Source organism: Podarcis pityusensis, assembly GCF_964106645.2.
Source record: "Podarcis pityusensis genome assembly, chromosome: 8".
NCBI classification, from domain to species: domain Eukaryota; kingdom Metazoa; phylum Chordata; class Lepidosauria; order Squamata; family Lacertidae; genus Podarcis; species Podarcis pityusensis.
Window position 1 is genome coordinate 4,799,944 of NC_138033.1, and position 118,064 is coordinate 4,918,007.

General features: G+C 51.1%; 6 protein-coding genes and 2 long non-coding RNA genes across 9 annotated transcripts; 1 reads left to right on the forward strand and 7 right to left on the reverse strand.

Moving 5' to 3' along the window:
- Positions 1-4,317: 4,317 nt before the first annotated feature.
- On the reverse strand, positions 4,318-20,267 carry RAB4B (RAB4B, member RAS oncogene family). Its single transcript, XM_081019382.1, has 8 exons — positions 20,094-20,267; positions 15,201-15,281; positions 14,161-14,275; positions 13,421-13,483; positions 12,574-12,728; positions 11,000-11,095; positions 7,579-7,732; positions 4,318-6,570 (listed from the first exon to the last, which is right to left on the reverse strand). Exons 1-7 carry the CDS (start codon positions 20,107-20,109, stop codon positions 7,617-7,619), a joined length of 642 nt encoding a protein of 213 aa, XP_080875508.1. The 5' UTR covers positions 20,110-20,267; the 3' UTR covers positions 4,318-6,570; positions 7,579-7,616.
- Positions 20,268-24,238: 3,971 nt separating this feature from the next.
- Positions 24,239-29,206, reverse strand: LOC308484533. 2 transcript variants are annotated; one of them, XR_013989941.1, is made up of 3 exons: positions 29,046-29,206; positions 25,973-26,084; positions 24,239-24,745 (listed from the first exon to the last, which is right to left on the reverse strand). It is a non-coding gene; the product is annotated as an uncharacterized lncRNA (long non-coding RNA). The 2 variants fall into 2 exon arrangements; XR_013989942.1 differs by having other exon boundaries at positions 25,973-26,081; positions 29,046-29,204.
- Positions 29,207-29,749: 543 nt separating this feature from the next.
- Positions 29,750-36,270, reverse strand: LOC308484402 (rho-related GTP-binding protein RhoU-like). Its single transcript, XM_081019331.1, has 3 exons — positions 35,993-36,270; positions 34,581-34,639; positions 29,750-32,652 (listed from the first exon to the last, which is right to left on the reverse strand). Exons 1-3 carry the CDS (start codon positions 36,177-36,179, stop codon positions 32,200-32,202), a joined length of 699 nt encoding a protein of 232 aa, XP_080875457.1. The 5' UTR covers positions 36,180-36,270; the 3' UTR covers positions 29,750-32,199.
- Positions 36,271-43,529: 7,259 nt separating this feature from the next.
- MIA (MIA SH3 domain containing) lies at positions 43,530-49,155 on the reverse strand. Its single transcript, XM_081019518.1, has 4 exons — positions 48,338-49,155; positions 46,035-46,168; positions 44,803-44,913; positions 43,530-43,807 (listed from the first exon to the last, which is right to left on the reverse strand). Exons 1-4 carry the CDS (start codon positions 48,468-48,470, stop codon positions 43,784-43,786), a joined length of 402 nt encoding a protein of 133 aa, XP_080875644.1. The 5' UTR covers positions 48,471-49,155; the 3' UTR covers positions 43,530-43,783.
- A 920-nt stretch (positions 49,156-50,075) lies between these two features.
- Positions 50,076-56,630, reverse strand: SNRPA (small nuclear ribonucleoprotein polypeptide A). The gene is made up of 7 exons (XM_081019239.1): positions 56,481-56,630; positions 54,740-54,841; positions 53,597-53,769; positions 52,639-52,815; positions 51,453-51,626; positions 51,095-51,183; positions 50,076-50,624 (listed from the first exon to the last, which is right to left on the reverse strand). Exons 2-7 carry the CDS (start codon positions 54,810-54,812, stop codon positions 50,465-50,467), a joined length of 846 nt encoding a protein of 281 aa, XP_080875365.1. The 5' UTR covers positions 54,813-54,841; positions 56,481-56,630; the 3' UTR covers positions 50,076-50,464.
- A 256-nt stretch (positions 56,631-56,886) lies between these two features.
- Positions 56,887-67,737, forward strand: ACTMAP (actin maturation protease). The gene is made up of 6 exons (XM_081019196.1): positions 56,887-57,266; positions 59,513-59,581; positions 61,957-62,081; positions 62,273-62,402; positions 64,649-64,719; positions 66,601-67,737. The coding sequence occupies exons 1-6, from the start codon at positions 57,091-57,093 to the stop codon at positions 66,942-66,944; spliced, it is 915 nt and encodes a 304-aa protein (XP_080875322.1). The 5' UTR covers positions 56,887-57,090; the 3' UTR covers positions 66,945-67,737.
- Positions 67,738-69,060: 1,323 nt separating this feature from the next.
- Positions 69,061-103,695, reverse strand: LOC308484635. The gene is made up of 2 exons (XR_013990063.1): positions 103,601-103,695; positions 69,061-70,461 (listed from the first exon to the last, which is right to left on the reverse strand). It is a non-coding gene; the product is annotated as an uncharacterized lncRNA (long non-coding RNA).
- Positions 70,831-99,440, reverse strand: ITPKC (inositol-trisphosphate 3-kinase C; the record flags this gene model as incomplete). The annotated part of the gene is made up of 7 exons (XM_081019223.1): positions 70,831-72,024; positions 74,000-74,071; positions 74,804-74,905; positions 76,464-76,668; positions 76,793-77,006; positions 78,260-78,359; positions 99,312-99,440. 7 exons carry the CDS (start codon positions 99,438-99,440, stop codon positions 71,821-71,823), a joined length of 1,026 nt encoding a protein of 341 aa, XP_080875349.1. The 3' UTR covers positions 70,831-71,820.
- Positions 103,696-118,064: the final 14,369 nt, after the last annotated feature.

Here is a 118,064-nt window from a genome sequence, read left to right on the forward strand (position 1 = left end):
GCCAGCTCTCCCCATCCCTCGGGGGGCAACCTTGGGTTCCTTCTACCTTTCTTCTCCTTACGCCTTTTTTGAGCAGGGCAGCAGCGCCCGGCCATAGGAAGTTGGAAGGGACCCCACCGGGTCATCTAGCGCAACCCGCTGCAGTGCAGGGAGTCTGCTGTCCTTTGCACGGGGTCATTGCGGTGGGAAGGAGGAGGAGAAGAGGCAGGCTGTTGCTGGGGGTTCAAGCAGCCTTGGTGGTCAGTACCGGGGTGCATCGTCTTGGCAGCTACAGATTTTATTTTTATTTTTTTAAAGCAAGTTTCTAGATCATGGGTAGGCAAACTAAGGCCCAATCGCCTTCTCAATCCGGCCCGCGGACGGTCCGGGAATCAGCGTGTTTTAACATGAGTAGAATGTGTCCTTTTATTTAAAATGCATCTCTGGGTTATTTGTGGGGCATAGGAATTCGTTCATCCCCCCCATATAGATAGATAGATAGATAGATAGATAGATAGATAGATAGATAGATAGATAGATAGTCTGGCCCCCCACAAGATCTGAGGGACAGTGGACCAGCCCCCTGTTGAAAAAGTTTCCTGACCCTTGTAATCTAGATCTTACTGTCTGAATGGGAGGGCCAGTGTGGCACAGCAGTTAGCGTGGGGGACTAGGACCTGGGAGAGACCTGGGTTCGAATCCACACTTAGCCGTGGGGCTGTCACTGCAGTAAGGGAAGGAATAGGCAGCATCTGACAGGGGCCTAAGCAGAGTGGCTGCAACTTGTTATTCCTCACCACTGAGCCAAGATGAAACCAGTGGCTCTGTGTGACTCTCTAAGTTGGCGCTCATTCTCTCTGTTTCTGTCTCTTACACCCCACCGAGCCGAGCAAAAGGTGCCTGGCAAGCCAATGGGTGCAGGGGGGGGGGATTAACCCGTTGGCCAGGAAAGGCCTGCAGGAGGGCACCGGAGGGGCAATCTCTCTCTGCCAACTCTGCCCTCTCTCATGGGAATGTAAGCAGAACTTGCTGGATCAGGCCCAGAGCCCATCGAGTCCATCCTCCAGTTCTCACAGCGGCCAATCAGTGGTCCCAAAGGGAACCCCACAAACAGGATCCGAGTGAGAGAGCAACGCTCCCCACCCCCCAGTGCTTTCCAGCACCTGGGATTCAAAGAGTCGTCTTTCCATCCCCTTGCTGGGTTTTGCCCGTGCTTTTCTGAGCATTTCCCACTCTGCAATATCCTTTTTTCAGACAAGGCGATCAGAACTGGACAAATGCGACCGCAGCAGAGGTTTGTAAAACGGCATCGCGAGACGTCTCATCCCCGGGTTAGGATGAAGCAGGGAAGAGTTAGTTTGTGGCAGGCTACAACTCCCATGAAGGGATGCGGGTGGCGCTGTGGTCTAAACCACAGAACCTAGGGCTTGCTGATCGGAAGGTTGGTTCGAATCCCCACGACGGGGTGAGCTCCCGTTGCTCGGTCCCTGCTCCTGCCAACCTAGCAGTTCAGTTCAAAAGCACGTCAAAGTGCAAGTAGATAAATAGGTACCACTCTGGCGGGAAGGTAAACAGCGTTTCCGTGCGCTGCTCTGCTTCACCAGAAGCGGCTTAGTCCTGCTGGCCACATGACCCGGAAGCTGTACGCCGGCTCCCTCAGCCAATAAAGCGAGATGAGTGCCGCAACCCCAGAGTCGGTCACGACGGGAACTTTACCTTTACCACTCCCATGAGGCCGGATCTTTAGGGCTGATGGGAGACAGGAGCCCAAGAACATCGAGGGGGCATCATCTCGGTTACCCACCTGCGTGCCCCCCCCCCAATTCAGTCCATCCCTCTCACAGCTGAAGCCAGACTGTGAGCGCAGGGTGGGCAACATCAGCTGCCCTGGGGGTGTTGCTGGACTGCACACACGACCCTTCCCAGACCTCTGGCTGAGCTGACTGGCATCAGACTCCAGCAACATTGGGGGGCAGCACAGTCTTCCCCCACATCATCCCTGAATTTGGAAAAACATTGTGAATACGGTTGGTTTATTGCCCACATTCCCCCACCACCACCACCGAGATTCCAGTGTCTAATGCACACACACACACACACACACACACACACACACATATATAACCATAGAATCAGAGTTGGAAGAGACCACAAGGGCCATCGAGTCCAACCCCCTGCCAAGCAGGAAACACCATCAGAGCACTCCTGACATATGGTTGTCAAGCCTCTGCTTAAAGACCTCCAAAGAAGGAGACTCCACCACACTCCTTGGCAGCAAATTCCACTGTCGAACAGCTCTTACTGTCAGGAAGTTCTTCCTAATGTTTAGGTGGAATCTTCTTTCTTGTAGTTTGGATCCATTGCTCCGTGTCCGCTTCTCTGGAGCAGCAGAAAACAACCTTTCTCCCTCCTCTAGGTGACATCCTTTTATATATTTGAACATGGCTATCATATCACCCCTTAACCTCCTCTTCTCCAGGCTAAACATGCCCAGCTCCCTTAGCCGTTCCTCATAAGGCATCGTTTCCAGGCCTTTGACCATTTTGGTTGCCCTCCTCTGGACACGTTCCAGTTTGTCAGTGTCCTTCTTGAACTGTGGTGCCCAGAACTGGACACAGTACTCCAGGTGAGGTCTGACCAGAGCAGAATACAGTGGCACTATTACTTCCCTTGATCTAGATGCTATACTCCTAACTCCTTAGCTATACTCCTAACTGGTCAGAAACCAGGTCAGTGGCAGTGGGGTTGCAAGAACCTGCGGCCCTGAACATTGGAATTCATTGGGGCTGCCAGTTAGCAACACATGGAAATTCACAGGACCCCCATCCTTGGCACAGATGAGCAGACCCCCTCGGAAGATGGTGGACGGTCCTTCGTTGGAGGTTTCTAAGCAGAGGTTGGGTGGCCGTCTCTCAATGATCCTTTCGCTGTGACTGCTGCATTGCCAGGGGCTGGACTGGATGACCCTCAGGGGCCCCTCCCAACTCTGCCGGTTCTACAGTTCTGATGATTTCCAAGCTGCCAAGCGTTATAATATCACGTGCAGAGATGCAATTACAATCTACATATATAGATTGTATATGTAGGACAGCCTAGGACCCTCGTACCTACGGGACCGCCTCTCCCGGTATGCCCCACGGAGAGCCTCAAGGTCCATAAATAGCAACACCCTAGAGGTCCCGGGCCCTAAGGATGTTAGATTGGCTTCAACCAGAGGCAGGGCCTTTTCAACACTGGCTCCACCCTGGTGGAACGCTCTGTCTCATGAGACCAGGGCCCTGCAGGATCTGATTTCTTTCCGCAGGGCCTGTAAGATAAGACAGAGTTGTTCCGCCTGGCCTTTGGCTTGGAGCCAATTTGATTCCCTCCCCCTCTTTTTTCTTTTTCCTTTCTCCTACTGTGATGAGGCTGCATTTTAATATTTTAATGTTTCAATAGTTTAATCTTGTTTTTAAGTTGTATTCATTCAACTTGTTTTTATTTTTGCTTGTTAGCCTTGGCTGGGGAGGGTGGGGTATAAATAAAATTATTATTATTATTATTATTATTATATAATCTTCAGAATGTAACTAAATCTCTCACATTTCCTCTCCAACCAGAAGGAACGTGATGGGAGACTGGTGTCTAATCAGACTGGACTTGGGAGGCACGGCTGCTATTGGGGACCCGGGATGGTCCTCTCAGTGGTGCCTGCATCCCGTCACCATGGAAACCACTTCATTCTCTTCTCCCCTCCCTCCCCCCCAAACAAACAAACCTTCCCAGGAACTGCTGAGGCTTAGAGAAAACCAAGTCATTTAAGTCAGGGAAAATCTTGCCCACTCCTTCCTGGAGGTTTTAGGAGGGAGGCAGGAGAGCGTTCCCAAATTGAAGATGCTCTCTTATTCCTCAAGCTTTAACTTTGGGCCGTATCGACTCGATGGCCGGCTCCATTGGCCTTTCGCCACCAGCCTACGCAAAGAGCTTAGAGCCGTGGCAGGAAAACCGCTGTGCAAATATCAGGATGCTCTGGGCTGGGGAGTGTGTGAGCCTGGAAAGGGCTGGAGGGATGTAACTGGGAGCTTAATCCCTCCCAGACAACCTTGTTTCCTAAGATGCAGCCTTGGGTAGCTGCAGTTCTCAGTAATAATCATAGTAATATATTTATGCCCTACCCATCTGGCTGGGTTCTTAGGTTTTTGCCTGGCCACCCATGTTTCCTGCTTTTACTTTGTACACTGTGGAAATTCTTTCTCCTTAACTCTGTCTGGCTCTTTTGCTGCTTGGCTAGCAAATGCACACACAAACAAACACACGCATTCATGAATGAATGAAAGAAAGGCACCACCAGTCTCCAACTTTGGAAAAAGAAAACAAAACGAAAGAACATTTTATGTAGGAGAAATCAAGTTTCACAGCCTTAAAACTGGAGGGAATGTTTGCAACTGGAGAGAGAGAGAAATCAACCAGCACATCTGGGCCATAAACTCTTTCTCGTAACCGTTGATTGATAAAAGGAGCCCCTCCACTCCCAGAAACACCCCCTTCCCTGCCCACCTCGGGGCAAATCGCCAGGGAGGGCTACCTGGAATCGGAGACAGAGCGAGAGAGAGTGTGTGGAAGCATTTGGGGATGGGGCCAGAAAGAGGACAGGACCCCCAGGAGGCAACGGGGCCCCCCCCCGACACAGAAGTAATAAATAACAGAGTTAAGCAGTATACCTTTTGGGGGCGGGTATTTAAAAAAGGCAAAAGAAAATTCTAACCAGTTCTCTCTCACTGGCACACCCTCCCCCCCGCCCACCTTCTCCCCTCTTGGGAATTTTTTGAAGGAGTTGCTCAGCTGATGGAGGGGATGTGGAAGGGGGGGTGTCTCTCAAAGCGCCTCTGATACTCCAGCAACGGCTCCCCGACCCATGTCAGGTATCTGTAAAGCAAGGCAAGGCAGAGGGAGGGGGGACGGAACTCCAGCCATGCCCAGAGGCAAGGCCTGTGCACAGGCCCCAGACCCGGCTCCCCTGTTCTCATGCTGGGTTTGGGCTTGGTTTGGTTGAAGGCTGGCCGCGCTGGTGCCTGGGGGCTGCCATGACACCCCAGGATGTTCAGAGAAAGACTCTCTGGAGCAGTGGAGAGATGGGAAGCCATAAGAAAAGGTCTTCTGAGAAAGGATCCCTCTTGAAGTGAGCTACCACAAGACACTACAAAGGAGAGAGGATTGGGGTGGGGGGCGGAGATACCCGGCTCTTAGACCTTCTTGCAAAAGACGACAGACACCCGCCCTCCCCAAAGCACTTTTCCAGAGCAAATCCCACTTGAGACTCGGATGGGAAGTTCTGCTGGGTTTAGGGGACGAGAGCTTGGAAAGTGGGTTTATTTCTGAAGCAGCAAGAAGGGGGCTCTGCTGGAGGGGCGACCCAAATAACTCAGAGTCGAAGGGGGGAGGGCTGCTAGAGAGGAATGGGGCTTGCCTTAAGCTCCCGGGCCAGAAAATCTCGCAAGCATTTCGCAGCGGTGCCTGGTCACCGGTTTTGAAGCACGGGAGCCTCTCGCGACACTCACAGGCGACAACCCAAAGGGAGGGTCGTAACAGCAGCAAGGGGAAGGGGCGCGCACACACACATACACACACACACACGACTGGCCTCCCATCGCAACAGGGGGAGGGTTGATCCTGAACACATAAGCTATGGCTCATTCTCTGCAGATGTGGACTCTTCGCTCAGACCGACGGAGGGCGTCCGGCGGAGAGAGCGACGCTTGTGCAAAACACACACACAAACACACATCCCCAAGGAAGGACATTTCTCACGCGCAAAGTGATGGGGACACGGGGGTTGTGCATTCAAGCCTGCCCCCCCCCTTGCCCCAGAGGGAGGAGAGCGGGCGAGGGGAGGGCCTGCAAAGGAATCCATGGCTTTGGGAGAAACAGAAGGCTCCCCTTCCAACGGGCACAAAGCAATACACACCCACGGACGTGCAAATTCTAGCTGGGTCCCACCTCGGAATGGGAGCCCTATAGAGGCTGCTCAGGAAGAGGGTCTGTCTGGGTTGGCTCCCCAGGCAGAATATTCCTATGAGGGAACCGCAGAGAGGGCGGCCCCCGCTCTGCCCCGTCAAAACGCCTCCAACCAGGCCGAATTCTCCTCAAAAGGGTGAAGGGGGTTAAAATTCACTTGAAGGGAGGTGCTTGGGGGAAAGGCAAGTTAAATATCTCCATAGTGACACCAACACCCCCCTTCTCGGACTCTTTTGTGGATCTCCTCCTTCTCCTGCCGTCGCTGTCAGCACAGAGCCCACTGACCTCAAAGCCACCAAGAGTCACAGGGTGGCCAGGAGGAGTGAGGGGCTCTCGGCCGGTGCCAGGGAAAAGCAGCCGACCGGCGCCAGAGTCTCCTGTACGTTGCCCGTCTGGTAGCAACGCTCCTGCAAAGCTTCTTTCCGGGGAGGGAGACGAGGAGGAAGGAGGCAGCAGCAGCAGCGCAGAGATGGAGGGCGAAGGCTTGGGAGAGCGAGGAGGCCAACGGGGCAGGTTGTCCCGGGAAGAAGAGGAGGAGGCGGTGGTGGCGGCAGTGCTTCGTACGGCCCTGGATCCAAAGCAGGCAGAGTCCCAGCACTGAGAGACAAGAAAGGAGGGGAGGGAAGAAGAAGCAGCTCAGGGAACGGCAGCGCCGGGAAGGCAACTCCTCTTCCCATGATTCACTCCAGTGCCTGGCTGCTAAGTCGCTTGCCTCAGTTTCCTCTCTGCAGGTAACAGGTGCCTCGTTAACATAGTTAATACCTAAAGGAGCATCTCCATCCCCATCATTCTGCCCAGACACAGAGGTCCAGCGCCGAGGGCCTTCTGATGGTTCCCTCGCTACGAGAAGCCAAGTTACAGGGAACCAGGCAGAGGGCCTTCTCGGTAGTGGCACCTGCCCTGTGGAACGCCCTCCCTTCAGATGTCAAAGAGAAAAATAACAACCAAACTTTTAGAAGACATCTGAAGGCAGCCCTGTTTAGGGAAGCTTTTAATGTTTAATAGGTTATTGTATTTTAGTGTTTTGTTGGAAGCCACCCAGAGTGGTTGGGGAAACCCAGCCAGATGGGTGGGGTATAAATAATAAATTATTATTATTATCATTATTATTATATAGGGACACAAGAAGAGCCCCGCTGGATCAGGCCAAAGGGGCGCCACGTAGTCTAGCATCTGGCTCTCACTGTGGCCAAATACCCCCAAGAGCCTAGGAATGGCGATAGACTGCCTCTGGGCCTGGAGGTTCCACAAGGACCGAACAAGAGCTGGAATGCAGGATCAGGCTAGTGGCCCGTCTAGTCCGGCATCCAGTTCTCACAGAGGCTAACCAGATGCCCCCAATCCCGCAAGCAGGATCCGAGCACAAGCGCCCTCTCCCTTCTCTTGCGGTTTCCAGCTACTGGAAGAATAGCTACCTCCAACTATGGAGGAACAGAAGAGCCATCAATAGCCCTCTCCTCCTCCAGGAACTTGCCCCCTCCTCTTTTCAAGCCATCAAGGTAAGTTGACCTTTATTTCCTCCTGTGAGAGTGAGCACTCCACCCCCACCCTGGACAGGAGCCTCTGCAGTGGGGCTTCCTCCACAGCCCCCCCCCCCCAGCTGACCTTGCAAGGCAGTTTCCAGGCATGCTCCGACGCCGGCTCTAACAGTTGCATTGCTGCCGGGTCTGTGTTTGGGTCCCTCGCGGTTGCCGCAGCTGTCGTAGGGAGGCGTCCCCGTACTGGATGCCGGAGCCCATCCTCTCCGGGTCAAGTTCACCTGGCGGGGGGGGGGGGAGAAAAAGGCAAGAGTCACCGGGGCGATTCGGGGTCAGGCTGTAGCAACTGCCCTTCCGCAGCCAGACCATTCCTGATTCCCAAGCGCTGCTCCCCAGCCCTCCCCAGACAATACTTTTTTGCACTTCCAGAGCAGGCAGGAAGCCAAAGGACAGGCTTCTCTCCGAACTGAAAGGCTGCTCACCAAAGGCCCTGGTTGTCCGGCAGAGACGGGACAAAAGAAAGCCAGGCACGCCCCGTCTGCGCCGTGGCTGGCAAACGGAATCCAAACCCTGTCTCTGCAGGGCCACTCCTATCTTAAGCTCGAAAAAACCCCAAAAGTCTATTGGGATATTCCGTTCCACCTTAAGGAACAGGCACGACTGTTGTGTGTCACATGCCTGTTTACACTCCAGCACAGCTTGCTGGGAACTTCCATGTGTGTATAGCTTTTGCTTTAGCCGTTTTGCTTTGGACACGAAGGAGAGCAGACATGTTTCCTTTTTCCCCGATGTACGCTGAATGAACTGCTTGTAAATATGCCCACACAGCCTCTCTTGCCACTTCTGAAGCTCAGGTCACAGATTCATGCTGCACAAAGGACTGGAGTTTGCCCGGCACACCGGCCGGTGGGCTGGTGTCAGCTGGGGGCCTGCCAATTGCCCCCGTTTCCTTGGTTGCGTGCCAACAAAGTCTGCTTTAGTAAAGCGGCAATTCCTGCAATCCAGGGGGCTGGACTAGATGACCCCTGGGGTCCCTTCCAATGCTCCCATTCTCTGATTCTAAGCAGCCTGGAAGCCCTGCAGCGGAGCTGCTTTGCTTCCAGTCTGACGGAGTTCGGTCCTGATAAAACTCCTCCTACGGCATCACCGGTTCTCGGCTCTATGTGCCTCAAGGAAGCACTTTCCATGTCTGTGTTGGGCAGGATCCCTGCACACTCGGCCAGAGAGCCAGCATGGTGTGGTGGTTAAGAGCGGTGGACTCGTAATCTGGGGAACCGGGTTCGCGTCTCCACTCCTCCACTTGCAGCTGCTGGGTGACCTTGGGCTAGTCACACTTCTCTGAAGTCTCTCGGCCCCACTCACCTCACAGTGTTTGTTGTGGGGGAGGGAGGGAAAGGAGAATGTTAGCCGCTTTGAGACTCCTTCGGGTAGTGACAAAGCGGGATATCAAATCCAAACTCCTCCTCCTCTTCTTCTTCGGCAGCACAGGCAGAGAGAGGCCAGCCTTCTCTGCGCCTTCTGGCACCCAACTCTCCCTGCAGCTGCAGGAGAAGACCTGTCAAGAGCGACCAAGCAGTCCTCCTGCCCCTCCTCTCAAAGGAATCCCCAACTATGCACTTGTGGGGACCCTGAAAGGCAGCCTGGAAGCATCAGGCCCCCAGCCCCATCTCCAGGGGCCCCAAAGGCCTTATGAATACAAGCTACAGTGGCGCTCTAACGCCGCCCTTGATGTTCCATCCAAGGTGAACCCCAGTGAAATTATTTTGCATCTATGGCAGATCTTGCAAGAAATTAGTACCAACGTAGCAGGGAAAGGGATTTTGGACATTCCGTCAGATAGCTAGAATTGAATTTGGCATGCAGTTCTGCAAACAAACAGCTAGTACAACCCTAAAATAAAATTTGGAGCCTAACGTGGTGCCTAAATGTCTTAACTGGATATATGAAACAGTAAAGCCTTGCCGGAGGTGTGAAGTGGCAAATTCTGAGATACAACGTACATTCTGGATGTGTCCCCAAAATCAGGAAATTCTGGGAAGATGTTGCAGTGGAAATGGAAGCAATAACTGGCTATGCTCTACACGGATGCTTGAATTTTCCTATTTCAGTATATTAAAGGAACTGTGCAGGAAGAGGACAGGGAACTAACCCAAGGTCTGTCAGAATTATTATTTGATAGAATTGGGGAGGATATGTCAACACCAGCCATGAGAGAACAGGGGAACTAAAATCTGGGACACAGCATGCACTGTGAAGCTCACACAGATGGTGAGAAGCAGAGAGGGCAGGAAAAAAGATGATTTCTTAATTAAGAAATGGAGCCTTTTCATGATGCACTGAAGAATTTGTGTTTCTTAGAACCTTGCAATATTAATTTATTGTGTTCAATTTTGGTAGGGGAATTCTGTCCTATATGTTTAGCTCTCGAGAGATATGCCTTTCTGTTAAAGCAAAGAATGGGGGGGGCAGTTAAACGACTTCCTCAAAACCCCAAGTCCCCACCACAGCCTCTAACTAAGGCCAGGATAATGACCATTGACACAGGCACCATACATGGGTTTGCTGAGGCCAGGTGTTCCCAAAACCCATCCTCGGGAAGGGTGAAGGACAAGGGTATGCATAGTTTTATTGTTCTTTGGGTGGCGGGTACTTAAGAGTAAAACTTAAGGGTAAAGGGACCCCTGACCATTAGGTCCAGTCGTGGCAGACTCTGGGGTTGCGGCGCTCATCTCGCTTTATTGGCCGAGGGAGCTGGCGTACAGCTTCCAGGTCATGTGGCCTCCATGACTAAGCCGCTTCTGGCAAACCAGAGCAGCGCACGGAAACGCCGTTTACCTTCCCACCAGAGCAGTACCTATTTATCTACTTGCACTTTGACGTGCTTTCGAACTGCAAGGTTGGCAGGAGCAGGGACTGAGCAACAGGAGCTCACCCCGTCGCGGGGATTCGAACCGCCGACCTTCTGCTTGGCAAGCCCTAGGCTCTGTGGTTTAGACCACAGTACCACCCGCGTCCCTTACGGTGCCTGGGACTAAATCTGATAAGCGGAGCAAGTTGATGAACTTGGGTAACCTCAGTATCACCCTCCTTCTTTGCGACATGTTGATGATATACCAGTGATGTATCAATGCTGCTTCTGGAAAGGTATTATAGGAAGGGGGGAAAGGTCTTAAAAGAGCTTGTTCGGGGTTCTTACTCTGTGTGGGAACCTGCTGCACAACAATAAAGATGGTGGTCTACTGACTGCTGTTTTGCTTCAAATTACTTGGCTGGAACTTCCTTCTTTTACTAACCACGTAAGACCTGCGGGGTACTTGCACCTCGATGAGCAGGCCTGTTGAGTAGGCTCTCACCCTAGAATTTTTATGTAACACTTTCTATTTTTCTTTTACGTGACATTTGCTATCGTACTTTGTTATGTTATAAATAAAATACACGCTAATAATAATTTTAAAAATAACCGAAGGGAGAGAGAGAAAATGAACCCCTTGGAAGTCACAGCCATTTTCGCCCAAAGTCGGGTTGGGAAAGGAAATCAACCCAGGTACCTGATTCAATTTTGTTCAGTATGGTCCTTGCACATTTCAAGAAAGCTTCCTCCACATTCTCCCCGGTCAAGGCGCTGGTCTCGAGAAACATTAACTCTGCCAGGTTAAAGAAAAACAGACACAGGATAAAGATTATAAATTTGGCCCAGCCTTGGAAGATGAAGCAAAGAGGGTGCGAGGAAGCAGCCCCTCCTCCTCCCAAATCCGGGGGGAGGGGGGCATTTCCCAGGGAGAATGAGAGCAAAAAAACAGGGCTTTTAAAAAAAACTGCATTAAAAACTCCAGGTCTCCCGGACTCAAGTCTTCCCCCACCCTCTGCCTCCATGTCTCAAGAGTTAGCCACTGCAGAAGGCGTCACAAAATGCCGTTACTCATTAACAAGCTGAGAGGGCGCAGGAATCTAGGCTGAGCTCCCTTCTGCAAGCCCAGAGAGGGGCAGCCCCAAAGCCACCCTGCAGCGGCACTTCAGCAGCCCCTTGCCAGGCACAGCTCAGCCGTCCTTGGTGGTGCCACCACAAAGGCGGCACAGGAAGGAAGCACAGCAGCAGCACCTCAGCAAGGTATGCCCTGATCAAGCGGCTGCAACAGCCAACTGCGGGTGAGGAGGGGAAGGGGAGGAAGGGAAGGGAAGGAGCCACTTGCGAGCTAAGAGCAAGAGAAGAGTCTGCTGGATCAGGCTAATGGCTCATCTGGTCCGGCACCCTGCTCTCACGGTGGCCAAATATCCCTAAAGAATCCAGATAGACTGCCTCTGGACCTGGAGGTTCCATAAGAACCGAACAAGAGCCTGGCTGCTGTATCGGGCCAAGGGCTCATCTAGTCCGGCATCCTTTTCTCGCACTGACGTAATGATACGATATGATACTCTTTATTGTCATTGTCCCATACAGAACAACAAAATTGAAAAAAGAAATCTACATAAGACATTCAAAACCAACAAGCCTGCTATCCCAGCTATCCCAACCTGGTTAGCTCCCTATAAACTCTTGATAGCCCATTTTTAAAATACAATATACCCCCATAGAGACTCCTTTTACTGCGTTTAAAACCAAAATCGCATTTTGACAGAAACTGTTTCTCAGGCGGCTAGTCCTAGTCTTTATAACCCTGTACCATCTTCCAGAAGGCAGAAGCTGAAAGAGATCATTTCCAGGGTGTGCACTATCCTGCGCTATCTCTGCAGCTTTTTTATGGCACCTGGAAGCATAGATTTGATCCAAGGTGGGAAGAGTGCACCCAATTATTCTCTCCGCAGTCTTTACAACCCTGGACAGAATTGTTTTCGCCCGGACCGTGCAGCCCCCAAACCACACACACAGACCATAGGTTAATACACTCTCAACAGTACAATTGGAAAATGCCATTAGCAGGTCCTTTGAGAGACTGTTCCAATGGGAAGCCCGCAATCAGGATTCGAACACAAGCCCTCTCCTGCGGTTTCCAGAAACTGGGATTCAGAAGCATGGCTGTCTCTGCCCACAGAGGACAGAGCAGAGGCATCGACAGGCTTCTCCCTCCATGGGTGTGTTGATTATGCCCCTCCCCAGCAAACCACCCCCCCTTGCATATGTTACCGTTCTCCTGAGCAAAACGAGATGCTTCCAGAAAAGTGACTTCCCGGTCGGCATCCAGGTCCTTCTTGTTGCCGCAGAGAATAATGACTATGTTGGGGCTGGCCAGAGTCCGGGCGTCCGTCAGCCAGTTGGTCAAGGCATTGTACGTCTCTCTGCTGCAATACGGGACCAAAATTGGGTGGGGGGGAGAGAGAGAAGCGCACCCATCAGGCAGGCAGGAGGAAAAAGAGAGTGCCGAGTGGTTAGTGCGTCGGACTAGGGCCTGGCAGAGCTATTCCACCTGGCTTTCAATTTGAACTTAGCCTGATCTTTTATTCCCCTTCCTTCCTTCCCTCCCTCTCCCCTTTTTATGAAGATTACCCGCTCTGGGATGCCACAGCTAATTCTCCCCTGGTCTCCTCGCTGGCCCAAGTAGGACTAATTTAGCCAGCTAGCCCTGGTGATCATCGAATGTTTATTGGATGGATTTCCCCCCTAAACTGATTTTTGAATTCTGAATTCATTGTTATTCACATTTTATACTGTATTTTATGTTATTATTATTTTTGTTGCATCAATTAAGTGTTTTAAATTTGTTCTTAGCTGCCCTGAGCCCAGTTTTCTGAACCGGGAAAGGCGAGGTATAAATAAAAATGTATTATTAATTATTATTATTATTATTATTATTATTATTATTATTATTATTTCGGGGGGAACCGTGGGCCAGCCACTGTTGCTCTCAGCGTCTCCTACCAATGCACAGGGTTGCTCTGGGGATTAAATGAGGACTAGGACCTGTGAGAGACTAGGACCTGCAGGTTGGGGGGGGAGGAGACGGTCAGGAAGGAAGGCAACTGCAGAGACATACCTGGTGATGTCGTAGACCAGGAGCGCCCCAGCTGCGCCCCGGTAATAACTTCTCGTTACCGACCTAGAGAAGAGAGAAAGAAGTTGAAGGTCTCGGATGGGGCTGAAAAGCGACAGGATGCAGACACGCGCTTTTTAGGCAGTGATTTTGTAGCGACTTCCAGGGGGGCAGGGAGATGCTTGCTTCTGAGCAAAAACGCACAGGGCTGTTCAGATAGAAGCCCACAGAAGCCGCCTCTCAAGAAACAGGGGCTCCCCCTGCCCACCCCCAACCACTGCTCATCCATACAGGTCTTGAGCTTCTATTCAAAGCGGGTGGGCTTCGTATCCTGCACTCAGGGTTCGCCAGCTCCAGCCCCTTTTGACAAAGGTGGCTTGACCCCTGGACCTCTGGCAACTTCCAGACTGGATCACTGCAGTTCACTCTACATGGGGCTGCCCTTGAAGACTACAAAACTTCAGCAGTTCCAAAATGCAACGGCCAGATGTTTTTTGCGTTTTAATATTTTGTTGGAAGCTGCCCAGAGTGGCTGGAGCAACCCAGTCAGATGGGTGGCATATAAATAATAAAATTATTACTATTAATATTAGTGGTGTGGCAAAGAGAGCAATACCACCGGTCTTTGGCAGATTGGTGATCATGCAGCTTCATAAGCAATGGGGGTGAAAACCCTGCGATGCACACTTGGGTATTTCAAATAAATTCCCAGAAATATGGACACTGAGGATCCTGCTCCTTACCTAAAGCGCTCTTGCCCAGCCGTGTCCCAGATCTGGAGCTTGACTGTTTTGCCACCAACGTTCACAACCTTTGATCCAAATTCCACCCCTATTGTGTGGTTGGAATCTTGCTTGACTGTAAAAGTGCAGAGAGAAGGGGGTGCGGAATGAGCAACGGGCAGGAAGGCGCAGCCACAGGAAGACCTAAGAACTTCATAAAACTTCTAGCATGTCACGTAAAACACTGCAATTCCGATGTTACCTGTCCCCAAACCCTGGAGAGAACGGTGCCTGCCTCTCCTCTTTCAGCTGAACAGATTTGGGGCAGAGGGGACAGCCGAAAAGGCGGCTCATGTGGTCAGGGTGAAGGAAAAAAGAGATGTCAGATTCAGGTAAAGGGCACAAGGCTGGCGATGGGAGGAAAGAGGCCTCTAGGTTGCTCCTCTGCAGCCTTTTGCAACACAGGAAGGAAATGGCGGAGATCTTTACCTTCCATCTCTGACTCACTCTGTTCACATCTTTTAGCCAGCCTTAAGTGCTCGGCAGCTACAAACAGCCTTGTCAACATGACGTTTTTCATCTCTGTGCATGGCCTTGCATCAATCTGCCTTGCGCTCCGATAAAATGCAGGGCAATAATAAAAAAACAGAGTGGTGTTTTTCTGAGAAGATTTACAGCCACCATCTCCTGTTATTCAGGCACTTTCTATCATATCCTTTAAAAATCTCATTACCGGTTGCTAGAAACAGCAGGAGGGGAGAGGGCTGCTTTTGACCTGCTCGGATCCTGCCTGCTGGTTCCCAAAAGAGGCATGTGGTTGGTCCCTGTGAGAAGAGGAGGCTGGACAAGATGAGCCATTAACCTGACCTAGAAGGTTCTTTTTATGTTCTCAGGTGTTCTTCCAGTGTGCATTTCTAACCCTGGCTTTCTTATTTCTGTCATTTTAATTTGGCTTTCAAAGTTGTTTTTGTTATACCGGCTTTTTGTTTCCAACTCCTTGCAAACTGGCACACGCCTAGAAAGGTGGAATGCAAAGGCGGCAACACACAAAATAAACTTACATTTGTTCTCTATGAACTGGTGGAGGAGGCAAGACTTCCCTGTTCCGGCACTTCCGATCACCAGGAATTTGAAGAGGAAATCTGGAAGGAGAACGAGAGTGAGAGTGGCCTGGCAATAACAGGCTCAAAAATGAATGTAGGTTGGGAGAGACCTGGCCAGGAGGCTTAGGAGACTAGTGGTGTCCCTGTACTAGCAAAGAAGACCAAGGTAGTTCGTAGGCAAAATGGCAGGACACCAACCCTCCTCCTCTCACACAATAGCAGAGGCATCCCACGTCCAGTGATACACAGACCATCGCATGGTAGCCACAAAACCAGTCAGGAATTCACAGGCCCCATTTGTGAGGTCAGGAGTCTATTTTGTCTCACCCTGCAACCACTTGACTTCACAGGCACTCCCAGGAAAAATCAACACCATCACTGCTTAAGATAAGAGCTGCTAGCCCCAGCCCAAGATTAACTCTCCCCTTTTGCCTTCCTCCTGTGTTTACTAGGAAAATATTTTGGGAGCTGATGTTGCACAGCTGTCGGAGGTGAGGCAGTGGCCAGAATAGAGGAAAACGTTGTCGTCTCCAGCTGGGCCGCAAAGAACATTCAGCTCCATCTGACAGGCATGACTGAGAAGAGTGGCAGAACTCAACACTTCTTGCAGAGTTTCCTTTCAATGTTCTTGCATTTTTCCTTTCAATGGTCCTCAGCCAATGTCTTTATACGCCTCCTCTGCATCCAACCGCCTTCTTGCACCGTGGGCACCACAGTCCTCTTACACTCGTGAACGCCAGCAGCTGGGACTTGGGGCGTTCTTGCTGAAAAAAGCAGGGCAAACTTGGAAGCACTGAAGAACTCCTGCCCTGTTTTTGCTGTGGGAGAACTGACACAACTGCAGCTCTGCAATCTGAAGGGGCTCAGAATTCTTGCTCCAAGTTCCATATCAGTTTCTGAAGCTCCTATCAACTACATCGTATTTCCATTCGCGCACCAGTCCCTGAAGGATTCAGTAGCGGCGCTCTGGGGCAGCTTTCACAAGCAGCAATTAAGTTATTTGTCGTTCCGGCACCTGCACAATTCGAACACCCTGCCCCACATCATGCAGAGGCAGCGATTACGAACATCAGTGCACACTTATAGATGCCACACCCACTGTTTCCCACCCAGACACCAGGCAAGGGGGGCTCAGGTATGAAAAGGCAAACACAGCAAACAGCATTTTCACAGCTGGGTCTGTCGATAGAACCTCTTCAGGGCAGAAACCCCCCATGGATGGGGAGGGAGGGACCCCCTCCCACACATTTAAAAGGACTGTTTTGTACAGCCCTCAACTGGTTTTTATTTGTTCATTTAAGGGTTACAACACTAAGAGGTATTTTTAGCACTGGCTTCCCAAGGAAGGGTTATGAATTCCCTTCCCAAGGAAGTCCCAAGGAAGACAGTTATGAATTAAAGCTACTATTTATAAGGCCTGGAAACGATGCCTTATGAGGAACGGCTAAGGGAGCTGGGCATGTTTAGCCTGGAGAAGAGGAGGTTAAGGGGTGATATGATAGCCATGTTCAAATATATAAAAAGATGTCACATAGAGGAGGGAGAAAGGTTGTTTTCTGCTGCTCCAGAGAAGCGGACACGGAGCAATGGATCCAAACTACAAGAAAGAAGATTCCACCTAAACATTAGGAAGAACTTCCTGACAGTGAGAGCTGTTCGACAGTGGAATTTGCTGCCAAGGAGTGTGGTGGAGTCTCCTTCTTTGGAGGTCTTTAAGCAGAGGCTTGACAACCATATGTCAGGAGTGCTCTGATGGTGTTTCCTGCTTGGCAGGGGGTTGGACTCGATGGCCCTTGTGGTCTCTTCCAACTCTATGATTCTATGATTATCTGTGTAGCCAAAGCCATCACAAAACAAAATACATAAAACAGAATAAAATATGTTATACAGGTAAAATAATTGTTAAAAGCACACATTTGGTCAGATAAGAGTTTGCTCCCTTGAAGAATTTAACTTATAATTCCCACAAACTTTTCTCCTTAAAATTGCCACTCCAAAGGCAAAACAGGCCACATTTTCAGGGGTGTAGGGGGACCTGTTCCCGAATAAAATGTTAACCAGATACCCAATCGATCTCTCGACTCTAGGCAGGTGGAGCCCTAGAATTGTAGAGCTGTAGAGTTGGAAGGGACCCCAAGGGCCATCTAGTCCAACCCCCTGCAAGGCAGGAAGCACGCAGCTAAAGAATCCCCAACAGATGGCCATTTAGAAACTTCCAATGAAGGAGAATCCGCCACAGCCACCTTCCGAGGGAGACTGTTCCACTCTCCTGCCATCAAACACTGAATTAGTCAGGTCAGAAACTGTCATGAGTTAGTGTTTAAACGACACATAATCCCCAGTTCTTGGCCAGGGCATACATTCCTGCAGCATTCCCAGTTTCAGCCATGCACTGACCACTTTTGCAAAAAATAAAAGACATTCCCACTCCAATACCATTTACTTGGAGGAGCCAGGTGGGCAGATAACCCTATTGACTGCCATGGGGCATTTATGCTGCTGCTGGATCTTGCTCACCTGCCATGCAGGTAGTAAGGGTATCATAATTAGGGCTGTGATGTGGGCTGCCACTGCTTCTTTCCTCAACATGGTGGTTGTTTTTTCCAGGATGTGCGACTTCTGTGGGCTGATTTTACACGAAAACACGCAGGGAAGAAAAGGCACCTAAGCCTCCTTAATGGAACATAATGAGGGTCATTACTGGGGAGGTGAAGGATTTCAAATAGGAAAAGGGCATAATTACACCCTCAGCCACCTCTTCCCGCTTCCCTCAATTTAGGAGCGCAGGGGAGGCGAGGAGAGACAAATGTGCTCCGACCCGCCCAGCCGGCGTCACTTGGAGTTCTGTTCACAACAGAGTCATGTTCTGAGAACAGGAAAACAAAGACAGGCAGCGATTCTGCTGAGCTGCAATGCAAAAAAAAAAAAAAAAATTCACTTTTATAAAGGTGGGGGAAAGGGAATCGTAGAGTCAGAAGAAGCACCCAAAGGTCATCCATTCCAACCCCCTGCAATGCAGGTCCAACCTCTGCTTAAAAATCTCCAAGGAAGGAGAGTCCACCACCTCCCAAGGGTGTCCATTCCTCCGTTGAACGGCTCCCACTCTCAGGAAGTTCTTCCTAATGTTGAGTCGCAATCTTCTTTCTTATAACTCGATAATCCATTCTACCAAGTAGCAGAGAGCAAGCTTGCTCCTCCTTCCACGTAAAGGGAGTCTTGCTCAGGTTTGTTTCTTGGCTGTGACCTAGCCCCTCTTCTGGGTGCAAGACACTGGGCGACCTTCTTTGAAGAGGGTGGGAGGGAGGTGCAAAGGGAATCAATTTGGGGTGGCAGGTATGAAAAATGAAAAACTATCCTGCCAGGTTGACAAGGGAATCGGATGCAAGAATCTCTAAGCCAGCCTTAGGAAAACACAGGAAACTGCCTTGAACCGAGTCAGGCTCATTGGTCCATGGAGCTCAGTATGAGTTTGAGTTTGAATTTGATATCCCGCTTTATCACTACCCGAAGGAGTCTCAAAGCAGCTAACATTCTCCTTTCCCTTCCTGCCCCACAACAAACACTCTGTGAGGTGAGTGAGGCTGAGAGACTTCAGGGAAGTGTGACTAGCCCAAGGTCACCCAGCAGCTGCATGTGAAGGAGCGGAGATGCGAACCCGGTTCCCCAGATTACGAGTCCACCGCTCTTAACCACTGCACCACACTGGCTTTCTATTGTCTACACTGACTGGCAGCAGTGGCTCTCCAGCATTACAGGCAGGGAGTCCCTCTCAGCCCTGCCAGGGATTGAACCCAGGACCTTCTGCACGCAAAGCAGTTGCTCTGTACCACTGAGCTACGGCCCTTCATCGCCTACCTCAACCTGGCACCCCCCTTGATGCTTCGCCCTATAACTCCCATCAGGTCAGGCCACAACAGCTGTTGGCACCCACAACATCTGGCGGGCACCTGGGCCATGCAAGGCTGCCCTTGGACCTTGTTTCTCCTGCCCCCTTGAATAGTCTCCCCCAGAAGACCAAAGCCAAGCACTGCCAACGGTCTGCTTTAACCCCCAACATGCCCAAGATAAGCCCACCCCCCAAATATTCCTTATTGAATTCATATACCGCCCTCCGCCCAAAGCCCACAGAGCATTTTAGACTATGGAAATGCAAAATGTGTAACATTCATCTTATTTTTAAAAAAACACAATATTTCCCTCATGGATACCCGCCCCCCTGTCCTGGTAGAGATCCCAACAACTGCTCCAGCAATAATAATAATAATTTATTAGGTGCGTTTGCCTCTCTTTAACCACGGGGCGGTTGTCAGCACAGGAACACAAAACACATCGCAAAAGAAACAAAACTAAACCAATGACACCCACCTCGCCTTATCCCTAAGCTCAGAAGGACCCCCTCCCTCACAGAAAAAGCTCCCTTCCGCAGAAGGGAGGCCAAGACACCCCCCCCCCCAAAAAAAACACCACCCTCCGCACCTGCTGCACCCAAGACACCCCCCCATTAAAAACACGCCCAGGGGGCAAGCGGCGCCCTCCCCCACCCCATAAAAAGCCCTTTTGGGGTAGCACACGAGTGGGGGCTTCTCCACACACACACACCCCATCCTCACCACAAGACCCCACCCCCCACCCCAAAAAAACCATCACAATCTAAGTGATGATTTAAATATACTTATTTAGGGAAATGACAATGGGGACAATATCCGCCTTACACCCCCCCACTCCCAACTTCTCCCCCCCCTCAGGCCCCCCCCGGTCCTGCTGCCCCCTCAAGCCCCCTCCTTTGAAAGCCCCCACCTATTCAGGAAAGACCCCCCCCGACCCTCTTTCCTCTCTCCCTCGCCTCTTTACCGTAGGTCTCGGACATGGCTGGGCCGGCGGGGAGCTGAGGGGGAGGCGGCCCCTCCTCTCCTCCTTCCTCTCCTCTTCCTCCGCCTTCTTCTTCTTCCTCCTCTTCTTCTTCTTCCTCTCCTTCTTCCTGCCCGGAGCCTGGAAAGCGCTTCGCGCAATATGGCGGCGCCCAGCCGCTTCCGGGTTGTCGCGCTCTTATAGCGTCTTCCCCCTCCGGCGGAGCTTTATAGCGTCACGCAGCAACCGCGGGCGTCGAGCCCCGTCCGAGCCACGCCCCTTCTCTCCCCTTTCCCGCGCGCGGCTGGAGCGAGAGCGCCCCCTGGCGCCGCGGCGACCGAAGTGCAGTCCTGGGCGGATGGATGAATGAATGGCTGGCGCGGGCTCCTTCCGGTTTCGGCTTTTATTATCACCGTTTCATTTTGCAATGTGTTATAAAAGCGGGCGGAACCGTGATGACGACGGACAAAGTTTAAAATGTGGAAAACAAGAAAATATGTTTAAAGAAGATTGGAAAACGTTTATTGAATATATGGGGAGGATTGTGTACGTTTGAAAACGTCGGCAGCATTAAGACAAATTCAACAGTGTGAATAAGTTTTGATGGGTGTTATAATGGAATAATGAATGGTTTGGTTTATATATAATATGAGGGGATTTATGTTATGCAAAATGAACCATGGAAAGAAAAGAAGGGAAGCAATTGATATTTTAAGGTTGTTTAAATGAATATTCTAAATTGTAAAACAGAAGTGTGTGTGTGTGTGTGTGTTGTAAACAAAAATCTGCCCTTTTTTCCCTTATGGGGTATCCAAGAGCCCGTATAGAGTCCTTACATAGGTTCCCTGCTGGTAGGAGAAAATAACAGGCTAACCAGAGAATATTGAGAAGCAAAGCAGCTAGTAAGCCTGATCTTTATTGATCTATTGCAATTCCTATCACATGTGTGTAAAACTGTTACATATGGAAAACAAAACCTATAAAATAAAATGAGTGCAGCTTCAGGTTGGTTCAAGTAACAAAGTCCAAATAAAAGAATATTGGCATTTCCCACAATGGTTAATTGATGTCTGTGTTTTTCTCATAAATATATATATATATATGGTTATGGTTTACAATTCTGTTATTTTTATTACTGCAAACCACGTTGAGCTATATTCATATTATTGACATAGGAAAATATAAGAAATAGAATTGCAGAATTACAAATCTGTTCTAATCTCCAGAACTCTTGGCTCCCTCCTCTGTCCCTCATAGAAGGCCCTTTTACCATCCTGATTTCTCTCCTCTGCTCTCCTTCCAGCTGCCCAGGGGGGGTCCTGCTTAAACTTTGGCACCCAGAACGGCACCTAGGACTCCAGGGTCAGAAGTTACAAATTCTTGGTGAGAAGTCAGTGTCAACTTCCCGGAGCTCCTGGCCTGGCTGGAAGCCACAGGAGAGCGAAACGGCCGGCCTCAGTCTGCTTCACAAACACAAATCTGTTTTCAATTTACCAGTAAATATTCGTCCGTTCCTCTTTAAGTCATGCAGGAAGGACGATAGCGCTGCGGCTGAACATCTGCCTTGCGTGTAGAAGTTCCCAACTTCCGTCCCTTCAGGGAGCATCTCCCGGGGGGTGAGGATGGGAACGTCCCCTGCCTGAAACCTTCAAGAGCTGCTGCTGCTGCCAGTCCGTGTGGACAATACTAGCTGGATGGACCCGCGGTTTCTTCACTCAGCAGAAGGCAGCTCCCCCTGTTCCCTCTCTCCCTTTCTTCCTGTCTCATGAGACAGGAGGAAGGCCTCTCTTGTGTTACAGTGGTACCTCGCGTTACATACGCTTCAGGTTACAGACTCCGCTAACCCAGAAATATTACCTCAGGTTAAGAACTTTGCTTCAGGATGAGAACAGAAATCATGCTCTGGCGGCGGCAGTGGCAGCAGGAGGCCCCATTAGCTAATGTGGTGCTTCAGGTTAAGAATAGTTTCAGGTTAAGAACGGACCTCCGGAACGAATTAAGTACTTAACCCGACGTACCACTGTATTTCAATTTTTGTACGGCACCTAGATTTTCCAAGCGAGACCTTCAGAGCTCTGCAGGTAGGCCAAAGGCTGCCTGTCTGAGTCCAGCATCCTTCTCCTCGCAGGCATAACCAGATACCTCCACAAAGCAGAATATCTCTCCATCACCTGCCTGGGTGCCTCTGATCCTGATCCTGATTTGATTTTAGAGGTAAAGGGACCCCTGACCGTTAGATCCAGTCGTGGCCGACTCGGGGGTTGCAGCGCTCATCTCACTTTACTGGCCGAGGGAGCCGGCGTACAGCTTCCGGGTCATGTGGCCAGCATGACTAAGCCGCTTCTGGCGAACCAGAGCAGCACACAGAAACACTGTTTACTTCCCCGCCGGAGTGGGACCTATTTATCTACTTGCACTTTGAGGTGCTTTTGAACTGCTAGGTTGGCAGGGGCAGGGACCGAGCAGCGGGAGCTCACCCCGTCGCAGGGATTCGAACCGCCGATCTTCTGATCGGCAAGCCCTAGGCTCAGTGGTTTAGACCACAGAGCCACCCGCATTTGATTTTAGGATGTGCAGGGCCTTGCAGGGCCAGGTGGATAATGTGCCCCCCCCTTTTTTTTTACCCTGGGGGTAACTGAAGTCTTATACATAAGTATATAAATAATTTTCACAAAAGTTATGCTGACAAATCATTTTCTTTCGAGGCTTGAACTGTATCTGCATATAAAGACAAAATGTAAAATATATATAAATATTCCGACCGAGGCCGCCGTTTGGAATCGGAGGCCCGGGACAGGTGGCCCATATGCCCCCCCCCCCCCCGTCTGGGCCTGAGGATGTGTTTAAATTGATTGCTTGATTTTATGGTAATATGTTATATATTTGATGCTGATGTCTGAGCCCGGTTTTGGCCGTGGAGGGCAGGGTATAAATAAAATTTATTATTATTATTATTATTGTTGTTGTTATTATCCCAGAGGTTGCATATCGCCTTCAATGGCCTTATCCTCCAGGAATCTGGAGAAGGAGGCTGCCTCTGAGCATACGCAAAGCGGCTTTCCTCCAGATTGGATTCAACACATCCCACCCTCTGCGCACTTCCAAGTCAAGGGGTACTTTTTCCGCAAGGAACGTGCCCCCGGTAGCAGGCGCATCGCAGGGGGTTGGGCTAGATGACCCGCAGGATCCCTTCCAGTTTTGTGATTCTATGGGGAAAACTCGCAGGCTTGCAGTGCCCACTTCCTGCAGGAGGTGGTAGCCTTGAGTTAGCTTTGCGTAATAAATTGGGTCAGGAACCTGCCTGAAGGTCCCAGGAAGAAACAGCCACTAGTTGCTCCATCCCCTGTTGCGAAAGCCGAAGAGGCCTGGAGCCAAAAACAGACTGTTTTTCTCTTTTTGTAACACCAGGGCAGGAACTTCTCTGAGCTTGCAGAGTGTGGCCTTGCTGCACCCTTCCCCACTTCCTTCTCCTGCGTTGCAAGGCCCTTGGGCTCCCTCCCGATTCCGCGGTTCTTGGTTACGGGTCCAGAACTGGCCTACAAGAACCAGCACCTGTCCAGGAAAACGTTTTCAGTGCCCAATATGAGTGGGGTGAAATGCAAAGTGAAAAACGAAGAAAGGACCCCTGAGCATGGGCAGAGATCCATCAGCACCATGCAAACGCAAGCCCCTCACCTGGGCCTGGAATTAAGAGCCTCAAAGAGCAGAGCCGGACTTGCTAACTGCCTCAGACGCCGTCTCTGTCTTGAGGAAATCGAGCCCTATCCAGAACATACTGAGAGTGCCTCTGAGCTGCTGCAGAGTGCCTTTGCCTTTCATCCTTCCAAGCAATCCGCACACACCTGGGATTCAGGGACAGAGTTCTCCAGGTCGTCAGAGGGCCTGCATGCATTATTATTCCAGCTTATTTTCATGCAGGGGTAGCCAACAGGGCACCCATGGGTGCAAGGGCACCCTCGTGGCCTTTCCCAGATGCCCACAAAGCCGCTGGCATGTGGGGGGGGGGACTGTACAGATAGAAAAACCACAAGACGACTCGGATTCTTGCCAGATTCTGCGCACAGATCTGTAGGCGCAGACCATCCCGTAATTCAATCTAGTTTGTTAAGAAAATTCCCAAACCCGGATTCACGGGCGACTTTGGGTCATTTCTCTAAGGTAGTCTATTTTACTTATTTTATTTTTTTCCAAAAAAATTATTAATTTTCAAAAAATTATAAACAAACAAACAAACACAAATCATAATCTTATTAAAAATTATACTTATTAACATTGTTAAGTGACTTCCTCGCTTCCCCTTGGTTGAATTTCCAGGCATATCCATTTAACGGTTTTCCAAATCACAGTTCTTATAAGATTTACCTTTAGCTTTAACATCTTTCAGTCTTTTCATTTTGAAATTATACAAATTGATTCATCACTTAACTTATATAAAATCCTAAGCCATTTAGTTATCTGCAAGTTATTTCCAACTAATTTAACTTAACATATTTAATCAAATAATCATTAAATTTTTTCCATTCTTCCTGGTACTCCTCCTCCTCCTTCTGGTTGCGGACTCTTCCAGTTAGGTCGGCCAGCTCCAAAAAATCCATCATCTTCATCTGCCATTCTTCTATCGTTGGTAATTCTTGGGTTTTCCACTTTTTAGCTACCTAATAAAATATGAGCAGCAGTTGTGGCATACAAAAATAATTTAACATCTTTCTTGGGCAATTCCAAGAAGAAAGGCCTCTGGTTTCTTTATGAATGTATATTTCAACATTTTTTTCAATTCATTATATATCTTTTCCCAGAAGTCTTTCACCTTGGGACAGGTCCACCACATGTGACAGAAGTGCGAAAGGCATATAAACACATTTAAAATAGACTACCTTACCTTTGATCACATGTTTATATGCCTTTCGCACTTCTAAACTTAAAATCCATTGTTGTATATTGTTTTAAATGTTTGTTTTGCTGTTGGGATTGTAGTTCCATTTGTGTTTCTCAAAAGCTGGTCTCTGACCGTAATAAATTTCATGTACATGATAAAGGGGAAAGTTTTAGCAGGTCTGAATTCCACCCAGATCCTTTGGGGATGAATGGGCTCATGAACCTAACAAGACAGCAAGACTGCTTTGCTGTCCTGGTTGGCAAAAATTGTGATGCTACAGCAAAACAAGCGAAGGCTATTCTCGGCTGCATCCGCAGAAGTCGAGTGTCCAGATCAAGGGACGTCCTAGTCCTGTTCTCTTCTCCCTTGGTCAGGCCCGGCACTCATCCTGCTCCCCCCCCCCCCATAACGGCCAATCCACAATGCATCTGGGCAGCTGGCCAGACAGAAGCATGCCAGGCCTGGTGGCACAGCGCTGATCCACCGTGTGCCACCAGGAGAAGCCAGCCTGCAAAAGCACATACCCTTCCCTCTGTCTCCCGGGGGGTCCTGCCCATCTCTGGGGGCTCCAACCTGACCAGGATCACACCCTGGAGCGCAAACGAGTCGCCGGCCCCGATCCAGAGCCTCTTCCCAAAGACAGGCAAACGGGCAGAGGCTCCTTTCTTGACCGGTGGACAAAGAACTGGCTCGGCTGCTCTTGCCAACTTGATCACAAGGAAGCGGGTGGGCCCAGCCAAAGCCTGGCACGGGGAGGAGGAACAGCTAATCCCTCTCACCCGACCTGGGAGGGAGAGGACCCACAGGGAGACTGGGATGGCTGGCTCCTCTGACGCCCTCCCTGCAGGCAGGGAAAGGCCCTTGGAGCTGGAGGAGTGGGCAGCCTGGAGCTCTGGTGCCCTGTGAGATTTGCGGCTGATTCATGCTTGGAGCTGGTCTGGCGCTGATGGCCCTGTGCGTAAAAGCATCCCAAGAGCCTGCCTGCTGCGTCAGGCCAAGGACGCACCTGGTTCTGTCTCCTCCCCTGTGAATTTGTCCAGTCCTCTTCTAAAGACATCCAAGTTGGTTCTCATCCCTGCCTCCTGTGGGAGGGAGTTCCGCAGATTAACTCTGTGCTGCTAGAAGAAAGACTTTTATCTGTCCTGAATCTTCACGAATTCTTGGGTTACAAGAAAAACTGTTCTCCATGCCCTCCTCCTCTCTGCAAGGTGAAGCAGAGACATCACCTTGCCAGCAAAGGCCCGTATAGTTAAAGCCATGGTTTTCCCAGTAGTGATGTATGGAAGTGAGAGCTGGACCATCAAGAAGGCTGATCGCCAAAGAATGGATGCTTTTGAATTATGGTGCTGGAGGAGACTCTTGAGAGTCCCATGGACTGCAAGAAGATCAAACCTCTCCATTCTGAAGGAAACCAGCCCTGAGTGCTCACTGGAAGGACAGATCCTGAAGCTGAGGCTCCAAGACTTTGGCCACCTCATGAGAAGAGAAGACTCCCTGGAAAAGACTCTGATGTTGGGAAAGATAGAGGGCACAAGGAGAAGGGGACGACAGAGGACGAGATGGTGGGACAGTGTTCTCAAAGCTACCAGCATGAGTTTGACCAAACTGCGGGAGGCAGTGGAAGACAGGAGTGCCTGGCGTGCTCGGGTCCAGGGGGCACGAAGAGGCGGACACGACTAAACGACTAAACAACAGTGCCCTCCCCCCAGGCATATTCTGAGAAACCTTTTGCCTTTTAGCTCTTCTCCAAACTACAAAGTCCCAAATGCTGCCACAGTGACTCCTTCCCTTCCTTCCTTGAACATATGGGCTGCCCTTTTCGAAACATTTTCCAGCTCTTCGATCTCCGTTATGAGACGAGGCACCCAGAACCAGGCACAGGACTGCCAATGCCGTCACGGCAGAGATTTGTACAGCAGCATCCGTTTTATTCCCAATTCCTTTCCGAGGATCCCCAGCGTGGAATTTGCCTTTTTTTTTTTTTTCGCAGCCCGCCCACCCATGGGGCTGACCTCTCCATCTGTCCTGGATGCATTTGTGCCTTGCGGCGGCTTAGACTAGATGTCCCCTGGGGGTCCCTTCCAAGCCTGCAAGTCTGTGGCTCCAGGATCTTAGCTTTTGACGAGCCCAAAGTGCATCCTGGGCACTCCTGCTGGCACAACTTGGCAAACCCTTTCCCATGCCCACTTTAAAGGCAAGCCAACTGCTCCCCCACCCCAAGTTTTTCCACTTTCCTCCATCTCTCTCCCTCCCCGCCCCCCGCCATGCAAGCCCCTACACGCCCTCCCTGCGAGGCCCACAGGTAGGGGGGCGGGCGAGGCCAAGCTGAGCGCCAACTCCAGCAGGAACAGTCTGTCCTTGCCAAGCCGGCAGCCGCCCCCTGCGGGTGCTGATGGGCAGGGAGGGTGCAACTAGGGCCCTTCCTCCTCCTCCTCTTGCCCCCCCCATATCAAGTTGGATCCTGCAGCAGGGTGGGGCCAGGCAAGGAGTCTGCCAGCCCTGGAGCATGAGGGCAGGGAGAGGACCCAGGAGTCCGGGAGAGGACCCAGGAGTCCGGCAGCCGAAGCCTCTGCAGAACCCAGGAATTGGAATCTAGTCGAACCCCTGCCTGGCAGGAAGGAGGCCTCAGGCCAAGAGCTCCCCAATCCCGGAGAATGTGGGGCTGAGGAAAGGGGGGGCTCCAGGGGACCCAGGCTGGTTGCCCCCCCCAACATGGCTGATCAGCGCCTAGACTGCCCCCTCTCTTTGCAGGCTCTGGCCAGGTGGTAGCAACCCCAGTGCAGGTATCTGCTTGCCTCCAACCGGCTGCGGTTGAGTGATGAGGCAAGTGCACTCCGCACGCGCTCAGAGGCACTCTTGTTCCTTCACTTTTTATGTCCGTGCCGCGTTATACTGTCTGACCGGTTTGTAACCCACAGGATGAAGGATGGCAAAATAAAGGCTGGCATCGCTGAGCCCCGCTTCCAATTGAAATGTGATTGCTGCATTTGGGGGGGCTGGACTAGATGGCCCTTGGAGGTCCCCTCCCGACTCTACCATCCGACGAGTCTAAACTCTAATGCCAAGGTTGCCCTCCTTAATAACGGGGAAGCGAGGAAGGAGATCCGGGCCCGCCTGCGGCTCGCCCTGCCTCATCATCAAGAGATGCACTCGGCACATGCTCAGGGGGAAGAGGCCTGGCCCTTTCACCCCTTCCCGCGGAAAGGCTGGGCACACCCCTCAGGGCAAAGTCCCAAGGACTCCTGGGCCTCATCCAGCACCCGCTGGCAGGCCGGGCTGTGCGCCAGCAAGCCACCTTTGATGCCCCGATAAGATGGCGGCAGCTGGGCAGGTTTTGGCAGGGGAGGGAAGATGCCAGGGGTGGCCGGCAAGAGGCAGGCGGGCACCCAAGAAGCGCTGGCTGCCCTCGCCAAAGAGGAGGAGGCCTGCAGGCTCTCAGCTTCCCTCTGCCCCACAGAGCAGGGTGGGGCGGCTGCCAGGTTGTGGGCCTGGAGCCCAGGCTCCGGAAAACCCCCAGGAGGAGGCGAGGGAGGGAAGCAGGAGCGAAGCAGGAAGTGGAGCGGGAAAGAAAGAAAGAAAGAAAGAAAGAAAGAAAGGGGGAAAGGAGGGAGGGAGGGAAGGAAGGAGAAGGAAGGAAGGAAGGAAGGAAGGAAGGAAGGAAGGAAGGAAGGAAGGAAGGGGGAGGGAGGAAGAGGGAAGGAAGGAAGGAAGGAAGGAAGGAAGGAAGGAAGGAAGGAAGGGGGAGGAAGAGGGAGGGAGGGAAGGAAGGAAGGAAGGAAGGAAAGAAGGAAGGAAGGAAGGAAGGAAAAGGAAGGAAGGAATAGCTCTGGCTTCCAGCTCCCTCGGAAGGTGGTGCAATCTCCTTCCTTGGAGGTTTTTAAGTAGAGGTTGGATGGCCATCGGTCAAGGATTCTTCAGCTGAGATTCCTGCATTGCAGGGGGTTGGGCTGGATGACCCCCGGGTGCCCCTTCCAACTCTACGATTCCATGAGTGTCTATCAAAAGAAGGCGCCTAAGCCAGGAGGGAGCAGAAAGGCAGGCAGGCCTGCCAGCCTCCCAGGTTTCTGTTCCCTTCTTACCCCTTTTCCGGCTGCTTCCCCCAATCGCCTGGCCTGAGGCAGCATCTCCCAGCCGAAGATTCTGCCTCTGGGGGCAGGAAAAGCAACTTCTCAGAGGAGCCCCAGCGGAGAACAGGGCGCAAGCGAGGCTGACATGTCCGCTGCCGTCCTGTTAATATTAACAGGCCCAGACTTGCCACGAAGGCCAAAGTGCAGCCCAGGCACACGAAGCTGCGCCTTTAAAGCTCAGGAGCCTCTGAGCACGTGCAGAGTACATTTTCCCTACTCACCGAATTAGCTGGAGCAGAGGGCAGCTGAGATGGCGGGGACAGCAGTGCCTCCCTCCCTTTTTGGGACTCCAGCTCCCATGAGCCCCAGTGGTCAAGGATGATGGGACTTGTGGTCCAGGCATATCCGGAGGGCACAACGTTGGAAACCTCTGGGTTAGAACCATCGCCTCCGTCTACTGGGATTTGGAGAGAGGGGCAAAAGGGGGCGTTCTGTCCGGAAGGGGGTCATATCGAAAAGGGAACCGTGACAAAACATGGGGGGGGGGAGGAAGTGGGGGCTACTGGGGAATCGCAGAGACAGAAACGGAGCCTGGGACATAGACACAAAATCCATCTCTTTATCACATATAGTCATTGAAGGGGGTCAGACTAGATGGCCCATGGGGTCCCAGCCAACTCTGGCCCAAATCATGCTGAATGAGGGAGAAACAAAAATACATTTTTACTCATTGTTCATTTATTGCATTTCTGCCCCAACTTTTCCTCCAACGGGGCTTCAGGTGGAGCACGTGGTTCTCTTCCCGCCTCCCCTTTTTTGGGAGGGTGAAACCCCAAGGCCCTTTCCTCCCTTCCGCCTCTGACCCCCATGGGGGGGAGGGACCAGACCCAAGGCAGGCATTCACACAGGAGAGGAAAGAAAACAGCTTATTTTTAATCGAGAGACAATACTTCAAAGGGAGCTTTCCCCCACCCCACAAAAAAAAGTCAGAAATGCTCCTGTGCAAATGCAACCTAGAGATTTTTGTTGCAAGGGGGGAGGCTGTTCTCTGACCCCCCCGAGAAAGAAAAGCAGCGGCGCGCATTTCATCTCTGCGTTGCAGCAAAATTGAAAACCCATCACCTTTTGTAATTTTCCAAATTCCTGTACGTGTGTGGGGTGGTATTTTTTGGGGGGGAGGCGATTGCACTGAGAACTACAAAGCAGACTTTCCCCCCCCCCTCCCCTTTGCAGCCAGGAGGCTGGAGAATTCAAGCTTGCAAAAAAAAAAAATGCTTTTCAGGAAGGACACAGGTGGGGGGGGGGGCAGGAGAAACAGGAAATGGAAAAAAAGAGAAAGCAGCTCCCACTTCCCAGGATTTTATTTTATTTTTCCATGGAAAGAGAAATGAAGGGGAAGGAGGGAAAGTTTTGCAGGTTCTCTGCAAGGCAAAGGGAACGAGAAACTAGGCAGGTGGGGGAATTCCCCCCCCCTCAAAAAAGGCACATTTCCACCTGCCTCCTTGCAAGGGGCGGGGGCAACTGGGCTCAGAAAGAGACGTCAAGTTGTCTCACTGCATTTTATTGGGGGCGCAGCTTGGGGTTTTATTATTAATTCTTTTCTTGCCTCTCCACCCCCCTCTATCCAAGGATACTTGGTTCTCCCGATCCTCATTTAATCCCTGCAACAGCAACCCTGTGAGGCAGGTCAGGCTGAGAGAGGCGGTGGCTGAGCCCCAACGTCACACCCGGGGAGCTTCGTGGCCGAGCAAGGATTCGAACCCTGGTCCTAGTCTGACCCTGCTGCCTCGGCCAGACCAAATACAGTCATACCTCGGGTTACAGACGCTTCAGGTTGCGTTTTTTGAGGTTATGGACCGCCGAAACCCGGAAGTACCGGAACGGGTTAATTCCGTGTTTTGGCGGCCGCGCATGCGCAGGAGCGCAAAATCGTGCTTTGTGCATGCGCAGAAGCGCCGAATTGCAACCCGCAGCTTGCGAACGCTGCGGGTTGCAAACGTGCATCCCGCACGGATCACGTTCTCAACCTGAGCGTCCACTGTACACACACACACTGCAGATTCAAGGCCTGGGATTCGTCTCAGGAGAAAAGGCACAAATGGCGTAAAAAAATCACTCTACAATTTTTCCTTTCCAGAAACTTTCCCCCGACCCGAAATATTCTCCTTCCGAAACCAAGAACCAAAGTTTGCTGTGCTTGCTGCATTGCAGGGGCTTGGGACTAGGTGGCCCGGGGGGGGGGGGAGGGTTCTCTTCCAACTCTACAAAATTTTCAGATTCAAGTGGTTTAAAAAATGTCACCCCATCTCACGCTTCTGCAAGTACACCCCCACTCTGGGCAAGGGGCTGCTCCATCTCGCTCTCAGCTAAACCAGGTGCAGAAGTTTTATTTTTGGGGGTGGGGAGGCAAAGCTTCCAGCCACAGCCTCCCCAAAGCATCTGCCCCCAACCTGGTCCCATCTCCCCAGAGATATTAGGGTCTACAAATATATGGCCCTTCTCAGTGGGGCTGGGAGCTGAAGGTCCCAAATCCCAAGGTGGGGGGGAAGCACAAGAACATTAGAAGAGCCCAGCTGCTGGATCAGGCCCAAAGGGGACCCATTTAGTCCAGCCACACAGGGGCCAAATACCCCATAAAACCTAAGAATTCAGATAGACTGCCTCTGAAGCTAGAGGTCCCATGAAAATGTTTAAGAAGCTTGGCTGCTGCTTCAGGCCAGTGGCCCATAAAGTCCAGTTCTCACAGTAGCCAAATGCCCCCACAGAACTTAAGAATTCAGATAGACTGTCTCTGGAGCTGGAGGTTCCACAAGAGCCTGAGAAGCTCAGGTCAATGGTCCAGCCTCCTGTTCTCACAGCTGCCAACCACATGCCCAAAAGGGAGACCAGCAACCAGGAGCCAAACGTAGCCGTTCAGAAGCATCCGCTCTCTCCAGCCAACAGAGCGTCCCTAAATGAAAGCCCGGCCACGTCCCTCTCAGAGACGAGGAAACGTCTTTGGGATCCATTTCGAGATCTGTTTGGCCCTGCCGAGATTCTGCCCGATGTCCCTGCGAAGAAGGCTGGCCCAGCCTGGCCCCTCTCAAAAGCCTACGCCCCTCAGTTGATCCAGTCTGCAGGCAAACCCATTGGAAGGGGTCAGGCCATGCGGGAATTGCACCTGGTGCTACGACAGGCAGACGTGCTTCCTCCACCAGGCCTTGGAGAGGGTCCGGATGCGGCTGGCAGTGCTGCGACGCTGCGGCTTGGGCGGGGGGCCACGGGCGCAGCGCAGCCCTGCGGTGATGGCCGTGTCAAAGACCTCCTTCAGGTTGTGCTGGGTGAGGGCCGAGCACTCCACATAGCCCAGCAAGCCAGCCTTGGCGGAGAGGGTGCGGACGGCCGAGGGGGACACAGGCTTTTCCCGGCGCCGGGACAGGGCGATGAGGACCTTGACGTCCTGGCGCAGGTCCGACTGGGTGCCCACCAGCAGGACGGGCGTGGCGGGGCAGTGGCGGCGCAATTCAGGTAGCCACTTCTCAGAGATGTTCTGGAACGAGGTGGGAGACACGACGCTGAAGCAGAGCAGGACCACGTCCGCCTTTGGGTAGCAGAGGCGCCGCAGGCTGTCAAACTCGTCCTGTGAGGGGCAAAGAGGGGAGGCCGTGAGGAGGGAGAGAGGGGCGCCCTGCAAGCTGGGGTCCCTGCAGGCACCAAACCAGGGAACCGCAGAGCTGAGAGGGGTCCTCCAGGGGTCATCTAGACCAACCCCCTGCAACGCGGCAGGAATCGCCACTCGAGAATCCGTGGCAGGCGGCCAGGCAACCTCTGTTTAAAGCGCTCCGATGAATCAGAAAACGATGACCCTCGTTGATTCCAACCGCAGGGCTGGGAGGGGGTGCCCTGGCGGGCATCTAGGCCAACCCCCTTCTAGGGAGGAAGGGCAGCATAGGTAAAGGTAAAGGGACCCCTGACCATTAGGTCCGGTCGCGGACGACTCTGGGGTTGCGGCGCTCATCTCGCTTTATTTGCTGAGGGAGCCGGCATGACTAAGCCACTTCTGGCGAACCAGAGCAGCGCACGGAAACGCCGTTTACCTTCCCGCCAGAGCGGTAACTATTTATCTACTTGCACTTTGAGGTGCTTTCAAACTGCTAGGTTGGCAGGAGCAGGGACCGAGCAAAGGGAGCTCACCCTGTCGCGGGGATTCGAACCGCCGACCTTCTGATCGGCAAGCCCTAGGCTCTGTGGTTTAACCCACAGCACCACCGAAGTCCCCATCAGTTCGCCCGAAGCGGCTTAGTCATGCTGGCCACATGACCCGGATGCTGTACGCCGGCTCCCTCGGCCAGTAAAGCGAGATGAGTCGGCCACGACTGGACCTAATGGTCAGGGGTCCCTTTAACTTAGCCATATTGATTTGTATGCCGTTGGTGGATTTTTGTCATTGTCTTGTTGGGCTGTGTATGTGATAAAGGCGTCTTCTTCTATTTGTCCCCATGTCAGTTTCAGTTTATTGGTTAATTTTTCTAGTAGGGCTGTTTCCCATACTATTTGGTACCATTGGTCCATGCTTACTCCTGACAGGTCTCTCCAGTGTCTGGTTATGGTGTTTCTGGCTGCTGAAAGTAGGTGGGTTATCAGTTCTTTGTGGTGTAAGTGGGCATTGTTGTCTTGGAAGATGTTTAGTAGGGCCAATTCTGGGGTGGTTTCTAATACTTGTTTGGTTATTTTACTTATTTCTCATATGGCTGTTGTCCAGAATAGTTGGATTTTGGGGCACTCCCACCACATGTGGAGGTATGTGCCTGTGGAGGTGCACCCTCTCCACATTTTGGTGAGGTTCCTGGGCGTATTAGCGCTAGTTTCCTTGGTGTTAGGTACCACCTGTAGGTGAGCTTTAGAGTGAGTTCTTTTCTTTTCATTGATATGGATTTAAAGGGGGGGGCGGTTAGACCACATTTTGGTCCATTGAGTGGGGTTAATCTCATAGCCTATGTCATCCTCCCATTGTTTTTTGATTGCATCTAGGGAGTTCGTGGGATTTTGCAGTAGTATTTTGTATACTGTGGATACCATCCCTTTACCGTGTCCCTTTGTTGTTGAAGGAGGTTTTCGAAGGTTGTCAGGGGCCTAGTTGCTGCTGATTTTACTGCTGGGTTGTAAGAAGGCATGTAATTGGTGATGTGTTAACCAGGGCATTTGGGTGTCTTCTAGTTTGTCTTGTATTTCTTGTGTTGACAAGGGTTTGTTATTTTTATAAAAGTCTATTAGGCGATATAAGCCTTTGGTTTGCCAGGTTTTTATCTGGAGGTTTTGTGCTGCATGGTGGAATAATGGGTGGTACGCCAGGGGGACACCTTTGCCCTCACAGGTTGCGGGGAGGGGAAGCCAGCTCTGCCATTTACGGAGGGGAAAGCGGTTCAGCAGCAGGCTTGCAACCCTCGGGAATAGATTCGAGAAAGCAAGTTGCTAGACCTCAAGAAGGCCCAAGGGACGGTTAGGAAGGGCCAGGTCAAAGTGCCAAGTCCAGGTCAGTCTCTAGCCCATCCCGTCCGGCCTCCTTACCTGCCCTGCGGTGTCGCACAGCTGCAGCCGGATGGGGTCTCCGTCAACCTGCACCACAGCTGGGGGGCGAAACAGAAAAACGGGGGGTCAGAGTTGGGAAGGAAGACAGACCCAGCCGCCCCAGATCAAGACACGGCATCAGGGATTTCACTCGCCCAGAGGTGGAAGTCAGAGCCCAGCGCCTTCCTGCTCAGTCTCCCTGGCACTGGAGGCAGAAGGGACCTCCAAAGGTCATCCAGCCCAACCCCATGGAACACAAGGGTTGCAGCTCAAGGATCCCTGGCAGAAGGAGAACTGTGGTTCTTGACAGACTCCTTTGAAGACTCCCGCCAGGGTCATCTATCCTAGTGGCTGATATTGATTTCTTTTTTTGGTGACTCCGCCGGCACTCGAACCCGGAACAGAGGCTGATATTGATGAACGGGAAGGAGAGAGACAATTCCCCTTAATACATGGCTAGAAAAGCAGACTCTCTTTGGATAAATATAATTCTATCTGGAATGAGTTTATGCAGAATATATTAGCTTACTGGCAATTATTTGTAATATACACACCTGCATATTAATGGATGGTGACAGTATTTTCTTCTTCTTTTTCATTCCCACTCACTCTTTAATCCCCCACCCCCGGTCATCTCTTTACGAATGAAGTTATTTTAATAAAATACTTATAATAATAATAAAATTCTAGCCCAACTCCTGCAGTGCAGGGAGCACAACTCAATAATCCCCGACCCATTCTCCGTTGCAAAACCTCTTGTTATTCACTGCGTCGTAGTTTGGGAGGCACCCCAGCGATCATATAGGCCAACCCCCAACCACTTTTATACTTATTTAATATTATTATTCTGACGTCATTTGTTTAGTTTGCATTTCCCGCGTCATCCATAGATCTCCTCCGGCAGCGTTCGCTCAGACTGAGGCTACTCTGGTGAAATGAAAGTTTGTCTTTCGCCAGGTAGGAACTAGGAAAGGAAAACTTGGATGCGATCGACTCCAGGCCTGCAAATCTTTCCTGGCAGAACGAGGCAAGCAGGAAGAGGCTCTTGCCGGGGTCTCCCGTGAAAAAGGCTTTGCAGGAGCCCCTGCAAACCGGGCTTCGGGCAGGGCCTCACTTTGGGGAGCAGGTAAACCTGCAACGTTGGCGATGCCCTCTGGCTGTTGAGCAGGCATCGCACTGAGCACTAGCCACGCCCCATGTAGAATCACAGACCTGCTCGGTTGGTTAGGGGACCCCCAAAGGTCATCCATCCCAACCCCCTGCAATGGCAGCTGAATAATGACCTCCGCGGATAAAAAAACAAAACCTCCCGGGAACCAGTGTCGTCGTTGCTCTTCCTTGTCCCCGCAGAGCGGGAAGGGCACCCCCAAAGGTCATCCATCCCATCCCACCCCCGCGCATCGCTCGCGTACCGGAGAAGCGGTCGAGGGCGGTGGGGACGTATCGCGCGGGGAAGCCGTTGGTGCTGTAGCTGAGCGCCAGGCTGGTTTTCCCGACGGCGCCGTCACCCAGCAGGACGCACTCGAGGCCCCGCAGGCGCCGCTGCTCGCGGGGGCGGCGCGGGGGCACCGGCGGGAGAGACTCTCCCTGCGGAGGCATCGCGGGGTCCCCTCGCAGAAAGCGCGCGGGCGGACGAACGGGCGGAGAGGCGGCGGCGGCAGCGGACGCTCCTTCCAGGCTGTGCGCCCGGGCGCAGACAGGCAGGCAGGGAGTGGAGCGCCTCGTCGGGGCCACGCCTCCCCGCCCAGGAGGACACGCCCCTTTGCGGGGGCGGGGTCTGTACCTGCCCCCTCACCTCGCGGCAGCCTCCGCCCTCGACGGGGAGGGCAGAGAGCCCCCTCCCCAGCCTAGATCCAGCATGGAACAGGGGTGGGACTAGATGACCGTCGGGGGTCCCCTTCCCACGACTCCTCGATTCTATGAACACGCTTCAGGCGGCTCGAGGGAAGGGATTCCTCAGGAAATCACAGGATCGTCGAGGGGGTGGGGACCCCCGAGGTCATCCAGTCCCACCCTCCCTGCCATGCGTAAAGGGCGGCGCTGTGGGCTGAAGCCAGGCTCCCTGCCCCCTCCTGCAACCCCCCCCCCCCCAATTCCCTGCTTTGTCTCTCTGAAATGGAAAACATGTCCTTCCTGACAATGTCTTTCTTCCTGCTTTGCGCATCAGACAGTAGCCGGGAAAAGCACCCCCGACGCCCTGGACGGCGCATCCCAGCGAAAACAGGAAACACACCCGAGGCGTTACTGGAAATTGGGAAGCGGGAGGCTGGGCGGGGGGCAGGAGGTCCTCCGGTCCAAAACACTTTGTGCACGACCCCCTGGCGCCAACAGCCCCCCCCCGCAAGGCTGGACGTGGCCCCTTTCCCCCAGAGTTCACACCAGCCTTGGCCAAGCCGGGTTAACAATCTTATGGGTAAGATTGGAAGGTTCCGGATAAATTGAAAGACAGGCTTCTTTACGCAGCGCAGAGTTAAACGGCGGAACTCCCTCCCACAAGAGGCCGGGGGGGGGGGGGACTTTGATGGCTTTGAAAGAGGAATGTGCAAATTCATGGAGGAAGAGTCAGAAGGACTCGGCTTTGCTTCCCCAGCTTATTTCTTGACCCTGGGCCTCCCCTGACGCATTATTGCGCTTGGATCCAGCATTGGCTCTCCTCCTTGGGGGCCCTGTGAGAACAGGAGCTTGGACCCGGGCGGGGGGGGGGGGGGACACTGTTCTGATCCGGCAGGCTCCTGTTCTTAGCCCAGGCGCCTTCTTCCGGTGTGGGGTGGGCACTCGCCTGCGCTCCCGGATCCTGCCAAACCGGTTTGGCCAGCAGAGTAGAAAGGAGGGTGGACCCAGTCGGCCAGCCTAGGACATTGGCACCTGGGCCCTGAAAGCGGGTCTGATCCAAATGCCGAGGCAGACAAGACCTCCATCCTGTCCCTCACGTGTGCCCCGTCGAGGGAGGCAGGTGGCAGACAGCCCGGGGGGGGGGTCCCCTTCCAAAGAGGGGCGCCAACACCACCTTCTCCTCTTCCAGCTGCTCCATGGCCACCGAACGAGAAGGTGCCTCCATCACAGCTGCCCACCTTGGCCCCACGGAGGACCCAGATGAGCCAAACTCTGTCTGTCCAGGGATTGGGGGTAATAGGGGCCAGCTCATTTGGGGTCTTCCGTCTCTGAGGCCCAGGCAGCCGGAGGAGTATCGTGAGGTGTGGGGTCAGCGAATCCTAATTTAGTAAAGGTAAAGGGACCCCTGACAATTAGGTCCAGTCATGGCCAACTCTGGGGTTGCGGTGCTCATCTCGCTTTACTGGCCGAGGGAGCCGGCGTACAGCTTCCGGGTCATGTGGCCAGCATGACTAAGCCGCTTCTGGCGAACCAGAGCAGCGCATGGAAACACCATTTACCTTCCCTCTGGAGTGGTACCTGTTTATCTACTTGCACTTTGATGTGCTTTTGAACTGCTAGGTTAGCAGGAGCAGGGACCGAGCAATGGGAGCTCACCCCGTCGCAGGGATTTGAACCTCCGACCTTCTGATTGGCAAGCCCTAGGCTCTGTGATTTAACCCACAGCGCCACCCGAAAGGCGCTGGGGCTCAAGGCTGCTTGGCCCCCGGCCCCTTCCACCAGGGCCCTCTGTTCCCTCAGCCAGCTTTTTGGACATCCTGCATTCCTAGCTCAGTGGGAGGGCGTCTGCTTTGGGTTGGACTAGATGAGCCTTGGGGGTCACTTCCGACTCTGCCGTCCTATGATTCTGCTCTACGGCCTGGGGCAGCCTCCCTCAGCAGGAAGGCTCCGGGTTTGGATCTCGCCTCTGCCAGTTGAAGGAGGAGAGGTGGGGGCCTGCCTTTCAGGGGTGTTGTGAGGAGCCAGCTAAGGCACATTCAAAATAATAATAATAATTATTATTATTATTATTATTATTTATTATTTATACCCACCCATCTGGGCGGCTTTCAACAAAAAGACCTACACTGGCTCCCAGTACGTTTCCAAGCACAATTCAAAGTGTTGGTGCTGACCTTTCAAGCCCTAAACGGCCTCGGTCCAGTATACCTGAAGGAGCGTCTCCACCTCCATCGTTCTGCCCGTACACTGAGGTCCAGTGCCGAGGGCCTTCTGGTGGTTCTCTCACTGCAAGAACCCAAGTTACAGGGAACCAGGCAGAGGGCCTTCTCGGTGGTGGCACCTGCCCTGTGGAACGCCCTCCCACCAGATGTCAAAGAGAAAAACAACTACCAAACTTTTAGAAGACATCTGAAGGCAGCCCTGTTTAGGTAAGCTTTTAATGTTTAATAGGTTATTGTATTTTAGTGTTTTGTTGGAAGCCGCCCAGAGTGGCTGGGGAAACCCAGCCAGATGGGCGGGGTATAAATAATATATTATTATTATTATTATTATTATTATTATACAGTAATGCTTCAAACATTAAAAGCTTCCCTAAAGCGTTTGGCTGCAGGTTCCTTCTCCAAAGGCAGTCAGGTCATGGACACGGCGAAGGGTGTGTGTTTTCCACGCGCTGGAGATACTGGGAGCAGCTGGGTGTTCAGGCCGGGGCAAACAGGTTCAGAACAGCTCCAGCTTCCTAGTCCTCGCCGTTTCCCACAGCTCCTCCCGGCCCGACCTGGAACTGCCTAGGTAAATCAGATACTCGGAGAGCGCAATGCTCTGAGCAAAAGGTGAACTCCCTCCTGCCGGCTACCGGAAACCGCACTCAAGACCCAAGCCGCCTTGAGCTGACCCACATCTCCTCTCCCTGGGAATACCCCCCCCCCAAGCCCTGCCCCCCAGGAGGGCAGTGGGAGGATGAGGGAGACCCACAGACCTCTGGCAACAGCCAAGAACCCCTGACCCTCCTCTTTTATTTTTAAATGAGAGTGGGTTAGAGAATCGCAGAACTGCAGCGTTGGAAGGGACACCCAGGGTCATCTATTTCAACCCCCCCTGCAATGCAGGAATCACAGGGTTGGCATGTGGGAAGGGAGAAGCTGGTTGGAGTTGCCGCCTGCTGATGTGTGGGTCTGCGTTTTATCTCGGTTTCTTTATTGCAGAGGGAGCCTCACCACTTCTTCCTGTGAAATGGGTATTGTGCTCCTGGCACCGAAAAGGGGGGGGGCACCTCTATTCGAGGTGGTCGTGGGTGCAGGTGATGGCTAGCTAAAATAGTCAACAGAGACGTTGGCAAGCCACTTTGAAGACGACACAGGTCTTGTCGGCCTCTGAGCATGGATAAGGTTTTTCTGCTCGGTTGAGTGCAAACCAATTTCCCTCAAAGACCCCATTCTTCCATGTGTGCCCCTCAACTGCTCCAATCTGCAAAGCTGGCACAGGTGCCACACAATGACCCTTCCCTGCCTCTTGACAAACGCTTTCACTGCACTTTTTCCGGCCCCTGCTAAAATAATAATAATAATAATAATAATAATAATTTATTTATACCCCACCCATCTGGCTGAGTTTCCCCAGCCACTCTGGGCGGCTTCCAATCGAATGTTAAAAAGAATACAGCATTAAATATTAAAAACTTCCCTAAACAGGGCTGCCTTCAGATGTCTTTTAAAGATAAGATAGCTGCTTATTTCTTTCACATCTGAAGGGAGGGCGTTCTACAGGGCAGGTGCCACTACAGAGAAGGCCCTCTGTCTGGTTCCCTGTAACCTCGCTTCTGACAATGAGGGAACCGCCAGAAGGCCCTTGGAGCTGGACCACAGTGTCTGGGCTGAATGATGGGGGTGGAGATGCTCCTTCAGGTCTACTGGGCCTTTGAAGCGATTTAGGGCTTTAAAGGTCAGCACCAACACTTTGAATTGTGCTCAGAAACGTCCTGGGAGCCAATATAGGTCTTTCAGGACCAGTGTTATGTGGTCTCGGTGGCCGCTCCCAGTCCCCAGTCTAGCTGCCGCATTCTGGATTAGTTGCAGTTTCTGGGTCACCTTCAAAGTTAGTCCCATGTAGAGCGCATTGCAGTAGTCCAAGCGGGAGATAACTAGAGCATGCACCACTCTGGCAAGACAGTCTGTGGGCAGGTAGGGTCTCATCCTGCGTACCAGATGGAGCTGGTGGACAGCTGCCCCGGACACAGAATTGACCTGTGCCTCCATGGACCGCTGTGAGTCCAAAATGACTCCCAGGCTGCGCACCTGGTCCTTCAGGAGCACAGTCACCCCATTCAGGACCTCTGCCTCTGCCCTGAGGTTTAGAAAGCCGACACGAGCACCGATCTATTTTAAGTCTATTGTTATTTTATCACCGGCCTTTCCTCTTGTTATTGTTTCCTCTGTGTTTCTGCTATTTTCCCGCTCAATAAATGCATGCCGCTCTCTGCTCTGCGTTCCGGTGCCAGGACAGAGAAAACAGAGAGCTGTCTACCTTGGCATCGTCTGCCTGCCCCCCCAATGCTTTTGTCCCTCTGGCACATGACCAGCCCCCGCTTACTGCCCCGGGTCCCCCTCTGGTTCAAAGGCCAAGCGCCAACCTCCTGCTTCTGTTAATCCCGTGGCGCCACGGACTTTGCTCACGTGCGTCAGCTTGTGGAGCAGATAGCGATCTTTGGAAAACTGAGCAGTGGTGGGGCTGGAACAAGGGGGGGGGGCAGGGAGGAGAAGGAAGCCTCTGGAGCCCCTCACCCTACAGGCAGTGGGGTGCAGGGGCATCCCAGCCAGGGGACAGGGGCAATGCCAGCCTGATGAGGCCATGATACAACCACCTGAGAAACTGGCCGATTGTGCTGGCATCGTGGGGGCGTTGGGGCAGCAGGTGTGACCCGAGCCTTCTGCCATGGCCCAGGAACTGGGTCAGGGCGGCGGCTGGAGGCCAGGGAGGGGGCTCTGCCAGGCTGCGGAGGGGAGGCAAATTGCTGCCAAGCAGGGAAAGAGAGTTGACCTACATTCCCAGGGCTCAGCTGGCACCTGCCCATGGCCAGCTCTGTGTTCTCTCCCCCAAGGCGATGGTTCGGCAAGGGCAGCAGATCACAGCTCATTTCGGAGACTCAGCCCCACAGCCTCAGTCCCCCGATGTGACTGCAGAGCATGCAGCGCTCCGGGTGAAAGAGCGCCTCTGAACATGAGCAGAGGGCAATGACCGTCGGCGGACTCCCGAGCGCATCAGAAGAGCTGGCTGATCAGGCTTGCAGCCTACCTGACGCCTGTTTTGGGAAAGCTGTTCAATGAACACACAAGACGTAACCGGCCTTACGTTTGAAAAAATAATATATACAATTCATTGTATTGAATTGTTGATTTCAACAGAAGTAACTCAAAGTTCAAAGAAAAAAGTAGAAGACCCAGTGGATCAGTGCATTCTCTAATCAGTTTTTGCATAAACTGTGGAACTGTAACAACCTTTTGTGTGGATTGTTGGACTCTATGAACAGACAGGTGGAATAGACACTTTCACATACAGTGGTACCTCAGGTTACAGACACTTCAGGTTACAGACGCTTCAGGTTACAGACTCTCCTAACCCAGAAATAGTACCTAAGGTTAAGAACTTTGCTTCAGGATGAGAACAGAAACCGTGCTCCGGCGGCGCAGTGGCAGCAGGAGGCTCCATTACCTAAAGTGGTGCTTCAGGTTAAGAACAGTTTTGGGTTAAGAACGGACCTACGGAATGAATTAAGTACTTAACCCAAGGTACCACTGTATATGGACCTTATGCATAAACTGATTAGAAAATGAACTGATCCACTGGGTCTTCTAAAGGGACATGGGTGGCGCTGTAGGTTAAACCACAGAGCCTAGGACTTGCCGATCAGAAGGTCGGTGGTTCGAATCCCCGCGATGGGGTGAGCTCCTGTTGCTCGGTCCCTGCTCCTGCCAACCTAGCAGTTCGAAAGCATGTCAAAGTGCAAGTAGATAAATAGGTACCGCTCCGGCGGGAAGGTAAACGGTGTTTCCGTGCGCTGCTCTGGTTCGCCAGAAGTGGCTTAGTCATGCTGGCCACATGACCCGGAAGCTGTATGCTGGCTCCCTCAGCCAATAAAGCGAGATGAGCGCTGCAACCCCAGAGTCGTCCGTGACTGGACCTAGTGGTCAGGGGTCCCTTTACCTTTACCTTACTGGGTCTTCTACTTTTTCCGTTGAACTTTGAGTTACTTCTGTTGAAACCTACAATTCAATACAATGAATGGTATACATTATTTTTTCAAACGTACAGCCGGTTACGTCTTGTGTGTTTATTGAATATGTTTCACGTAAGCAGAGGTTTGTTGTTGTTTTGTTTTGGGAAAGCAGCAATTAGGATCCGAGCACGGGAGCAAGTGGGGTTCAGAAGCCCTCCATGCTGGCAGCCATCCTTGCTGCTATGTTAACCTGTGGAACTCCCTCCCCCAGGAGGCAGCAAAGGGCCACCAACTCGGATGGCTTTAGAAGAGGATGGGACAAATTCACAGAGGATGAGAGGGCTAGGGATGGCGACTAGCCAGGATCGCTATTCTTTGGAGGCAGCCAGGCTTCTGAACCCCCGTGGCTGGAAACGGCAAGAGGGGAGAATGTTGGTCCTGTGTTCGAATCCTGACTGCTGGTTTCCCATAATAGGATGCTGGCCTAGAAGTCCCATTGGGCAGACCCAGCAGTCTTTTCTTGTGCTCTCCGGTTCTCAAGATCAAAAATAGGCCTAGGATTAAATTAAGTTATAATTAAATAAATGGGATTTAGAATGTTAAGAAAAGTGAATAAGATGGACTATAATTGGAAATTGTTTTAGTTTAATAATGATATTGGAAAGCTGTTACTTTTAATTACAAGGAAACTCAGAAGGGAGGGATTTGAGGAAGTCAATCAAGATGTTTAAAAAGTTGGATTTGTGAAGAATTAAGTTTGTTGTTATTGTTTATCTGTTTATTCTTCCTCCCCCCTTTTCTTTCTTTCTTCTTTTTCTGTTTTTGTGTATCATTTTGCTTTGTGGTTTGTGTTATCACTGTGGAAAATCTAATAAAAAATTTAATAAATAAATAAAATATATCAGTACGGTTTTTGCTCAGAAAGCACTTTATTTCAAGGGGTCAGTTGTGTCAATTGAAGCTCCCATCCTCATCTACACCTGGGGGGCAGATGCAGGATGCAGCCCTCACCCCCTTGCAAGGCCCACTTAGGAAAACAGCAGCATCTAGAGAGAACTAGGCAGAGAAGGCGTGAGACTCCCAGGCAGCCTACCCTGCAAGGCTGGCGCGGTCTCCGGGATCGAGAGCTGGGGCGTCACCCCAATCCGGTCTGCTTGAGTCACTGGCAGTAGAAGTCCCATTTCTGAAAGAAAGGAAGGTTTCTCCTCCTAGGCAGGGAACCCCAAAATGCAAATCTCCCAACCTGCCCCACTTGTTAGGGGGCTGCTCTCCCCGCCCGACGGCACATGCTTTTCGCATCTTGTGGCCCAGTGGACAAGGAGAGGAGGCAGGGAAAGGGTTCAGGGATGGAATAATAATAATAATAATAATAATAATAATAATAATAATAAATTATTTGTACCCCGCCTATCTGGCTGAGTTTCCCCAGCCACTCTGGGCGGCTCCCAATCGAGTTTTAAAAAGAATACAGCATTATATATTAAAAACTTCCCTAAACAGGGCTGCCTTCGGATATCTTTTAAAAATAGGATAGCTGCTTATTTCCTTCACATCTGAAGGGAGGGCGTTCCACAGGGTGGGCGCCACTACCGAGAAGGACCTCTGTCTTGTTCCCTGTAACCTCACTTCTTGCAATGAGGGAACCGCCAGAAGGCCCTCGGCGCTGGACCTCAGCATCCGGGCTGAACGATGGGGGTGGAGACGCTCCTTCAGGTATACAGGACCGAGTCCGTTTAGGGCTTTAAAGGTCAGCACCCACACTTTGAATTGTGCTCAGAAACATACTGGGAGCCAATGCAGATCTCTCAGGACTGGTGTTATGTGGTCCCGGCGGCCACTCCCAGTCCCCAGTCTAGCTGCCGCATTCTGGATTAGTTGTAGTTTCTGGGTCACCTTCAAAGGTAGCCCCACGTAGAGCGCATTGCAGTAGTCCAAGCGGGAGATAACCAGCGCATGCACCACTCTGGCGAGACAGTGCGTGGGCAGGGAGGGTCTCATCCTGCGTACCAGATCGAGTTGGTAGACAGCTGCCCTGGACACAGAATTGACCTGCGCCTCCATGGACAGCTGTGAGTCCAGAATGACTCCCAGGCTGCGCACCTGGTCCTTCATGGAAAAGGGGGAGCTCTCCCCACTGTGCCCCCTCCCACCCCACCCCCCAAGTCACCCCAAACTTACGTCAGTTTTCACTTCCACCTTGCCTGGCTTCAGGTACTGGTTTTCCTGGATGACGGAGCTGGGGAAGTATCCCAGGCGGGCTGGCTGCTCCCCATAATAGTCTCCTTGCACCTGCGCCAAAAAAAGGGGGTGGAGCAGGACACACCTGGGTCCGTTTTCCCCATAGAAGGGGCTCCCTCTGCTGGCTATTGTGGGAAGTGCCACCTTCATGCGATTTAATGATTTGCTTTTTCATCAAATTTATACAACACTTGATTAAACAACAACACCAGAAATCGGCTTGCAAAACAATAAGATTATTGTTGTTGATTTTCCTTAGTGATAACTTAAGGCTGCTGAACACATTAAATAATAACAATAGGCTTAGTAAAGGTAAAGGGACCCCTGACCATTAGGTCCAGTCGCGGACGACTCTGGGGTTGCGGCGCTCATCTCGCTTTATTGGCTGAGGGAGCCCGTACAGCTTCCGGGTCATGTGGCCAGCATGACTAAGCCGCTTCTGGCGAACCAGAGCAGCGCACGGAAACGCCGTTTACCTTCCCACCGGAGCGGTACCTATTTATCTACTTGCACTTTGACGTTCTTTTGAACTGCTAGGTTGGCAGGAGCTGGGACCGAGCAACGGGAGCTCACCCCGTCGTGGGGATTCGAACCGCCGACCTTCTGCTCGGCAAGTCCTAGGCTCTGTGGTTTAACCCACAGTGCCACCCACATCCCAACAATAGACTTAATAGCAAATTTAAACTTGCAGCCGCTTTCTAAACCACCTGGACAGGCCTGTCTAAACAAAATGATGTTATTAGCAGGCGACCCAAAAAGTTCAATAGGCAGGGAGTTCCAAAGGCCACTAAAAGTTTGGAACAGGTATTATGTGGTACATGTAAGGCAGGTTCAAGCCATATGGTGCACACCATGCTTAAAACACCTTTACCTTACAATTTAACTGCCTACTCTGAGATCATCCCCTACTATTTATTGCCCCTGTTTGGGAGGCAGGAACACAACCAGCTTCTCCACAGAGTCCCATCACATGGAGAAGGCCCAGGAAGGACACAGCCAGGGGCAGGAGCAGGATCCGAACCCAGGGCAACTGCTATGGGGACCCAGGTGCTGGGACAACGCAGGTCATGCTCACTGCTTCCCAGTTTTCAGGGTTCCCGGTGGCCATCTAGCCCAACCCCCTGACACGCCACGATTTGACGGCCAACTGGCGCCCCCTGGCAGCTACTCACACTGCCTCCCCAGAAGAGTCGCCCACGGCCCTTCAGCTTGGAAAAGACGTAGACCACTTGGCCCCTCTGGATGTGGATGAAGCGGCAATCGGGCGCGATGTAGTCGTGGAGAGCAACCGCGATGGAGATGGGATCTGCAATGGGGGGGGAGAAGCACAGGGGGCCGCCTGAAATCCCACCATCCCAAAGGAACATGGCGCCCACATGATGCGTCTGGGGAAGGGTTGTCCTCTCCTTCCCCCCAACAAAGCCATGCCCACATCAGAGCATCTGTACCCCTCTCTTCAGGCATAGCTGTCAACCGTCCCTTATTTGGCGGGAAACTCCCTTATCCCAGCGCCGTATCCCGCTGCTGTCCCTTAAATTTCCCGGGTTTCATGCTCGCCCGGCTCGGGAGGGAAGCAGTGGCTCGGGGTCCTCCGCCGCGCGAGAGAGCGTGCACTGGCGCTGTCATCCTGGCGCGAGGAGTTCCATCAGCCCTTCCCCGCCTGAGAGAGACTCTCGCCCATGCTGTCCGCGAGCCCGGAGGCGGCAGCGGTGGTGGCAGCTGAGGAGGCGGCCCAAGGGAGGAGGAAGAGGAGGGGATGGGGAGGGATGCAGAAGGGTGGTGCTTCAGCGGCCGCAGCCGCGCCACAACCGCCTCATGCCGGATTGACAGCATCTGTCAATCCTACCAATGTATGTAACTCTTTAAAAATAGCAAAATCCCTTATTTTGGCTGCTGATCCCTTATTTTCGAGGCCGCTGGTCCCTTATTTTCAAATCTGTAAGCTGACAGCTATGTCTTCAGGCAAAGAGGCTCCCAGGGCAGCAGCTTGCCCAAAATCACAACAAGACAGTCTCTGCCCCACAGGCTTACAATGTATATTAAAAAAACACCACAGCACGCAAGGAAATAAGAACCGCGAGGGAAGAGGAAAACCAAAGCTCAGGAGCTATTTTTTAAAGTTGGAATGTAAAACCAAAGGAATCCTTTGCAACTGGAGGAAGCGGAAAGTCGCAAGTCTCTCCCCTCATTGCTTTGGAAAGCTCTCTGTCCCAAGGGAAGGGAAGCATCCTCACTCTTCCTAGGGAGTCAAGAGTTTGAATCCGAATTCAGCCAGGGTCAAGCTTCCTGGGTGACCTTGGGCTGCTCCGTGTCTCACAGCCGAACCTACCCTACAGGGTTGTTGCGAGGATAAAAAGAGGTGGAGAACTATTGTAAGCCACTGTGAGCTCCTTGGGATAGAAATGGAGTGATTTGTCCAGGCTTTTTGGCCAATGGAAGTTTTCAACACAGCTGGTTTTAACCCCACGCTCCAAAGTGCCATTTAAAGTTGTCTTTACGTAATCTTGTTACACTGCTCCCTTTGGGGAGGAAGGATCATAAAACCATTCTCTGGCCTCTGCTTAAAAAGCCCCAACAAAGGAGCGTTGACCGCCTTGCGAGGTTGTCCGTTCTGCTCTTGAACAGCGTACTCTCAGAAAGTCCCCCTGGTGCTTCGTAGGAAACATGCAGGACGCATTAGAGAAAAATAATTTCTGACATTTCTTAAGGACTGGATACTTTTTGCATGAAAGATACAACGAACTTGTAACAAATGATACGAAGATTGAAAAAATATTGGGTTTATAGAAGATAGAGTGGTTGAATGTTAATGAATGAAGACTATATTTTGCTGCAGAACAGAGAACCAGACGTCTTTTTATCTTTATTATTTTCCTCTTCTTTTGCTTTCTTTTCTTTTTTCCTTTCTGCCTCTGTTCTTTCCCAATTAAATATCTGTCTTATTTCAGTGCCTTATAAAAAGAAACCTTCTAATGTGTATGAATTTTTATATATCTTTGAATAAGCATCAAGTAACATTTTTTTAAATGAAAACACAGAGGACAGGAGAACAGCACCCTTTTCCTCATTGCTGCCCCCCAACGACTGCTATGCAAGAGGCAGCCTTCGTATTAAGGCAGAGGAGCAAAAATTATTTCTGTATCCCATGCACTTTTATAAAGAAGCCCAACACACTGTCCGCTCCCAGATAAGAGAAGGTACCGGTATTCTGGACCCCAATGGTTTATCCTTTTCCCAGTTCTTCAAATACCTGCTGGGTCAGGCCAAAAGGGCTTCCCTAGTGGCTAACCGGATGCTTGTGGAGAAAGAGCAATCAGGATTCGAACCCTCTTCCCTCCTGCGTTTTCCTGTTGCAAACTTCTGGCTCCTGGGAACAAATTGTGGGGCACCCTTTCCCCCATCTCGCTGAGCTTCCTAGAGGACCTCTTCCTCCCCACCCCCCAATCTTCCACAACAAAGAGGCGAGGGGACTCACGGTCGCATTCGGCGTCAGCACACAGCTTCTTGTCCGCAAGCTTGCCCATCTGCTGCCCGCCCCACACGGGTCCCCAAAGGGCACTGAGGAGTAGAAGGGAGGCCCCGAGGGTGCCCCAAGCAAGACCCCCCATTTCTGCAGACTGGCCAGACACACAGCCTCAAAGGCTTTTCTTGTGGAGAAACCAGACGGGGACGAGATGCTGTTTGTAGCCTGTCTAGGTTTGCCCAGGCGGCATCGTTGGCCGAAGCCTGCCAGCCCCACCCTCTCCCCTGCTGGCTGAGTTACCCTGATGTCATGGAACGTCCACCAATGCTCCAGTTTCTCAGGAGTAAGGATCCAGCCCCCAGAGATGGAAGGGGATAGTGTTGCAGGAACACCTACGTAACTCAGATCTTCACACTGCCTTCCCCTTCTCCCGGATTTCACAAGCCTGACACAGCGGGCCAAGAACTCTGAATCTAATTTTCTGCCAGCTGCACAACTTTGTAAGGCTTCAAATAAACACAGCAAGTGGGGGAGCAAATGGATCTGATCTGGGGCTGCTGCCTGGCTAAACAGGAAGCAGACGGCAGAACAGGCCAGCCCTGGAAGAAAAGGGCTCCCTGTCCACACACACAGACTACCTTGTGTGCTGCCCTCCTTTCTCGGGAGGGCAGGAAAAGGAGCAAAACAGGGCCTGGAAGGGAGCCAGGAAGCTGGGGTTCAGCCGCCCAGGACAGAGGACTACACAACAGCTATTAACAAGACAAGGCAGGGGAATCAGTTGGCTACGGAGTCTCTGTCCTGAAAGGCGCAGCAAGAGTCACCCCAGATTTATTTTATCCACTGAAATTACAGAAAGCATAGCTGCTCAGGTTGACCAAGCAAGGCCCCGTCTGTCCGTCACACACACCCAACTTCAGAAGGAAACTTATTCACTATGAGTTTCTGCTGAACTTGTCCCAACTCCCCCAAACAAAATGCGTTCTCTCCCCGGGGCATAAGGAGCACTTGATGCAGACTGAGGCAGGGCCAAGCTTGCTGAGGAACCACAGGCCTGGCGTAGAGAGGGAACCCTAAGATTAAGCCCCACTACCCCAGTGTGCACCCACCTTCCCAAGGATGCCCACAGCTGGCTATCAAAACTCACGCCAGCTTCTTGGCCACCTCCAGTGCACAGTTTGAAAGTCCATCAGCCTCAGCTCCCTGGAGCTAAAGAGTGAGACCCCTGAGGCTTCTGTTTGGCACTCGCAAGAGCAAAAGGAAGCTGGTGTGTTGGGTTAGGGTGTGGGATCACGACCTGGAAGATCAGGGTTCAAATGCCTCACTTGGCCAGGAAATTCACTGGATGACCTCGGGCCACTCTTGGGACTACCCTCCCTCGCAGGGCTGTTGTGGGGAGTGAATGTGGAGGGAGGAGAATGATGTATATGCCACCTTTGCTCCACGGAGAAAGAAGTGGGATGTGATTGCAATAAATAAGACAGTAGCCCCATCCTCGCTGCTGGAGAAGAGTTCTTATGGCTACAAAGATACAGGTGAGGCCGCAGGTTTTGGAACAGCCACGTAGCTACTTGCCCACGACGTGTTAAGAATCTCCTCTAAGTTTCCGTGACTAACTTTGGTCCGTTTGGGAGGACAGGCCAGTAATAGTCAGTGCACTCTTTGCAAGGCTGATTGTGTGTGGAAATACGGTGTGCAGCCCCCTCCAAAGATGACCTGGGAGTCTCCAGTTAATAAGAGCCAAAGTCCAAGGTGAAAAATAAACCGGTGGTTGTTTTATTGCAAAACAGAAAAGCTCCAGGTGCAATGTCTGGCCGTCAGACCCTGGGTACAATGCTTTTGCAAGGAGTCGGCTACTATCCCCAGCTGCCTGTGTACATACGCGCGCGCGCGCGCACACACACACACTTCCAAGTCCCCAAGAGTAGCAGGGGGCAGTTTGTATGGGTCTCTTGGCTCAGGAACAGCAAGATCTGGCTGCCCTTTTGTGCTGCTGGGCTCCCTCTCACTCTCACGCACACACACCACTTACCTCGCAGAACAGAACAGAACAGAACAACAGCTCCGCCCCCCCCCCCAAACCATTTCACAGGCACTAACTAGAAAGGGCAGGGAGAGAGTTGCCCAGGGACAGCGGAGGCATCACTTCTTAGCAAAGGAGATCTTCATGGCGTTGTTCTGCGTGATCTTGAATCCCTGGAGAGCGTCACGGGCGGCTCCAGCCTGAACCTCGTTGTCAAACTCCACAAAGGCGATGTCGTGGCGCCCGGGAACCAGACGCACTTCCTTGAAGCCTGGGAACCTGGGGGGGGGGGAGAGCGAGAGGAGATGAAGGCTTCGCCCCAACATGGGAACTAGAGGGTGGAAAGTAGAGAGAAAGGGGGGCAACATGGGAATGGAAGACCAGGACGGACCCCGGTCCAAGGGCAAAGATGGAGGGGGGGGGAGGAATGACGAGATGGAGATGGGAACTGGAGTGTTGCTCAGGGGCCTGAGGAAATGATTTTTTTGGGGGGGGGATATGTGGGCATGGTGAGCAGGAAGGAATTCTGGCTCAGCAGCAGAGCTTTTGTGGGTTCCCCAGCGGCTGCTGCTTTAAACAACTAAAGCTGTCTTAACACAACTGGTGTGGTTAACTGAAGAAGACCCACAACACAACTACCAAGCAAGCCTTCCCCTGGCGGCCCCAGCTTTGCCTTCCCCAGAGAACACCGCAGATCGGAAACTTCCGCCTGCCCCTCCTAGTGGCGAGAAACACAGCCAGGTACTTACTGATTGAAAAGCATGGAGAGCATCAATTCGTTCGTCTCTTCCGGCAAGTTGGTGAGGAACAAGATGTGATTCGGAGGATTCTCTGACAGCTGCAAACAGACAGAAAGATCCAGGCATGATGAAAACTCCAAGACACCCTGAGCCCTCAGAGCAGGGGAGGCAGGTTGCCCCCCACCCAACGCAAGCGTGGCTAGGCCTTTCTTGCCAATGACCCACCCTGCTCCCATCTCACCCACAACTTCACAGACCCGCCATCTTGCCTGATGGCAGATCAGCACCAGACCCACCAAACCAGTGGGTTCTGCATTGTGGTTCTCCCCACCCATCCCAGGGCAGTCCTCTCCCCATCCCCACTCACCGGCTGGGCTGGAGCCATCTGGCCAGGCAGCATCTGTTGCGGTGGCATCGCCCCCGGGGGGATGGAGCCAGGTGCCATGCCTGGGGGAGGCATCATTCCCGGAGGGGGCATGTAGGGCGGCTGGCCTGGAATGTGGTGCATCATACGAGGGGCCTGGTTCATGGGCGGCATGCCCTACAGAGGCAGAGAGAGAAAACACACGCGTGACAAACTGCAAATACTCTGGGGCCAAAAGAAAGGCTTCCCAGGAGCCCCCTCTCTGCTCGGCTCAACCCACTAAAAGGACAGAGGGAGCAGAAGGGATTCAAAGCGTTGGTGCTGACCTTTCAAGCCCTAAACAGCCTCGGTCCAGTACAGTGGTACCTCGGGTTAAGTACTTAATTCGTTCCGGAGGTCCGTTCTGAACCTGAAACTGTTCTTGACCTGAAGCACCACTTTAGCTAATGGGGCTTCCCACTGCCACCGCACGATTTCTCTTCTCATCCTGAAGCAAAGTTCTTAACCCGAGGTACTATTTCTGCATTAGCAGAGTCTGTAACCTGAGGTACCACTGTATACCTGAAGGAGCGTCTCCACCCCCATCGTTCTGCCCGGACACTGAGGTCCAGAGCCGAGGGCCTTCTGGTGGTTCCCTCGCTGCGAGAAGCCAAGTTACAAGGAACCAGGCAGAGGGCCTTCTCAGTAGTGGCACCCGCCCTGTGGAACGCCCTCCCACCAGATGTCAAAGAGAACAACAACTACCAGACTTTTAGAAGACATCTGAAGGCAGCCCTCTTTAAGGAAGCTTTTAATGTTTAATAGGTTATTGTATTTTAATATTCTGTTGGAAGCCGCCCAGAGTGGCTGGGGAAACCCAGCCAGATGGGCGGGGTATAAATAATAAAGTATTATTATTATTATTATTATTACAGCAGGAAGGCCCAAGGTCCAACTCAGAAAGCTGCAACCAGAATCTCTTTACATTTGCAAATTGTGCTTTCTCTGAAGGATCAACGTCCCAAACTCTGCTATCAGCCCCATCACCCTACGGTAGGATAGCCCAACAGGGAAAAGGGTCTCCAAGCAGCAGACCTAAACGGGAACAATCTAGAGGGATCATGCAAGACAGATATTACTGTCCTGTCCCAGGCCCAGCAGATGGGAAGGAGGGAGAGCGCCTTGTGGGCACCCGGGTCCGGATACTCACCGGCACAGCGCCTTGGACGGCAGGGGCCACCGGTGCCGCTCCCCCAGGGATCTGCTTCTTGGTGGCTGGCACCTCCTGGCCTTTGGGCTTCCGTTTCTCTCGCTTGCGGTCCCGCTCCACAAACGTGCCCTTCATCTTGGCGATGATGTCAGAGTCGGATTTGGCATACTGGATCCTCTGGGGGTGGAAAGAGGAGTGCTTGGTTGGCCAGGGAGGAAAACGCACAATGCAGACACCGTATGGGACCGCCTCTCCTGGTCTGCCCCGCAGAGGACCTTAAGGTCCATGAATAATCATAGTTTAGAGGTCCCGGGCCCTAAGGAAATCAGACTATCCTCTGCCAGGGCCTTTTCAGTGATGGCTCCGACCTGGTGGAATGCTCTGTCCCATGAGACCAGGGCCCTGCAGGATTTAACCTCCTTCCATCAGGCCTGTAAGACACAGCTATTCTGCCTGGCTTTCAACTTGAACTTAGCCTGATCTTTTATTCCTCTTCCTTCCCCCCCTCCCCTATTTATGAAGATTACCCGCTCTGGGATCCCACAGCTAATTCTCCCCTGGTCTCCAGGCTGGCCCAAATAGGACTAATTTTGCCAGCTAGCCCTGGTGATCATCTAACGTTTATTGGATGGATTTCCCCCCTAAATTGATTTTTGAATTCTGAATTTATTATTATTCACGTTTTATACTGTATTTTATGCTGTTTTTTTGTTGCAATAAATTTAAATTTGTTGTTAGCCGCCCTGAGCCCAATTTTTGAACTGGGAAGGGCGGGGTATAAATAAAAATTTATTATTATTATTATAACCAGGCCTGCCAGAACCCAAAATGCAGGAGGACCTCCAAACGCGAAGGAGGCTGCAAGAAAACGTTTAAAGCCTCAGCCTAGGTGGGCCTTTCCCTCTTTGCCAAGGAGCGAAGAAGGCGGCCTCCCCCCACAGAAGCAGCCCCCACTTACCATGGGCTTGTCGTAAAAGGGGAAGCCCTGCATGGAGCGCAAGGCGTTGGTTGCGCTGCTGATCTCTTTGAAGATGACAAAGGCCTGTCCCCGCATTTTCAGGCTGCGGGAGACCAGGATGTCGAGGATCTGGCCAAACTGGGAGAAAATGGCATAGAGAGATTTCTTCAGCTCTAAAGAGGGGGGAAGCAGATTACACACAGTTACACTTTGACCCCAGGAAACCTGTCTAAGCATCCCGGAGAATATCAAGGTCTTTCCTTGGTGCTGGAAGGAGGGCAGTGTTGGTGCCAGGCAAGCCTCACTGGGGAGAGTCTTCTGCTGGCAGGTGCATAGAAATTGCCCTCCCTGTGCCTCTTGGAAGGGGGCACACAGAGGTCCTCAAATACTTCCTTGTGGGAAGTGTCCTTGTGGTCCTCAAATACTTCCTGGGCTTTGCCGCACGGCAGGAGGCCAACCAAAAGCAGCTTGGGGGCCTCAGGCCAGCTACCTCTGTGTGCGGCTCATTCAAAGCGGCAGCTGCAGCTGCACCAACTTTGGCTGCTGACTGCCTACGTTCAAAGTGCTGATCTTGGTTTAAATAACCCAGCACAGCACGGGACCAGCAGTGGGCATTCAACAAATAAGTTCCATTATTTTGTTTTACAGTGGAACCTCGGGTTACGGCGGGGATCTGTTCTGGAGGCCCTGCCGCAACCGGAAAACGACGCAACCCAAAGCATCGCATCTGCGCACCCATGATTTAGCACTTCTGTGCGTGCGCAAACCCGGAAGTAACCCACTCCAGTACTTTCGGGTTTGCGCAGGTCGCAACCCAAGGGTGACGTAAGCCAGAGGCAACGTAACCAGAGGCTCCACTGTACATTCTTCTAAGATAGCACAACTGCACGTGAGGTGCTGCGGTGGTCATAAGGTCCAAGCAGAATTGCAATTAAAAATGGCCAAAACAAACGACTGGAACCTGCACCCTGCCAATTTACATACTGTGATGGGCACTCATAACACTCAAACTACGCCCAGTACTGCAGAGGAAAGTTGGGAGCCAAAAGCACTCCAACCTTCTCTGTGCAAAATTCAGGAAATTGGGACAGTATCTGAGATGTGAGCCGGTAAGAAACAAAGGAGGAATGAACAGCCTCTCACCATCTTTCTTGATTTTCTCGTTGAGATTGTTAATGTAGATGGTGTGATTGGGCCGCGTTTCGGGGACAGCCATCACGACGACCACACTGTCAACAGCCGACTCTGGAGGGGCAAAACAAAACTTGTCAGAACAGGAAGAAATGGGACACATTTCTGAACAACAGAGACACTTATGCAAAAGTAGACACAGCTGCTGCCAAGTCTGCCCCCACCCCCAAAAGCTGGAACTCTTTCTCAGAAAGCATTGAGGCAGACCCTCCTGAACAACGCAAAACAGCTTTCTAGTCCAGATGATGAAGAAGAGGAGTTTGGATTTGATATCCCACTTTATCACTACCCGAAGGAGTCTCAAAGCGGCTAACAATCTCCTTTCCCTTCCTCCCCCACAACAAACACTCTGTGAGGTGAGTGGGGCTGAGAGACTTCAGAGAAGTGTGACTGGCCCAAGGTCACCCAGCAGCTTCATGTGGAAGAGCAGAGATGCGAACCCGGTTCACCAGATTACGAGTCCACCACTCTTAACCACTACGCCACACTGGCTCCCAGATGAGGCAGCAGTTCTAGGGAAATTTGGCCCTTTTCCCTCCAACACTGTTCACTGAGTGGCTCCAAAACACAGGAAAAAGGGAGACAAGAGCCTAAGAACATCTTGCTGCTGAGTGCCTGAGGGCCCTGTTCCTGCCTCTCCCCACCTGGCCCAGGGCAGGGCCTGACAGGCCTCATAAAGACTGCTTCTGTGGCTGCTGCCCAGCAAGGATTGGGGTATTGTGGGAGAAGTTTCGTTGGAGGTTTTTGCCATTATTACTGATATTAACTGATATTACCGGTATTAACTTTTTGTCTCTTTATTTTTATGTGGAAATTGTGCAGTTTGGTTATGTAGCTTTTAATGTATTTTATTTTTATGACTTTTATTGTTGTTTAGTCATTTAGTCGTGTCCGCCTCTTTGTGACACCCTGGACCAGAGCACGCCAGGCACTCCTGTCTTCCACTGCCTCCCGCACTTTGGTCAAACTCATGCTGGTAGCTTCGAGAACACTGTCCAGCTGTCTCGTCCTCCATCGTCCCCTTCTCCTTGTGCCCTCCATCTTTCCCAACATCAGGGTCTTTTCCAGGGAGTCTTCTCTTCTCATGAGGTGGAGCCTCAGCTTCAGGATCTGTCCTTCCAGTGAGCACTCAGGGCTGATTTCCTTCAGAATGGATAGGTTTGATCTTCTTGCAGTCCATGGGACTCTCAAGAGTCTCCTCCAGCACCAGAATTCATAATTTTTATGACTATTTTGCTATATTTGTAATTATGTAAATATTTTCATATTGTAAGCCACCTTGAGCATTGTTTTAACTGTGGAAAGGCGGCATACAAATAAAATGGTGATGATGATTTTGTAGCCCAGCCTCCACTTCTCCCAGGGGCCAAATGCTCCAAAGAACTTGGCAATCCAGATAGACTGCCGCTGGACCTGGAGGTTCTACACTGACCCAAGAAGAGCCTGGCTGCTGGATCAGGCACAGGCCGAAAGTCCCGGATGTTAAGCCAAACGGAGCAACGGCGGATGCCCGGATGTCGAGTGCCGAGAAGCAGGGGAAATGCCCGGATGTTGCGGCGCCTCTGCCCGCTGCCGGCATCGAAAAATGGACCGCGGGACAAAAACCGCGCTGCCGCCAGGAAGGCCCGGCCCGCCATTCCCGGCTCCGCGTCGCCTCCCGCCCCGATGGCCCCCCCGACGCCCGATGCCTCACCGATTCGACGCAGGCCCAGCGCACGCGGCAGCCGACGAGGAGAAAGAAAGACGCCTCGTCCTTCCCGGCGCGCGGAACTAAGCCACGCCCCCCAGTTCGGACTCCCCAATCAGCAACCCGCGTAACGGCGTTTCTTCTCTTGGGCGCCGCGCTGCCCAATCAGAGGTTGCCTGAGGGTTCCGTCTTCTCCCTCTTCCCCGCCCCCTAACGACGCGGCGGTCTCGCTTCTGCCCCCGCCCCTTTCCAAACAGAAAGTTCTGATTGGGCGCTCCTTCCGCGTCCGCCGATAGGGCCAGACGGCCTGCCAGTCACCCCGGTCCCGGAGTCCTTGTTCGCTGATTTGTTGAAGGAAAAAGCGGGCATTTGCGGGGCGGAGAGGCGGCTGCGGCTGCGTTGTCGCCTGTTGATGACGTAATAGCACGGCAAGCCGGGCGAGGGAAGTGTCGGCGGTGAGAATAGGCGTCACGGAAAGCGACCCTCGCATTGCCCCATGCCAGACCGGCGTGACCTTTGACCTGCGTTGACCTGTGACCCCTCTTTCCTTGGGGGAAGTGTCACCCATGGACCCTCCCGATGCAAAAGGCCTTCCAGGCCCCTGCTAAGCGGAAGCATGTCCAGAGCACCCCAGGGGGCTGCAGCAGCACCCTTGCCCCCTCCCCCACCCCCGCCTCCCCCTCCGCCTCCCCCCAGGCTATGTGGGGCTCAGCTCCTCAAGGCCGCACTGGAGCAAGTGGACCCTGGGGACCAGGACGGTGTTCGGGAGCTCCTGAGGCGCCGGAGGGCCAGGTGGGGAGCGCCTGTGGGGGGCCGTGGGGGGGTCCCTGCCCCTCAGTGGGGGTCAGGAGGGGAGCTAGAGTGCTGCTCTCTCTCCTTGTCTCAGAGGAAGGAGAGGGGCAGCTGCCACACAGGAGTGGGGTACAGTGGACACTCGGGTTTCCAACGTGGTCTGTGCGGAAGGCACATTCGCAACCCGCATCTGCGCACGCGCGGGTTGCGATTCGGTTGAAGGAGGAGGAGGAGGGAGGAATAGTCTGTGGGTTGGTCGAGTTGTGTTGTGAGAGGAATTGTTAGGTGGAGTCAGATAGAGAGATAGTTGGGATAATCAGTTTGAAGTTGTTAGGAAAGAATAGGACAGTTAAGGAACTAAGATTAAGAAACTGCCAAGAAAAATTAACTGTAACCATAAGCTTGTTCATGCCTATAAAAATAAACTTGATTATTTGTTAATGTTAACAACTGACTGGACTCCGTGTGTACCCGTGAGAAACGGGTTGGTGGCAGCGAAGAAAGCAATTACAGTGGTGGCACAGGGTCAATACACCGTCAAACGTCCGGGGGCCCTGCGTGATCGCCACAAAAGTTGCGTTGCGCTTCTGTGCATGCACAAAGCGCGATTTAGCGCTGCTGCACATGCACAACCGCTGAAACCTGGAAGTAACCTGTTCCGGTACTTCCGGGTTTCGGCGGTCCGCAACCCGAAAAAACGCAACCTGAAGTGTCTGTAACCCGAGGTATGACTATTATCACCATCATCAGAGTCTTGCTGCCCATGCCATAGTCCTTGTAAAAATGTCTTGGATGGCAGTGGTTTCACTTGAGATAAGAGGAGGCGACGGCTGTCTGCGGATGGCTCCTTGGAGGCAGCAATGCTTCCAAAACTACAGGAGGGGAGAGTTGTGCTGGTGCTCATGCCCCGCTTGGGGGCTTCCCCAAAGAGTCACCTGGTTGGCCACTGTCAGAACAGGATGCTGGCCTGATCCAGCAAACAGGCTCTTCTTATGTCCATAGAGAGCCAGTGTGGTGTAGTGGTTAAGAGCGGTAGTCACGTAATCTGGGGAACCGGGTTCGCGTCTCCACTCCTCCACCTGCAGCTGCTGGGTGACCTTGGGCCAGTCACACTTCTTTGAAGTCTCTCAGCCGCGCTCACCTCACAGAGTGTTTGTTGTGGGGGAGGAAGGGAAAGGAGAATGTTAGCCGCTTTGAGACTCCTTAAAGGGAGTGAAAGGCGGGATATCAAATCCAAACTCTTCTTCTTCTTCTTCTTCATATGCAGGCACTCCCAAACTCAGCCCTCCAGATGTTTTGGGAGAACAACTCCCATCATCCCTAGCTAACGGGACCAGTGGTCATGGATGATGGGAAATGTAGTTCCAAAACATCTGGAGGGCCGAGTTTGGGAGTGCCTGTTCATATGGAACCTCCAGGTCCAGAGGCAGTCTGTCTACATTCCTTGGTTTCATTTAAAATACGGAAATGCAAACTGTACCATATGCTTTCTTAAAAGTATAGGATTATGTGATTTCTAGAATCATGGAATTGTAGAATTTCGTAGAATCTAGTAAAGCTTCTTCATACTGAATCCACTTGGCCTAGATTGCCAGTAGACTTAATAACCCTGGCACTATTGGTTGAGATGCTGTGATGTCTACAATGTCTACAAGCTTCATTGCTCAGAGGGGCAGTTGGGGCTGTGTTGTGTTCATGGCATCCTCTTCCATTTCCTGTGTTTTTTGGCTTAAAAAACGGCAGATTGGCTTCGCAACCATCAGCCTGAACCTGCGGCATCTATATTTGGTGTGAGCAGCTTGGACAAAAGAGAAGCTCTGTGTCACTGCAAATACTGCTGAAAACATTCAGGGCAGGGTGCACCTTGCGCCATTTCCCCAGTCAATTTTTCTTAATGCTTGATTAGGGGCTTGCATCTGTGATGGTTTCATTTGCAACGTGCCACTGAAATGTTCTACTTCCAAAAAGTTCTCTCCGCTTGGAAAGAGGATGCTTGCCTTTTAATGTGGTCCATTTTGTCTCATTAGGGCTCCAATTTCGCATTGCTGCCATTTCCATTTCCTGTAAGCCACGGAGCACCCCCCACCCCCAAGAGGCAGCTTCCCTAGATTCCTCCTATTAAGTGTTTGGGGAGGAGAGCCTTGTTAATTATGCAGGGGGCGAAAGTGCTGCTAATGTTGGGCTGGCCCCCTAAGTGGCTCTTAAGGGACTCTTTCTATTTCTCTCTCTCTCTCTCTCTCTTCCAGCTTCAGCATGCATTTGAAGTGGCTCCTTTTCAACCACCCCGTGTCTTCCTTAATCCAAGAAGGCCCCCAGTGAGTATGGGATTTAGTCTTTACTGCAAAAGGAAACTGTGAAGTAGCAACCTGCTGAGGAGGTGGGAGTTTGAACTATGCTGCGCAACCACTCCATACGATTTCATGCACTCCAGAATTGTGTTAATAGTTTACCCCTCCTCCAAGGAGCACAAAACAGTGTTTTATCCCCATAATAGCCCTGTGAATTAGAGGGCTCTGTAGCTTCTCAGGCTGGAGAAGGGGCTTGAACCAGGGTCCCAGCCCTCTGCTTTTAGATGGGATGTTTCAGGGTTGTGTAGATTTCATCGCTGCACTGAAAGTACAGTTTTCTTTGTGTGACAGCAAGCGTCCAGGTCCCCGGGGGCAAAGGTCCTGCTGGTGGGTGATCTAAATGCAAGGCTAGGGCCAGATGACCCTAGCAACCAAATACAGGTACAAAACTGGGTTTCCAGAAGCCCAGTCTAGCCCAGAAGCCCGCCAGACCCCAAGGCTATCTAAGGACCAGTATTCAAACTACGCCGGTGCCTGTCTTTTCAAATTTTCGAGGCAGCTAAGTTTACACATTCTGAGTGGCCGCACAAGAGGCGATATCCCTGGGGAATATACATTCCTGACAGGGTCAAAAACTAGTACAAGCGTCCAAGTCCTTGCCTGGTCCAGCCAGGGGGCAGTGCTAACTGAGCCAGTTCTTAGAATTGTAGAATTAGAGAGTTGTAAGGGACCCTGTGGGTTAAACCACAGAAGCTAGGACTTGCTGATCAGAAGGTCGGCGGTTCGAATCCATGCGACGGGGTGAGCTCCCGTTGCTCGGTCCCTGCTCCTGCCAACCTAGCAGTTTGAAAGCAAGTCAAAGTGCAAGTAGATAAATAGGTACCGCTCCGGCGGGAAGGTAAATGGTGTTTCTGTGCGCTGCTCTGGTTCACCAGAAGCGGCTTAGTCACCCGGAAGCTGTACGCCGGCTACCTCGGCCAATAAAGCGAGATGAGCGCCGCAACCCCAGAGTCAGCCACGACTGGACCTAATGATCAGGGGTCCCTTTACCTTTACAGGACCCTGAGGGTCACAGATACCAAGAGGATGGGGTGTTCTGGCACTGCTTTGCTCCTTCCCCTTCTCACCTTCATGGGCAGGGCTAGGAAAACAAGAAGCAAGTGCAATAAACTTTTCAGTTTAGGAAAATGTCCAGCAGGAGGCAACACGAGAGAAGTTTATGAAATGCAGGCATGCAGAAAGTGGATAGAGAAATGGTTTTTCTCCCTCTCTCATCACACTGGAATTTGTGGGCATCAGTTGAAGTTGAGCGTTGGAAGATTCAGGTCAGGTAAAAGAAAGTATTTCTTCATGCAACACACAGTTAAACTTTGGAACTGCCTCCCACAGGAGACAGTGAGGGCCCCCAACTTGGATGGCTTTAAAAGAGAATTGGATAAATTCGTGGCTATCGATGGCTCCTAGCCAGGTTGGCTCTGCTCTGCCCTCCACTGTCGGAGGCAGCAGTTCTTCTGAATACTAGTTGCTGGAAATTGCAGGAGGAGAAGGGGCTGCTCTTGTGCTGAGCTCCTGCTTGTGGCCTTCCCACAAGGGGCATGTGGCTGACCAATGTGAGAAGAGGTTGCTGGACCAGATGGAGCCCCCTTGGCCTGATCCAGCAGCCTCTTCATATGTTCTTAAGTACAATGGTGTCGGGCCTACAGGTAAATTTTGCAACGTCAGAAGCTATGTGCTTCAACACCCCTCCTCACACCCAAAAAGAATTCACTAATGTCAGCAAGATAAAACTTTGCCACACCAAGTTCAGATACCTAGGGGTACAAATAACCAGAAGCCTCAATAAGTTATACCTCCACAACTACAAGCCCCAGTGGCGACAGATAAACAAAGATCTAAAAAGATGGGACAACATGAATTTCACCCTCTCAGGCAAAATAGTCATGATCAAAATGATCACCCTCCCAAAACTAACCTACCTATTCCAAACCCTCCCAGTCTGGATTCCCCAAACCCAAATCCGCAGATGGCAGAGAAAACTTCACTCCTTTATCTTCTTATACAAAAAAACCCAAGAATAAGCCCCAAATACCTGCACCTCCCCACCGCAGAAGGAGGATGGGGAATCCCCAACATAGAAGCATATTACAATGCCAACCAAATACACCATATAATCCCATATGTACTAGAAGATGAGACAAAACAATGGATATGTTCTTAAGTAGTAGTTTCAGCATGTATACATTTCTCAGATTGCAATTTCATTGTTCTGCATGGGACAATGACAATAAAGATATCGTATATCGTATATCAAAAGGCTTTTTTTTTTAAAAAAAGTAGGGCTCAGATTTTAGTACAGTGGTCCAACCTCTCTGCTTTTCTTCCTTCTCCTCCTCCTCCTCCAGGTGTGGCCTGGTGGCCTTGTGGATGGCTGGGGCGCTGCTCTCTCTCCCCAAGGCTGTTTCCCTGGAGACAATTGTTCAGGTGGCTTTGGAGAGAGGCTACACAGCCCAGGGGGAAATGTTCTCAGGTGGGTCTCCAAGAAGGGGAATGGCAGACACCGCTGCCCAAATTTTGGCTTGTGATCCATGTCACCTCCCTGCATGAGCCTGGCAGAGAGTGAGTGGCAGGGTGGTGGTGGGGGCCTGCCTAGATGCTGCTCTGGGAGCACCCCAGCCCCCCCCCAACTCCTCCTTTGCCCTTTTGGTCTGCTTGCTCCAGCTGCCAACATGTCCAAGCTAGCTGAGGAGGTGTTCCCCTGCCAGGCGGAGCTGCTCTCTGGAGGCCTGGGGGGAGAAAACTACCAAAGGATCCTTCGTCACCTTAGCCAAGGCTTCCCTGTGTTGATACCGTATCCTTCCTGGTGGGAAAGGGGAGGGATATGGGGAGCTGGGGTGGGTGCTTCTCATGTTTGCTTACTTCCTAGAATGGTAGGGTTGGAAGGGACCACACAGGGTCATCTAGTCCAACCCTCTGCAATGCAGTACAGTCATCCCTGACATTTGCCTATCTGATCTCTGCTTAATAACCTCTGATGAAGAAAAGTCCTCCATCTTCAAGGGAGACCGTTCCACAGTCAAATAATAATAATAATAATAATTTATTATTTGTACCCAACCCATCTGGCTGGGTTTCCCCAGCCACTCTGGGCGGCTTCCACAAAGACCAAAAATACACTTAAGATGTCACACATTAAAAACTTCCCTGAAGTTCAGATGTCTTCTGAATGTCAGGTAGTTGTTTATCTCTTTGACATTTGATGGGAGGGTTTTCCACAGGGCAGGCGCCACCACTGAGAAGGCCCTCTGCCTGGTTCCCTGTAGCTTTGCTTCTCGCAATGAGGGAACCGCCAGAAGGCCCTCGGAGTTGGACCTCAGTGTCCTGGCAGAAGGATGGGGGTAGAGATGCTCCTTCAGGTATACAGGACCGAGGCCGTTTAGGGCTTTAAAGGTCAGCACCAACACTTTGAATTGTGCTTGGAAACGTACTGGGAGCCAATGTAGGTCTTTCAAGACCGGTATTATGTGGTCTCGGCGGCCGCTCCCAGTCCCCAGTCTAGCTGCCACATTCTGGATTAGTTGTAATTTCCAGGTCACCTTCAAAGGTAGCCCCACGTAGAGCGCATTGCAGTAGTCCAAGTGGGAGATAACTAGCGCATGCACCACTCTAGCGAGACAGTTTGCGGGCAGGGAGGGTCTCATCCTGCATACCAGATGGAGCTGGTAGACAGCTGCCCTGGACACAGAATTGACCTGCGCCTCCATGGACAGCTGTGAGTCCAAAATGCCTCCCAGGCTGCGCACCTGGTCCTTCAGGGGCACAGTTACCCCATTCAGGACCAGGGAGTCCCCCACACCAGCCCGCCCCCTGTCCCTCAAAAACAGTCCTTGTGTCTTGTCAGGATTCAACCTCAATCCATTAGCCGCCATCCATCCAAACAGCTCTTAGTGTCAGGAAGCACTTCCTGATGTTTAGTTGGAATCTCCTTTCTTGTAACTTGAAGCTATTGGTTCAAGTCTTAACTCCAGAGCTGGAGAAAACGAGCTTGCTCCCTCCTGAATGTGACAGCCCTTGAGATATCTGAAGACGGCTGTCATATCTCCTCTCAATCTCCTCTTCTCTAGGCTAAACGTACCCAGCTCCTTCAAGTGCCCCTCATAATGCTTGGCTTCCAGATCCTTAAATCATCTCAGTCACCCTAATCTCCCCACTTTCCAGCTTGTCAATCACCTCCTTAAACTGGTGTCCAGAACTGGACACAGGACTCCAGGTGGGATCTGGACAAGGCAGAAGAGAGCAGGACTATGCCTTCCCTTGATTTGATCTGGACCATGGGTAGGTAAACTAAGGCCCGTGGGCCGGATCCGGCCCCATCACCTTCTAAATCCGGCCCACGGACGGTCCGGGAATCAGCATGTTTTTACATGAGTAGAATGTGTCCTTTTCTTTAAAAGAAGAAGAGTTAGTATTTGCTATCCCACTTTATCACTACCCGAAGGAGTCTCAAAGCGACTAACATTCTCCTTTCCCTTCCTCCCCCACAACAAACACTCTGTGAGGTGAGTGGAGCTGAGAGACTTCAGAGAAGTGTGACTGGCCCAAGGTCACCCAGCAGCTGCATGTGGAGGAGCGGAGACGCGAATCTGGTTCCCCAGATTACAAGACTACCGCTCTTAACCACTACACCACACTGGGTCTCTGGGTTATTTGTGGGGCCTGCCTGGTGTTTTTACATGAGTAGAATGTGTCCTTTTATTTAAAATGCATCTCTGGGTTATTTGTGGGGCATAGGAATTCGTTCATTCCCCCCCCCAAAAAAAATAGTCCAGCCCCCCACAAGGTCTGAGGGACAGTAGACCAGCCCCCTGCTGAAAAAGTTTGCTGACCCCTGATCTGGACACTAGAGTGTAGTAGCAAGAAAACAAGCTCAAATGAGCTGGTCCAAGGCTGGGTCTGCCTTGCCCCAGGGTCTGCCCTCCTGCCAGGCCCTCTTCCAGGCTTCTCTGGTGAGACAGGTGCCCCAAGCAGCCGTCCTTGCCCTCTGCTCTGCCCATGTGAGCAAGACTCTCTTCACCCAGACCTTAACACCCAGCACAGCTACGACGAAGACTCCAACCACGAGCCCTGCCTCCGGAGCGGCTACAAGGCTCACTGGGCCATTGCCTCAGGTACGTTCCCCAGTTCACTGCAACTCTTCTCGCAGGGAGCCGGCCGGTGCCTGGCTGCTCCCTCTCCTCCGAGGCTCCAGAGGAGAGAAACGGCTCTGCTGGCAAGGCAGGGCACCCCCCAGGAGGGGGCAGCAGTGCCCAGGCTGGTCCTATGTGCCTTGGGCCTCCCTCTTCCCAGGCCGCTGCTTGCACTCAGTTGCTCAAAGCTCAATTCCGGGGCACAGGACTCCCCAATCTGCACCAACAGCTTTCTCCTCAAACTATCCCCTGCTTGGGACCCTTATTCTGCCCTAGCTTTGAAGCAAATGCTTAAAGCACAGCCCTCTTTTTTTTGCACTTATAATTTTCAACATTTTTATCGTATAAAGTCAAGACACAAATACATCTTTTCTCTTTTCGTTGTTGACTTCCCACCCCTTTTTCCATGGAGTTGTTGTTTCTCCCCTTCTGCTGTGCACTGTTGTCTGTCTGTCAAACCATAACCGCAATATTATTACCTAATTACTTCTGCGCTCATAGCTCAAAACCAGCTTTTTTCTCTTTTGCACTCCTTACATTTACATTTTTTTCATTGGGGGGTGTCACTTTCTGATGCAACCACAGCCTGGCATTCTGTAGCATAAAAGGTAAAGGGACCCCTGACCATTAGGTCCAGTCGTGGCCGACTCTGGGGTTGCGGCGCTCATCTCGCTTTACTGGCCGAGGGAGCCGGTGTACAGCTTCTGGGTCATGTGGCCAGCATGACTAAGCCGCTTCTGGCGAACCAGAGCAGCACACAAAAGCACTGTTTACCTTCCCACCAGAGCGGTACCTATTTATCTACTTGCACTTTTGACATGCTTTCGAACTGCTAGATTGGCAGGAACAGGAACCGAGCAACAGGAGCCCACACCGTCATGGGGATTCGAACCGCCGACCTTCTGATCGGCAAATCCTAGGCTCTATGGTTTAACCCACAGCACCACCCACATCCCTTATTCTGTAGCATAAATAGATGCAAAATCCACCATGGTCAAGCCAGAGCGGTGCTTGAAGTGCCAGACTAGGACTCTGGGAGAGACCAGGGTTCAAATCCCGCCCACGAAGTTCCCTGGGTGTGACTTTGAGGGCCTGTCACAACCTCTCAGCCTGGTCTACCCCACAAGGTTATTGTTGGGGATTAATGGAGCAGAGAGAACGACGCACACCATTTTGGGCTCTTCTGTCGTACTTTTTGGTTGTTGTTTTTTGAAACTTATTTGGTTTTTCAGATTAAAGCTTTACAGTCAATTATCCAACATACAACATAAAAACAAGATTCCAAAGAATCTCCTGGACTTCCCTCTGTGGGTCCTATCGTTAATCATTTCCTCCTGCATCTTTTATGATAAACCAGATCTTTTACATCTCCATTATGTCCAAAATTCAACATTAAACTACAAGTGTTAATCCAATCCTACTAACGATTTTAGCTGTTTACAATGGTTTTTAAGATAAATTATAAATCTCCTTACTGAAATTTTGGTCTTCCTGATTTCTGATTCTTCCGGTCATATTTGCCATTTTGGCATAATCCATCAACTTAATCTTAATTTTTTCTTTAATTCTTAAACTTAATAAATATTATTTTAAAAAAACAAAAACTTAATCTGCCATTCTTTTCTGGTACGGACTTCTTTCCATCTCTGGGCCAATAGCATCCAAGCAGCTGTGGTCACAATTCTTTTCTGCTCCCTTGGGATTTCGGCACCACTTGGCCATACTTTGAGTGCAAAACAGACCCAAGTGCCAGCTCAATGGGTTCCCTGCGAGCCAAGTGCTGCCAGTTCAGGACCAGGGCTGTCCAACAATCGCACCAAGGTCACCTTCATAGACTTCTCTCTTTTCCCTCCTTCTACCCAGGAGCTCTGTTGGGTCTGGAGGACAGCGTCAAGCTGGCCGCCTGCCAGGAGGATGAAGAGATCCGGGGCCTCTTCCATGCCAGCCCAGCCGTGGCCTCGACCCTCTCGCTGGACTCTCCCGCAGCAGAGACGTATTTGCTGTCCAAGCAGGGCAAGAGCGGCCGCTACCAGCTCTGGCACTACTCCCAGGTGGAGGCCAGCAATGGGCAGCTGACCGACTTCAGCCCAAAGCGGGCAGCCGACGGAAAGGTCTACATCGTGCCAGCCGGGGGAGTGCGCGAGGGACTTTGCGGGAAGGCGGTGCTTCTGCGGCCGGCTGGGCCAGAGGGCTACCAGCCACGCTGAGCTGGCCAAAAGGAGGAACTGCTTTCCAAAGCTCCAACCAGAACCAAACGGACCAGGAGCCAGAAGAAATTGTGGATGCAGACGGGACCTTTAGTAACTGCCATTGGGCACGATAGCTGTGGAGCCTCTTTGTGCAGGCGCAGTATACCCTCCAAGTCCCAACTGCAGGGGTCAGACACGGGGAGGGCTCATGCCTTTGTGCCTTAGGAGCGTCGCAGGAGCACCTGGCCTGCCTGGAAAGAGGATGCTGGGACAAATTCCTTCATTGCAGAGGGTTGGACTAGATGACCCGTGGGACCCTTTCCAACTCTGAAATTCTGTGAAATGGACTTGTCTCATGTGAGATACCCCATCCACCAATGGGTAGCTCTCCTGTACCAGCTGAGCTGCCTGGAAAAGAAACAGGAACAGGCCGTGTTTTTATTGCATTCAAACCCCAGCTTTTTTGGCACGCGGGTGGCGCTGTGGGTTAAACCACAGAGCCTAGGGCTCAGAAGGTCGGCGATTCGAATCCCCGCAATGTGGTGAACTCCCGTTGCTCGGTCCCTGCTCCTGCCAACCTAGCAGTTCAAAAGCACGTCAAAGTGCAAGTAAATAAATAGGTACCACTCCGGCAGGAAGGTAAACGGCCTTTCCGTGCGCTGCTCTGGTTCGCCAGAAGCGGCTTAGTCATGCTAGCCACATGACCCGGAAGCTGTACGCCGGCTCCCTCGGCCAATAAAGCAAGATGAGCGCCGCAACCCCAGAGTCGTCCGCGACTGGACCCTTCAGGGTCAGGGGTCCCTTTACCTTTACCCCAGCTTTTTATTCAAGGTGGCCTTCATCGTTTGCTTCCTTCCCATTTTATCCTCACATCCACCCTTCATGGCCGAGGGGTTTTTTGTGAACACTGGCCTCCCAGGTCTGGGCTGATACTCAAGCCACTATGCCCCACTGCCTGGACTCCTACCCAGCTGCAAGTGCGGAGTTTATTTCTTCTTCCTGCCACAGCACATGAACACCCCAGCAACTCACTCCATTACCTAAAGCTGGCAAGCCCCTTGGCTTCTGGAGGAGGAGTTAAAAACTAGGAGGCCACCTCCTCATTCCCTGCCTGTGGGCCAGGCTGACCAGGTTGCTGTTGCGAGAGCCCACAAAAGAGGCAGCCTGTTGCACCTCTGCATGGGTCCCGGGGGCCGCCTGCCCTCCTCGTAGCTGCTGCACACAGAACAATGAGTTGGTCAGCTTGCATACGCCCCAAGGTGTCACATCTCAGGTTCAAGAGTGACCCAGCCCCTGGTTTTTTGGAATACCAAAAGGTCCGAGAAAGGCACTCCATCCAGCCAGCTCTTTTCTGCCCAGGAGGACTTGGCCTACTCTGCCACAGAACCAAGAACACCAAATCGCACTTCACGGGCCGATCCGTCCAAGTGGGCCCTCAGGGGAGGCCAGCTTGGCTGAGGCCTCTGGGGCCGGCAGGAAGAGCAAGAGGCCATCTCTTCACTGCTGCCTTCCCAGAATAGTGAGCTTTCAAGGACCAAAAAAAAAAAAAAAAAATGCCTGGAATTTCCTTTCCTTTTGGAGCCAAGCCAGTCCAATGCCAATAATAACTATGTATGCATTTTTTAAAAAAAGAACACAATAGAATAAGCTAATCGGGGAAACGGAGAGATAAATTTGCCCTCCGGGAGTGCCTTCTGCATTGAGCTGCGTTGCCAAAGCTGTGATTTTGAGGGAATGTGCGTCCAACAGAGAGAAGGGGAGGAAATGTCAGGTCCGGTTCTGCTCTGCCTCTGCTAGGGAGTGTGTGTCTGGCCTTGGCTGAGTCACCCCTCTCGGCCTCAGTTTCCCCACCTCTGCAAATGGTTCCCTGCTCCCCACGGCTGCATGCCTGTTCCGAGTACGGAAGATGGAGGTTGTTGGAAAGCACTTTCAAAAATTAAAAGAGAGAAAACGGCAACGGAGTGGTAGTTTTGTGCCTTGAGAGATCTCTGCGTGAAAGGATTTGCCTCAAGGTGCGGAGTGGTTCCTGTTTTTGTGGGTGAAGCCACTCCAAGGAGACTGCTGGCTTTGGGGCTGCTTCGGGGCATGGAAGGAGCAGCGTTCAGGGTCCATGGGGTCCTTTGATAATAATGAGAATAATAATTTTTATTTATACCCCGCCCTCCCCAGCCAAGGCCAGGCTCAGGGTGGCTAACAAGCAATAATAAAAACAAGTTGAATGAATACAACTTAAAAACAAAATTAAAATACATTAAAATATTGAAATATTAAAATGTAGCCTCATTGCAGGAGGAGAAAGGAAAAAGGCGGTCCCATAGGTGCGAGGGTCCTAGGCCGTAAAGGGCTTTAAAGGTCAAAACCAGCACCTTCAATCTGAGCCTGTACTCCACCGGCAGCCAGTGCAACTGGTAGAGCACTGGGTGAATATGCCCCCATGGCAGGGACCCCGTGAGGAGCCTCGCTGCAGCATTCTGCACTCTCTCCTGCTCCACACCCCTTCCTGGGGAGGGTCTCTGGTTGTGGCAACGGGAAATGGAGCAGTCTTTGTGTCCTGCTCCCAAAATAGCTCCCCTTTCCTTGTTGCACGCAGGCTAGGATTTCCAGGGTGACAGTCGTCTGCCGGTCCCTCCCTGCTGGGACCTTTGAACCCTGACAAATAGATCTCTGTCACGAAGGCTGTCTCGCTGTGCAGGATTTGGGAAAAGGCTTGTAGATCCTCGTGCAAATTGGGCTGGGGGTCTTGCCTGTCATGCCTCTCTGTCTCTGCTGGGCAGTCTTCCAGCCCTCTTCTCTGTGGGTCACAGCCTGTAAAGCCCCACTCTCATCTGTGCATGTGCAGATGAAAAACTAGGGGGCCAGGAGCCAAAGCAAATGGGGTTGGGCTGGATGACCTCTTTGGGTCCCTTCCAATTCTGTGGTTCTAAGAAGTGCATGGGGACAGGTGGGCTTCTTTCAGCATGGGATGGGGAGGGAGGAATCTGGTCCCCCCTGTTGCAGGAACCCCCCCCCACAATCATTCAGTTTGTACAAAGTTACTCACACATGACATACGCGATGCTTCTGTTATAAATTCATAGAAAATCAACCATACATCGGATCTGCACCGTTCCACTTTTATATTACTCCATGAAGGAAGGACTACAAAATGGGGAAGGTTTGATACAGGGCAGCCATAATTTCTCAAGTGTACCAACACTGCCCAGTTGGCATGCCAACCTTGATGGTCCTAGACAGAAGACCATCACACTCTCAAAGGACCTGATCAGACTTACTAGCTGCTTTGCTTCTCAATATTATCTGGTTGGCCTCTGTTATTTTCCCCTACCAATAGGGAACCTATGTAAGGACTCTATATGGGCTCTTGGATACCCCATAAGGGAAAAGGGCATATTTTTGTTTACAACACTGCATATGGGAGTGGATTCAGCACGGACTGGAACAAGGGACAATGATCAGCTCTTCCCTCTGGGGGCAGGGAACTGCAAACTCCCCTTTGTCACCTGGAAAGTACTCATGGGGAGGGGGAAAGGTGGAACTGGCCAGGTGACAAGACACTCAGGTTACCACCACAACTCCTTCCTCAACCCCTCCTCTTTGTGATGTAGTTATGATGTAGCATGGGGGATTAGTAGCTAATAAAAGTTGGGGTCTTCTTTTGTTCAGGGCTTCCATCTTGTTTCACCTGGTGGCAGGTGGGAGTCCTGTCACGACAGTCTTCAATAAAGACCAAGCCTCCTGGCTGCTGTTTTGCTCTGGTATTCCTGAGGGAGCCCTCAGATTTCTCCATTCACACCCCTAAACAATCAACACTTTGGTAAAGGCTAAGCCAGAATCTTCTGAAGATTCATTCATTCATTCTCTCTCATTATGCAACCTTGAAATAAAGCTAAGGCGCAACAGCACATCACTTGTAGTTCTTTATGTCCCTTAAAAAAAGAAAAACTTTTTTACATATAAAAATTTACAGAAACACATACATTCAAATACAGAGGAGCGGCTCGCTTCTCTGGCGGGACGAAGGAGAGCCACAGTCCCCTCCCTCCCAACCACCATAAAACCACACACACAAACACACCCAGGGAGATCCTACCCGCTGGTTTCTGCTTGTTAAAACTAACCCAAATTCAGCACCCAAAAAATAGGCAGCCTGACCCTGGCAAAGCAATTTGGGGGGCGGTGGAACTCCACCATTTATTTCTGCAGCAATTGGGGAAGCTTTCCCCCCCCACAAGCCCTTTGGTGCATCAGGTTGTAAAAGCAACAAACTGCTTGGCAAACTGTTTGCCTTGGGAAGAGTTAAGTTATCTGGGCGCCAGGAAAGTTAACGGTCAAAGCAGAGGGAAGACACAAGTTTCTCTTTACTCCCCAAACCCTGAAGAGAAACGCAAGTATTTCGCTTAACCGAAACCCCCAGGCTGTGGCTCAGGTGTGGGTGGGGCTTATTTGGGGGAGGAGCAGAGGCAAGCCCCGCCTCCAACCCCCCCCCCCCACGGCTTTCCAGTCTCTCCCAACATTTGGGAAATGGGCACGGCCAGCACTGTGGGTTCAAAGTCTTGACCCTAAACCGGGCACCCCAATAATCCTACGTCCCCAAACTCAGTCCCAACGCCCCTGGTGAGCAGTGTCTTGGCCCACGGAAGTCTTTACTGTCCACCACGTGCAGGACAGCAGTTGGGGGGGCGGTTTCCACCACGTCCATCACGCCAATAAATAAACTTAGCGGTGCAAAAACCAGCTGGCCCCTTCCGAAAGGCCCCTGGTGCTCTTCCAGTTCCGCCCCAGGCCCTGTATCCCCCTGGTTCCAGTAGCATATCTGGCTGAATAAATTAAACGGCAGAGTCCCGGGGGAGCCAAGGCGGCCCCCGTCTCGACGCTCCGGCTGCATCTTCTTGGCTCACTCCCCCAACATCCTCTCCAAGATGGCGATGAGGTTGTCTAGGCCCCAGAGGTATCCGTCCTCGTGGTTGCCTTCCTGCCAGGGCAGGCGGTGAGTCAAGGTCTGCTTCTCGGGCAGCGGCACCGTCTTGCCAAAGTCGATCATCCACACCCGTGCCAGACCTGTCTGGTCGTGGATGAAGAGAAGAGAGCTGCCCACCACCTGGGAGAGAGAAAGGAAGAGAAAAAAGAGAACATGAATGGCTGTGCTAAAAGCACCCTTGCTTCGGCAAGCCTAACATCATAGCTGTCAACTTACAGATTTGAAAATAAGGGACCAGCAGCCAAAATAAGGGATTTTCCGGGCACAGGTATGTTCAACTTCTGAGCCCCTCCGAGCCAAAGGCAGAAAGCCCAGCCAGGAGCCAAATGAAGCCTCAAGGAAAACCACCGTCACCTCTCTGCTGGGAAGCGCTGAGCAAAGGTGAGTCCCCAGGCAACATGGCCGATTTGATTGGCACAAGGCATGCAAGCTCCACCCCCCAGTCGTTCTTAGACTCCTTATTGGGTGAGCAACGCAGCCAAGCAACACAGTTGGAGCCTCCCTCCTCCCTGGCCACAGGGAGGGAGGGAGGGAGAGGAACTGCTTCCTTTGAAACCTGGGAAATTTAAGGGACATCATCAATAAGGGATAGCAGCGGAACATGGCGCTGGGATAAGGGACTGTCCCGCCAAATAAGGGACGGTTGACAGCTATGCCTACCAGTATTGTGACATACTGGTATATTGCAATGTTTTGCTGGCGAGATATTGCGATGATGAAAAGCAGATATTGGCCAACCCTTCTACACAGACGCTTAGAAATTCCTGGTGTGAATCTCACTGGAGAGCCAGTGTGGTGTAGTGGTTAAGAGCGGTAGTCTCGTAATCTGGGGAACCGGGTTCGTGTCTCCGCTCCTCCACATGCAGCTGCTGGGTGACCTTGGGCTAGTCACACTTCTCTGAAGTCTCTCAGCCCCACTCACCTCACAGAGTGTTTGTTGTGGGGGAGGAAGGGAAAGGAGAATGTTAGCTACTTTGAGACTCCTGAAGGGGAGTGAAAGGCGGGATATCAAATCTAAACTCTTCTTCTTCTTCTTCACATCTTTTTTTATTGTAACTGCGTTTTTTTAAAAAGAGTTGCAATTTTTTCTTGCTTTTAGTTTTTTGGAAACCACTTTGAAGGGTACAATCAAGCAGTGCATAGATTTCATGAAATAAGGGAATCAGTTTCCCACTAGGGGAGAATGGTTATGTAAGCTTTCAGTATATTTAGAATTAGCCAAATTTACAGATACAATAAGACGAAAACCAAAAAGTGAAGTGAAAAAGGAATGGGAGTGCCTAAATGAATACCTTAAAAGCCAAGGTTCGAGGATAGAAATCTGGCTGAGTTTGGAATAACCTTGTGAAGTGAAAGGATCAGAAAGAGGGATTTATATCTAGATGTTAGGATAGAGATGAACAGGAAAACAGGAAGATACAATGAGATGTAAAGGAGGTGCTGTGGGATTGTTGGAAGTCAATGTTTGTTTTCCTTTTTAGTGTTTATATTATTAATTTGTAAGATTTGGATTTGTTTTTTATATATGCTTGTTTTTGTGTTTTGTGTATTGTTATTTTTTGCTTTTTTGTTGTTGTTGTGTGGAAAATACCCCGCCCTCCCCAAAACTGGGCTCAGGGCGGCTAACACCAGATATAAAACATTTGATTGAAATACAACTTAAAAAACAAGATTAAGATACAACATTAAAATGCAGCCTCATTTCAGCACAAACTCAAAAATTTTTTGGGGATGAAAACGTCAAGTCTTCACCAAGGCTAACTATCCAGATCCTGAAAGTTAATTTTACTGCGTACTCTCCTAATGGATTGGGATCCATTTAAGCCTTTGCTTTTAGATTAAGGCTTGTTGGCATTGGATCAGATTGATGTGCCATCTTCCTTGTGCATCCTGCCGTTTCTTGAGCTTGCAAACCGCCTTTTACCTTAGAAAGGCACCATGCAAACGGAAAGCCAAAATGAGATGAAAAAGTACCCTGAGCGTGGCGAGGGAATGAATGAGAGGCAGGGCCCCCAAAGTCAAGGACCCAAGACCCTGCAGCAGCCCAGCAGATGCCCTCAGAAGTCCCCACCTCATTCCACGGAAAGAGACCCACCTCGTGCGTCTTGAAGAACTCGGACTGTTCGAGCGCCATCCTGACTTCCTGAAGCCGCTCCAGGTAGCTTGTCTGGGGAAAGAAGAAGGAGAGACCTGAGAGGATATACGATAAGCCCTTCCCAAATTCTACGGCCTTCCCAGAGCCACGACTGGGGCAGGTGCCAGGAAAACCCTGGAGGAGATGGGCTGCCTTTTCCCAAAAGTGCACAAAACAAATGAAATACTGAAAATCCCTGAAACGAGAAGTAATCGACTAGAAATATTACCTTGTGGAAATCAACTAAATAATAAAAAATCAAAAAGCGTAAGGGAAAAAATTAGAAAACCCTAAAATAAAACAAAGCCTTAACGGGATGCCGGCTACAAACCTCGTTTCACTATTCAGTTTCCTCAGAAGGAAACAGAAAAATCATAAACTTTAAATGAGCAAAATTCAAACAAGGGTAGAACCCCAAAAATTCTGACGTATTATAATCCAGGCAGAAGCAAAGCGCAGTAATAAAGGATTGAAGACTCAAAAGTACAGTTTCTAATACTGAATTTACAAAAAAGGTTTGAAAACCTAAATAGCAAGTTTTAAAGAAAGCCAGATTTGAAGAAGCACAATAATAAGGGGTTGAAGACTCATCTGTGAAAATTCTAGTGCTGCTTTTACAGAAAGGTTTAAAAACCTAAACCAAAAGTGGGCAGGGGGCCACGGAAATCTCAAAAGCGGCATGTCAAGGAAAAGCGTGGAAAGTGTCAAATGGGCCCCCCTCCCTGCAAAGGGCTTAGTGCCCCGGGGCAGAATCCGGACCCTCACCAGGACTCTCCTGTCTCCGTCCACAAAGTCCCAGAAGGCCTGCGTCACCTGCTCCGGTTGGCGAGTCTTCTTGAAACTGGTGTTGCAGGTGCCGTCCGCTTTCTTGAAAAGACAAAGAGACACACAATGTCAGACTATCAGGAAACGAGGCAGCCTTAAAAGCCAGCGCTGCGTCTCCAGGAACCAACGATGAGCAGAGCCAAAGGGACTAATAATAATAATAAATTTAATTTATTCCCGGCCCTCCCAAGCCTAGACCGGGCTCAGGGCAGCTAACACCCGATATAAAAACAAATTGATTGAAATACAACTTAAAAACAAGATTAAAATACAACATTAAAACATTAACTTAAGAGGCTCCACCTCTGTGCTTTCCCGGTGGCCGTGGAGAAATAATTTTTTAGAGGCTGTGAGGACAAAGCTGTGCCTGGTTTGTTTTGGGGCTGAATTTATTCAAATGCAAAGGTTGGTGCATTAGTACAAAGAATAGCCCTGGCAGCTTCAGAAACTGGACTTTCCCCCCGTCACAGTCATAAGAGCGTAAGAAGAGGCCGCTGGATCCTGTCCTCACAGTGGACAGATCCCCATAAGAACCTATGAATCGTGATAGACTGCTCCTGGAGCTGGAGGCTCTGTAAGACCATAAGAAGAGCCTGGCTGCTGGACTAGGCCAAAGGGGGCCCATCTAGTCTGGCCATCTCTTCTCACAGGGGCCAACTAGATGCCCCAGGCAGGCCCCCAGCACCAGAGCACCTCTCCCTAACTCAAGAATACTCGCAGCCAGAAGTGAAACAACACGAACAACAATGATAATAGATTGGCAAACACTCATGATCGAGTATTTTCAATTAGCAAAGCTGACTGGAAAAGTCACGGGAGCCCCGAATCAAAAAATATACAGAAAATGGCAATTATTCAAGGAGCATATTGTAAAAATGATATTCTAGCAGAATTGAACGATAAAAAGGTAAAGGTAAAGGGACCCCTGACCATTAGTTCCAGTCGTGGCCGGCTCTGGAGTTGCGGCGCTCATCTCGCTTTATTGGTTGAGGGAGCTGGTGTGCAGCTTCCAGGTCATGTGGCCAGCAGGACTAAGCCGCTTCTGGCGAACCGGAGCAGCGCACAGAAACGCCGTTTACCTTCCCGCCGGAGCGGTACTTATTTATCTACTTGCACTTTACCATGCTTTCGAACTGCTAGGTGGGCAGGAGCTGGGACCGAGCAACGGGAGCTCACCCCATCACGGGGATTCGAACCACCGTCCTTCTGATCAGCAAGTCCTAGGCTCTGTGGTTTAACCCACAGCGCCACCCACATCCCATAATTGAATGATACTTGTGTATAATAAACATCTTAGAGGAATATATAGAAAAAGGCATAAAATAAACTGTGCGATAAAACGAAGACAATATAAAAAGTACAATGAAAACGACTGGAAGTTTTTCTCAGAAGACTTTATGATGCTGTGTAAATGATTGGCTTTTTAACTGATTCTTTTTGTTATTGATAATTCTTTGTTTGTTTGTTTGTTTTTTTCTTTTTTTCCTTTTCTCTTTCATTCTCGTTTTTATTCCGTTGTAATGTATGATTGTACTTTAAATCAATAAAGACGATATATTTTTTTAAAAAAAGAGTGCCCCTCCCTGCTGCGGTCGCTCACCTTGATGCCTTCGATGCGAAAGCCAAGTGTGGTGGTGGAGCTGAGAGTCTCCCTCCACTGCATGTAGCGGGGCTTCAGGACGGCGCTCTGTGCATGCTCTTCCGCCGTGGGAGCCGCCGGGTCCACGGCCACCATCTTGTCATACATGTCTCTGCGCGGACAGGGCTGCTGCCTCGCCTTCTCCAGCTCCTCCTCAAGGTACGTCCTGCGCCGGGGGGAGAGAAGAGAAGCACAAGGTCAGACGCCCATCTTGACGCTGCTCCTCTGGCTCGGGGTCAGGCTGGATGACCTCCTGGTATCCCCTCCCCCAGGTGGCTTGAAGGGCTCACCTGACTCCCATCTTGCAGTCCATGATGGAGGGCGCGTCAAAGCCGGACAGCAGGTCCTCCATCTGGATGTAGGTCTCCCCATCGCGCTCCACCACCCCATAATAAGCCGGGACGTAGGGCTGCAGCGCGTCGCACACCAGGCGCTCCAGGCATTGCTGCTCGCTGGGGCAGTACTTCTTCAGGATGCGGCCAAAATCCCCGGCCCTGAAGTTGCCTGCGGGGGAGAAGAGACAAGGTATCAAGAAGAGTTGGTGAGGGGGCAGGAGATGCTGCCCTCGGGGCAAAGCGCGACCCCTGGCGCTTGCAGCGGCCGCCAGAAGAGCATTGGGAAAGGAAACGGCCTCGGTCCAGTATACCTGAAGGGGAGTCTCCACCCCCATCGTTCTGCCCAGACGCTGAGGTCCAGCTCTGAGGGCCTTCTGGCAGTTCCCTCATTGCGAGAAGCCAAGTTACAGGGAACCAGGCAGAGGGCCTTCTCGGTGGTGGCACCCGCCCTGTGAAACGCCCTCCCACCAGATGTCAAAGAGATAAACAACTACCAGACTTTTAGAAGACATCTGAAGGCAGCCCTGCTTAGGGAAGCTTTTAATGTTTAATAGGTTATTGTATTTTAGTGTTCTGTTGGAAGCCGCCCAGAGTGTCTGGGGAAACCCAGCCAGATGGGCGGGGTATAAATAATATGTTGTTGTTCTTGTTGTTGTATAAATAATATGTTGTTGTGGTGGTGGTGGTGGTGATTCTTATTATATTGAAAGCTGGTGTCCCAATGCAAATGTGCAGCTGCATCTGGGATCCCATGTCCGGTCCTGGTCACCTCCCCTCCCCCCACCCAGAAGGATATTGCAGAGTTCAGAAAAGGGCAACTGAAATGATGGTGGGGGTGCAGCAAGGAGAAAAATCGCAGCATTTTGGGCTTTTCTAGTTTGGAGGAAAGGCGGGCGAGCTGTGGAACCCACTGCCACAAGAGGCAGGGATGGCTGCGTTTTCCTGCATTGCTGGGGTCTGGAGTAGAGGACTACAGGGAAGCTTTTAATGTTTAATAGGTTATTGTATTTTAGTGTTTTGTTGGAAGCCGCCCAGAGCCCAGAGTGGCTGTGGAAACCCAGCCAGATGGGCAGGGTATAAATAATAATAATAATAATAATAATAATAATAATAATAATAATTATCATGCCCTCCAAGTCTGTATCCATCGCTTGCCTCCTGCCACAGGGAGTTCCGCAGGTTCACAAGGAAGGGCTTTCCTGAGCCTGCCAGCATTACCCATGATTTCTAGTGCTTAGGAACCTTTTGAGGGTTCCTAACTTGTCGGGGGGAGGAGTCTCCAGAGGGGATCCCCTGCCTTTCTTCCTCCGCCCCCCCCAGATTCCAAGTTCTGCCTGGAGACCCGGCCACAATTGTACACATGCTCCCCCCCCTGCAGGACCCCACCCCAACCAGCCTCCTCCCCTCCAACCCCAGAGTTACCTGCATGGCCGGCCAGCTGGACCCAGGGGTAGCGCTTGCGGAAAGAAACCACACAGGGCGACCATTGCACCATGTTCCTCAGCTTCTTCCAGGGCTTGTTCTGCAGACAAAAGGAAACACACCATGAGCCTTAGGAGAATTGGGGCCCTTTTGGGGCAATCAAAGGGGGGGGGAAGAACTGTGACCCTTTCCACTTGGTCAAGAGCAAGAATTTTGTATCTGAAACGTCAGGCAAAACACTACTCCATCACGCTCTGTTCTGCTTAAGCAGATGCCACGGCATAGTGGAGTGTGCAAAACTCAGGCGGGCTCTCACCCACTACAGAAACAGCTGCTCCGAGTCCCCAGTCCTTCACTGGAGGTGTTTAAGCAGAGGTTGGCTGGCCATCCGCCCGGGATTCTGTAGCTGCAATACATGCATTGCGGCGGGTTGGACTAGATGACCCCTGGGGTTCCCTTCTAACACTACAATTCTATAATTCTACACAAAGAGGAGAAAAATCTGCTGGATAGCGCAGATGTCCAGCTCATTTTGGACCTGGGGGTCTACCTTTTATTATTTCTTTATTTATACCTGAAGGAGCGTCTCCACCCACATCGTTCTACCAGGACACTGAGGTCCTCCTCTGAAGGCCTTCTGGCAGTTCGCTGGCTGTGAGAAGCTATGTTACAGGGAACCAGCCAGAGGGCCTTCTCGGTGGTGGCACCCGCCCTGTGGAACACCCTCCCACAAGATGTCAAAGAGAACAACAACAACTACCAGACTTTTAGAAGACATCTGAAGGCAGCCCTGTTTAGGGAAGCTTTTAATGTTTAACAGACCATTGTATTTTAATATTTTGTTGGAAGCCGCCCAGAGTGGCTAAGGAAACCCAGCCAGATGGGCGGGGTATAAATAAAATATTATTATTATTATTATTATTATTATTAGCCCCCCAGAGTTTATGTATGATGCCTCAGTTTAGTGGCAGGAAATAAATTCTGTCAAATCCACCTTAATCTTACAGGAAAGGAGGAATTTCACCCATTACACTCTTCTCCAAACAGTCAAACAGGCATCCAAATTACAGGTCTTTAGAAGCCCCCGGGAGGAGAGTAGTTTTTCATAGAATCATAGACCTGGAAGGGACCCCCAAAGGTGCTCTAGTCCAACCCCCTGCAATCTAGGGATCCCCACTAAAGCATCCAGGATAGGTGGACAACCAACCTCTGCTTAAAAACTTCCAAGGGAGTCCACAAGCTCCCAAGAGAGCTCATATTTTAAAAATACATATATAAGAAGAAGCGAAAAGAGAAAGACAGGGAACTTTGCATCTTGGGATCCATCTCCTCTTCCCCAAATCCACCCCACCCCGCTTTGAGGGAAGGCGGTGGGTCTGGCAGGTTGAGATGGACGCAGCTGGGGCAGCCAGATAAGCAGAGCCGCAAGCAGAATGCGGCCACACCTCCACCAAATAAACCGGCATTTATTTCTCCAGCGCAGTCTGTGTGCAATGTACAAAACAAAGTTGAGATGGAGGTCTCTGCCCTGAGGGGCCTACAATCATCAGAACTAAGACAGTGGTGGCCACGGCGGAAGCTGTCTGTGAAGAAAGGCCAGATCAGACCGCTATTAGCAAAAAATTGCAAATCTCAAGAAATACCAACGGTAGAAGAACGGCAGGTGAAGATGTTGGAGTTTCTGGAGCTGGCTGACCTGACTGGAAGAATCCGCGAGCAGAAAGAGGAGGAATACCAAGAAGACTGGATGAAATTTAAAGACTATTTAGCTAAATATTGTAATATAAGATAATTGAGAAGGTTCTTGAAAGTACTAAACAGGCCTAGGATAACAATAAGAATGTGGCACAGTAATATGGATTTTAGACAATAAGAAGAGAGTTGAATATAGTTAATTGAAGGAACTAATTATTTAGAAAGTTGTTTGGGAGAACTGTTACAGGGTGATATAACGAAATTCAGTTAGGGGGGATTTGAGGAAGTCACTTAATAATGGAATTGAAAATGAATATAAGAAGGAATATGTGTGTTTTTATTTTTTAGTATTGTGATGTGTTTTGTTTTGTGTGTTTTATATGTTATATTTGTTATAAATGTGGAAAATTAATAAAAAAAATTGGAAGAAAGGCCAGATCAGGCTGCTTCGGGGGCTGGATCCAGCCCACAGCCGGCCTACCCTGCCTGCGTTCTCCCATTTATTTTTGAAACCCGATTAGACCCCATATTTCCAAAAGCAGAACTGGAATTCACAGCACACACACACACACACACACACACACACACACAGAGAGAGAGAGAGAGAGAGAGAGCGCGCGAGAGAGAGAGCGAGAGAGCCTGCAGAGGAGTCATTGCTAAATTAGTTGGGGAAATTGTCCCAAGCTCAGTATTGATGTATGGAAGTGAGAGCTGAACCATTAAGAAGGCTGATCACTGAAGAATTGATGCTTTTGAATTATGGTGCTGGAGGAGACTCTTGAGAGTCCCATGGAGGGCAAGAAGATCAAACCGATCCATTCTGAAGGAAATCAGCCCTGAGTGCTCACTGGAAGGACAGATCCTGAAGCTGAGGCTCCAAGACTTTGGCCACCTCATGGGAAGAGAAGACTCCCTGGAAAAGACCCTGATGTTGGGAAAGACGGAGGGCACAAGGAGAAGGGGACGACAGAGGACGAGATGGTTGGACAGTGTTCTCGAAGCTACCAGCATGAGTTTGACCAAACTGCGGGAGGCAGTGGAAGACAGGAGGGCCTGTCGTGCTCTGGTCCAGGGGGTCACGAAGAGTCGGACACCACTAAACGACTAAACAACAACAACAGTATTGTCCATGCAGCCAGGCTGTGGCTCTCCAGCGGTCATAAAATCACAGGAATGTCGAGCTGGAAGGGATCCCAAGGATCATCTAGCCCAACCCCTTGCAGGGCAGGAATCTCGGCTGGTCTTCTTCCCCAGCCTGGCTAAGAGACGCTAGTAGAGATTGAACCCCCCCACCTTCAGTGGATCTTAAAGTGGGCAGTGGCAAACCCCACCCACCCCGGGGTGGAATGAGATTCCCTGGGGGTTCTCAGTTTTTTAAAAAATTAAATTTGCATACATCCAAAGATCACAGGGCGGTTCACGTCATAAAGAACAAAACGAGAACACAAAATACGTAACAACCCAAGTAATTGAGCCAAATAGTTTTTACTGGATTTTGAATACACGCGCAATGAATCGTCACCGTTTTGTTTTGGATTTTATGGCGTTCTTATCTTCCTAAGAAGCCCATGCAAATCGCTGTTCTGAACAATGCTTTCCATAGGGTCAGGAAGGGCTCACAGGGGGTGAGTTTATGGAACCAAGGGGGGGTACCCCCCCCCCGCAAAAAAAGGTCTGGGAACCACTGGCCTGATTGAAGCTGCAAAAAGCCGAAAGGGGCTGGTATAGGCATCCTGCAAAAAGCCTGGAGGCCACCACTGAAGGGGCCCTGCTTCTTTTGCAGGGGGTGGACTAGATGACTCTAGGGGACCCTTCTTCACTCGCAGCCCCCACCCCAGGCAGGCCACAGCGCTCCTACTTTCGTCCCCCCCCCCACCCCACCCCAGCTCACAAGCAGAGATCTGCTGTGATCTGGGTCCATCCAGTTGCACCTCAGCTCAGCGGAAAAACCTCCCTCTTCCTCCCACATCGCTAACCACAGCATGACAGAGTTTCCACTGTGAGCAGGAGGCAGCAGGGCGGGGGGGTTGCTCAATTTGCCACAGCTGAAAAGCAAACAACTGCCTGGGGGTGGGGGGTGGGGAGTTGACACCTGCCAAAGGGCCAAGCCTTATTTATTGCCCAGGTGAGACAAGGAAGACTTGCTTGGGATGGTAGTGAGTGGCACTTTGCATATGCTCAGAAGCACCCTTGGTTTTCCTCACTTTGAATTTGGCAGGGCTGAGCCACTGCCGAGTTTATAAGAAGGGGCCAAGGGAGAGAGGGCCGGGGTCTTGGCTCCAACTCCTGAGCTAGTCCCCACCACCATTGATTTATTATTATTATTATTAAAATCTGTTTACTGCCCTTCTTCCGAAGATACCAGGATAGTTTCACAACAGAAAAAAAAAATGAAAATACAAAACCAAGCCAATAACTCACATGCTTAGCCACAATTCCTCCCCTCCGCCATGCCCTTCTGCCATCGTCTTCAATCCGGCACCCGCCAGACACTTTGGACTACAACTCCCATCCATGGGAACCGTAGTGCAAATCGCCCAGAGCGTACAGTTCAGCTGTGGAACTCGCTCCTTCAGGAGGGCAGTGACGGCTACCAACCGGGGTGGCTTCGAACCTCCGGAGGTATTGAAGCAGGGGGTTGGACTAGATGACCCCTAAGGGTCCCTTTCCAACTCTACCATCCTGTGTGAACTAGGATTGGGCAAATTCATGGAGGACAAGGAGCTGGAGACAGCTCCTAGCCAGGATGGCTCTGCTCTGTTGCTGGTTTTCCTCGGGGATCTGAAGGCAAGAATATCAGAAGAGCTCGGCTGCTGGATGAGACCAACGGGGGCCCCATCTAGTCCAGCACCCTTTGTGGCTTAGGGCCCTCGTATCTCCGGGACCGCCTCTCCTGGTCTGCCCCGCAGAGGACCTTAAGGTCCATGAATAACCACAGTTTAGAGGTCCTGGGCCCTAAGGAAGTCACACTATCCTCCGCCGGGGCCAGGGCCTTCTCAGTGATGGCTCCGACCTGGTGGAATGCTCTGTCCCATGAGACCAGGGGCCTGCAGGACTTGATCTCCTTCCACAGGGCCTGTAAGACAGAGCTATTCCGCCTGGCCTTTAATTTGAATTCAGCCTGACCTTTTATTTCCCTTCTCTTCCCTCCCCTTCCCCTTTTATGAAGATCACCCGCTCTGAGACCCCACAGCTAATTCTCCCCTGGCCTCCTCGCTGGCCCAAGAAGGACCAATTCAGCCAGCTAGCCCTGGGGATTATCTAAATCCCCTAAATTCCCCTAAATTGATTTTTGAATTTCATTGTCATTCATGTTTTTATACTGTATTTTATGCTGTTTTTATAATTAAGTGTTTTAAAGTGTTTTAAATTTGTTGTTAGCCGCCCTGAGCCTGGTTTTTGAACCGGGAAGGGCGGGGTATAAATAAAAATTTATTATTATTATTGCCACAGGGGCCAAATACCCCCAAATAAACCAGGAATCTAGATAGACTGCCTCTGGACCTGGAGGTTCCACAGGAGCCTAAGAGCAGCCTGGCTGCCGGATCAGGCCAAGGTCTCATCCAGTCCAGCCTCCTGTTCCCACAGTGGCCACCCAGATGCCCCAGTGAGAAGCAGGACCTGAGCACAACATTTCTGCTGTCCAGCAACTGGCGATCAGAGGCATTTTCCGCCTCTGGCAGTGGATGACACACACAGCCATTGTGGGTGGTAGCAACTGAGAGCTGTGTCCCATAATTATCCATGAATTTGTCCAATCCCCTATCTCCTGTGTTAGGGAGTTCCACAGTTTACCTTTGCGCTGCCTAAGGTCCGTATAGTTAAAGCCATGGTTTTCCCAGTAGTGATGTATGGAAGTGAGAGCTGGACCATAAAGAAGGCTGATCGCAGAAGAATGGATGCTTTTCAATTCTGGTGCTGGAGGAGACTCTTGAGAGTCCCATGGACTGCAAGAAGATCCAACCTCTCCATTCTGAAGGAAATCAGCCCTGAGTGCTCACTGGAAGGACAGATCCTGAAGCTGAGGCTCCAAGACTTTGGCCACCTCATGAGAAGAGAAGACTCCCTGGAAAAGACCCTGATGTTGGGAAAGATGGAGGGCACAAGGAGAAGGGGACAGCAGAGGACGAGATGGTGGGACAGTGTTCTCGAAGCTACCAGCATGAGTTTGACCAAACTGCGGGAGGCAGTGGAAGACAGGAGGGCCTGGCGTGCTCTGGTCCAGGGGCTCACGAAGAGTCGGACATGACTAAACGACTAAACAACAACAACAAAGGAACGCCTTCCTTTGAGCTGTCCTGAATCTTCCAGCATTCACTGGATGCCCACAAGTCCTCTTGTTACGACGGACTCTGTCCACTTTCTCCAGGCCATGACTAATTTTTCCACTTCTCTTTCCTCCTCTGACTTGCTCTTTCTCTCAGCTAAACAGCTCCAAAGGTTGCTGCATCCTCTCTATCATTTTGGTTCCCTTGAGCTGACCCTCTTCCAGCTCCGTAACTTCCTTTTTCAGAAGGTTCCAGGGCTCAAATCACGACACGTACGGACAGGGTGCTTCTGAGCGCATACAGAGTGCTTTCTCTTTTGTCACCAAGGATCTAGTCGGAACCCACGCAACTGGGACTTGGGGAAAAGATTCCAGCTTCCAGGTTAATATGATGATGAGGATAGTAATTTTATTATTGATACCCAGCCCATCTGGCTGGGGTTCAAAGCCTTTGGACCTTCTTGCAAAAGTGAGCTTTGGTAGGCGAGCGAGGCAGCCACAGCCTGCCACCCTCGCCACTCCCCCCAAACCTGTTCCATGCCCAGACTGCCCTTTTGCCCTCTGTCTTTCCAAGATCTGCTTCCAACTGCCCCCCAGGCAGGATGGGGGGAAAAGCATGGGAGAGATCTTCATGGGAAATGGCAACAGCAGAAACCTCAGCCGTTCCACCTGCCCTGACAGGTTGGGTTGGTTGACACGGGCCTGCGGGCACAGCGCCCTGAGCGGCTGATGCCAGGTTTTCCACCTGCCTTTTGTAAACAGTCAGCGATGAGAGGAGAGCCTGTTCCCTCCCTCCCACCCACCCCACAGAATCCCACAACTGCAGAGTGGGAAGGGACCTCAAGGGACATCTAGTCCAGCCCCCTACAGTGGAGGAAACGTCAGCAATGCATTTCTCACGGGGGAAACCGAGGCATGCCAGGAAGGTAGATCCCTGGCACTCAGGTTCAGAGGCCTGCTAGGTTCGTGCTCCAGTAGGAAGATCAGTCGTCCCCCCCAGCCAACATTTTGGCTCACCCCAAAACATCAGTGACTATTAAAGGATGGACAACAGAGGCGGCAGAAGTTCTGCCGACAGATTCACAGCACTAAAATCTCCTTACATTTTTATTCCACCTTTTCTTCAAGGAGCTCAAAGTGGCACTCTCCATTTTTATTCTGTGAGCCGCCCTGAGATCTTACGATGTATATAAATCTAACTAACAACAACAACAACTTTATCCTCAGGTAGGTTAGAGAGACTGACCCCAATGAGAACCACTGAGAGTCGAGGGGGTGGGGGAGACACATAACACTTTTTTTACGCCCTCCCCGGCCAAACTCTTCGCTTGCACTTCACATTGGGGCGGGAGGGGGTGCTTGAATGCTCCACCCCTCCCTGAAGACTTGCAACCAGGATCCTGCCTGGCCGGAGCCACGGCGCTGAGCCCTACTCCGAGTAGACTCCTCCAACTGCACCGGCACGACGGACTCCAACCAGATCCCTGGCACTTAAACCGGCCCCAGTAAAATCCTGCGCGTTCCTCTGAGTTAAGACTTCGCTGGGACGGAGCGACCCCGCCATCAGCACAGCTGAGCCTCTAAGCGCGGCTGCAACTTGGTGGAAACCGCTTGCAAACACGATATTCCGCCTCCCTCCGAAGACCCCAAGGCGCTTTCCAACACAAAAACCCACGCGCATTTAAAAGGCTACCCCCTGGGCACGTGCAGAGCGCGCTCCACCGCACGCAGCTCCTTGCTTTCCAACCCCCACCCTCCCTGAACCCCAAAATTGCAGAGCAAAAGCCTCACCCTGCAGGCGCTCCGGTCCAGCTTTCTCATAGCCCCCGCGAGGCCCGCGGCCGCATCCAGACGTGCGCGCAGCTCGTGCGCCAGAGGGAGCGTCCGCATAGTCCTCTGCGGCCGGGCTGCGCGCGGGGCCCTTTTATGCTCTCCGATCCAGCTCAACCCCGCCCCCTTCCCGCCTCCTGCTCGCCCCGCCCCCTCCCGCGCAGGGCGGGGCATTTGGTGCTGATGATGCTGATCCCATCGCGTTGCCTGGCAACGGGGGAATCTTGCGGCCGATTTTTCCATGACAGCAAAAGCAGAGAGAGCGCGCGCGAGACGTTGCGCGCGCGTCCTGTACGCAAGGAGGCAGCGGCTGCGCAAAGGAAGCTGCGCAGGATGGGAGCAAAGGGGAGGCCGGGGCAGAGCTGAACCCAAACACACACACATCATAGCTGTCAACTTTTCCCTTTTCTTGCGAGGAATCCTATTCGGAATAAGGGAATTTCCCTTAAAAAAGGGAAACGTTGACCGCTATGCACACACTCCACTTGGCTCGCAATGCACCCGGTTTGTGTGCCACCTTTCCAAAGCTAAAGCCATGCTCAACTGGCAGCTTGCAACATAGAAAAAAATTGACAATTTTGGGATGGTCAGGTTGAGATCCCTGCATCGCGGGGGTTGGACTAGAAGACTCGCAGGGTCCCAGGGTCCTTTCCAACTCTACATTAATTCTAAGATTCTAGGTAAAGGTAAAGGGACCTCTGTCCATTAGGTCCTGTTGCAGATGACTCGGGTTGTGGCGCTCATCTCGCTTTATTGGCCGAGGAAGCCGGCGTACAGCTTCTGGGTCATGTGGCCAGCAGGACTAAGCCGCTTCTGGCGAACCAGAGCAGCACACGGAAGCGCCGTTTACCTTCCAGCCGGAGCGGTACCTATTTATCTACTTGCACTTTGACGTGCTTTCGAAGGCTCACCCCGTCGCGGGGATTCGAACCGCCGACCTTCTGATCGGCAAGTCCTAGGCTCTGAGGTTTAACCCACAGCGCCACCCGCGTCCCTAGGATTCTAGGAGTCCCTTCCAACTCTAGGATTCTAGGAGACGTCGTCACAAACATGACAAAAGCGGTTGGAAATAATATGAACATCCAAAAAGTACACAACCCAATTGGGGGGAAATCCACATAAATCCTGAGAAGATCGAAAATAAAGAGACCAAACATGGATATCAATAACAGCAGTGGCAATAGTCCGTTCAGCAACCTCAGCTTTTGCAACTGGAGTCAGTCAGGGCCTTCAGAGGCCAGGTGGGAAAAGGCCGGGAAGCAGGGAGCAGGTTTTCCCAGACGCCAAGCCAAGATGCAACTTGCTCAAATGGCACCTTAAACCAAGGTTATGGGCGCAACAACGGACTGTCCAGGTGTGCTTTTTTATAAGAAGAATACAAAGCTGAAAATGAACAAACTGCAGCTAAAATCTTTTCATTTTTCACATGGTCTAGTCCTTCCCCTGCCCACCCCCCTAATATTCTTAAGAGAGTCTCTTCTCCAGTCTTCAGAGAGTGGCTGGAAGTGGGGAGGCAGAAAAAGGTCTCCTTTCCTTCGTGGCAGCTTTAATCTGAAATCTTAGGCTCAAAACTGCACCCAGAGCTCAGAAACTGCTCGCATTAATGAAATTCCCTGTCGCAAAATGCGCCTGGAACAATGGGAGTTTCGCTGGTTGGCTGCAGTTGACTGGATCTTGCAGAGCTGGCAAAGGTTCAGAAAAGTGCAACCAAAAGGATGAAGGGAAGGATGCAACTTCCCTAGGAAAGGACGGTGGCAGACGCTTTGAAGAAAATGCAGGTAAAAGGCAGAACAATAGAAAGCAGATGGAGAAAGGTTTTCCTTCCTCTCTCATGAAGCTGAATGCGGGGAAGATTTGGGACAGATAAAATGAAAGGACTTCTTCACGCAGTGCAGAGTTAGAATGTGGAACTCCCTCCCACTGGAGGCAGTGAGGACCACCAGGCTTTAAAAGAGGATGGGATGCATTCTTGGAGGAGGAGAGGGCTACCCAAAGTCACTAGCTCCCCAGCTGGAGCAGAGAGAGCTCTTGTGCTCAGATCCTGTTTGCAGGCTTCCCACAACGGGATGCTAGATCAGCCACTGTGCAAACAGGTTTCCGGGCTATATGGTGTCCCCTTTGGCCTGACCCAGCACAGGCCCTTCTTACAGTCACATGTTAGAAGTCGCAGAACACAAGAGTTGGGAATGGGGCAGAGAAACCGCCTGCACCAGGCATTTAAAGCATCCTCATAGCACTTTATGTAGGGACGCGGGTGGCGCTGTGGGTTAAACCACAGAGCCTAGGACTTGCCGATCAGATGGTCGGCGGTTTGAATCCCCGCACCGGGGTGAGCTCCCGTTGCTCGGTCCCTGCTCCTGCCAACCTAGCAGTTCGAAAGCACGTCAAAGTGCAAGTAGATAAATAGGTACCGCTCCGGCGGGAAGGTAAACGGCATTTCCGTGCGCTGTTCTGGTTCGCCAGAAGCGGCTTAGTCATGCTGGCCACATGACCTGGAAGCTGTACGCCGGCTCCCTCGGCCAATAAAGCAAGATGAGCGCTGCAACGCCAGAGTCGGCCACGACTGGACCTAACAGTCAGGGGTCCCTTTACCTAGCATTTAAGCTGCCACAGCTTCCCCCAAATTGTCCTGCGATCTGTAGCTCCTAGTGGCCGCTAATCTTTTTTGCAAGGAGCAGATTTTGTTGCAAAACGAGGCAGAGCCCCGGGGGAGGGGGGGGTTGGTAGAGAGAAACCAGGTTGTCAAACTGAATCACATTAATTCTCAAGTCACTGGCTGGAGGCAAGCACAACTCACGCTGAAGTCACCACGAGAGCCCATTCTACACTCCTTTCTTTCATTTTCAAAGCAGGAAGCAGCCTGGGAGCTCTCAACCTGGCAGAAAGATCTATTTTTAGCTTCAGTAGCACACATCCACACCTGAGGGGGGAATCCCAGGATCTTGAAAGTCATCTCAGCAACCTAAGAGATCCCGCTCGCAGGTCTTAATTCATGCCAACGCTTAATCCGCCCACGGCCCCCTGCAATTTCCATGCCCATCCCAGTCCCCCTGAGGGCCGACGCTGGAGACAGTCATCGAGCCCTCTGGGTCTCTCCCACAAACCCTCCTCTTCTCTCTCACAGGCCCCCAAACCAGATCATCCATCGGTGGTACCTTGGGAAGGACCACAGCTCAGTGGCAGAACATCTGTTTTCCTGCAGGAAGCCCTAGATGCAGTTGTGATAGGAATTTTATGGTCTTAGATATATGGTAATGTTCATAAGTGTACCAACCAAGCACGTGCCTAGATCAGCACAGGAAGACCGACCTGGAACCATTTTGACTCCTAAACTGAGCAAATCTTTTCTCTGCAAGGTCAAAATGGACAAGCCTCCCCATTGTCTTTTCCTTCACAAATCCTGTCTTAAGGGTATGTCTGTGTTTGAATAGGGTGTGAGCCTGTGACATGGCCCAGGAACTACCGGTAAGTATTTATCATTACAAAAGACTGACCAGGCTACCTAGGAAATCCAATCAAGTAACCTGCCAGGCAGGAGATAAACAACAACAGGAGAAAAACAATATTAAAATTTCTGTTTTAGACCGCCTTTTCTGTGATGTAGGTGCGATGTATCTGAGGGGTGGTCTTGGGTTACTCCCCTTCTGTGATGTATGTATGATGTTGCTGGGCATGGTCTTGATCTACAGGGTGGCAATTTCAAAAGTCTTTATAAGGCCTTGCACACCATTTTTCTAGGTCCCTCCTCTCTCCTGCAGGTGAGGGGAGCACCCTGTTGCAACAGATCAATAAAGGCCAAGCCTACAGGCTGCTGTTTTGCTCCAAGTAATCCTGGTTGGTGTCTTTTGTTTTTTTGTCCAAGGGAGCCCTCGGATTTTTCTGTTAACACAGTCAGGTAGATCAGGAAACATCCCCCATCTGAAATCTGGGAAAGCCCGCCTGTGCGGGGAATACTGAGCTCAATGTCTGCGTAAGGCCTTGACAGGTTCATCAGTTTCCAACTCCTGCCCCACTAGTGACAGAGCGGCAGGGAGTGGGCTTCTCCTTCGTTTAGAGCAGGGGTAGGTAACCTAAGGCCGAATCTGGCCCATGGATGGTCCGGGAAGCCACTTGCTGGGGACCCCCCGAGAGGCCTGCGCCCTGGCGCAACGCACCACTAAGCCCTATGGGAAAGATGGCTCTGGCTGTTATAGCAAAATTTGGAGTTGGCTTTTGCAGCCCAACTCTCCATGAAGGGATTCGGTGTCTTCCTAAGTTCGTTATCAGAGAAAACTGAGTGGGGGCATGATCCAGTGAATGCGAGGAAGGTGTTTGTTTTCCTGTTGCAACCGAGTTCCTAGAGGCGAGGATCCAGAGCAAAGGCGTGCAAGAAGACTTTTGAAACTGCCCAGCTCCTTAGCCAAAGACCACCAGAAAGCATCATGCATACATACATCACAGAAAGAGGCCGTCTGTAATGGAAATTTGGGCGTGTGCCTTGACACCTGATAATGGTCACTGATTGCATTGCCTGGCCAGTTTGGCCATTCTTTTGAGACGGTAAATACTTTAGTTCTTGAATTCAGGGATTCCCCCGCCCGCCTTTGTAATGCACACTGTGTTTTGAATTGGAGCAGGAACCGGCAAGCCACTCCAGTATCCCTGCCAAGAAAACTCCATGGACAAAGACAACAGGCATATAAAAGTTATGACGCTGGAAGATGAGCCCCTCAGGTCGGAAGGCGTCCAACATGCTACTGAGGAAGAGCGGAGGACAAGTACAAGTAGATTCAGAGCTGATGAAGCGGCTGGGCCAAAGCCAAAAGGTCGCTCAGGTGCGGATATGCCTGGAAGCAAAAGGAAAGTCCAATGCTGTAAAGAAAAATATTGCATAGGAAAGATGGAGGGCACAAGGAGAAGGGGACGACAGAGGATGAGATGGTTGGACAGTGTTCTCAAAGCTACCAACATGAGTTTGACCAAACTGCGGGAGGCAGTGGAAGACAGGAGTGCCTGGCGTGCTCTGGTCCAGGGGGGCACAAAGAGGCGGACACGACTAAACGACTAAACAACAACCATTTTGCATATCTGCTCCAGCCAAGCTGGTGCCCTCCAGACATTTTGGACCACAACTCCCATCAGCCCCAGCCAGCTTAGAAAAACACGGCTGTCTAATCTGTGCCATGTCGATCTGAATATAAGCGGAGGCCGCAGGGATTCCCCAACCCGCCTCCAGCATCACAGTCTCTTTCTGGCAGGGGAGGTGAATGGATCTCCCCAGATCACACACAGCCAGCTCATTCCCAGAATCACGTGCCCTGCCAATGACACAGACGTGCCGATATTTTCGCCGCTGCCACGAGTGAGATCTCAGGTTGGGGGCAGATGGAACAGGAGATGTTTATTTCCAGCCCATGCTCAGAGAACGCCAGATTCTCATAAGACAGTCAGCAGAGGGAAAACGAAAGCTTTCAGCCTGCCTCAATTCTTCCCTTTGGGCCTTTGAAGTCTCATTTTCATGCATAGGAAACTCTGAACCCACAGGAATCTGCAAAAAGACAGCCCTCATTCTGTCAAATGCTTCTGGAGTGTGTGTTTTTTAAGAGCTGCCATCGCTGCTGCATTTTGTGGTTGTGAATTCCAAAAGTTCACCTTGACCTGAACTCAGACCTCCATCCTTTGGCCTCCCTACCAAGTCAGCGGCCTCTAGCCATGAACCATGAGGACAGTTTTATTCCGACAGGCCTCCAGGAACTGACAGCTTTTTGAGAAAAGGGCTTTTAACAAGCTGTGGTGCTTTATTTGCTATATTTTAATAGATTTGTTTCTTATATTGCTTTAACTTTATGAGTGTCTCCTTACCTTTTAATGATTGCCTTTTCTCTATTTTCTAATTTGATTTTCTGCACGTTGTAAAGCATCGTATGTTTTTCTTGATTTTACTGTTTTCTCTTTTTGTAAACCGCTTTGAGGTTTGCCTGTTTTTACAATCAAGCGACGTGGAGGTTTCACGAAACAAATGAATGAAACCTGTCTTTATGCATTTAAAGGTAAAGCGACTCCTGACCACCAGGTCCAGTCGCGGACGACTCTGGGGTTGTGGCGCTCATCTCGCTTTACTGGCTGAGGGAGCCGGCGTACAGCTTCCGGGTCATGTGGCCAGCAGGACTAAGCTGCTTCTGGCGAACCAGAGCAGCGCACGGAAACGCCGTTTACCTTCCCGCCGGAGCGGTACCTATTTATCTACTTGCAATTTGACGTGCTTTCGAACTGCTAGGTTGGCAGGAGCAACGGGAGCTCACCCCGTCGCGGGGATTCGAACCTCCAACCTTCTGATCGGCAAGTCCTACGCTCTGTGGTTTAACCCACAGCGCCACCCGCGTCCACTTTATGCATTTAGCTTTATGCATTTTAACCGTGTTGTTTCTAGTTTTGCGCAAGCTGCCTTGAGTCCCTGTTGCAGGAAAAGGGTTGAATTATAAATCGCTATAATCGTAATAATAGTAGTATTCATGCCCCAAGCAACATCACCATCACAGGAAGAAACAAGAACAAAACAATGCAATCCTTTCCACGCTTAAATGCGCAATTGAAAGGCGCTCCTGGACTGGATCCGCCAGTCTCGGGAGACCCAGATCCACGCAATGCCCAGTCTGGGAATGAGCGTAAGCAGAAAATCCCCCTTGATTCCCCGCAGCTCCTGCCCTAACAAGCCACAAAAGGGCAGCATCAGAGCCAGGAAGAAGGCAGCAACCTTCTTGGGAAAACAGGTATCTCCAGTCCCGGGTGAGCCATCTCTTGCAGGGTGAGTCAGCCCGCTGGCATCTCCGAGTTCCAGGCCGCATCCAGCCCTGCCAGGCCTGGTTTCGGTGCCTCTGAGAGAAGCGTGAGTGAATCACCGGCAGGTTGGTGCTGCCTTGGGAAATGGGAATTATTTGTGCAGCAGGAAGTGAACACCTCCTTTGCAGAGCGAACAATTCCACCCGGATGCTGCTCACAGAAAGAGGCGCTGAGGCCACATTGTGACCCAGAAGCCCGGCCCGTTATCCCTGCTCCCCGCATGTGGCGGTTTCGCGGTTGTGCGGAAATGGACTCTGCACATTCTCAGAGGCACTGCCAGGAACGTTAACAAGTGTTAACCCTAAGCCAGTCAAGCCTCTAGGGTGATCAGTAACTTCGTCTAAGGAGCTTCCGCCAGGGAGGCTGCCCACCGCAAGAACTTCTTTGGCCCAGAAATGGAAGACACTGCAGACCTTGAAATCTCTCATTGCAAGAGAGGAAGATGCAGACTCCGGCTATTGTAGAGGAAAGAACCCAAAAACTGTGTGTTTCTAAGGAAGAACCAGGACGTTTCTACAACGGTCGGTGGGATTTCATTTATGATGTGTCAGATTCATATATACAATATCCTCTCCCCCCCCCAATCACGAAATTTTGGAATCTGTTTTCCTGCTTTTACTTTTCTCTGCCTACAGTGGTACCTCGGGTTAAGTACTTAATTCGTTCCGGAGGACCGTTCTTAACCTGAAACTGTTCTTAACCTGAAGCACCACTTTAGTTAATGGGGGCTCCTGCTGCTGCTGCGCCGCCGGAGCCCGATTTCTGTTCTTATCCTGAAGCAAAGTTCTTAACCTGAAGCACTATTTCTAGGTTAGCGGAGTGTGTAACCTGAAGCATATGTAACCCGAGGTACCACTGTATTTGGAAAATATACCCTCTGTCATTTGTGACTTTGTTGATGTTTCCCCTTTTGTTTCTCTGCATCTTTAGATTTTACGTTACGAAAAGGAGGAGAAACCAAGAGATCTTTGGCCTGTGCAAGACAGCAACCCATAGAATCGCAGAAGTGCAGAGGTGGAAGGTACCCAAAGGTCATCTAGTCCAACCCCGGCAATGCAGGTCCCATTCTGTTATGGTAGCAGAGATCTGTGGTCAACTGAGCAGTTCTCAAAAATTCACAAAATCCCAGCTAGGTTTTTGAACAATCCTTTGAGAAGCCATGCTCTCTGAGGCCAGTCTCTCCCTCTCCCCTAAATGAGAAAGTCCCTAGTCTGCTGCTGTAAAATACCGTACCACACACAAAAACACACTCATGCACACTCATTCTGCAAGTGCTAAAGTTCAAAAAGCGTCATCAGGAAGGGAAACATTTTGCTTTGTACCCGGGGCAAGAGCTGCCAGCTAATGTGGAAATGTTTTGGGGAGAGAGAAAAGGTGCAAGACTTCACGGTTCAGTCTTTTTAAAAAAAGTTTCAATGTTGTCAACTAGTTGTTGTTGTTGTTTTAAAAAAGACACCAATACTTTCCTCGAACTCCAGCCAGGGCCGGGGGAAACCCTCTTGATTTGCCTCACCCAAAAGCGCTTTCGCTTCACAGGAGGAAAAATATATAAGGTTAAGAGTCAAGTTTCCCTCTCTCCCCAAGACCTTTGTTACGAAAAGCATATGTTAAAAAAACAGGAAAGTGTGACTGTAAATTGCCAAGCAGCAGCAAAAGGTCCAGGATTCAGAAAATAAAGGGCTGGGGGTGTTGTTGTTGTTTTTTGCTTTGGCGTTCAGATCTCAGGTTGACAAAAATCACTTTGCATGTCAGACGCTAACTGGGTCAAGGGAACAAATTATGAATTGGAGATAATACGAGATAAGGCCAAAGGGAAAGGCTTGCTCCTCATTTGGCCGCCTCCTGGGTTATAATTAGATTTGGTTAATTACATTTCCCCCAACTTTCCAGACCAAGAGCTTCACACTATCCATCACATGACTCTCTGTCAGCTCCAACTTACCTGCAAAGGACGGAGGACAAGGTGTTTTTTTGCTGGAAGGCCCTTTGTGATAACACACAAACGCCAGCACAGCATCTTTTCGGCTGGCTGCTTTTCAGGCAAGAATCTCCCTCAGTTCTTCCTGGAGAGGAAGCCAGCGAGGATTGAACCCTCAGGGTTACTGGCTTGTTTTTGTTTTGATTATGTTGTGTTTTGCTTTGATTATGTTGTGTTTTGATTATTTTGTGTTTTTATATTGTGGTTTTATCCTGTGAACCGCCCTGTGACCTGTGGGAATAGGGTGGTATGCAAATTTATTATTATTATTACTGTTGTTGTTAATCATATGGCTCAGTCAGTAGAGCATGAGGCTCTTCATCTCTGGGTTGTGGGTTCGAGCCCCACATCGGGCAAAAGATTCCTGAGTTACACGGGGTTGGACTAGATGACCCTCGGGGTCCCTTCCAACTATAGGGGTCTGTGAAAATCGCCCCATTGCATGCTAAAGAGATGCTCTCCCACCAAGCTACCCCACAGGATGTTGATGTAGCCACAAGGTTGCTTTTTTAGGATGAAACAGCCAGCTGGTGTAGTGGTTAGAGTGCTGGACTGTGACTTGAGAAAGGTGTGGGTTTGAATCCACCCACTCAGCCCCCAAGCTCACTGGTCGAGCGTGGGGGCCAGTCCCTGCCTCTCAGCCTAACCCACCTCACAGGAAAGGATTAAATGGGGGGGGGGAAGAACGGTGTATGCCACTTTGAGCTCCTGGCCGAAACTGGTGGGATATAATAAATGCAACAGATAAATATAGTAAGCTTCAGGAATCCTTGCCACTGAGAAGCCAACCATTCATATTTCTATGAAGCAGGCAGGATCTGACCAGTGGGAAGGCTCATTTGCCCCATCCTACAAGTATGTATGGGACGCAGGTAGCGCTGTGGGTTAAACCACACAGAGCCTAGGACTTGCCGATCAGAAGGTTGGCGGTTCGAATCCCCGTGACGGGGTGAGCTCCCGTTACTCGATCCCTGCTTCTGCCAACCTAGCAGTTTGAAAGCACGTCAAAGTGCAAGTAGATAAATAGGTACCACTCTGGCAGGAAGGTAAACGGCGTTTCCATGCACTGCTCTGGTTCGCCAGAAGTGGCTTAGTCATGCTGGCCACATGACCCGGAAGCTGCACGCCGGCTCCCTCGGCCAGTAGAGCGAGATGAGCGCCGCAACCCCAGAGTCGGGCACGACTGGACCTAATGGTCAGGGGTCCCTTTACCTTTACTTTACAAGTGCGCATATGGGGGGTGCCCCAGAGCACAGCTTCAGCTGGCAGGGCCCGCCCCCACCCCATACAAGGCCCAGGGGGCCAAGCGGAGGCCTTTGGCAGTGCATTGTGAGCCCTTGCGCCTGAGCGAGAAAAGCCCACAAGTGGGGTGAGGACATATTTCATGGGTTTCCATGGGGGGGGTGAGCAGCCTTGAGCAGCAGGCTGGCCAGAGCAGCAAGAAGAAAAAGGACACAGGTTCAATCCTTGGCAGCTCCTGGTAAGCCTGGCAAGAATGTCCCCAGCCAGAAACCCTGGCAAACTTTTGTTGCTGGCGGTCAGTGCTGACCATATTTAGCTGACCATATTTAGCTAGACAGTCACGAAATTAAAAGACGCCTGCTTCTTGGGAGAAAAGCAATGGCAAACCTAGACAGCATCTTAAAAAGCAGAGACATCACCTTGCCAACAAAGGTCCGTATAGTTAAAGCTGTGGTTTTCCCAGTAGTGATGTATGGAAGTGAGAGCTGGACCATAATTGCCGAAGAATGGATGCTTTTGAATTCTGGTGCTGGAGGAGACTCTTGAGAGTCCCATGGACTGCAAGAAGATCGAACCTCTCCATTCTGAAGGAAATCAGCCCTGAGTGCTCCCTGGAAGGACAGATCCTGAAGCTGAGGCTCCAAGACTTTGGCCGCCTCAGGAGAAGAGAAGACTCCCTGGAAAAGACCCTGATGTTGGGAAAGATGGAGGGCACAAGGAGAAGGGGAGGACAGAGGACGAAATGGTGGGACAGTGTTCTGGAAGCTACCAGCATGAGTTTGACCAAACTGCAAGAGGCAGTGGAAGACAGGAGTGCCTGGCGTGCTCTGGTCCAGGGAGTCACGAAGAGTCGGATACGACTAAACAACAACAACAACATTTAGCTAGACGCGCCAGCAGCCTGAGTTGAGTATAATGCCGCTTCCTCTCCTCTGCTCCACCTCCCACCATGCGCTGGGGCAACGGGAACATTTTTCAGGTGAGCCAGCGGCAATTGCAAACATTTGCCTACCGGTGTAATTTTCCCTTCCCTTTTGCAGCATGCAAAGCAAACCGAAACTCCGGTTTGAATGCATGTGTCTGTGTGTAGACTATGTCAGAAGAGGCTGCAGCTGGATCAGGCCCAAGGGGGCCCATCTAGTCCTGCCTCCTGTCTCATGGGGGCCAACCAGATGCCCATTATGGGAAACCCGCAGGCAGGATCCGAGCCAAGAGCAACACTCTCCCCTCCTCCTGGGGCTTCTAGGAACTGGGATTTAGAAACATTTACTGCCTCCGACTGCGCAGGAAAGGCAGAGCCACCCTGGCTAGGGGCCATTGAGAGACCTCTCCTCCATGGGATTCATAGCACCATAGAGTTGGAAGGGACCCCACGAGTCATCTAGTCCACCCTCGGCAATGCAGGGTTAGCAAAAGGGCTGCCGGGTCTCATCCTGGCCCACTTTGTAGAGCAGGGGTTGGCAAAAAAATTTAGCAGCAGGCTGGTCCACAATCCCTCAGACCTTGTGGAGGGCTGGAAAAGCAGCAATGGGGGGGGGGGCTGGAAGAAGAGGCGAGGGAGGGCTGGAAGAAGAGGCCTCCTCCTCACTCCCCAGCCCCAGCGCTTGCCTACCCAGGTGGGCCTGATCCAGCCCAGGGGCCTTAGTTTGCCGACCCCTGTTGTAGATGGTGGTTTTCCAGGACACTCACTCGCTAACCAAACCATACAGGTGGCCGGGGTATAAATAATAAATTCTTATTATTACTATAGGGCTGTAAGACGCAGATGGTGCTGTGGTTTAAACCACAGAGCTTAGGACTTGCCGATCAGAAGGTCAGCGGTTCGATTCCCCGCCATGGGGTGAGCTCCCGTTGCTCGGTCCCAGCTCCTGCCCACCTAGCAGTTCGAAAGCACGTCAAAGTGCAAGTAGATAAATAGGTACCGCTCCAGCGGGAAGGTAAATGGCATTTCCGTGCGCTGCTCTGGTTCGCCAGAAGCGGCTTAGTCATGCTGGCCACATGACCCGGAAGCTGTCTGAGGACAAACACCGGCTCCCTTGGCCTATAGAGCGAGATGAGCGCCGCAACTCCAGAGTCATCCGCAATTGGACCTAATGGTCAGGGATCCCTTTACCTTTACCTTATACTACCGCCAGAGCTAGCCCCTTTAGAATCAGTGGACTTGCCACCATGTAGACACGCATCTATCTATCATTTACTCCATGTACAGCCAGCGTGTACCTGATTCTCAACACTCACTCTGTTTCAACCTTAGGACAACCCTCTGAGGTAGGTCAAGCTTGCAGAGAGAGGCCCTGGCCAAAGACCAGCGTCCCAGCTGAAGGAGGATTTACATGTGGGTCTCTCTGACCCTTGTCCAGCCCCCTGGATCCCCATACAGGATTGCGGGGGGGGGGGGGGCAAATGGGACAACGCTGAAGGCTGCGGCTTGTTGCAAGAGTTCAAAGTGCTTTGCGTTATCTCGGTAACCCACAAGGGTCCTATAAGCCAGAGCAGCCCAATCTCCACCTTCCATATCTCAAAAATACAACTACAGCAAGGGCAAGTGTTCACTTAACGCATCCCTAGAACGTGCTTACTCGAAAGTAATCCCAACCGATTTCAAGGGGAAGCAAGTTCGCCACGGCAATTTAAGAAAGAAAGCTCAAGAGACCAGCTTCTGGATTCTGGTGCCCATGCGGATCTCTCCCATTTTTAGATAGTTTGCCTCTTTCCCCGTTTGAAAAACGCGCAGAAATGAATGGAGGGGAAGGAAGGAAGGAAGGAAGGAAGGAAGGAAGGAAGGAAGGAAGGAAGGAAGGAAGGAAGGAAGGAAAGAAAGAAAGAAAGAAAGAAAGAAAGAAAGAAAGAAAGAAAGAAAGAAAGGAAGGAAGGAAGGAAAGAAAGAAAGAAAGAAAGAAAGAAAGAAAGAAAGAAAGAAAGAAAGAAAAGCTCCGCTGGGTCTTTCAAGCGCACGCGGAGTCCCCTCTGTAATAAGGGGAGAATCACAGACCTATGGAGTTGTTCGGGACCCCGAGAGTCCATCTAGCCCTACCCGCTGCCACGCAGGTAATCCCAACTCAAAACCACAATTCTGGAAATCGGACCGGAGCCCTCCGGACCAAGCCAGGCGCATTGGCTTAGGACCGGACCGCCCTCCCGGGGCCGGCTCCCCAGGAAGCCCGCAAGATGGGGACCCTTGCCCGGCAGGATGACCCCGGAGCGAGGAGGGGAAGCCTCACCTGGACATCTCCGGACCCGCCGGTTCCTCCGCTGCTGCTGGGACCGGGACAGGGGGGCGCGGCCGGCCCGGCAGGCGCCGAGGGCGTCGGGGGTGCCGTGGCAGCGGCGGTTCCCACGTCGAGGCGCATCGCGCGCTCCGTCCCTCCGGCCGCGGGGCTGCTGCGCCCGAGCTGCCCGGCTGGCTCCGCCGCCTGCGCTCCGCCCCGGGAGGTGGAGCCGCCGCCCTGGGCGCGCCCCGCGGGAGGAGCCCCGACGGCGGCCTCGCTTGCTCTCGCCGCCCGCCCCGAGCCTACCCTCGCAACAACAACCCTGCGGGGAAGGCCGGGAGCCACAGTAGGTGGGGGGGACGAGGGACAGGCGGCTGGCCCAAGCGCCCTCCCCGGCGGCGGAGGGGCTGCATCGGGGCACAAGGATCAGGGCCAGCCTCCCGGTCACGCAGTAGCCAAATGCCCCCAAGAACCCAGGGAGGCAGATAGACTGCGCCTGGCCCGGAGGCTTCATCAGGACGTAAGGAGAGCCTGTCAAAAAAACTAAGATCATGGCCACTGGGCCCATCACCTCCTGGCAAATAGAAGGGGAAGAAATGGAGGCAGTGAGAGATTTTACTTTCTTGGGCTCCATGATCACTGCAGATGGTGACAGCAGCCACGTAATTAAAAGACGCCTGCTTCTTGGGAGAAAAGCGATGGCAAACCTAGACAGCATCTTAAAAAGCAGAGACATCTCCTTGCCAACAAAGGCCTGTATAGTTAAAGCTCTGGTTTTCCCAGTAGTGATGTATGGAAGTGAGAGCTGGACCATAAAGAAGGCTGATCGCCGAAGAATGGATGCTTTTGAATTCTGGTGCTGGAGGAGACTCTGGAGAGGCCCATGGACTGCAAGAAGATCAAACCTATCCATTCTGAAGGAAATCAGCCCTGAGTGCTCACTGGAAGGACAAATCCTGAAGCTGAGGCTCCAAGACTTTGGCTACCTCATGAGAAGAGAAGACTCCCTGGAAAAGACCCTGATGTTGGGAAAGATGGAGGGCACAAGGAGAAGGGGACGACAGAGGACGAGATGGTTGGACATTGTTCTCGAAGCTACCAGCTTGAGTTTGACCAAACTGCGGGAGGCAGTGGAAGACAGGAGTGCCTGGCGTGCTCTGGTCCAGGAGGTCACGAAGAGTCGGACATGACTAAATAAACAACAACAACAATATACATTTCCAGCATCTTGTTCTTGCCATGGCCTAATGGCCTAAAAACATAGGAAGCGAAATAGAGTGCCTCTGGCACCATAAGAGGCTCCATAAGATCCTGGCTGGTGGATCAGGCCAGTGGTCCATCCAGTGCAGCATCCTATACTCACAGTGGCCAGCCAGACATCCCGGGGGGAAAGCCCACAAGCAGGATCCGACCACAAGGAACTCTCCCCAATTGGGATTCTCAGAAACTTAGGAAAGCTCCTTTGGTCACGACAATCGCCTCTCCAACCTGCGCAGGCAAATGTGAAATGAAAGCAGCCATTTGCTGTCCTTATATTGTTCTGTTATGCGCCATTTGATTTATTGGGAATTTTAAAGAGAAATAACACAGCATGGTACCCAAAACACGAATCACCCACAAACACAACCCTGTCACATTTTAAAATAATTATTTTAAGTTGCTTTGTGTCTCATCGGAACCACTTGCCGCCACTGCCATCTTTGTGGGCAAGAGCCCAGCACATCAAGAGATACCTGGCGCCACAAGGTCTCATGGGCTTCTAGAGTTTGAAGGGACCCTGAGGGTCATCTAGTCCAACCCCCTGCAATGCAGGAATCGCAGCTCAGTCTGAGCCACAAAAGGTCATGGCCCCCTTGCAAGCATCGTGAGGCTCTTAGCTTTGCAGCCTGAACTTAACAGCGCTTAGCTTATTTTGTTACTTGCTGTTTTGTTGGTGTTGTCACATTTGTTTTATAAATCATAAATGCCGTATTGATTTGCTAATCAAATAATAATTAGACTCCTGCTGTAATTTTGATGTTCAGCTTATTTTTTAATTGCTGTTTTGTTAATAGCATTTTATAGATTGTTGTTAATTCAATTTATATACAGTACTGCCCTTTATCAGAATATCACAGGGTGGTGTGCAACAGTAATTGTTTCATTGATGGCTGGTTAATTGATTTATGCTGTATTTGTGATGTCCTATTATATTTTACTAGGTTATTGTTATTTATTGTCTGTCAGCCTCTTTGAGATTCATGTGAGTGAAAAGCAACCTTGGAATCAAATCAAACTCTGAAATGACCAAAATACGGCATGGAAGAGACGATGGTGACCTAATTATTGCTATTTTTTATTTTTTTTAATGTATGCATCGTTTGATGACTCGATGCGTCTTGTGGGGAGAAAAGGCAAATTTGGAAGCTGGTTGTTCTCTAAAAGTTCATAGTTCAAATCTCTGAACTTTAAAAAGAACTTCATGGGAGGAAACTGGCTGGCATGTGTGGGTTACTCAACTCTCCGCTGGGGCGATTTGTCTTGCAATGACAAAAGAGAGCCTTTTTCTCAGCGTTGTGGCATTTGCTGACACATTCAGGAGGATGACGGAGGCAGGAGACATCCATCCGGCACACGACTCCAGAGGATGAGTGACATAACCCCCCCAGGGCAGAGTGAGTCACTCTGGGGCAGAATGCGGCCCTCGCCATTTATGGCTTCTGGAAAACTTAGGAGTGACTGGCTCCCTGGTCATCAGGATGAGTGCTGTCCACCTTTGAACCCAAGTCTTCCCGGTCCAGGTCAAACGTACTCGGGCATTCTGTACATGCTCAGGGGTACTCTTTCTTTAAAGAAATTGTTTCCGCTGGTTTTTGATGAAGTCTGCAAATTCCAGGAAACGCCCCTCCCCTCATTCCCACCCTGTCCCTCCAGGGGAGAAAATCAAGGAAATACACCATGCCAAGTGGCAGATGTTCTGTTGCAGGAATTTATGTATAGGTTGGGGGGGGGGTTGTCCCTCCAGCAGATATCATGCACATGCAGCCCATTACCAAAATCAGCACAATCACTTGTGATTTGTCCCCACAAAACACTTCATCACAGTTTCTTCCTATCTATTCAAAGGGCCTCTGCTGCACAATACCAAATTTAAGAATTCACTGATAAATGTATCTCTGTACTGGCTCACTGGGAAAACTTCAGAAATTCATATAGACCTGTGAGCTCAGGTACTCAGCAGCCCCTCTGCCTGAGTGATAATTCCTGGCATCCTGATACCTGAGTGCCAGACAGGTAGCCATTCCAGAAATAACAAACCCAGATGAAGACCAAAGGGTGTGATTGACTTGACTGGGAAACAGGGAAATGTAAATATCTCTTTTGCTACACTTGATAGGTGTTTGGTGAAGGGCAAGGTGAACCATGGGACAGGGTCCAGGATGCTCAGATTATTGCCACCAGACCTCCCCTTTCATGATGTAACCGTGATGTATGAGTGATGTAGTTGGGGGGGTGTAACATGGGGATTAGCAGCTAATAATAGTTTGGGTTCTCTTTTGTTCGGGGCTTCCATCTTGTTCCACCTGGTGGCAGGTGGGAGTCCTGTTGCGACAGTCTTCAATAAAGACCAAGCCTACTGGCTGCTGTTTTGCTCTGGTATTCCTGGCTGGTGTCCTTGTTTTTTTTGTCCAAGGGAGCCCTCAGATTTCTCCATTAACAATTCTATGATTGAAAATGCAATGAAAGGGCACCAGATTTCAAGAAAGTCGCCATTGTCCCCAATACTGGCTAATGTATGCTTTGAGGCATCTTGTCGGCCACTGTGAGAACAGGATGCTATACCAGAGGCCTGATCCAGCAGATGCTCTTCTTAGGTTTGCGTCTGTTGCAGGAAACCTCCCCCCCCCATCATTCAGTTAGTACAAACACGACATACACACTCACACACAACATATGCTTCTGTTATAAATTCATAGAAAATCAACCATACATTGGAACTGCACCGTTCCACTTTTATTTTACTCCATGAAGGATAGACTACAAAATGGGGAAGGTTTGATACAGGCCAGTCATAATCCCTTGAGCATACCAGCACATACACAGGAGCCCTGCCCAGTTGCTATGCCAACCCTGATGGTCCTAGACAGAAGACCATCAAGATCACAAAGAACTTGCATATGGGAGTGGATTCAACACGGACTGGAACAAAGGACAATGATCAGCTCTTCACTCTGGGGGCAGGAAACTGCCAACTCCCCTTTGTCACCTGGAAAGTACTCATGGGGAGGGGGAAAGGAGGAACCAGCCAGGTGACAAGATACTCAGGTTACCTCCACAACTCCTCCCTCAACCCCTCCTTTTTGTGATTTAGTTGTGATGTAGTTTTAGGGGTGTAGTTTGGGGGATTAGTAACTAATAAAAGTTGGGGTCTTCTTTTGTTCGGGGCTTCCATTTTGCTTCATCTTGTTGCTGGCGGGAGTCCTGTCACGACAGTATCCAATAAAGGCCAAACCTACAGGCTGCTATTTTGCTCCAAGTTATCCTGGTTGGTGTCTTTGCTTTTGTCCAAGGGAGCCCTCGGATTTTTCCGTTAACAAGGGTCTTAAAAAAATTAAAAGCAAATAAAACCAGTGAAATATACTCAGAGTCGCAAAGTGATTTCATGCTCTTTATTCAGCTCATAGTGGTGAGGAGGAATGAATAATTGTCCCCTCACAGTATCTGCTTTATATACATTATTTACACAATGGGCTGCACATGATTGGCTAATTCTGGGATTCTACTGTAAGCCAATCAGGTTGTGGATTCACTTCTATCTGGAGCAGGATTGGGTGGTTCCTGCCAACCAATCATACTGCTGCATTGTTCTAGGACCAATCAGACTGCTGCATTCTGAATCCTATTGTTCTAGGACCAATCAGACTGCTGCCTTTTGGATCCTATTGTTCTAGGACCAATCAGACTGCTACAGTTTGGATCCTATTCAACTCAGTACATAACACCCCTCCCCTCTAAGTTCCAGTCCTGCCCGGGAGGTCGCATTCATAGTCCTCAAGGTATGCCGGCGGCCTACGTGTGCGTTGTGGCCTGGGGTGTTCCCTGGTCCGGGCTCCGGGTTCTGGCTCGTGTTCCAAGGATGCTGGCTGTGATGCAGCTGTTTGGTCTGGTGCAACCGGCTCGCTCAGTCGTGGTTCTGGTTCCGGTGTCCTTTCGGCCTCACGGGTCCTCTCTGTATTTACTGATTCTGCCTCTCCTGCTGGCCCCTCCTGCTCTATGGGCCTCACTGCCCCGCTGTTCCCTTGGGACTCCTCTGACCTGTCCTCCTCCTGGTTTTCTCCCGGGAATCGTCGCCGTATCTGGTCGCAGTGGCGGCGCCAGCATTGCCCCCCATCCGTTAGCACCTCGTACGACACGGGGCCAGTGACCCTGGTGATTGTGGCGGGTACCCATGCTGGGCCTGCCCCAAAATTCTTTGCGTACACTGGGTCCTGGGCCTCGAAGGTCCGGGGGTTCCTGCCTTCCCCCACCACTACCTCATCCTGAGCTCTATCGGGGTGAAGGCGGTCCAATCTGATTGCAAGGCGCCGACCCATTAGTAGTTCAGCGGGGCTCCGGCCAGTCGTTGAGCTGGGGGTGCTGTGCTGTGCTAGAAGGAATGTGGCAAGGCGGTACTCCCAGTCCCCTTGCGTCATGCGGCGAAGGGTGTCCTTGGTGGTCCGCACCATGCGTTCTGCTTGGCCATTGGTGGCAGGGTGGAACGGCGCCGAACGGATGTGGCGGATGGCGTTCTGCGCTGTGAAGGTTTGGAATTCTCCTGACGTAAATGCAGTCCCGTTGTCTGAGACGAGAGTGTCAGGGAGCCCGTGGGTTGCAAACAGCCTGCGTAGTACCCGGATGGCTGCGGACGTGGAAGTGGACGGTACCAGTGCGACTTCCAGCCATTTGGTGTAGGAGTCCACCACTATGAAGAATGTTTTCCCCTGAAAGGGGCCAGCGAAATCCACATGCAGGCGTGACCATGGTGCTCGGGCGGACTCCCAGGACTGGACTGGGGCCCTTGGGGGATCTGGGCGGGATTCTTGGCAGGCCTGGCAGTGTTTGACCCAGGCCTCTATCTCTCCATCGATCCCCGGCCACCACACATAACTCCTGGCAAGGGCCTTCATTCTTACTACCCCTGGATGTGTCTCGTGTAGGGCTGTGAGGACCCTTTTGCAGAGGGGCTGGGGAACAACGACTCTGCTTCCCCATAACAGGCACCCCTTGTGGGCCGACAGTTCATGTTTGCGGGTTGTGTAGCCGGCGAATTCTGGCCCGGGGCTGCTGCTGGGCCATCCCCTCCACACCCAGTCCAGGACCCGGGAGATGACCCTATCTTTCTTGGAATGGTGTGCAACTTCTTGTGCCTGAATGGGGCGGTCGGGAAGCAGCTCCAGGCTCATAACCTCTTGTGCAGGTGCTGGGTCAGGGCCTGTTTCCGGTAGTGGTAGCCTGCTGAGGGCGTCCGCATGGCCCATCGCCTTCCCAGGTCGGTGAATCAGTGCATACTGGTAGCTGGCAAGGAAAATAGACCACCTGAGGACGCGAGGAGACAGCACTTGGGGGGTCTGCTTTTCGGGGGCAAACAAGCCAAGCAACGGCTTGTGGTCAGTCACCACGGTGAAGGGCCGCCCGTACAAGAAATCATGGAATTTTTTTACTCCCTTTACGATTGCCAGACCCTCCTTGTCGATTTGCGAGTAGTTCCGCTCGGTTGTGTTGAGTGTCTGGGAAAAGTACGCCACCGGTACCTCTCTTCCATCCGGGAGTTGGTGCCCCAGGACAGCTCCAATGCCATAGGGTGAGGCGTCGCATGCTAGCACCACCGGCAGCCTCTCGTCGAAGTGTGCCAAGACCGAGTTTGAGACAAGCAAGTCCTTGACTGCCTGGAATGCGGCCTCCTGGCGCTGGCCCCACACCCAAGGGGCCCGCTTGTCCAGGAGTCTGTGTAGGGGCTCCGCTACCGCCGCCTTGTGGGGAAGGAAGGAATGGTAAAAGTTCAATAGTCCCAAGAAGGCCTGAAGTTCAGTCTTGCTCTTGGGCGCTGGGGCATCACAAATGGCCCGTACCTTGTCCCCAGTCGGGTGGACCCCTTCTGCGTCCACCATAAATCCCAGAAAGTCCACCTGAGGCACTCCTAGTAGACATTTTTCCCGCTTCACCTTGAGACCCGCCGTCTGGAAATGGTGCAGAACGGTGCGGAGGCGGTCCTCAAACTCCTCTGGTGTGGGGCCGGCAATCAACACATCATCGAAGAAGGGGGTGACGCCAGGAATCCCTTTAAGGAGAGAGTCCATTATATTCTGGAATATGCCTGGTGCCACGCTGACACCGAATTGCAGCCGCTTTACCCTGAACGCTCCTCTGTGCGTCACAATCGTCTGTGCCTCTGCTGTGGCCTCATCTACTGGCAGCTGTTGATATGCTTGGGCCAAGTCCAGCTTGCCAAAAATTTTCGACCCAGCCAGGGTGGCAAGGACATGGCTGACCACTGGCACTGGGTATGCGTGGGCCGTGAGGGCCTTGTTTATGGTACATTTGTAGTCTGCGCAGATGCGGACCGAACCATTAGGCTTGACGGGTGTGACGATTGGGGTTTCCCAGGGAGCATTAGGCACCGGCTCCAGCACTCCTTGCTCTACGAGTCGGTCCAATTCCTCGTCTATACGGGGTTTCAAGGCGAACGGGACCCGGCGGGCCTTGAGCCTGACCGGTCGTACTGCGGGGTCAAGCTGTAGCGCAATGGGGGGGCCCGTATACTGTCCCAATTTCCCATCGAAAACCCCTGGAAATTCCTTGCATATGGCGTCCACGTCCACTTGTAAGCTAGTGTGGTTCACCCCGGTGACAGCTAGCCCCAGTGGTCCAAACCATGCCAATCCCAGTAAGCTAATGTAGGGGCCCTTGACCACAAGCAAGTCCAGTTGCCGCGTCCGCCCTCGGTATTGCACCCTGAAGGTCCCCACCCCCATTGTGGGGACCTTACGTTTCTGGAAGTCCCGGAGGGTGAATGGGGCCGGCCTGAGTTTGGGACCCCCAGTGGGACACAGTTTCCTTAAGGTCCTTGCCGAGATTATGGATAGAGTTGAACCCGTGTCAAGCTCCATGCGGCATGGGGCCCCCTCTATCTGTACCTCTACATAAATTTTCTCTACGTTGGGGTGGGGCAACTGGTATACCTGGAAGTCCGTGAGCTCCGTCGAGTTGCCTTGGTGTGTTGGGCCCCGGGACCTGGGGCTCTTGGATTGGTCATCTGATGCCTGGTGTCGGGTGGGCCGAGCCCGACACACCCGGGCGATGTGTCCCGATTTTCTGCACTGCCTGCACTCTGCGTTGCGGAAACGGCAGGTCCTCCTCTCGTGACTCTCCCCGCAGCTTGCGCAGTTCCCTCCTTCTCGTCGAGGCAGCTGTGGTCTGTGCGCTGCTTGAGTGCGCTGCTGTACTCGGTGCACCTCCTCCCTGTCGGATCCTGAGTCGTCGGTGAGGTCTTCATGGTGGACCCTCGGTTGGGATGGCAGGCTCGGCCGTGCCTCTTGGGTCGACCTCTCGGCAGCTTCTGTTGCCAGGGCCTCCTCCAGAGCGACCTGGAACGTTAGGTCCTTCTTAGCGTAGAGGCGCCGTTGCAGCTTCTCATCCTTCAGGCCACCGACGAGGCGGTCACGAAGCATGTTCTCCAGCTCTGAGAAGTTGCAGAACCGGGCGGCTTGGCGGAGAGAGGTCACAAACCCAGTTATGGTTTCCCCAGGGGCTTGCCGCTTTGCGTAGAAGGCATTTCGACGAGCCACCACTGAGGGCTGCGGCGAAAAGTGCCCCTTCAGCTGTTCCATTATTGTTTTGTATGGAACAGTAGCGACGTCTTCAGGCGCAAGGAGAGCCCGGGCGATTTCAAACGTCTCCTCTCCGCAGACGCTGAAGAATATCGCCCTCTTCTTGGCGTCTTCTTCGTCGGTGACCCCTTTGGCTTCTAGGAGGAAGGTGAAACGGGAGGCGTACGCTTCCCAGTCTCCAGATGCTGGGTTGAATGGCGAGAAGCTGCTGTTGGCTGCCATTCTGAGTTCCTTGTGCCCCGGAGCTGAAGCCTGGATACACGGTGCGAGGCAGCGGTGCGGCAGTTGGCGGTGCTGCGGTGCTGTGTGTGGCAGTCAGCTCAGCGGGATCCCACCTTCGTCGCCAGTGAAATATACTCAGAGTCGCAAAGTGATTTCATGCTCTTTATTCAGCTCATAGTGGTGAGGAGGAATGAATAATTGTCCCCTCACAGTATCTGCTTTATATACATTATTTACACAATGGGCTGCACATGATTGGCTAATTCTGGGATTCTACTGTAAGCCAATCAGGTTGTGGATTCACTTCTATCTGGAGCAGGATTGGGTGGTTCCTGCCAACCAATCATACTGCTGCATTGTTCTAGGACCAATCAGACTGCTGCATTCTGAATCCTATTGTTCTAGGACCAATCAGACTGCTGCCTTTTGGATCCTATTGTTCTAGGACCAATCAGACTGCTACAGTTTGGATCCTATTCAACTCAGTACATAACAACCAGGGAGCCAGTTTGACCAAGATAGCTCTTGCAAGCTGCTGTAAGGGGAGGGGAAGCAGCAGAGCTGTTCTCCGCACCGCTCCCTGATTTTGCTCCTTGCCCCAGTGACGCCCGGCCAAGTGCAACATAAACCGCACACAGGAAGAGGCTTGAGAAACAGGCTCTTGCACACTTGCTTGGTGGAGAAAACATCTTCCTCTGCGCAGCAATTCCGTCCTTGTCCTGGCGCCCTCTCGAGCACACCCCTTGAGCATCTCTTCCTCTTATTTAAGATCCCTGCGAAAGGAAGGAGCAGAAGAAACTGGGCGTCCTTCTCACTCCCAAATTCCGACAGGAGCAGAACCCAGGAGTCAGGGCTCTGTCCCAGCCTCATCCAAGGCCCTGCGCCAAAAGCAGAAAAGCAGACCTTGAGCAAGGCTGCTCTTCGCTCTTTCCCTGGAACCATGAGCAATTTCATTACATCTTAACCCACCTATTAGGGATCATGGGGAAGCAGAGAAAGAAAAAAATCTGCATGCTGTAATAAACGTAAATCTGCCCTTATTCCTTTATGGGGGACACAAGAGCCCTAATACGAGTCCTTTGCAGGTTCTCCATCGGTCAGGGAAAATAACAGAGGCCAACCAGAGAATATTGAGAAGCAAAGCAGCTCATAAGCCTGATCTTTATTGAACTGTTGCAACAGGGTGCTCCCCTCACACGCAGGAGAAGGAGGAGGACCCAGAACCAAGGTGTGTCTGCCCTTACATTTTAAATTGCTCGCCTTGGAGTCCAAGACCATCCCCAGAAACATCATACCTACATAACAGAAAGCGCAGTCTACAACAGAAATCTGAGTGCATTGCTTACCTCCTGTCTGGCAGGTTACTTGATAATGCTTACTTGATTGGATACCCTGGGGAGCCTGGCGAGTCTTTTGTAATGATAAATACTTAGTTCCTGAGCCAGGTCACAGGCTCACCCTATTCATACACAGACATACCCTTAAGGCAGGATTTGTGAAGGAAAAGACAATGGGGAGGCTCCCCCACCTCCTCCCTCCTTGCAGAGAAACCATCCTGTGCTGCTCCAGACATGTGGTCCACACATCTATGTATGTGCTTGGTTGGTACATTTATGAACATTATATATATACACACCTTAAATTTTTTATTTCAGTGGGTTGACACAATGACATTCCTGAAATTGCACTCCTCTCTTGCGGAGAATTAAAAAAGACCTATCTAAATGGAAGAAACTACATCTCTCGACTCTGGGACGCATTGGGGTCTAGCCAAATGATGATAATTCCTACATTTTTAGATCCCTTTGTTCCGTTCGACTTCCACCCCATTTGCTTAGAAAATGCCAAACAAAAGCAGACCTTGTGAGCACAAAAAACCGCCAGACCCGGCCACCCTTTGACCCCAGCCTTGGCTGCCCTTTCTGGCTAGCAACTCTGAGTTGGAGAGAGAAAAGATAAACCCTAGTCCTGTTTCACTGGAGATCCTCCTGCATGAGCAGGGAGAGCACTGACCCAGAAGCTTTTTGCATGCAAAACATTTACTCCACTATCACACCATGTACCACCCCAAGTCTTCGTTGTAATAATATTATTAATATTTATTTATTTATTTATTTATTTATTTATTTATACCCCGCCTATATGGCTGGGTTTCCCCAGCCACTCTGGGCGGCTTCCAACAGAACATTAAAATACAATAATCTATTAAACATTAAAAGCTTCCCTAAACAGGGCTGCCTTCAAATGTCTTCTAAAAGTCTGGTAGTTGTTGTTCTCTTGGACATCTAGTGGGAGGGTGTTCCACAGGGCGGGTGCCACTACCAAGAAGGCCCTCTGCCTGGTTCCCTGTAGCTTTGCTTCTCGCAATGAGGGAACCGGCAGAAGGCCCTCGGAGCTGGACCTCAGTGTCCGGGTAGAACGATGGGGGTGGAGACCCTCCTTCAGGTATACTGGGCCTTTGAGGCCGTTTAGGGCTTTCAAGGTCAGCACCAACACTTTGAATTGTGCTCGGAAACGTACTGGGAGCCAATGTAGGTCTTTCAAGACCGGTGTTATGTGGTCTCGGTGGCCGTTCCCAGTCCCCAGTCTAGCTGCCGCATTCTGGATTAGCTGTAGTTTCCGGGTCACCTTCAAAGGTAGCCCCACGTAGAGCGCATTGCAGTAGTCCAAGCAGAAGATAACCAGAGCATGCACCACTCTGGCCAGACAGTCCGCGGGCAGGGAGTGTCTCATCCTGCGTACCAGATGGAGCTGGTAGACAGCCGCCCTGGACACAGAATGGACCTGCGCCTCCATGGACAGCTGTGAGTCCAGAATGACTCCCAGGCTGCGCACCTGGTCCTTCAGGGGCAGAGTTGCCCCATTCAGGACCAGGGAGTCCTCCACACTCACCGGTTCTCTTCTCTCTACCACTGTTCACCTAGAACTGCGTCTGGATTTTGAGCATCCCCCCAGCTCTGACCTCTTGCATGATCCTGCTCCTCTTCCCACCAGGGGATCCTACGATTCTACTGTCCCCCCCCCCCTTATTTCTCCTGTCCGTTGGCACCTCAAATATCATAACAACATTGCCTAAAATACAGTATGCCCGAAACAACAGAAAGGTGTTTTGTAAAGCAAAGGCTTAAATTAGCTGGCTGGGGTTGGTGGCAATTATAGTCCAAAACCACAGGAAGCGGCAAGGCTGTGAAAGGCTGATTTCGAAGCTTCTCTGCTGCTGCCAAACCCCTCAGCTGCCTTCTGTCAAATCTTGCCTTGCTTCCCTTGTTCTGTTTGTGCATTGCTGATGTTTTCTGGATACATCAGAGTGGCCAGCCGGCAGCCCTGCAGAGGAACATTGGAAGTTGTCTTCTACTGAACCCATTATTCCATCTAGTTCATGATATAAGGTGTAATAAACATAAATCTGCCCTTATTCCCTTATGGGGGACGCGGGTGGCGCTGTGGGTTAAACCACAGAACCTAGGACTTGCTGATCAGAAGGTCGGCGGTTCGAATCCCCGCGACAGGGTGAGCTCCCGTTGCTTGGTCCCTGCTCCTGCCAACCTAGCAGTTTGAAAGCACATCAAAAAGTAGATAAATAGGTACCGCTCCGGCGGGAAGGTAAACGGCGTTTCTGTGTGCTGCTCTGGTTCACCAGAAGCAGCTTAGTCATGCTGGCCACATGACCCGGAAGCTGTACCCCGGCTCCCTCGGCCAGTAAAGCGAGATGAGCGCCACAACCCCAGAGTCAGCCACGACTGGACCTAATGGTCTGGGGTCCCTTTACCTATTCCCTTATGGGGGACACAAGAGCCCTTATAGAGTCCTTTGCAGGTTCTCCATCGGTCGGAGAAAAGAACAGAGGCCAAGCAGAGAATATTGAGAAGCAAAGCAGCTCGTAAGCCTGATCTTTATTGAACTGTTGCAACAGGGTGCTCCCCTCACACGCAGGAGGAGGAGGAGGAGGACCCAGAACAAAGGTGTGCCCGCCCTTATATAGACATTTTAAATTCCCTGCCCTGGAGTCCAAGACCACCCCCAGAAACATACCCACATCACAGAAAAGGCGGTCTACAACAGAAATCTGAGTGCATTGTTTACCTCCTGTCTGGCAGGTTACCTGTTAACGCTTACTTGATTGGATACCCTGGGGAGCCTGGCCAGTCTTTCGTAATGACAAATACATTCTTCTCTGACAAACTTAGGGGACACAGGGTCCCTTGATGGGGAATTGGGCTGTAAAAGCCAACTCCCTGTTTTTTCCTTTGAAATAAAAAAAAATTAAGGTCCTATATATATATAATAAATGTTCATAAATGTACCAACCAAGCACATACATAGATGTGTAGATCACATGTCTGGAGAAACACAGGAGGACCGCCCTGAAACCATTTTCACTTCCAAACTGACCAAATGTTTTCTCTGCAAGGAGGGAGGAGGTGGGGGAGCCTCCCCATTGTCTTTTTGCTCACAAATCCTGTCTTAAGGGTATGTCTGTGTATGAATAGGGTGAGCATATGACTTGGCTCAGGAACTAAGTATTTGTCAGAGAGGAATGATTCCAAGCAAGGCAGGCTTTTATTTTCTGTTGCAACAAAGCGACCTGCCCCGTGCCCTTGCAAGAAAGGACCCAAAACAAAGGTGTTTGGCAACTTTTAAAGACTTTCGAATTTGCCCAACCCTTTAGCCAAAGACCACCCAAAAGCATTATATCAGCATCACAGAAAGAGGAAGAAATGCAACAGAAACTGGAGTGTTGGCTTGTCTCCTGTTTGTCAGGATGCCTGATAATGCTGGCTGATTGCATTATCCTGACCAGTCTAGACATTCTTTTGAAATAGTAAATACATCAGTTCTGGAATCCATTGTTACTACCCCATTCATGTGAGAAGTTTATCTATTTATAGGATTTTGAAGGATTTGCAAGTGACAAGAATTCAGCCAGTCTATCTGAAAGGTTTTTCCACAGTAAATCCTTCTACTGCAGAGGAAATATTTGGGGTCGTTAATGCCCTTCTAAATGTGTTGTGGAAGGGGGGAATTTATTTAAATTTCCTTCTTAAATGCCCTTTTAAATGTGTTGTGGAAGGGGGAAATTATTGGGTTGCCTTTGTTTTTGTTATTAATTTGGTGTTTTTTATATTGTAATTTTATGTTGTGAACTGCCTTGAAATCTACAAGTACAGGGCGGTATACACATTTAATTACATATTCAGTAATGTTATTAATAAACATAAGAGTCAAGATAGCTCTGGGACTGCTCTGTGAACTCAAATAAAGTGTCTGTCTCCCCGCCCCCCGGGAATATTTCAATATTTTGAAAAGTGAAGGATTGGTTTTCTCTGGAACATGTGCCCACTAGGTGTTCACCTTAAAATCTGTGTAACAGTTCTCAGTGGTGCATACTCTGACTGGCAGCTGGCTGTACTGTCAAATTTTTCAGCACTCCCTGAATTTCTTGGTGACTGACCTTGAACCTGAAAACTTCTGCATGCAAGGAAGAGGCTGTGCCACTGAGCCACAGCCCTTGTCAAACATTTTGCAGGTGTTGTAGGGCCCTTAAGTCTCACCAGCCCCGGCCAGCAGGGCCAATGGTCAGGGATGGTGAGGGATTGTAATAAATGAAAATCTGCCCTAATTCCCTTATGGGGAACACAAGAGCCCTGATAGAGTCCTTTGCAGGTTCTCCATTAGTAGGAGAAAATAACAGAGGCCAAGCAGAGAATATTGAGAAGCAAAGCAGCTCGTAAGCCTGATCTTTATTGAACTGTTGCAACAGGGTGCTCCCCTCACACGCAGGAGAAGGAGGAGGACCCCAAACCAAGGTGTGCCTGCCCTTATATTTGTTGTTGTTGTTTAGTCGTTTAGTTGTGTCCGACTCTTCGTGACCCCCTGGACCAGAGCACGCCAGGCACTCCTGTCTTCAACTGCCTCCCACAGTTTGGTCACACTCATGTTGGTAGCTTCGAGAAAACTGTCCAACCATCTCGTCCTCTGTCGTCTCCTTTTCCTTGTGCCCTCAATCTTTCCCAACATCAGGGTCTTTTCCAGGGAGTCTTCTCTTCTCATGAGGTGGCCAAAGTCTTGGAGCCTCAGCTTCAGGATCCATCCTTCCAGTGAGCACTCAGGGCTGATTTCCTTAAGAATGGAGAGGTTGGATCTTCTTGCAGTCCATGGGTCTCCTCCAGCACCATAATTCAAAAGCATCAATTCTTTGGCGATCAGCCTTCTTTATGGTCCAGCTCTCACTTCCATACATCACTACTGTGAAAACCATAGCTTTTACTATACAGAGCTTTGTTGACAAGGTGATGTCTCTGCTTTTTAAGATGCTGTCTAGGTTTGTCATTGCTTTTCTCCCAAGAAGCAGGCGTCTTTTAATTTCGTGGCTGCTGTCACCATCTGCAGTGATCATGGAGCCCAAGAAAGTAACATTATAAATTACCTGCCTTGGAGCTGAAGACCACCCCCAGAAACATCATACATAACATCACAGAAGGGGTGTAGCTCAAGACCACCCCGCAGACACATCATACCTACATCACAGAAGAGGCGGTCTACAACAGAAATCTGAGTGTGTTGTTTATCTCCTGTCTGGTATGTTACCTGTTAATGCTCACTTGATTGGAAACCCTGGGGAGCCTGGCCAGTCTTTTGTAATGATAAATACTTAGTTCCTGGGCCAGGTCACAGGCTCACCCTATTCATACACAGACATACCCTTAAGACAGGATTTGTGAAGGAAAAGACAATGGGGAGGCTTGTCCATTTTCCTTGACCTTGCAGAGAAATCATGTGGTCAGTCTGGGAGTCAAAATGGTTTCAGGGCTGTTTTCCTGTGCTGCTTCAGACATATGGTTTATATATTTATGTACGTGTTTGCTTGGTACATTTATGAACATTTATTATATATATATATAAGACCTTAATTTTTTTATTTCAGGATGCAGCCCAGGGGTTAGCCATCCCATAAACACACAGATCACATCCCTTGTGGGGGCCTCTATCCTTATAGCACCACGCCTTCTGGAAGAAATGTTTAGGAATGAGCGTATTGTAGTATAATCCCAAGAGGTTTTCATTCGATTTTGGAATTTCGGGACCTGACTCATCCAAGGCTGATGTTCACAAACTTGAGCCAAATGTTTTATCCACAATATGTGCAGGCAGGAATTGTGAGCTGGGAAAATCCGAGGTCTTGTTAAATGCCTGGTGCTTTTCCTGATTCCCCGTGACTTGCTTCCTCCTGAGTCACTGATGGCAGCCTTGCGATTCCGCCCCTTCCAAATCTCCATCTGATACTTTCCATCTGCTTTGCATTCACGATCCCAGCTTTTTCCAGGATGCTGCTGAGGACATCTTACTCCCAGGCTGCTCAAGCGCTGGACCAAAATATCGGTTCCACTTCCAGCTGCTTTGTGCGCAGACGGGAAGTCCCTCACGAGAGCCATGTCTTTTCGGATAAGCTTGAGAATGGCAGGAAATGTCGCTGTACCACCACCTGGGTGGCAGAGGAGAAGGCAGCCAAAACAGGCAGACAGTGATACAGTGAACCATAGAATTGGAAGGGACCCCCAAGAGTCATCTAGTCCAACCCTCTGCAATGCAGGAAATCTGCCTGGAATCTGTCGTTGGATGGGCTCAAACCACCAACCTTCTGGTTAACAGAAGTCAAAGCAGTGATGATACACTGGGCTAGAGATTTTGGATATGATATCCAACTTTCATTTGGCCTCTGTTATTTTCTCCGACTGATGGAAAACCTACAAAAGACTCTATAAGGGCACTTGTGTCCCCCATAAGGGAATAAGGGCAGATTTTCGTTTATTACAATATTCATACATTACTGACCATGCAAGACCTTTTGCTTGAAACTATATTGAAATAATAAATACTTCTGGGGTGTTAGGGGAGGGATGGTACCACTGGTGGGAGACAAACTATTCTTCTGGGGTAGTTTGTCCACCTTTGGTCCCCCATCCTGCCCTCTGCTCTCACCTGGCGCTCCTAGAAGCGGTCAGCATGCAATGGTGATCACACCCCGGGAAACAGCTTTGACTGGCCGGCCAAAACAGGCGAGGGGAGCTGATGGGTCTCAAACCTTCTGCTTGTTAGGGACTGATCCTGCATGTGAAGACTGGCTCTGGCAGATGGAGTGGACCGGGCCAAGGGTGAGTCCAAAGGTCGAGAAGGTGGTTTCTGATTAGAATATTTGTGTGAGATTGCATGGGAAAAATACAGAATGACAGATACAATCTTGCTTAAAATGTATATAGGAAGTGCAGCGTAAGCGATAGAAGTCAATCAATGAAATTTTATTATTATTTTCATATTGAGATATTTGTAGAATAAACTTGGAAGAAATTCTTGCAACTTTTCTTCTTCTTTTCTCTTTCTTTCTTCTTTTTTTCTTTTAGTTTGTTCCTTTTTTCATATATATATGCTTATTTGAAATATATATGTATTTGCAATATTTTGCTTATATTTTGTAACAATTACTGTATGTTAAATATTTTTTTTAAAAAAGGTGGTTTCTGCACGGGCTTTAGGGAAGTGACGGTCAGGTGGGGCTTGCCCACCTGGGAAGGGAGCCCATTTAGGAGAAGGAAAACTCTGATCCTAAATCTCCACTGCCTTGTGGGATATCCTCTGGAGAAGAAAAAAGTAAGGAGTAAACTCTACACCATGGGTAGGCAAACCAAGGCCCGGAGTCCGGATCTGGCCCAATCGCCTTTTAAATCGGCCAGTGGACGGTCCAGAAATCAGTGTGTTTTTACATGAGTAGAATGTGTCCTTTTATTTAAAATGCATCTCTGGGTTATTTGTGGGGCATAGGAATTCGTTCATGCCCCCCAAAAAGCGAGTGTGGCCCCCCACAAGGTCTGAGGGACAGTGGACCGGCCCACTGCTGAAAAAGTTTGCTGACCCCTGCTCTACAGAAATCCAGAGCGGAGTCCTTAAGGCAGTTGGACGCGCCTTGTACGCCTCCTTCTGGCAACTCCTGCAGCCAAGTGGGTACCCAACGTCTTGCTCCGGACCTCATCAGGAAGGCCAAGAGGGGGGCCTTGTCACAAAGATAGCCTAGATCCTTCTGGCTGTGATAGGAATTTTGAGGTCTTAGATATATGGTAATGTTCATAACCGCACATACATCGATCAGCACAGGAAGACCGACCTGAAGCCATTTTGATTCCTAAACTGAGCAAATGTTTTCTCTGCAAGGTCAAAGTGGGAAACCTCCCCATTGTCTCTTTCCTCACAAATCCTGTCTTAAGGGCACATTTAAGATATGAATAGGGTGTGAGCCTGTGACCTGGCCCAGGAACTAAGTATTTATCATTACAAGAGACTGGCCAGGCTACCCAGGAAATCCAATCAAGTAACCTGCCAGACAGGAGATAAACAAGGACAGGAGAAAAACAATATTCAAATTTCTGTTTATGTGATGTAGGTGTGATGTATCTGAGGGGTGGTCTTAGGTTACACCCCTTCTGTGATGTATGTATGATGTTTCTGGGGGTGGTCTTGATCTACAGGGTGGCAATTTCAAAAGTCTTTATACGGCCTGGAAGCCATTTTTCTGGGTCCCTCGTCTCTCTTGAGGGTGAGGGGAGCACCCTGTTGCAACAGATCAATAAAGATCAGGCTTACTAGCTGCTTTGCTTCTCAATATTCTCTGCTTGGCCTCTGTTATTCTCTCCTACCGATAGGGAAC

Excerpts from the sequence above, each read along its gene's own strand:
- ACTMAP (XM_081019196.1), top strand. The coding sequence starts at position 57,091 with ATGTCCAGAGCACCCCAGGGGGCTGCAGCAGCACCCTTGCCCCCTCCC. Across the intron at positions 59,582-61,956 it reads TTAATCCAAGAAGGCCCCCA|GTGTGGCCTGGTGGCCTTGT; the intron begins GTGAGTATGGGA and ends CTCCTCCTCCAG. Across the intron at positions 62,082-62,272 it reads CCAGGGGGAAATGTTCTCAG|CTGCCAACATGTCCAAGCTA; the intron begins GTGGGTCTCCAA and ends TGCTTGCTCCAG.
- LOC308484402 (XM_081019331.1), bottom strand. The coding sequence starts at position 36,179 with ATGCCTCCGCAGGGAGAGTCTCTCCCGCCGGTGCCCCCGCGCCGCCCC. Across the intron at positions 34,640-35,992 it reads CGCCCTCGACCGCTTCTCCG|CTGTGGTGCAGGTTGACGGA; the intron begins GTACGCGAGCGA and ends TTCGCCCCCCAG. Across the intron at positions 32,653-34,580 it reads TGTGCGACACCGCAGGGCAG|GACGAGTTTGACAGCCTGCG; the intron begins GTAAGGAGGCCG and ends TGCCCCTCACAG.
- SNRPA (XM_081019239.1), bottom strand. The coding sequence starts at position 54,812 with ATGGCTGTCCCCGAAACGCGGCCCAATCACACCATCTACATTAACAAT. Across the intron at positions 52,816-53,596 it reads CCTTTTACGACAAGCCCATG|AGGATCCAGTATGCCAAATC; the intron begins GTAAGTGGGGGC and ends TTCCACCCCCAG. Across the intron at positions 51,184-51,452 it reads AGATGGCTCCAGCCCAGCCG|CTGTCAGAGAATCCTCCGAA; the intron begins GTGAGTGGGGAT and ends GTCTGTTTGCAG.
- RAB4B (XM_081019382.1), bottom strand. Across the intron at positions 14,276-15,200 it reads CCAGTTCATAGAGAACAAAT|TCAAGCAAGATTCCAACCAC; the intron begins GTAAGTTTATTT and ends GCACTTTTACAG. Across the intron at positions 11,096-12,573 it reads TCGTTTTGCTCAGGAGAACG|AGTTAATGTTTCTCGAGACC; the intron begins GTAACATATGCA and ends TTAACCTGGCAG.
- MIA (XM_081019518.1), bottom strand. The coding sequence starts at position 48,470 with ATGGGGGGTCTTGCTTGGGGCACCCTCGGGGCCTCCCTTCTACTCCTC. Across the intron at positions 46,169-48,337 it reads TGCTGACGCCGAATGCGACC|ATCCCATCTCCATCGCGGTT; the intron begins GTGAGTCCCCTC and ends CCCCCATTGCAG. Across the intron at positions 44,914-46,034 it reads GACTCTTCTGGGGAGGCAGT|GTGCAAGGAGACTATTATGG; the intron begins GTGAGTAGCTGC and ends TTTTTGGCGCAG.